This window comes from Macaca nemestrina, chromosome 3 (assembly GCF_043159975.1).
Source record: "Macaca nemestrina isolate mMacNem1 chromosome 3, mMacNem.hap1, whole genome shotgun sequence".
Classification (NCBI taxonomy): Eukaryota; Metazoa; Chordata; class Mammalia; order Primates; family Cercopithecidae; genus Macaca; species Macaca nemestrina.
In genome coordinates this window covers 133,055,092-133,175,854 of record NC_092127.1, presented here as the reverse complement: position 1 = coordinate 133,175,854, position 120,763 = coordinate 133,055,092, and the positions used below count along the sequence as shown (strand labels likewise).

The 120,763-nt window shown below is 38.1% G+C and overlaps 2 protein-coding genes across 3 annotated transcripts; both read right to left on the bottom strand.

The window, feature by feature from the left end:
* Positions 1-26,884: 26,884 nt before the first annotated feature.
* On the bottom strand, positions 26,885-88,217 carry LOC105477335 (mucin 7, secreted). 2 transcript variants are annotated; one of them, XM_071092672.1, is made up of 4 exons: positions 88,003-88,217; positions 37,785-37,861; positions 35,923-35,991; positions 26,885-28,709 (listed from the first exon to the last, which is right to left on the bottom strand). In XM_071092672.1, the coding sequence occupies exons 3-4, from the start codon at positions 35,974-35,976 to the stop codon at positions 27,426-27,428; spliced, it is 1,338 nt and encodes a 445-aa protein (XP_070948773.1). In that variant the 5' UTR covers positions 35,977-35,991; positions 37,785-37,861; positions 88,003-88,217; the 3' UTR covers positions 26,885-27,425. The 2 variants fall into 2 exon arrangements, 1 of the variants encoding a protein (XP_070948773.1); XR_011620591.1 differs by lacking the exons at positions 26,885-28,709; positions 35,923-35,991; positions 37,785-37,861 and adding exons at positions 73,969-74,051; positions 75,220-75,445.
* An 11,810-nt stretch (positions 88,218-100,027) lies between these two features.
* On the bottom strand, positions 100,028-112,309 carry LOC105477343 (opiorphin prepropeptide). The gene is made up of 3 exons (XM_011733815.2): positions 112,171-112,309; positions 110,875-110,940; positions 100,028-100,844 (listed from the first exon to the last, which is right to left on the bottom strand). The coding sequence occupies exons 2-3, from the start codon at positions 110,923-110,925 to the stop codon at positions 100,152-100,154; spliced, it is 744 nt and encodes a 247-aa protein (XP_011732117.2). The 5' UTR covers positions 110,926-110,940; positions 112,171-112,309; the 3' UTR covers positions 100,028-100,151.
* Between the last annotated feature and the right edge of the window lie 8,454 nt (positions 112,310-120,763).

Genomic DNA, 120,763 nt, shown 5'->3' with positions numbered 1-120,763 from the left:
ACGCTACCTCTCCATCCAACAACTGCCTTATTTCTTTGATTCCTTTTTATAGAAATTGTCTGCATTTTCTCTCTCTGACTCTTCATCTCTCATCTACTCATTTCACAATAGCTTTCAATCCCAGTCCATGGAGAGTTCTCTTGCTTAATGTCACCAATGACCTCCAAGTTGTCAGAGCTAATGGACATTACTGGTTCTTCATTGTACTCAACCTTTTAGTGGCATTTATATCATTAACCACTGCCTCTTTCTCAAAATACTTTCCTTTTCTCTATTGGCTTCCATGACACCACTCTCCTGACTGTTCTTTCTGGTTTTATTTTTGCATCGTCTTTAGAAAAATTAAGAGTGCCTTAGGGGTTAGTCTTGACTTTCTTCCTTTGCTTTCTCTTTCATTCTTGTCCCTTCAGTTTCCTTCCCTTCTCATTTCTTGTCATCTCTTCCCTAATCTGTCTCCCTACATGATTTCACTTGATTCCAAGTCTTTTTTTTTTTTTGAGACGGAGTCTCGCTCTGTCACCCAGGCTGGAGTGCAATGGCACGATCTCGGTTCACTGCAACCTCTGCCTCCAAGGTTCAAGCGATTCTCCTTGCCTCAGCTTCCCAAGTAGCTGGGATTACAGGCATCTGCCACCACACCTGGTTAATTTTTGCATTTTCAGTAGAGACAGGGTTTCACCATTTTGGCCAGGCTGATCTCGAACTCCTGACCTCAGGTGATCCGCCTGCCTCGGTCTCCCAAAGTGCTGGGATTACAGGCGTGAGCCACCACGCCGAGCTGATTCCAAGTTTTTAAATACAATTCAAATGTTGATAACTCACAATTTTATTTTTGCCCATATTTTTCCTATGAGTTCAAAGCTTCTATACCTAATTGCCTACCTGACGTCTCTACCTGGATATCCAACAGTCATCTTGAATGTAATACCCAAAATGAATATTTAACTGCACTCCATTTTCCCCTCAAACTTACTTTTCCCGAAATTTTTGCTATCTTGCTGAGTGGCACCCCATCCACCAAGTTGCCCAAGGCAAACATCTAGGAATTATACTTTATTTAACCCTCCCCACAGGTATTGGCATGTCCTGTCAGTATTACTTTTGAAATATACCCCAAATGTCCCAATTGTTCTCCAATTCTATTCTGGTTCTTTTTTTCTTCAAGTCTTGTTTAGTTCTTGGTTTTTCCACCTTAGTTCTATTGACATGATAGACCTAGTAATTCTTTTTTGTGGAGGACAATCTTGTGCATCGTAGGATGTTTAGCAGCATCCCTGGCTTCTATCCAACTCGATGGCCAGTAACATGCCCCTAGCTATGACAATCAAAAATGTCTCCAGACATTGCCAAATATCTTGTGTGGGAAGGCGCACAACATCATCACTGATTAAGAATCCCTGATCCAGTCTAACACACCATTAGCTCTAACACCATTGCTGAAGTAGCCTTCAAATTAGTCTCTTGGCTTTTAGCACTGCCTCCTAGTTCCAGGTAGCATTATCTGTGCACAGACTGCTGCAATAGCTTTTTAACTAGTCCCCTGCTTCCACTCACATTTTCCTGTAACTAGCCTCTATATAAAATGGCAATCAGATAAATGTCTTCCCTACATAAAATCTCCAGTGACTTTTTATTGAATTTTGAGTAAAATACAAACTTGTTACTATGGTCTACAAAATCTTAAATATTTAGTTTCTGTCAACCCTCTCTGGTACTAGTCTTCCTGTAGCTCACTATGTTCATGCCACATTGGACTCCTTTCTCTCTCCTCAAATGCATCAGGGCCTTTGCTCTTGCTTTTCCCTCTGTCTGAAATCTTTGGTCCTGAGATGTTTGTCTGGCTGGTTCCTTTTCAACCTGTAGGACTTGTCTTAAATGTCTTCTTTTCAGAGAGCCTTCCCCAGCATGCTTTAGTGCCCAAGGAAGTGTTCTCTGTCACTTTCCATCACATCACGCTGCTTATTTCCTTCAAAGTACTAATCACCACCTCTAATAACCTTGCTTATATATTATTTACCTGCATATTGTGTGCCCTTCTTGGCTAGAATGCAAGTTTCATGAAAATAAGGACATAGTCTTTTCCACTACTATCTTGGTGCCTGGCACATAATGGTTGAAAATGCTTGAAAAATATTTATTGAATGAATGAAAGAGGCATTTGGTGTGGTGGAAACAGCACTGTAATTAGAATCAGACCTATTTACGTTTCACTTCTGACTTTGTTACTTACTGACTGGATAGTCACAGGCAAATTAAAGCGTATTGCTAACCTTTAAGTTTTTCATCTATAAATTGGCATTTTCATCTTCACCTTACAGAGTTGAGAGTTTGTATGTCTATGAACGCTTAGTACCATGCTTGGCTCCTGGTAGATACTTAATATTAATTTTCTGTTTAAGAACTGAGACCTAAAGCTAAGCTGACAGTAGAGTAGTGTCTGTGGGAAGGATATATTCATTGGGTCACTTTGTTGGTGGCTTTAAGCAAAAAAAGGTTACTTCTTCACAAAAGATGAAGGACTTTTCTCCTTCCTTCCTTTATAGCTTCTTGGTTCTCCAGTTCTTGATTACAGTTGTGTTTTCTTAGCACGTGTGGGTTAAGAACAGTTAGCACCACCAGTCAATTGTTCTTGCGACTCCTGTATTTCTGGGGCTCAACAATTCACTAGAGAAAGTACACAGTTTAGATGGGGCTGGGAGCAGTTTATATAACCTGACTTGAGATACCCACTGTCTCTCTATCATTCATGCTACTAGCTGGAAATTATTATGTTTCTGACATAATATGTACAGCTATTTTGCCCTTTGTTTTCTCATATTGCAATATTCAGATAGCCCATCAATTCTATCTTTGTGTAATCAAAAGCAGTTAAATAAAGAAGCAGTTCTTTCCCTGAGTGGAATGTTACTCCTTCCAAGGCTCAAACTATAGCCAGCAAATATATATATGTATATATATACACACACACATATATATACATGTATATATGTATAATTCAGTATACATGTATAATTCTACGTGTATACTTCTACATGTATAATTCAGTGGAGAAATAAAATCGATCTAGCAATGATGAGTACTGTTGATAATATATGCTCATCACTGATATAAAGTGGAGAAGATAGGTAAAATATCCAAGTGTTCTTTAAGTACTATTTTGGAAGTTATCTGACAAAGCTGTGGTATTTGTCCACAGAAATTATGTAAGGATGCTCCTTACTGTTCCTTGTTTTCCATAGTCCCTGGCCAAGGTAAAGAACTATTTACTCCCAGGTAGTTACTGGGGTTGACACGTTTGCCTTGGAAAATTAAGGATATGTGACCTGCTGCTTATAGCCTAAAAGAGTGAGCTTCACTTCTAAGGTAGTTGATCATCAGAAATTATGTCTGCATAATGTATTATTGTTTTGTTTAAGTCTCTTGCTGATGGCAATGTTGTTCTGTTTTTAGCATGTCTGTATTATTCTGTTTTCTCTGTATGTGCTATTATAGATTAGTAATACACTTAGAAAGTAAAAAAATGAGATTGCAGTAATTCTGAGTCACAGCAATTTAAGATGTGATGTAGTGTGGTGTTTGCTATTGCTTTTAAACTCCACATGCTTAGATTTTTAAAGATTGTGCCTTTTAAAGAGACTCGGTGCTTCTCAAAAAAATAAACAAATAAAATAATAAAGCAGGCAAGCCAGGAAACAAACTCAAGCAAACCAAACACCAATCAAGAACAGTGTCTGCACTTCAGGGAGGCCGCCACCAGAGGGTGCCTCTGTCAAGGCCATGCCGTGGGACTGGCGAGGTGATTTTTCGGAAGTCATACCTATCTTTGCCAAAAATGGGAATTTTCTATAAAGAGTGAAAAAAATCCAACAGTGGTAGGCATATTTGTAAATTAAAAAGATGCTGAAGATGCAAGTTGATCATCTTTTTATCAATGTGCTGTAGCAGTTTCTGACTTCAAATCAAATTTTCTGGATCTCCTTGATTATAAATTTATGCTATTTATTTTTAACTGAATGGAAGTGTAAACAAGAACAAATCGATAGGAGACATATTTAGAAGGTAGACTTTATGGGAAATGTGATGTTTGGACCCATTAATTCAACTGTATATTTACTGAGTCTTGCTATGTCCAGGCACTGTTTAGCCGCTCACTCCACATGACCTAGTGACGGAGAGAGGGGAGTTTGGCATGGCTCATTTTCTTTCTGAGCACGGCACTGCCATCTCCTTTAACTTTTCTCCGGGACCTCCGTTCCTATGAATCTGGGTAGTGAACAGACTTGACTCCAGAAAGTTCAAACCAGAAAATTTACCAAACAAAAACAAAAACAAAACAACAACAACAACAACAAACCACCAGGGGAGATTACTCAAGCATATTTTAGGATTCCTGATTTGTTTAGGAAATTTCAATCATAAATTGCTCTTTGCTTTGAAAGGCCACAAGCCACAAGAACAGCCTGCTTAATTTGACTTTTCAAAGTCTCCATATAGAGCCAAGCCTCCTTGTGGGTGAGGAATGTAGCTCAGGTGCCCAGTCAGAGCACTAGTTTATGGCAAGTGTGCAATGAATTGATTGTAGTATCTTTTTTTAGCCATTAATGGTCCCTACAAAAAGGTGTTCATAGTCAAATAAGTTTGGGAGAGGCTGCATATGGCAAAGCTTCTCAGAGATTCACGTTCCTTCTTAGCATGTTCAAGGCTCTCACAGGTGAGAACCCATACAATCAATGAATGGGTTTTGTCTAAGATACTTCAAACTTATTTGAATGGAGAATTTATTTTCATGTGACTACTCTTCTGTGGAATACCTTTTAGGAAACACAAAGCCTGTTATCCCTTGAAATTTACTTTTTTTTTGGTGAGTGTAGATATGCTGCATTTGAGGCTTAAGTGAATTCTTTTAGAAGGTTTTATTTTATTTTTATTTTAAATTGATCAATATTTTATTTATTTTTCTATTTTGAGATGGAGTCTCGCTCTGTCACCCAGGCTGGAGTGCAGTGGTACAATCTTGGCTCACTGCAACCTTTGCTTCCCAGGTTCAAATGATTCTTCTGCCTCGGCCTCCCGAGTAGTTGAGATTACAGGTGTGCACCACCACACCCAGCTAATTTTTGTATTTTTAGTAGAGACGGGTTTCCACTATGTTGGCCAGGCTGGTCTCGAACTCCTGACCTCATGTGATCCGCCGGCTTCCACTTCCCGAAGTGTTAGGATTACAGGCGTGAGCCACCATGCCTGGCTAATATGAGATTACAGGAGTGAGCCACCATGCCAGGCCTGTTTGCAATTTTTCGAGGGATCTCCATATTTTTTTTATAATGGCTTTATTAATTTACATTCCCATCAATAGTGCACAAAGATTCCCTTTTCTCCACATCCTCACCAACACTTACCTGTTGTCTTTTTAAGAATAGCCATACTAGGCTGGGTGTGGTGGCTCATGCCTGTAATCACAGAATTTTGATTGTAGTATCTTTCCTTTTTTAGCCATTAATGGTCCCTACAAAAAGGTGTTGCAATCACAATATTTGTAAAATGCTCTAGGGCAAGAGAGATCAAGAGCCTATGGTCAGAAAGAAACCTATTTAAAGTTTAGTCAAGCTGAGGGGACACGTAAATTTTGGGAGGCTGAGGAGGGCTAGGTGCTTGAGCCCAGGAGTTCAAGACCAGCATGGGCAACATAACATGACAAAACCCTATTGCTATTAAAAAAAAATACAAAACTTAGCTGGGTGGGGTGGTGCATGTCTGTAGTCAAGCTACTTGGGAGGCTGAGGCAGGATGCTTGCTTGAGCCCAGGAGGTCACAGAAACTCAAGGCTGCAGTGGGGGCCATGATGGTGCTATTGCACTCCAGTCTGGGCAACAGAGTAAGACTCTGTCTAGAAAAAAAAAAAAAAAAAAAAAAAAGAATAGCTATACTAACAGGTGTGAGAATACTTAGCAGAGAAAGCAGCAACTTTCTCTAAAAGAGATATAAACTTCCTGACAACTGTGAAAGAAAAATTGCAGTTGACGTAATTAAACAGGCTAAGAAACCTGTTATCATAGGGGAGAAAGAATAAATTCAGTTTCACTATAACAAAAGGCAGGAGAGTTTTTAAACCTTCCTGTGAACTAGTAGCAAAGTACTACTAGTTTAGAGGGGGAGTTGGTCAATGTGATTAGACAATGTGAGTAGACTCAGTTAAGACTATCAGTTAAGCTAATTAGAGAGTTAAACTCCTATGCTCCCAGAGACTGGGAGATGGGGGAGCTATTTTTCTTGATGATGACATTTCAAAAGGATGGTTCTTTGGTCCTTGAGAAAGACATTTTGGGGACTGTAAGACAGGCAAGAGGCTGGGAGATTTATCTACATTTCAAAGGGGCAGAGAAAGGATATGCAATCACAATATTTGTAAAATGCTCTAGGACAAGAGCGATCAAGAGCCTATGGTCAGGAAGAAACCTATATAAAGTTTAGTCAAGCTGAGGGGACACGTTAAGAACATCTTGGTCACCACCCAGAGTTTCATGGCAGAAGCAAAATATGCAGATGATAATATATTGGTGAGTGAGGGTTATATCAATCTTCTGGAAGCTTAATCATTTCTCTCTAGGCCCAGACTTACACACAAATGTGTATGTTAGAATAGTACTATGTATAACTAGTATGAATAACTGTTGGGGACCACATTACTGGAACCAAGTGCAGACCATCATACTCTAAAATATACATTACTCAGTGTGATTGCTAAAACATAATACATAGATCTTTAGGATCCAAGTACATTTTTGAACTTAACTGCTATTAAATCTAAACAGGGATTTATATCTGCCCACCTCGGCCTCCCAACATGCTGGAATTATAGGTGTGAGCCAATGTACCCATAGTTAATATTTTAAAAATAATCTAGATATTAGAGAAGTATATAATATTATAGAAAGTTAAAGTCCCCTATGAATACTTCCACTTTTTCTCAGATAATCTTAAACAGTTTGGTATATATTCCTATATATTTAAAAATATATACTTGTATGCTTTATAATTCTCTGTACATTTTAAATCCTATATATTTTTAAATACCTATATATTATTTAAAATTATCATTTAGCATTAATATCAATATTTTAACAAAATATAAGATAGTAGTACACATATTATTTTTGAACTTTTTTTTTTTCTCTCCACTTAGCAATATCTTGGACAGCTCCTTATGTGAGTACGTAACTATATACTTGATGCTTGCTTTCTTTTTTTTTTTTTTTTGAGATGGAGTCTTGCTCTGTCACCAGGCTGGAGTGCAGTAGCACGATCTCAGCTTACTGCAGCCTCCGCCTCCCAGGTTCAAACGATTCTCCTGCCTCAGCCTCCCAAGTAGTTGGGACTTCAGGCATGTGCCACCATGTCCAGCTTAATTTTGTATTTTTAGTAGAGACAGGGTTTCACCATGTTGGCCAGGATGATCTTGATCTCTTGACGTCGTGATCCACCTGCCTGGGCCTCCCAAAGTGCTGAGATTACAGGCATGAGCCACCATGCCCTGCCTATACTTGATTCTTTTTGAGGGTTATTTTCAGTTTGTTTTAAGTGTATGTTTTGTTCTTGACTTTATATTCAAGTGTATTAATAATAATACCATTCTCACTTAACTTTTACACAGACAAAGGGAGCTGAAACAGAATGAACATCTACTACGTGCCATCATGGTTCTAGACTATTTAGGTATTGTTATCTCTTTATTCTGCTAGAAAAATTCTAGTTCAGAGAAAGGAAGTAATTTGTCAAAGTAAGTAAATAATTAGTGGGTAATTCAAACCAAGATCTATATGACCACAAAGACATTTATTTTTCTGTTACATGGTTCAGAGTGCTTTGAAATATGTTTGCTGGCCAATATGCAGGCACAAACATTATTATTTTTAAATTTTTATTTCAATAATTTTGGGGGAACAGATGGTGTTTGATTGCATGCTAAAGTTATTTAGTGGTGATTTCTGAGATTTTGGTGCACCCACCACCTAAGCAGTGTACACTGTACCCAGTGTGTAGTCTTTTATCCCTCACTCCCCAACCACCCTTCTCCTTAAGCCCCTGTGATGGTTAATATTGAGTGTTAACTTGATTGGATTGAAGGATGCAAAGTATTGTTCCTAGGTGTGTCTGTGAGGGTATTGCCAAAGGAGATTAATATTTAAGTCAGTGAACTGGGAGAGGCAGACCCACCCTCAATCTGGGTGGGCACCATCTAATCAGCTGCCAATGCGGCTAGAATAAAGCAGGTGGAAGAAAGTGAAATGAGCTGACTCACTGAGTCTTCCAGCCTTCATCTTTCTTCCATGCTGGATGTTTTCTGCCCTGGAACATCAGACTCCAAGTTCTTCAGCTTTTGGACTCTCAGACTAACACCAGTGATTTGCCAGGGGCTCTTGGCCTTTGGCCACAGACTGAAGGCTGCACTGTCAATGTCCCTACTTTGGAGGTTTTGGGACTCAGACTGGCTTCCTTGCACCTCAGCTTGCAGATGGCCTATTGTGGGACTTCACCTTGTGATTGTGTGAGTCAATGCTCCTTAACAAACTTCCCTTCATATATATGCCTGTCCTATTAGTTCTGTCCCTCTAGGGAACCCTGACTAATACAGTCCCCAAAGTCCATTATATTAGTCTTATGCCTTTGCATCCTCAGCTTAGCTCCTGCTTGTAAGTGAGAATATACGATGTTTTTTTTTTTTTTTTTTTTTTTTTTTCCCCTGAGTCACTTCTCTTAGAATAATGGTCCCCAACTCCATCCCGGTTGCCCCAAATGCCATTATCTCATTTTTCCTTTTTATGGCTGAGTAGTATTCCATGGTGTATATACCTATATCTATAGCCATCTATATCTATATCACATTTTCTTTATCCACTCATTTGTTGATGGACATTTAGGCTGGTTCCATATGTTTGCAATTTGTGCTGCTGTAAACACATGTGTGCAAGTGTCTGTTTCATATAATGACTTCTTTTCCTCTGGGTAGATACACAGTAGTGGAATTGCTGGATCAAACTGCAGTTCTACTTTTAGTTCTTTAAGGAATATGCATATTGTTTTCCATAGTGGTTGTATGGTTTACATTCCCATCAGCAGTGTAAAAGTGTTCCCGTTTCACCACATTCATGCCAACATCTGTTATTTTTTGATTTTACAATTATGGCCATTTTTGCAGGAGTAATGTTGTATCTCATTGTGATTTTGATTTGCATTTCCCTAATAATTAGTGATGTTGAGCCTGTTTGTTGGCCATTTGTATATTTTCTTTTGAGAATTGTCTATTCATATCCTTCGCCCACTTTTTGATGGGATTATTTGTTTTTTTCTTGCTAATTAGTTTGAGTTCCTTGTAGATTCTGGATATTAGTTTTTTATTGGATGCATAGTTTGGGAATATTTTCTCCTACTCTGTGGGTTGTCTGTTTACTCTGCTAATTATTTCTTTTGCTGTGCAGAAGTTTTTTAGTTTAATTACGTCTCATCTATCCATCTTTGTTTTTGTTGCATTTGCTTTTGGGTTCTTGGTCATGACCTCTTTGCCTAAGCCAATGTCTAGAAGGGTTTTTTGGATGTTATCTTCTATAAATTTTATGATTTCAGGTCCCAGATTTACATCTTTGATCCATCTTGAGTTGATTTTTTTTATAAGGTAAGAGATGAGGACCCAACCTCATTCTTCTATGTGTGGCTTGCCAATTATCCCTGCACCATTTGTTGAATAGAGTGTTCATTTCCTACTTTATGTTTTTGTTTGCTTTGTCAAAGATCAATTGGCTGTAAGTATTTGGCTTTATTTCTGGGTTCTCTATTCTGTCCCATTGGTCTATGTGCCAATTTTAATATTAGTATTATGCTGTTTTAGGAACTATTGTCTTGTAGTATGGTATAGTTTGAAGTTGGGTAATCTGATACCTCCAGATTTGTTCTTTTGCTTAGTCTTACTTTGGCTATGTGGGCTCTTTTTTGTTCGTATGAATTTTAGGATTGTTTTTTTCTAGTTCTGTGAAGAATGATGATGGTATTTTGATGGGAATTGCATTGAATTTGTAGATTGCTTTTGGCAGTATGGTCATTTTCACAATATTGATTCTACCCATTCATGAGCATGGGATGGAAACACAAATATTAGAAGGAAATAAACATACAAAGTACACACAACTCATTTTAAGTACAGTTTCCTTAAATAAGTACTTTAAATGGTAGCTCATGATCCACTCAAAACTTTTAAAGTTCTGTTTGTTGGAGACCTTATCATTTTGCAAAATGCCATCATGTTGCTCTCCATGATTCTCGTGGACTGTCACTGGGAAGAACACAGCTGATGATAGGGTCCACTATGCACACTATGCACACTTCCTAAGGGACTTTACTGCTAATATTTTCTTCCGTGATGTTAGAACCTTGGGAGATTAAAAGGGAATGCTTCATCACTAACAATAGAAAATCCTTAATTTAATAACTCCCTGAAAAATTTTAGACCATTTCTGTTTACGGATTTAATATGAGTAACTTATTCAAGGGAGAGATTCAAGATTCAAGATGCTAATCCCTGTGTAGGAAAAATTGATAGTTACTAATTTGATATAACACAGTAATTTGATGTTCTTTAGAGTATCTTGACTACAGTCTAGAAAAATCTCCCGAATTATAAATTGAAAGCCACAAAGATATATACAAATACAGATTTGCATGTTGAGTAAATCAAGATCAAATCTTATGTTCAACAAAACAAGGCTAATGGATTGTCAATAAACAATGCTGGACTTTTCAATCCTCTTCTGTGAATATGTCAATAAAAAGATTAGACAAACACTCATTCTTTATTGATTCATTTATGATTCTCATTCTTTTCAGTCTGTTAAACTTGCAATTGACAAGAGTCTGCTTTTGTGTTAGGAAAGGAAATCTGAGATTTATTTGCCCGTGGTAGGTTCTTGGGATAAGGTAGTGAAGACTAAAGACAGAGTGTTCTTGTTTAAACTTTTACATATGTCATTTTCTTTTTGCTTCAAGTCTTAATTGTAAAATAGATTCAAATATTACATACGCAACTGAACTAAACTACATATGAGTCGTTATTTTTTTAAGAGGAGTCTCGCTCTGTCACTTGGGCTGGAGTGCAGTGGTGCAATCTCTGCTCACTGCAACCTCCGCCTCCCGGGTTCAAGTGATTCTTCTGCCTCAGTCTCCCAAGAAGCTGGGACTACAGATGTGCACCACTAGGCTTGGCTAATTTTGTATTTTCAGTAGAGGTGGGGTTTTACCATGTTGGCCAGGCTGGTCTTGAACTCCTGACCTCAAGGGATCTTCCCACCTCAGCCTCCCAAAGTGCTAGGACTACAGGTGTGAGCCACTGCACCTGGCCTGAGTCATCTTAAGAATGTATTTTAATGTTTTTTCATCCTGGGATGCTGTGTTTCTATGAGATCTATTGATCCAAGATTACCCAAGGAGTCCATCATTAACAGGAGTCTTTGGCTTTTCCCCTTGCTTATTTGAGGCAGGCCTGTTGTGGTTGGCACTGTGTTCAAACCACAGAAGGTACCAGGTAGTTGGGTTGAAGACACAGAGATGGGAAGAATGGAACAGCTGTAGGAGAGAGAACCTTGGCTTCACGCAGCAAAATGTAATATTTGTGGGAATAATTAAAGATGAGACCATAAGAAAATAGTAGGAGTAACTGTGTATACCATCTTTTCCTACACTGGGGTCCAGGACATACTGTCTCAGTGTTTTCTCATGGAACATTTATAAATCATTCTACACTGGGAAGATTGAGAAGGCAGAATGTTTAGGTTAGGCATATATTTATTCAAAAACTGATTTTTTATTGCAAAGTTCAAACTCTAAGTCCTTTTCTTGGAGGGAAGACTAACCATAAAGTTTATTTTATTCATTAATTCATCCATCCATTTATGCATCCATTCATCCATCTATCTATTCATTCATCCATCCATCCACCTATCCTGTTATCTAACCACAAAAAATTGTTGGGATTCTGCTCTGCTCTGGGCTCTTTATGTAGCCATTGAGGATATAAGAGAGAACAAAACAATCATATTCCCTATCCTCTTGGAGATATAGGCAAATGGAGGAGACAGATATCAGCAAATAAACATTCAAAATATCTATAAATGCATTTGTATTATATTAAGAAGTTATATAATTGTGACAAGTGCTAGTGAGGAAATAACAGGTGCAATGAGAGGAACGATTCCTCTTTTGCTCTCTAAATAACATTCAAGTGGCTAATCTCTCTCATGGTTTCATGTATTTTACACAGTTGAGGGAGTCAAGTGTTAATTAAATAAACATACAAATGAATACCCAGTGAAAAACTGTGATAAGAGGGAGTAATTGTAATGGGACAATTCAGATTGAGAGAGGTGGGGCAAGGATAGGAAAGACCACTTTGATGAAGTAATATGCCTGTTGAGACCTGCAGGGCAAGTAAAGTTAGCAAGGCAATGAATGAGTTATGGGGAAAGGGTTCCAGGTAAACCCTGTTTAGAAAGATAGCCAAACTTAGCAGGGCGAGATGGCTCACGCCTGTTATCTCAGCACTTTGGGAGACCGAGGCGGACAGATCATGAGGTCAGGAGATCGAGACCATCCTGGCTAAGATGGTGAAACCCTGCCTCTACTAAAAATACAACAGATTAACCAGGTATAGTGGCACATGTCGGTAGTCCCAGCTACTCAGGAGGCTGAGGTAGGAGAATCCCTTGAACCCGGGAGGTGGAGGTTGCAGTGAGCCAAGATCACACCACTGCTTGGGTGACAGAGCGAGGCTCCATCTAAAAAAAAAAAAAAAAAAAGAAAGCCAATCTTAAAAGACTCCATTGTGGCCAGAGGACAGTGGTCAACAGGGAAGTGGTTGAGATAAAGCTGGAGAAGAGCCAGCGGCATGTTAATGCAGAGCTTTTAAAACTACGGCCTGAGTTTGGATTTTGTATTTTATCTTAGTTTCAAGGGTTGTTCCCAAAATAACCGTCACCAAATGCAAAATACGACAAAACTCTTTTCTTTGTCACATTCAGTCACTGAAAACTTCAAATCTTTTAAAAATTTTCATGTTTCTTTTTCCACTGTGCAAAACTTTAAATCTTAATTTAAAATATTATATTTCACCTTTTTCACTTAGGGCACATTTGAGTTTTTTGATTGACTGCAATTCATGTTTCCTAGCACTTTTCATAAGTATTCTTATTTAAAAGCTCTGTTGTAAGTTGAAGAATTTTAGGTAAAGTTCTTATTTTCACATATCCACATACTTATCCTGGTAGAAGCCTTTGTCAGATTGGGCTTTTATTAGTTATTGTGTATAAGCTTCCTCTTGATAGTAACTTGAAATTTAAAAAATTAACAAGGAGAAGTTGTAGAAAATTATTGGTGATTATATATGTCCCTCATACTGGATTTCTATGGATGATGTAAAAAGGTTTGATGAGTTCATTTCTATGCTGATGGTCTTCTCTTAAACAAAGGGTAGTTGTGAGTAGAAATTGGCAGGAATCCTTTATATATATGTGTGTGTGTATATATATATGTATATATATGTGTGTGTGTGTATATATATACACACACACTTTTTTTTTCTTAAGCAAATACAGACTCATATTCTTCTGGTGCACAACTTGTACTTTCAGAGTCAGTTTTGAAAACTAAACTCTTTTGCATTACTGGGAGTGCATCCACAGGAAGACCTTTAGCTGATAGAAACTTATTGGTTTTGGTGTCTTTTAATGTGATTTTATGCGGTGTCTAACATGCTTTTAGGAGGAACTAAAATATTAGGAGAATTTAACATATTGAACTTTTCCTGGAAATGACATCAGGTTGATGATGCTCACTTGAGTCTTGGAATCAAACCTTTTGCCATTTCAGCTTGTTTTGTAAAAAACAAAACAAAACAAAACTCACAAACCTCATTAACCTTGATTCGCAGCCTCATATGCTCAAGAGGAGGTGATCACAAAATCGGTGGCAAAATTAATTGATCAGAGTTGAGCTAAATCTTCTCAGAATTTATTTCAGAAAAGACCTCTAAAGATCTGTGAAAGGAAACCTTGAATCTTCTTAGCTGATGATGACTCTGACATTTACAAGGTTAAACCTGATCTCTTTCTAACTTCTGGCACTGCCTACTAAGCATTCAGGTTCAAAGTCCTGAGGCTGCCTCAAATTTAACATATCTAGAGTCAAATTTATTGCCTCTGAGCAGTTGGTTTCCCAACCTGACTCCATTATTTTTTCCAGCACTTGCATTTGGAGCACGGAATCCTTTTGTTACCACCTACATCTAATTAGTCAACATGTTTTGTTCTTTCCCTCAGGTCTCTTGCATATATAGATTTTTCTTACTAGTCTCCTGTAAAAGGAAGTCCAGGCTGCCCCCGTGACCTTACATTTGGGTTATTGTAATAGCTTTCACACTGTCTAAATTCTAAGTTTTCTCTCTCTCTCTCGTGCAAGATTTGTCACCCTTATCTCTACATTATAACATCCTCCCAAACACTTTCATCATGTCACATATCTCCTTATGATGTTTAAAAAATTTCCCTGTTGCTTAGCAGGTAAGATATTGCTATGCAAGATGATCCCACATCTTTACCATCTCTCATTTTATTATTGTTATGGGTTGAGTTGTAACCCTCTCAAAAAGATATGTCAAAACCCTAAACTTCAGTACCTCAAAATATGATCTTATTTGGAAATAGGGTCTTTGTAGAGGTAATTAATTTAAAATGAGATCATTAGAGTGAGCCTTAATCCAATATGACTGATGTTCTTATAAAAAGGGGACATTCAGACACATGGATAGATGCCCACACAGGAGAATACCATGTGCACATGAAGGCAAGGATTGGGGTAATGAATGAACAACCCAAGGAATGCCAAAGAAGGCCAGCAAACCACCAAAAGCTAAGTGAGGAGCATAGAAGATTCTCCCTTACAGCCCCCAGAAGGAATCAACCCTGCTGACACACTGATTTTCGACACGTTTCTAGCAACAGTTCAATAGTATACATCTGTGGTTTAAGCCACCCAGTTTGTGGTACTTTGTTTTGATAGTCCTGACAAACTAATGCAATCATCTACTATGAACTCTCATTTCAAATGAGGTTATTTTGCTCTGTTTACCCTGATACATCAAGCACATTTTTCTTATTGCTTCTCCTGGACCTCCTTTTTCTCTGTCTAAAATTGTATACAAATTTCTTTTAGGTTCTAATTTAAGTAAATGTTGACAAAATAATCAAATATTCCTTGTTTTTCCTGAGCATTTATTATCACCAGTCATTGACCCTATTAAGTTGCTTTGAATTGTCAGTAATTTTTACTTACTTGCATTCATTTGAAACTAATGACTTTGGAGGGCTAGGGATCACCCTCCCTTGTATTCTGCATATCACCCAGTTCAGGGTTTTGATTTTCATAGTCGCTCTTCAAATATCTTGGTGTACTTAGTTTCTTCGATTGAAATGTAAGTGTATATAAGTACTTCAACTGTGGATTTAATTGAGTAAGTGGGTTTGAAGAAGTTTTGAAAAATGAAAAGGAGAGATTGGTAAATACGGTTAGAGGAGGTTTGGAGCTGGCTTAAGAGAATTAACAAAGGCCTGGGAAGGTCCCCCAGGGGATTCTGTGCAAGTGGTCTAGGAATCAAATATCACATTTGACTAAGAGTTGTTTGGGAAGACATGGCTTATCTTATGTTTTGGATATCTGGAAAAATGAATGGCATTTAAGTAAGTACTGTTTTCTGAATGAATAGGTGGAAGACAGTTTGCATAGCAGATCTCTCCTGGATGTGGGACGACCATTACTCGTACTACACATTTATTGTACTAGGCAACACATTTACTGTAGTAGGCATAGAGAATAATAGAATATCCTTTTTGTTTTAGTGGGTTAGAAATCTATTCTTGGTTAGGAGTTAGAGAGAACTGATGTTTAATATCAGTAAGACAATTTTACTGAAAAGGGACAGCAGATACAAATTGGAGCTATTTACCTGTCTAAGATCTTCAGCCATTACTTCATGCTAAATTCCAGGGATGATATACTGTCTTATACATGTGATACAGGGTTTTAATTCTCTGGTCAAATGTTTGCATATTTTATTTTGTAATTTATTAATATTTTTTATTGAGGTGGGATCTCACTCTGTCACCCAGGCCAGAGTGCAGTGGTATGATCTTGGCTCACTGCAGCCTCTGCCTCCTGGGCTCAAGTGATCTTCCCACCTCAGTGTCCTGAGTAGCTGGGACTATAGGTATACAGGTGTATGCTACCATGTGCAGCTATTTTTTTTTGTATTTTTGGTGGAGATAGGATTTTGCTATGTTTCCCAGGCTAGTCTCGAATTTCTGAGCTCAAGTGATCTGCCCACCTTGGCCTTCCAAAGTGCTCGGATTGCAGGCATAAGCCATCACATCTGGCCATGTTTGTATATTTTAGTACTTCTAAAACTTAATATTAAATGAGCTTAAACAGGTGGACTGTTTTATGTTTATAATATTACATAACTAACTTTGTTAACTTTGTTGAGAGGGTTGTGTGGGAGAATTAAGTGCAAAGAGACTTTATCCTAACATAAAGTTTTTCTTCCCATTAAAAAATATTCCTAAGTATAACTTTTCTTATATTTTAAAGTTATTTTCTTTGTGTTTGTATACTTATCTCCAGCACCGTAATAAAATCTAAAGACACAATATGATCAGTTACCCATATATTTATTTGAGATAAATTATTTTGAGAAAAGAATAAAATTATTAAATGAAGCCAAACTGTTTTCTATCCTGGCACATTGACCTGTGTTCACAGAGAGATTTAACTAAAGATAAGTTGAAGGAACATCAAAATATTTTCTATTCTACTTTCCACAAAAGTGTGGATTTTAGAAAGGTTAGACAAACAATTTGCAATATTGATTGATGCTAGTATATTTTTGTGTTAGTGACAATTGAACTTTGAGAGGCTGTCAACAAAAACTCTACAGGCTTTACACTAAACCTACCCTTGGCACTGGCATTTCCTCCTTGTTTTTCCCACCACTTCAAACCTAGGAATCCTAAAGTTTGAACAGGGTGTCCTTTATCTTGGAAGTTGTTTCATTTCTTGATTGTATTGTCTGTACTCTTGTAGCAAAGACAGGCCTTTGACTGGGCACAGGGACTGCACAGAAGTCGTGGTGCTAACTGCATTTGCTTGAAAATCTACAGGGGTGGGTGCACGCACCCCAGGTGTGTAAAAGATGATCAATTAAGTACAGCAAGAAAATGCTAGGACTTATCCAGTATTTAGTTAAAAAAAAAAAGTCTTGTACTATTCAATCTATGTACTGATAGTCCCAAATGTCAGACATTCACATGTCATTTTCTGTCTAGCAACCTTGTCTTTTGTTAGTAGAGCTTTGAGCTAGGGATAAATAGGGGACAAATCATGACAATTTCCATTCAGTTTTGTGTGGTAGGATGGGTACTGAAGATATATGTCTGAGCGTCCCTATAAACTTTATAAAATTAATCAGGGAAGAAGGGAGAGGGAGAAAGGAAAATGAACCAAGCTTGCAGCACTTTCAGCATTCATCAGGAGTCAGTTCGCTCTCTGACCTGCTTCCTCTAATTCTTTCTTTCTTTTTTTTTTTTTTTTTTTTTTGAGATGGAGCCTCACTCTGTCCCCTAGGCTGGAGTGCAGTGGTGCGACCTTGGCTCACTGCAACCTCCACCTCCCAGGTTCAAGTGATTCTCCCGCCTCAGCCTCTCGAAGGGCTGGGATTACAGGCACACACCACCATGCCCAGCTAATTTTTTTGTATTTTTAGTGGAGATGGGGTTTCACTATGTTGGCCAGGCTGGTCTTGAACTCCTGACCTCGTGATTCGCCTGCCTCAGCCTCCCAAAGTGCTGGGATTACAGGTGTGAGCCACCACGCCCGGCCATGCTTCCTCATATTTCTTTGCTCCTATTGCTCCGGAATAGCCCTTTGCATCTCAGAGAGAAGCAGCACTAGGAGGATGTGCTCCTCAGATTGTATTTCACAGCTGGGGTTTGGAGGGAAGCAACTCTCCAAAGTTACTGGAGCAAGGAGAGCCATTCAATGTGTCTAACATTGCGGCAAGGGGGCCAGAACTTTATTCCACTATCCTGACTCCATTAATTAATAATTGAATATAGGCCATCCTAGGGAGGGCTCATATGTTGGTTCTCTTCTAGGGCAATTCCTGGAGAGGGAATTGGCTATCAGCTGCCAGCAACCAGCAATGCAGGGAGCTGTAGGCTTGAATGCCTTGGTCCTAAAGGAGAAATCTGGACTGTGCAAGACAGGGCTTCTGTGCTGCCCCAACTCACCCTTCAGGATTTCTGGGCCAGAGGTCCAAAGGCCAAAGAGGGGGAGAGCAGATTGCAGAACCCCTATGGTTCCCTTTCTATGTTGTCTTCTTCACATTGCCAGGCCTAGCTGCCTTCTGCCAAAGCCAAAACCTTCCATCTCAGACATCAGTTTAAACACTTCTCCCTGTCCCTTCACTCCATATTTTCCCAGTTTTCTTCTTTCGTTAGTGTTTCTTTTTTTTTTTTTGTCTGTAGTTAATTTGGGATTAATCTTGGGGAAGGGACTCAGAGTTGCTAACGCAGCATCTTCATCCAATACATTTTTCCCACATAGTAGCCAAAGTCATCTATGAAGGATGACAAGTGAATAGCTCAATAAATGGGTACAATTCAATCTTGTTAAGTGTGCTGCCAAAATTTCTAACATTTGAGAAGTTCAGATAACACAAAAAAGGTTGAGAATGATCACTGTGTATTTGCAAAGGTGATCTGAATAAAATAAGAAGGATGAAGACAGTGCTGGGTGAGGCTTTCCAGGTAGCTGGAAGTCATTACTCGAAGTCCAAGAATCAGGGAGAGTGTTTTCACCTTTTCCTGTTATGTCATGAAAATGGTCGGTTGGTTATTGCTCGGCCACATTGATGAATACATTGATTAAGTTCCAGTTAATTGAAAAAAATGCAGTTTATGTTTTTATATATAATCTTTAAGAGACATGTCCTTCTGAATAATAATGATGAGAAAATCTTCAGGAATTTTACATAAAGAAATAGTCCATTTAAAAATAACCAAGCCATCATATAAATAGATACCAGTATAGCTTCTTTAAGAAATTATGATAAGGGTTCTGGTAAATTTATAATTAGGACATTTTAAATTTTTCTAAACAGTGTATTAATACTTAAATTACGGCTCTTCTTTGGAACTTATGTATGAGTAAAAGAAAAAAATCGTTGCCCTGTTTTCAGGTGATATAAGAACTTCTCTTTCTAACGATTGTCTCTTGAAAAAGCTTTGCTTATTTCACAAGTCTTACTAATTAAGAATTTAAAAAGTTTATATTGGTGGTAAAGCATTTTCATGTTCTCCATCCCCCTCTTCTTTGATATGAGATCGTATTCTGCCCTCTGTGCAACAGGCTAAACTCTTCACACACTCATCTATTTCTTTCATTGTTTCTAGGTGTTTTCTGTAAAATAATTAGATTGCCTATCAAGATTGATATGAAGAAACAGAAAAGGTGAAAAGGGACATAGCCTGATAAAAATCATTTTTGAATTATGATTTTTTAATGTTGTAAAGTATATATTGTATTCACAGGGGGATTTCTGCTAAGTATGATCACAGGTAACTATGTTTAGATAAGTGAAAGAAAGTATATACCAATAAAATAATATACGAGGTGGACAATTCTAGGTCCCTTATGCAGAGTTTCAGAGAAGGAAGGTATGTTCTTAAGCTGGAGGGGACATTCTTGTAGGATCTGGGTACTTTAGTTGGTAGAGCATAGATTTACATGGCAGTAAAGGAGAGCAATCTCCTTCCACATTCTATTTTCTGGTGTGGGAGGCAGGTGAGAACAGAAACGTTTTTTGTTTTTAATATGTAAAAGAAAAAAATATCTTTCTCATGAGTCACTGTAAGAAGTAAATGATCTAATAATGTGACAGCGCTTTGAGAGATGTAAAGTGATTTCCAGCTGTATGGCCCTTATGTAAATATAAGCATTGTAGATATCTCAGTTCCCAAATCCCCAGCATCTTCAATTATTTAAGAGATATTTGTTACATAACTTACCTATGCCAGCCTCTGCACCGGGCACAGTAGGGAATACAGAAATCTCTAAAGCAAGTTTCCTGTGGGAAGAAGGTCTATGTTTAAAATAAAAGTTACGTGTAAGATTATTTGTAATAAGAGCAGAAGAAAAAGTGATAATCACAGAGGTGTAACAGAGGTATATTTGTCACTGCCTTGACTCAGAGCAGCCTGAAAAATGTTCCATTTGCTAAGAGTTAACTTTTTATACAACCGTGTCAGGTGACTAGGTCATCTCTGAATCTCTGGAGTTTGTAACTCTCTATTCTTTGTATCTCTGAAAAAAAAGTCCTTTTCTCTCTTTTCTTTACAAATGTTGAAATCTAGGTTCCTGTTTCAAGTGTATTTCCTCAGGATAAAGCATCCACATTTTAAAAATAAAAAAAACGAAAAGATACAATGATGCTCTGAGATTTTTATGCAAAAGAATCTGTGTAAAAGTTAGAAGGCTCAAATTAAGAATTTCCCAGTATCTACATTTATGAAGGGTTGCTTTTTAAAATTTATTTATTATTGTTATACTTTAAGTTCTGGGGTACATGTGCACAACATGCAGGCTTGTTACATAGGTATACCTGTGCCATGTTGGTTTGCTGCACCCATCAACTTGTCGTCTACATTAAGTATTTGTCCTAATGCTATCCCTCCTCTTGCCCTCCACTGCCCGACAGGCCCCAGTGTGTGATGTTCACCTCCCTGTGTCCATGTGTTCTCATTATTCTACTCCCACTTATGAGTGAGAACATGTGGTGTTTGGTTTTCTCTTCTTATGTAGAGGTCAAAATGTTGGCGAAGTTCGATGGTGGCCAGTTGCTGTATTATGTTAAGGGACATATTATTTGTTATAGTCTTCAGTGTTTGTTGGCAATAAGAGCAAGTTTTGTTGGAAGGGAAGGTCACTTATAGAGTTATAATCTTTATCCACACAAAGAAATAGCAGTTATGATGTTTCGCAGCAGATCTTCTTGTATCTTTTCATTGTTGAGGAACACTGATTTTTTTAAGTCGTGATTTCTCAGTGAATTTTATGTGCTGGGATTAAGCTATGTAAATTCTTTTGAGTCATTGGATTCCCACTGCCATTAGCACTAAGATGCCCAACTCTTTATTAAAACTTTGTACTCATAATATGTAATTTACCTGCCAGGCAGTTAGGGACTCATGCAAATATTTACTAAGTCTTTCAAAAGCATACCTAATTAGTTCCATGTGCTGTGAAAAGGAAAGATGTAAAAGATACTGGCTCAGTATTCAACCCCATTTTCAAATCCATTTTTAGTTCCTGGGAATACAGCTAATCTGAATTTCATAACATCCTTGTATCTAGGGGTCTCGTTTCTAGTTGTGGCCAATGGAACATGATCAGAAAAAATGTATGACACTCCTAAGCTTGGCCACTCTAAATTGTACCCCACTTTCTCTTTCCTATCTTTGAGGAAAACATAAAGGAGTAAAGAAGTCAACCATGAAGATATGTGACTGAAGGGAGATTCAGGCAAAGAGGACAATCATACATAGACCCAGAGGTCAGTGAGTGCATAGCTTGAAGAACAACAAGGAGATCAGAAAGGCTGAGAAGATTTTCTCTTCCTATCTTTGCTTGAACATCATCTTCTCAGCCAGACTTATCTTCACACTCTATTTAGAATCACAGCACGTTCTCCTTGCTCATATACACTCTCAGGTTTGTCAAAGATCAGATGGCTGTAGATGTGTGGTATTATTTCTGAGGACTCTGTTCTGTTCCATTGGTCTATATCTCTGTTTTGGTACCAGTACCATGCTGTTTTGGTTACTGTAGCCTTGCTCATATACACTCATTACCTCTGACATATGACCCAAAAGACGTCCACATTCTGATCTTCAGAACCCATGAGTATGTCAAATTACGTGACACAAAGGTAATTAAGGTTGCAGATGAAATTAAGGTTTTTTTTTTTTTGTTTAAATAGTCTGACTTTAAAATTGAGCTATTATTCTGGATCACTTGGTGGGCACAATATAATCACACGTATACACAATATAATCACAAATATAATCTTTAAAGTAGCTGTAAAAAATAAAAAGTAGAAGAGAGAGGCAGAAGAGAGTCAGGGAGATCTGACAATGGAAGAAAAACACAGTATTGCTGACTTTAAGATGGAGAAAACAGCCTCTAGAAGTTGGAAAAGGTGAGGAATTAATCTTCCCTGGAAGCACCAGAAAGGACCTCAGCCCTGCCAAAACCTTAATTTTAGCCTAGTGAGACCTGTGTGGAAAGTCTAACTTACAAAACTATAAGGAATAAATTTGTGTTGTTTTCAGCCACTATGTTTGTGGTAATTTGTTGCAGCAATAATAGAAAACTAATACAATATACTACCTATGACTTACATTGTTATTGTGTTTATTGTTGTCAGCTTTTTCAATTAAAATTTATTTTTAGTAAGTAGTCTATTTACGTGTTCAAAATACAAAACTATCCACAAGGGTAGAAACACAGAAGTCTAATTTCCGCAGTGCCCCTGTCTCATTTCTCTTTTAGGTAACTATGTAAATTAGGTATTTGTTTATCCATATTGTGACGCTTACTGTTAGGTATCAACTTGACTGGATTGAAGGATGCCTAGATGGTTGGTGAAGCATTGTGATACAGTCTTTCTACCTTAGCATAGCTAGGTCCGAGTTCTTGTCTTTCAACCAGGGTAATTAGGTGCACGGACACTGGAGAGTGAGTGGAGTAGAATTTATTAAGTAAAAGGAAAGCTTTCACTTCTGCCAAAACTACCATTGTGGACTTACTGAATACCTTAGCCTCAGTCATGGTATTCCACACCATATTGCTTCTGACCAAGGAACTCACTTTACAGCCAAAGAAGTGCAGCAATAGGCTCATGCTCATAGAAGAAGGTGTTTTCGGAGGAGGTTGATGTATGAGTCAGTGGACTGAAAGAGGAAGACCCATCCTCAGTGTGGGTGGTCAATATCCAAACAGTTGGAAGCCCAACTGGGACAAAGCAGGTGGAAGAAGGATATTCAGCTTGCCTTTGCTTCATCTCTTTCTTCTTCCCTGGGAAGCCTTCTTCTCCTCCTGCAGACTCTAGGGTCTTTTGCTTTTGGACTCTGGGACTTGCACCAGTGGCATCCTGAGTGCTGTAAGACCTTCAGTCTCAGACTGGGAGTTGCAATGATGGCTTTCCTCAGCTGAAGCATTTGGACTTGGACTGAGCTACATTACTGCCTTCTCTGGTTCTCCAGCTTGCAGACAGCCTGTTGTAGGACTTCATCTTTGTGATTGTATGAGCCAATTTTTCTCTAATAAATTCCCTTTCATATACATATTCTATTGATTCTGGTCCTCTGGAGAACCCTAATATATATACATATGTATATATGTTTATTTATACAGCAATTATACTATATATAGTATTATATATAGTGTTTTTTAAAAATAAGCAAATATACATACACTTGTTTATTTTGTCCACACTCATATACAAAATGTAGTGTACTTTATATATTATTCTGCATCTTGCTTTTTTTTTTTTAAAAAAAATTTATTATATATCTTGATCTCTCCATGTGAGAACACAGGCTTTCCTTATTCATTTTCATAGCTTGTATCACATTTTGCCATGTAGAATTACCATGTTTTATTCAACCAGATCCCTGTATCTGGACACATAGATTTTTCTCATTCTTTTGCCATTATTAAATGCCACAATGGATATATTTATATATATGTATCTTTTTGTACTTGTGCAGGTATATCTGTAGGATAGATTTCTAGAAATGGTATTGCTCAGTAATAAATATAACTGAGATCTTAAAAGATATTATCAGATTTTGCTCTCTAGGTTCCATTTTTTTTTTTTTTTTTTTGAGACAGAGTCTCGCTCTGTCGCCCAGGCTGGAGTGCAGTGGCCGGATCTTAGCTCACTGCAAGCTCCGCCTCCCGCGTTTTCGCCATTCTCCTGCCTCAGCCTCCCGAGTAGCTGGGACTACAGGCGCCCGCCACCTCGCCCAGCTAGTTTTTTTGTACTTTTTAGTAGAGACGGGTTTCACCGTGTTCGCCAGGATGGTCTCGATCTCCTGACCTCGTGCTCCGCCCGTCTCGGCCTCCCAAAGTGCTGGGATTACAGGCTTGAGCCACCGTGCCCGGCCTAGGTTCCATTTTTAATTTCCACAAGTGAAGTATAAGAGGGCCTGTTTCCCACAGCCTCACCCACAAAAGATGTCTTTTTTTGAATTTATGCCCATATATTACTTGAGAAATAGTATCTCAGTGTAGGTTTATTTATTCTATTATTGTAAATTAAGTTTAGCAGCTTTTCATGTAGTTGGGACTGTATTATTATTTGTTTCTGTGAGTAGTCTGCTCACATCATTGTCATTTTTTACACTGGCCTGTTTTTCTTCTCCATTCATAGGACCTTTTTGTGTTTTATTGAGAAATTAACATTTTGTCTGTAATATAAACAAAAAAGTGCTTTTTTCCTAGTTTGTTATTTGCTCTTTATTTCACTAACATTTTTATCCATATAAAAGATACAGAATTTGGTACATGGTAATCAATGTTTCCTTCTTTGACTTTAGGCTTTAGGGTTATATTTACAAAGGACTTCCTTATTCTAGGGATATAAAGGAATTTATTTGTGTTTCTTCCTAGTACTTAAGTTTGGAAAATTTATAATTTTAATCATTTTGGTGTTTATCTTTCCCCAAAAGGCTCTCAATTTTTGTCCAAGAAAATTTATTAAAATGCCCCATATTACCTCTCATCTTATTATTGTATTAGGGTTCTCTAGAGGGACAGAACTAATAGGATAGGTGTATATGTGAAGGGGAGTTTATTAAGGAGTATTGACTCATACGATCAAAAGGTGAAGTCCCACAATAGGCCGTATGCAAGCTGAGGAGCAAGGAAGCCACTTCAAGTCTCCAAACCTCAAAACTAGGGTAGCTCACAGTCTGTGGCTGAAGGCCTAAGAGCCCTGACAAACCACTGGTGTAAGTCCAAGAGCTCAAAAACTGAAGAACTTGGAGTCTGATGTTCTAGGGCAGGAAGAATTCAGCATGGCAGAAAGATGAAGGCTGGAAAACTCAGCAAGATACCACTCAGTAAATAACCACCACAAGTATGTACTGACATTCTGTATACATCTGGGTTTATTTATGCACTTTTATGGGGTCCATCCTGTTATTTTTTGGTAGTTGTTATAATACGTGGGAATATTTTACTTTAATAGTCACATATTATTAATATCTTTATGTGATACCCTGACTTTCCTCTTCCTTAAGGCAGTGTTATTGGTTTCCTACCATGAGAAATGAAATTAACCTGTAGCATCTTCTTCCTTTTACTATCTCTTTCTCCACCATCCAGTGTTAGTCCACAATGTCATATTTCTTAACGTTTATTTTGTTTGCTTACATATACTTAAGTTTTTACTACTTGATTTGCCAGCTTTAAGTGGTGTCTTGTCTCTCAGCTTTTATCAATAAGGCAGTCAGTGAATTTATTCTACTTTCTATTATTTTTCTCGTTCTCCTGGGAAACTAAGCAGTTTACTGAGGAGTAATGCATATGAAAATAGGGGGATGAAAGAGAAGTGGCAGGGAAAGTTTTCATATTATGATGCAGATCAGGTTACTCGTGAGAGGAAAGAGGAAGAAAGCAAGATTAGGAGGGAAAGCCTCAGTCCATGATGTACATATGATAAAGCCTTGATGCAAAGGGAAGATCTAAAGCAAAGACTGCCTGTTGCAAAAGTTCTATTTTGGACAGAAATGGCCAGATTCCAGTACTCCTGCAGTGATCAGTCATGGGCTGGTCTATACAGAGCTACCAAAATGAGCCTAGATGGACAGAGTAAAGTGAGAGAGATGGGGTCTTTAATTGTCAGACCAAGAATCTTAGGGCAAACACATAATTTGGATTGGAAACACATACTAAGAAGTAAGATTAAGTTAATTTAAGTAAATTAATCACTTTGTTTGAAAAAGAAAATTAATGTTTAGAGATAGAGTGTCCTCCCCAAGTCACTTGGCTGATTAGTGGCAGAGTTAACAAAAATGTAAATCTTCATTTACGTCTCTTTTCACCAGTCTCAGAGTCTAAGAAAGGCAAGAAACTTCCAGATACACACAATGAATATAAATTGCCATTTGAAATCTTTATTAGTTAGCAAAAAAATCTAACATAATCATCAGAGTTGTAAGTAGCAGTGACAGAAGATAAAAATGCCTCCACATCCCAAATGAACATCTCCGTATACCAAGTAGCTAATTTTTATTCTTTTACAACTGAAGTCAGGGTTTTTATTTTCAGAGACAATTCTGCAAACTTGACATTAAACTAATAGTTTGGCGTGGTTTAAAATACATTCAAATGTATACTAAATGTTTTAGAAAATATTCCATTGTTGAATACATTTCACATGGAATTTATGTCAATTAATTGAATTGATAGTGAAATATTATGAACACCAAGTGAACATACAAAAACGTATTCTTGTTGTTCACAGAGGCTAGAATCAAGTACATTGGATCGAAATTAACTTAGACACAATGCAATACATGTCAACTTTGCAGTTTAAACAATTACATACACTAAGAAAAACAGTGCCAGTCTTGGTTCATGCTTGGCTGCCAGACTTTATTGTCATTCACTTCTAGCCTTCACTTCAAATCAAATTTCCCCTTTCTTGGCTCACACTTTGTGAAATAAAATTTTATTTAAAATTAAAGATAATTATCTAAAAGGTTTTGTCATTAATCAACAATACAAGGACAGGTCTATCGATAGATTTAGATTAAAGTTTCCATCTACAGATATTTAGATGTTTTTGTTCATCTGGAGAGATCCAGTTTTACCCCCTTATGTTTATAGGATTAGATGGTTCAGGTGGGATTTTGATGGGGGTACAAGGTAGTGATTTTGTAGTTTCCAACATTTAGGGAAAAGTAAATGGTTGATGGCCCATATAATATTCTCTCTCTATCTAAAGACTTTCTCTGCCCTCAGCGGGCTATCTCTGTAGGTTCCAAAAAGTGATTTTTGAACCTCAGACCTGCACCTGGCTTGTGGGATAGAGGCATTTTGTCTTGTTAATAGGTCTTGTGGTGGTGAATAATTAGATTGAAAGATTAGTCACAGTGCTTTAAATCTGAATAATATAATTTCATGTTGGGATTGGTGCTAAAAGTAAAGATGGTAGTTCTGCACTCATAAATCACATCTTAAAATGACAGAACACTTTACAACATATACTATTGCTCCAACATATCTTCAATAACTCTGTTTAGTAGATTCTTTATATATAAAAGAAATCGAGAAATTTTATTTTGGGTGGGAGCTGAAGTTGGTTGTTTAGTAGTAGTAGTAGTTTGAGTAGTGACTGAAATAGTGGTTTGGTGTGTGGGTGCAGCTGGAGTTTCAGAAGTGTCAGGTGCAAGAGTAGCTGGGGAAGAATTAGGTGTGGTGATTGGGGCAGCTGTGGTCTCCACTGGAGCTGAGGAAGGTGGTGGAGCTGGTGTAGTTGCAGGTGTGGGTAGGGCAGCTGTGGTCTCCAGTAGAGCTGAGGAAGGTGGTGGAGCTGGTGTAGTTGCAGAAGGTGTGGGTGGGGCAGCTGTGGTCTCCAGTGGAGCTGAGGAAGGTGGTGGAGCTGGTGTAGTTGCAGGTGTGGGTAGGGCAGCTGTGGTCTCCAGTGGAGCTGAGGAAGGTGGTGGAGCTGGTATAGTTGCAGAAGGTGTGGGTGGGGCAGCTGTGGTCTCCGGTGGAGCTGAGGAAGGTGGTGGAGCTGGTGTAGTTGCAGAAGGTGTGGTGATTGGGGCAGCTGTGGTCTCCGGTGGAGCTGAGGAAGGTGGTAGAACTGCTGTAGTTGCAGAAGGTGTGGGTGGGGCAGCTGTGGTCTCCGGTGGAGCTGAGGAAGGTGGTGGAGCTGGTGTAGTTGCAGAAGGTGTAGGTGGGGCAGCTGTGGTCTCCGGTGGAGCTGAGGAAGGTGGTGGAGCTGGTGTAGTTGCAGAAGGTGTAGGTGGGGCAGTTGTGGTCTCCGGTGGAGCTGAGGAAGGTGGTAGAGCTGCTGTAGTTGCAGAAGGTGTGGGTGGGGGAGCTGTGGTGTCTTGTGGAGCTGGGGAATTCGATGGTGTTAATGTAGCTACAGAAGAGCTTGTGTTAACATTTTCTCTTGAAGATGTGGTGGTGGCTTTCTGAGGAAGAGAAGTCACATTTGGAAGGGTAGTAATTTTGGTGGACGCAGATGGGGAAGTCACAGATGGAATTTGGGTTGTAGTCACTAAGGTAGGGTTGACCACACTGCTAGTATCTGGATGTTTAGATGGCTGGGGAGGATTTGGGAATTTGTGGGGGTTATGAACTGAAGGTGGAGGCCTAGGCCTACAGCGTTTGTATGGACATTTATGGGGCTTTATAATGAACGGCTTCTGGTGAGTTGGTAGTCCAGGATGATGTGGTAATTCAAAGTGAGGTTTGGGTAAATGGTGATGATGCCTTCTGTGACGTAGTTCGTGAGCCCTTTCTCGACCTTCACTGAACTGCAGAAGAGAAAGAAAATGTAAGAAATGAAAAAAGTATCCATTTATTTATCAATCAGGTGATCACGGCTGACCATGAGATGAGCAGTATTTGTGGAGTGCTGGGATTAGAAACCAGAGTACATTATTGAGTCAAGTGATTATCTTCCTAATTTCACCTGATTTTCACTAAGTTTCAAGAAAGAATTGCTACTATTTTTGTCAAATGTCCACTCTCTAGATAGCTGGGATGAATATATTCCTGTGGGCTCTAGCCTGAATGCTTAGCTGGATATGAACTTTTGTGCTTCCAGTTTCTCTCTTCTTTCTCTGGTGGAAAATGGTCAAGTTACTGCCTGAGGTCCCAGCACAAAGGCTTCCTGCTTACTCAGCATGTTCACAAAACTTTAGTCAAAGACATTCAACTGAGATCCAAGAGCCCTTTCTGGATTACACCCCTTATATCTACCATCATCAAAACACGAAACAGTCAAACAACAACAAAGCCCCAACAAACAAAATATCCCACCCCAGCTTCATGTTCTCCATATTTCAGGAAACAGTTTTTAGCCTTTATAAATTGGAGAAACAACTTTGGTCATTACCTTTTAACTTTATTGTTTAAAATATTAGAATTACAGAATTCATGATTCAGGGGGTTCATGAATCATCTGATTTTTAGAGAAAATTTGCATGTTTATGCATTTTGTCTGGATACAGCACCAATGATTTTCATGATTTCTGAAAGGTGTTTACATCTGAAAAGAACACTGATCTAGTCCAACTGTACATCTGATACTTGATCTTTTATCAATATACCTGCTGAAAGGCTTTCCAGTCTATGCATCTAAACTTTTCTGATTAAGAACTCACTACAGTAATTCCTAAGGCAGCCTGATAGAGAGTTCTTGATAGTGAATGTAGGTTTGTTTTTTGGGATTTTTATTGTTAACTGAGTAGAATTTTCTTCATGAAGATTTCCATTCTTTGGTCCTAATTTTATGTTTTGGCAGGTTTACCGAAAATCCAGGAGTCCTTCAAAATTTGGAAAATAACTTCCGTGCCATGTGGGTCATCATTTTGCAAGATGAATATCTTTATTTCCTTTAGGCATTGCTGACATTATTTGAGTTAGAGTACCATCACTGTTTCAGTTTATTATCTGTAAACATACTTCATGCCTTTTATATCCCTCTTCCCTGTATTCAATCTCATACTACATTTTTTAGTGATCGGTTATATTAAATTGGAGAAAAGAAATATTAATAGGTTGAATGAGACCATCCCAAACCAGGATAGGTTATATTTTCTTCCTAATGATTTTCACAGAAGCCCGTTTTAGATCACCAAATGGGTACATCATTCCAGTCCCAAGTTATAAAGCTTTCTTTGGACACAAAGTTTAGTGCAGATGACGTGATAACTTCTGAGAGACTAGCCGAGTTGTGTAAGATAAGATAACTTCCTCAGACTAATATATCCAGCCTCAAAAGTAGCTTCCAGGTATTGGGTTTTCAGAGATGAATGAAACAGGGACCCTTGTGACCTCGTGAGGCTCATGTGATTAAGGGAAGGAACCACATAACTATTTTAAAGCAAAAAGGTCATAGAATTAGATTTTGGATCTGGAATTTAATCTAAATCATTTCATAAATGAATAAACTGAGATCCAGGCATATTAAGTAACTTGCCCAAAGTCACTCGGTTATTCAATAGCAGATACAGGACAGATTCAAACCTCCACTGCTGGTCTGTTGCAGTGTGTTTCAAACATGTTCCTCTAAGATCTGGACATTCTCCGCAACATCCATCAATACAAGAAAGGATTATTTGTTTAGAAAATTAAATTATCCAGGAAATTTTAATTCATAACTGGGAATAGCCATTAGTTACCATAATGGCTTCTGATACTCATAACTTTGATATTGTTCCATAGGTCTCTCTTAAAAGGGCTTAGGTTTTCAGAATCGGTAACACTGACTCCAGGAATCTCTGAGGAGATCCTTTCCATTACAGGGGTACTTTTTTTCTCATATAAAATAAACAGGTCGTATTGTTCAAACAGATCTTTCCCTGGAGATTGAATATGCAATCCACATAATTAGGGACCTGCTCTGATTGAAGCAGGATTGAGGGCCTCACATTCCACGATCTCAGTCTTTCCCTTTCCAGATGGTCTCTGAAGATGTTGCAAAGAATGTCCAGATCTTATAGGAACATGTATGAAACACGCTGCAACAGACTAGCAGTGGAGGTTTGGCTCTGTCCTGTGTCTGCCACTGAATAGCTGAGTGACTTTGGGCAGGTCACTCAGGTCACTGTCTGTTCACATTCGCTATTTATTTTTATTAAAAATGTCTTTATATAACACTTACTTTATGTTAGGCCCTATTCTGAGTGGTTTACAAATACAAATTTATTTAATTTCTTAGCAATATTAATAAGGTAGGTATGGTGATTATCTTCATTATATGGATGGGAAAACTGAGTGCTTATTCATTTATAAAATGATTTGGATTAAATTAAATTCCAGATCCAAAGTCTAATTCTATTTGCTTTGAAATAGTTATGTGGTTCATTCCCTTAATCACCTGAGCCTCACGAAGGCCCCTCTTTCATTCACCTCTGTAAGTCCAGTACCTAAAACTATGCCTGGTCTATGGCAGGTACTCATTAGCTATTAATTGAATGAGTAAATGCATAAAAATGAAAACAATAGCTAATTTCTTATTGAATAAAACATTAACATTTAAAAGTGTTTATTCATATGTAAAATAGTTTCAGCTATTTTACTTTAGGTGACCAAAATAGTACCTACCACATTTTTATATGAAGGCAAATAATTAAAATCCTATTAATTTTAATGTTAGCATGGCCTGGAACATGTATCAAATGACCAGTTTGTTTGATTTACTTAATATGTTGATTAGTTATTATGATTGGCAGTTACAGGTGGTTATAACAGAACTCGTCAACTAGAGTTGGATTTAGAGAAGTCTGAGAGAGGAAGGAGTTGAAAATATATGCCTCTAAAGTTTTGAGTTTAGATGATTGAAGTATGGAGGTCCTTATAATAAATATAGATATTCCAGGGAGAGTGTATTAAAGAGAGCAACCCTGCCTGCCTGTTCACATTCGCCATTTATTTTTATTAAAAAAGTCTTTATATAACACTTACTTTATGTGAGGCCCTATTCTGAATGGTTTACAAATACAAATTTATTTAATTTCTTAGCAATATCATAAGGTGGGTATGGTTATTATCTTCATTATATGGATGGGAAAACTGAGTCTTAGACTAAGTAACTTTTAGGAGAATGTTTCTCCATTTGCAAACTCCACTTTTGAGAGGAGAGAAGAGGAAGAAGGCATGAGGAACAAGGAGAGAGTAGGCTGGAATCAAAGGAAGGAGAAGGAAAGACACATGACACTTGAAGCAAGAAAGGAGGGTGTAAGAAAGCAGAAGACTCCTAAAATAACTAGAGGAATGCCAAATTTTCTGAGGAAGGAAGAGGAGGAGAAAATTAGTTAGAAAGGAAGAGAGCTAGACGACAGCAAGGTCAAGATTACATTTTTAATTTTTTTTATTTTGAGATGGAGTCTTGCTCCATCACCCAGTTGGAGTGCAGTGGCGTGATCTCAGCTCACTGCAACCTCAGTCTCCTGAGTTCAAGGAATTCTCCTGCCTCAGCCTCCCTAGAAGTTGTAATTACAGGTGTGCACTCCACGCCTGGCTAATTTTTGTATTTTCAGTAGAGATGGGGGTTTCGCCTTGTTGGCCAGGCTGGTCTTGAACTCCTGACCTCAGGTGATCTTCCTGCCTCGGCCTCTGAAACTGCTGGATTACACGTGTGAGCCACAGCACCTGGCCCAAGATTATGTTTAATTGAAATTAGAAAGCACATTACATTTCTTCATTTGCTACCAGCTTATTTTTATGACCATTTGAAAACCTGTGATCCTTTTTTAAAGAGAATGAAAGCATTATGTTAAATAATGCTATAGTTGACAGAGCTCTTCATCTGACTCCAGAATACATCCCTTCAAATCTTCCTTTGGGATATCTGGAAGAGAGAAACCAGACTATCCACTCCCTGAAATCACTCCATAAAAGCAGGTTGTTGCTAGAGCTCCAGGGCTGAACTTTTCTGACTCTGGGTTGATGCTACTCTCTGGTACATTCCTGTATTTTCTTTTCTTTTTTTTTTTTTTTTTTTTTTTTTTTTTTTTTTTGAGACGGGGTCTCGCTCTGTCGCCCAGGCTGGAGTGCAGTGGCCGGATCTCAGCTCACTGCAAGCTCCGCCTCCCGGGTTTGCGCCATTCTCCTGCCTCAGCCTCCTGAGTAGCTGGGACTACAGGTGCCCGCCACCTCGCCCGGCTATTTTTTTGTAGAGACGGAGTTTCACTGTGTTAGCCAGGATGGTCTCGATCTCCTGGCCTCGTGATCCGCCCGTCTCGGCCTCCCAAAGTGCTGGGATTACAGGCTTGAGCCACCGCGCCCGGCTCTGTATTTTCTTTTCTTTTTTTTTTTTTGAAATAGAGTCTTGCTCTGTTGCGCAGGCTGAAGTGCAGTGGCACAATCTTGGCTCACTGCAACCTCCGCCTCCCAAGTTCAAGGGATTCTCCTGTCTCAGCCTCCTGAGTAGCTGGGATTACAGGTGTGTGCCACCACGCCCAGCTAATTTTTGTAGTTTTAGTAGAGACAAGGTTTCATCATGTTGGCCAGGCTGGTCTTGAGCTCCTGACCTCACATTCCTGTATTTTCTAAGGATCAGGTCAAGGTATTTCTGTGCTACCTTCTCATATTCAAGTTCTTTGGAAACTGTTTCTCTCACCAGGCACTTTTTTGAGATTTGGGTAGTTTGAAGAGTTTTCTTTATTCTAAGCACTTGGAAGAAAGGATTCTTTAGGTGTCTGGATTTGTGGGAGTTATGATGAAAGACCACCTCAAAAGAACAACCCAAATTCATCATTTCACAATAATATAATTATTTGTGTTGAATGGAAAGTTATTTCTTTCAATATAGAGTTGTTGGTAGCCAGGGATTCCTTATTAAAATTTTACTTATTAAAAAGTTAACATCACCGTGTATATTCAGAACTTAAAGCCTTATCAACTAGTATGTAAATTGAGATTACAATAATCTTGTTATAATTTTTACATCTACACTATATTTTATAATTTATAAATTTTCATTTACCCTTCAGCAGCCCTGTGAAGCATATAGTGTTATTTTATACATATGGAAATTGGGGTCCTATAAATAGATTCTAAATTGCTCAAGATTCATCTGGATGGTAAACATCAGAGATGAGTTTAAGTCCACATCTTCTGAGCCCAACTTAAGCACCCTTCTACAGTCACACAAATCAGCATCAGGGTCCAGGGAAAAAGCCTGATTGCTTTCTGAGGGATTTTATATGGTAAGTGAGAAATATGAGCATATCCAAGAGTAAGTTCCATCCACTTCATCAGTTCTTCTGCACTCTCTCTCTACTCTACTGGCATAATATTCTGAGGCTATCCATCCTCATTCAATAAAAGTACATTCTACTTCTTGATTCTTATTTGAAATTTTGTCAAAATAAAATTGAATAAATACAGGTACATAGCATTAGAGAAAAATATGGTTATTATTACAGCATGTATCACCTAGTAATCACATTATATCATTATTAATTTTAATCTTCCTTTGCCAGTACACCCTAAATTTCTTAAAGATAGAAGGTCCACTTTGTAATCTTCTCTTGGTTTTGGAAGCCAGCCTTTCCTATCCCCTCTTGTGGGTCCTCCATTTTCTTTATCCATATCTAAACTACCTACATTTTCTCCCTAGGTGATCTTGTAAGGTCTCATGGCTTCAGGTATGTTTTAAATATAGACTTTACCCCTAGATTTCTTAACTCCAGACAACATATATCCACTGTTTTCTTGATATCTTGATGTAGAAGTCTAATAGCCATTTCAAATAGAACATGCCCCAAACTCGAACATTTTTTGTCCATTTCTTTCCTTCTTTTTTTTTTTCTTTTGAGACAGAGTCTTGCTCTGTCACCCAGGCTGGAGTGTAGTGATGCAATCTCGGCTCACTGCAAACTCCACCTCCCAGGTTCGAGCAATTCTCCTGCCTCAGCCTCCCAACTAGCTGGGATTACAGGTGCCCACCACCATGCCCAGCTAATTTTTGTATTTTTAATAGAGACAGGGTCTTGCCATGTTGGCCAGGGTGGTCTTGAACTCCTGACTTTAGGTGATCCACCTGCCTTGGCCTCCCAAAGTGCTGGGACTACAGGCGTGAGCCACCGCCCCTGGCCTGTTCATTTCTTTCTTTTACCACATATACAATCCAGTAGAAGGTATAGTAGACTCAATCACTAAAACATATCCTAAACCCACTCTCACCTTTTAATTGCTGACATTTGGTGCAAGTCACCATCATCTTTTATCTGGACCACTGCCATAGCTTCCTGACTAGTCTCCTTATCTCAGTTTTTATTACCTGCTACCTGTCTTCTCCTGAGAATCCTGTCATGTAACTCCCCTGGGAGTGCTTTGATCATGCTCAGACTTCCTGACAGATTCGAATCCATATTCCACACCAAGACCTAAAGGCCTTACCAATCTGGGTTTTCATCTCTGTCAGTTCTCATCACACTCACTATAAAGTTTGTGCTTTGTAAATATTGGATAAATGAAACAAATTATTTCCTTATGCTCTGTCTGTCTACCTACCTACCTGCCTACCTATCTAGTCTATCTACCTATCTATCTAGTCTATCTACCTATCTGTATATATTTTTAAGACAGGGTCTCATTTTGTCGCCCAGGCTGTGACATAGTGGTGTGATTACGGCTTGCTGCAGCCTTGACCTCCCAGGCTTAAGATCCCACCTCAGCCTCCGAGTAGCTGGGATTACAAGTACACACCACCACACCTGGCTAATTAATTTTTTTTTCTTTTTTTGTTATTGTGGAAACACTGTCTCATTATGTTACCCAGCCTAGTCTTCTGAGCTCAAGTGATCCTCTCTCCTAGGCTTCCCATAGTGCTGAGATTAGAGGTGTGAGCCACTGCACCGGCCAATGATCCATATTTCTATGTTTCCCAGAAATAAAAGATGTCAAGCTTCTTGGAAATAGGGATTGCCTGTTATGCTTTAAAAGTCTCAGGTAGGTACACTAAATGTTTGTTATTGATAGTTAAGGAAAAATCTTGTGTGGGTGAATACTTACTGAGAAGCAAGCACTCAGTGCACAGATGCACACGAACAGCGGCAGAGTTTTCATTCTTTCTGATGTCTCCTGGGAAAAGCAGAAACGTGGCTTACTATTAGTTGTGATATTATGGGAGAGGAATGCATTTTGGTAAACGACTTATTTTTATTGGAAAGCACAGGCTAAAAGAGACCAGTGGTTTCTGAAAATTATGTATACATTTTCATTCCATAGGGGTGACACAAAATTACTTCAGGCCTAACATACATTCTTTTAGAGAGGAAGCAATGGAGGAGACTCAAGAATTATTCTAACTAGTTTGCAACATGAGCATTTTCTATTGATATTAAAGATTGGCTAGGAAAGGCAGGATCTTAGGAAGTTTAGCAATAAGAGAAGGAAATAATTTTATTCTTATTTCTTTTCTAATTCAAGAAGCTTCCCTCTCTGGGGAACCATCATATAAATGACCTGATACTGCACAGTTTTATAAAGATTCCTGATGTTAGAATGAAGACGCTCTTTGTCTATGTGCTATGAGGCTGTCACTTGGAACAAAGAACCAGGTCAAATGGACTCTTCCTCCAATTTCATTCTACTGAAGATTTTGCCATTTGATAATCCTTTTTCTTGCCATTTGAAAACCTTTTTTGTTTTTTTTGAGACAGGGTCTCACTCTGTTGTCCAGGCTGGAGTGAAGTGACATGCTCATGGCTCACTGCAGCCTGCACCCCCCAGGCTCAAGTGATCCTCTCACTTTGGCCACCCTAGTAGCTGGAACTACAGTCATGCACCACCACTCCTGGCTATTGTCATTATTATTATTTTTATTTTTCATAGAGACAGGGTTTCACTGTGTTGCCCAGGCTGGTCTTGAACTCCTGGGCTCAAACAATCCATCCTCATTGGCCTCCCAAAATTCTGCGATTACAAGTGTGAGCCACCGTGTCTGGCCGATACCCTTTTTCTAAGTCCTGAAATGACAGGAATTATGCTTTATTCATTGTTATGTCATCATGCCTAGTACATAGTGCAGACTTAATACATATTTTTTTTGAATAACTACTTGCAAAAGAGAATTGTATTTTGGCTATAGGTTGTAGAAGGGAAGAATGAGAGAAGAGAAGAATGAGAGAGGAGAAGAATGTGGTCTTTTATTTTTCTCATTTTGGTTACATATGTAATGTGTACATGTCAGCTTATCAGCTTTAAAAAACAAAATAAAGGTTAAATCATATAGACAGATTACATATTAGGGCAGGTAATTAGTGTGCATGTCAATGTGGCGGGCTGCAAGATTAGACACATTTTACAATACAATCCTGTGGTTTATAAAATGGGTGTTAGAGTCAGTCAGAGACTTGATTTAGGCTCTGCCCACTTATTGTGTAACTCTGCCACTCACCGCATGACTTTGAGTGAGTTTCAATCTTACATCATAAGAATTTCCTGAGGATTGACTGAAATTTTATATATATATATATATATACACACACACACACACACACACACACACATATAAAAAATAAATCGTACTAAGAATAATGTCTTATCCTTAATAAAGTCTCAGCGGTATTATTATAGTACTAGCATAGTAAGAAGAAAACAATCTGATCCAGCTGAAAAAATGAATGGTTACTTATTACTCTTCAGGTTCCTAATATATTGTCTGATTTTTTTTTTTAATTTTCAAGACCAAAAAACATTCCTACCAGTCATTTTGTGTTCTAATAACTTACGAATTGAGTGTTATCACACAGTTTGGCAGTTCACGAGAGGAGAATAACTGTATTAGAACAACTATTGCTGTTACTTAATATATGTATATTACTTGAAAACTGTTTAGTTTATATTATAATCTATCTAAAGTATCCACATACCTGGTTCAGTGTGAATATTTCTTCTTAGGGTGTTCGATTCAGTTGCTTGCTTTTAGCCAATCCTTTGAGGATGGTAACTAGAAGCAAAAGAAGAGAAAGCACAAGAGAATTTTCAGGTTTTATAACTCTCCAGTTGAGCTTTTTGGAAATAGGAAATCTATTAGATTTAAGATAAGGTCACTTGTGTCAAGGAATTTGCTTTTAAAGAAAAGAATAGTTGTGGTTTGCTGAGGTTGACAGTAGTTCTTTGTGCATCCATTTCTTCCTGATGAGCACAGTGACGATCAGAGGTTCTCAATGAGTAACTCACGTGCTTGATGAGTAGTGGAACAGTGATTGATGCCACTTATGGAGAAACGAACAACCATGGCCCGGGTCCTCCCAACAGGAACAGATCATCTACTCTTTCCTGTTGGGCTCTCAAAGTAAGCAGAGTAATTGCCTTCTGACAGTTAATGTGATGGGACACCATATTTCCTTGTCAATAAGACAAGTTAATAAAGGACAGAGGATTTTAAAAAAAATAATGTGGTGCCAAGTACTGGTGCAAGAGAGTATTTAAAGCCAAAAAAAAAAAAACACTGAATTTTTTAATACAAGCAATTAAAAACAATTTTTGACATTTTGCCTTGAAAAATATTCAAACGTAGAAAAGCGAGGAAGGTAGTAAAACTATATACTCGTTCCCTGGTTTTCATAATTCTTAACATTTTGCTATATATCTTAGTTGTTTTGCTGAAGTATTTTAAGGTAAACTACAGAAATTGTAACAGCTACTATTTCAGCATTTCTCTCTAAAAAGCCTTTCTTTTATAACACAACACCATCAACCTATAACAATATTAATAATTCAAACACATAATCTAAAATTGAATTTATACTCAAATGTTCCCAGTTTTGGCAAAAATATTTTTAGTCATTTTGTTCCTACCAGGACTCAACTAAGGGCCGTGTGTTGCAGTCACTTCTTATGTCTCTAGTTTCTTTTATCCCAGAAAATGTTCTCCCTTTTCCCCCATGGTAGTGATATTTTGATATCCATACTAGTCATTTTATAAATATTTATTTTTAAAAAGAAACTTAAGAACTTAAGAAGGAACTTAAGAATCATTTTAATAGAGATTTTCAAAATTAGATATTTCTACTATGTAAAATCTTTAATCCGGAATACAGTTTTGAAGGTGTGATTCCTCTTCTAGCTAGTCAGTTTGTTCTTTTGCACATATAGTCTCTGAGGGCTTACATTCTTTAGGTTTGATTCCTTGCTTCTCCATTTAGTATCCATGTAATTTTTGACAAGTTAGCTAACTTCTTTGAGTCTCAGTTTTTCTATCTGCTAATTAGGTGTGACATCTACCTTACAAAGTTGTCAGACTGAAATTAGATAAGTTAAAGATTCTGACATGGAACTTTTGAATGGAAAGCCCTCAGCTATTATACTGCCATTAGTGGAAAGTTAGGGACAGTTTTTGAGATAGCAATGAGTTAGTAAATATGGGCTATAATATTAATTTCTTTTCGTCTTTCTTTGCTAGCAACTGGTGATATGCATTTACAATATACTTGTTACAGTTAAAATTGACTGTAGAGTAGAATTTTTATTGATCTGAAACAAGATTTTCTGAGTATATGGCTTCAGTAGAAAAATTTCATATCACCTTGTTATTGCCCAATTTGTGGTAAGTTGTATTGACCTCAAAAATTGATAGAATTTCAAAAAATGAATTTAATTTCTTTAAATATTAGAAAAATATAAGAATATCTGGACATATTATGAGTGAATTCAGTGCACTTCTGGTTCTATTTTTCAATAAATGAGTAACATTTATGCATTTATTATTTTAATTGTTTAAAAATTTATACTATAAGTTCTGGGATACCTGTGCAGAATGTGCAGGTTTGTTACATAGGTATACATGTGCCATGGTGGTTTGCTGCACCCATCAACCTGTCACCTACATTAGGTATTTCTCCTAATGCTATCCCTCTCCTAGCTTCTCAACCCCCAACAGGCTCGTGTGTGATGTTTCCCTCCCTGTGTCCATGTGTTCTGAGTGTTTAACTCCCACTTGTGAGTGACAACATGCAGTGTTTGGTTTTCCATTCCTGTGTTAGTTTGCTGAGAATGATGGTTTCCAGCTTCATCCATGACCTTGCAAAGGACATGAACTCATCCTTTTTTTTATGGTTTCATAGTATTCCATGGTGTATATGTGCCACATTTTCTTTATCCAGTCTATCATTGATGGGGATTTGGGTTGGTTCCAAGTCTTTGCTATTGTGAATAGTACTGCAAGAAATATACATGTGCATTTTTCTTTATAGTAGAATGATTTATAATCCTTTGTGTATATACCAAGTAATGGGATTGCTGGGTCATATGATATTTCTGGTTCCAGATCCTTGAGGAATCGCTACACTGTCTTCCACAATGGTTGAACTAATTTACGCTCTCAGCAACAGTGTAAAAGTGTTTATATTTCTCCACATCCTCTCCAGCATCTGTTGTTTCCTGACTGTTTAATGATTGCCATTCTAACTGGTGTGAGATGGTATCTCATTGTGGTTTTGATTTCCATTTCTCTAATGACCAATGATGATGAGCTTTTTTTCATATGCTTGTTGGCCGCATGCAAGTCTTCTTTTGAGAAGTGTCTGTTCATATCCGTTGCCCACTTTTTGATGGGGTTGTTTGCTTTTTTCTTGTAAATATGTTTAAGTTCCTTGTAGATTCTGGGTATTAGCCCTTTGTCAGATGGATAGATTGCAAAATTTTCTCCCATTCTGTAGGTTGCCTGTTCACTCTGATGGTAATTTCTTTTGCTGTGCAGAAGCTCTTTAGTTTAATTAGATCCCATTTGTCAATTTTGACTTTTGTTGCCATTGCCTTTGGTATTTTAGTCATGAAATCTTTGCCCATGCCCATTTCCTGAATGGTGTTGCCTAAGTTTTCTTCTAGGGTTTTTATGGTTTTAGGTCTTACATTTAAGTCTTTAATCCATCTTGAGTTAATTTTTGTATAAGGTAATAAGGAAGGGGTCCAGTTTCAGTTTTCTGCATATGGCTAGCCAGTTTTCCCAGGACCATTGATTAAATAGGGAATCCTTTCTTCATTTCTTGTTTTTTCACGTTTGTCAAAGATCAGATGGTTGTAGATGTGTGGTGTTATTTCTGAGGCCTCTGTTCTGTCCCATTGGTCTATATCTCTGTTTTGGTACCAGTACCATGCTGTTTTGGTTACTGTAGCCTTGTAGTATAGTTTGAAGTCAGGTAGCATGATGCTCCAGTTTTGTTCTTTTTGCTTAGGATTTTCTTGGCTATGCAGGTTTTTTTTGGGCTCCATATGACATGTGAGTAGTTTTTTCTAATTCTGTGAAGAAAGTCAGTGGTAGCTTGGTGGGGATAGCATTGAATCTATCAATTACTTTTGGCAGTATGGCCATTTTCATGATATTGATTCTTCCTATCCATTAGTATGGAGTGTTTTTCCATTTGTTTGTGTCCTCTCTTATTTCCTTGAGTAGTGGTTTGTAGTTCTCCTTGAAGAGGTCCTTCACATCCCTTTTACGTTGTATTCTTAGGTATTTTATTCTCTTTGTAGCTATTGTGAATGGGAGTTCACTCATGATTTGTCTATTATTAGTGGATAGGAATGCTTGTGATTTTTGCACATTGATTTTGTATCCTGAGAATTTGCTGAAGTTGCTTATCAGCTTAAGGAGATTTCAGGTTGAGATGATGGGGCTTTCTAAATATACAGTCATGTCATCTGCAAACAGAGACAGTTTGACTTCCTCTTTTCCTGTTTGAATACCTTTATTTCTTTCTCTTTCCTGATTGCCCTGGCCAGACCTTCCAATACTCTGTTGAATAGGAGTGGTGAGAGAGGGCATTCTTGTCTTGTGCCGGTTTTCACAGAGAATGCTTCCAGCTTTTGCCCATTCAGTATGATATTGGCCTTGGGTTTGTCATTAGTAGCTCTTATTATTTGGAGATACATTCCATCAATACCTAGTTTATTGAGAGTTTTTAGCATGAAGCAGTATTGAATTTTATGGAAGGCCTTTTCTGCATCTATCGAGATAATCATGTGGTTTTTGTCACTGGTTCTGTTTATGTGATGGATTACGTTATTGATTTGTGCATGTTGAACCAGCCTTGCATCCCAGGGGTGAAGCTGGCTTGATCTTGATGGATAAGCTTTTTGATGTGCTGTTGGATTCAGTACATCAAATCCAATACATAAAATTGAGGATTTTTGCATCAATGTTCATCAGGGATATTGGCCTGAAATGTTCTTTTCTTCTTGTGTCTCTACGAGGTTTTGGTATCAGGATGATGCTGGCCTCATAAAATGAGTTAGGGAGGATTCCCTCTTTTTCTATTGTTTGGAATAGTTTCAGAAGGAATGCTACCAGCTCCTCTTTGTACCTCTGGTAGAATTCAGCTGTGAATCTGTCTGGTCCTGGCTTTTTTTGGTTGGTAGGCTATTAATTACTGCCTCAATTTCAGAACTTGTATTGGTCTATTCAGGGATTCTATTTCTTTCTGGGTTAGTCTTGGGAGGGTGTATCTGTCTAATAATTTATTAATTTCTTCTAGATTTTCTAGTTCATTTGTGTAGAGGTGTTTATAGTATTCTCTGATGGTAGTTCGTATTTCTGTGGGATCAGTGGTGATATCCACTTTACCATTTTTTATTGTGTCTATTTGATTCTTCTCTCTTTTCTTCATTATTAGTCTGGCTAGTGGTCTATCGATTTTGTTAATCTTTTCACAAAACTGGCTCCTGGATTCATTGATTTTTTGAAGGGTTTTTCATGTCTCTATCTCCTTCAGTTCTGCTCTGATCTTAGTTATTTCTTGTCTTCTACTAGCTTTTGAATTTGTTTGCTCTTGTTTCTCTAGTTCTTTTAATTGTGATGTTAGGTGTCGAGTTTAGATCTTTCCTGCTTTCTCTTGTGGGCATTTAATGCTATAAATTTTCCTTTACACACTGCTTTAAATGTGTCCCAGAGATTCTGGTACATTGTGTCTTTGTTCTTACTGGTTTCAAAGACCATCTTTATTTCTGCCTTAATTTCATCATTTACCCAGTAGTCATTCAGGAGCAGGTTGTTCAGTTTCCATATAGTTGTGAAGTTTTGAGTGAGTTTCTTAATTCTTAGTTGTAATTTGATTGCACTGTGGTCTGAGAGACTGTTTGTTATGATTTCTGTTCTTTTGCATTTGCTGTGGAGTGTTTTACTTCCAATTATGTGGTCAGTTTTAGAATAAGTGTGATATGGTGCTGAGAAGAATGTAAATTCTGTTGATTTGTGGTGGAGAGTTCTATAGATGTCTATTAGGTCCAGTTGGTCTAGAGCTTAATTCAAGACCGGGATATCTTTGTTAATTTTGTGTGTTGTTGATCTAATATTGACAGTGTGGTGTTAAAGTCTCCCACTATTATTGTGTGGGAGTCTAAGTCTCTTTTTAGGTCTCTAAGAACTTGCTTTATGAATCTGGATGCTCCTGTATTGGGTGCATATATATTTAGGATAGTTAACTCATCTTGTTGCATTGGTCCCCTTACCATTATGCAATGCCTTTCTTTGTCTTTTTTGATGTTTGTTCACTTAAAGACTGTTTTATCAGAGACTAGGATTGCAACCCCTGTTTTTTTTTTTTTTTTTTTTTCCACTCTCCGTTTGCTTGGTAAATATTCCTCCATCTCTTTATTTTGAGCCTATGTGTGTCTTTGCACATGAGATGGGTCTCCTGAATACAGCACACTGATGGGTCTTGACTCTTTATCCAGTTTGCCGGTCTGTGTCTTTTAATCGCAGTGTTTAGCCCATTTACATTTAAGGTTAATATTGTTATGTGTGAATTTGATCTTGTCATTATGATGCTAGCTGGTTATTTTGCCCATTAGTTGATGCAGTTTCTTCATAGTGTCGATGGTCTTTACAATTGGGTATGTTTTTGTGGTGGCTGGTACCGATTTTTCCGTTCCATATTTAGTGCTTCCTTCAGGAGCTCTTGTAAGGCAGGCCTGATGGTGACAAAATCTCTCAGCATTTGCTTGTCTGTAAAGAATTTTATTTCTTCTTCACTTATGAAGCTTAGTTTGGCTGGATATGAAATTCTTTTCTTTATGAATGTTGAATATTGACCCCCCCCTATCTTCTGGCTTGCAGGGTTTCTGCAGAGAGGTCCTCTGTTAGTCTGATGTTAGTTTGGTAGGCTTCCCTTCGTGGGTAACCTGACCATTCTCTCTGGCTGCCCTTAACACTTTTTCCTTCACTTCAACCTTAGTGAAGCTGATGATTATTTGTCTAGGGGTTGCTCTTCTCAAGGAGTATCTTTGTGGTGTTTTCTGTGTTTCCTGAATTTGAATGTTGATCTGTCTTGCTAGATTGGGGACGTTCTCCTGGATAATATCTTGCAGAGTCTTTTTCAATTTGGTTCCATTCTCCCCATCACTTTCATGTACACCAGTTAAACATAGGTTTGGTCTTTTCACATAGTCCCATATTTCTTGAAGGCTTTGTTTGTTCCTTTTTATTCTTTTTTCTCTAATCATGTCTTCTTGCTTTATTTCATTGAGTTGATCTTCAATCTCTGATATCCTTTCTTTTGCTTGATCATTTCGGCTGCTGATACCTGTGTATGCTTCACAAAGTTCTTGTGCTGTGTTTTTCAGCTCCATCAGGTCATTTATGGTCTTCTCTAACTGGTTATTCTAGTTAGCAATTCTGCTAACCTTTTCTCAAGGCTCTTAGCTTCCATGCATTGGGTTAGAACATGCTCCTTTAGCTCAGAGTTTATTGCCCACCTTCTGAAGCCTACTTCTGTCAATTTGCCAAACTCATTCTCTGTCCAGTTTTGTTCCGTTGCTGGCAAGGAATTGTGATCCTTTGGAGTGGAAGAACTGTTCTGGGTTTTGGAATTTTCAGCCTTTTTTGCATTGGTTTTTCCTCATCTTTGCGGATTTATCTACCTTTAGTCTTTGATGTTGGTGCCCTTCAGATGGGGTTTTTGTGTGGACATCCTTTTTGTTGATGTCGATGTCTTTCCTTTCGATTTGTTAGTTTTCCTTCTAACAGGTCCCTCTGCTGCAGGTCTGCTGGTGTTGGCTGGAGGTCCACTCCAGACCCTGTTTGCCTCAGTATTATCAGTGGAGGCTGCAGAACAGCAAAGATTTCTGCCTGTTGCTTCGTCTGGAAGCTTCGTCCCAGTGGGCCAACTGCCAGATGCCAGCCAGAGCTCTCCTGTATGAGTTGTCTGCTGACCCCTGCTGGAAGCTTTCTCCTAGTCAGGAGGCATGGGGGTCAGGGACCCACTTGAAGAGGCAGTCTGCCCCTTAGCAGAGCTTGAGCACTGTGCTGGGAGATCCATTGCTCTCTTCAGAGCCATCAGACAGGAACGTTTAAGTCGGCTGAAACTGTGCCCACTGCCGCCCCTTTCCCCAGGTGCTTTGTCCCAGGGAGATGGGAGCTAAATCTATAAGCCCCTGATTGGGGCTTCTGCCTTTCTTTCAGAGACGCCATGCCTAGAGAGGAGGAATCTAGAGAGGCAGTCTGGCTACAGTGGCTTTGCTGAACTGTGGTGGGCTCAGTGCAGTTTGAACTTCTCAGCGGCTTTGTTTATACTGTAAAGGAAAAACCACCCACTCAAGCCTCAGTAATGGCATATGCCTTCTCCCCACCCCCACCCCCCGGTAGCTTGAGAGTACCAGGTTAACTTCAGACTGCTGTGCTGACAGCGAGAATTTCAAGCCAGTGTATCTTAGCTTGCTGGGCTCTGTAGGGGTGGGGTCCACTGAGCTAGACCATTTGGCTCCCTGGCTTCAGCCCCCTTTTCAGGGACGTGAATGGTTTTGTCTCAGTGACTTTCCAGGCACCACTGAGGTATGAAAAAAACTTCTGTAGCTAGCTTGGTGTCTGCCCAAATAGCCTCCAGTTTTGTGCTTGAAACCTGGGCTCCTGGTGGTGTAGGCACTTGAGGGAATCTTCTTTGCAGGTTGTGAAGATGGTGGGTAAATATCTGGGCCAGAATGCACCATTCCTCGCAGCACAGTCCCTCATGGCTTCCCTTGAATAGGTGAGGGAGTTCCTGAGCTCTTGCACTTCCCGGTGAGGTGACACCCCACCCTGCTTCGGCTTGCCCACCATGGGCTGCACCCACTGTCTAACCAGTCCCAATGAGATGAGCCAGGTATCTTAGTTGGAAATGCAGAAATCACCCACCTTCTGCATTGATGTCACTGGGAGGTATAGAGTGGAGCTGTTCCTATTGGGCTGTTTTCGGATGACTATCTCATTCCATTATTTTTAACTTTATGAATGTAAAATGCTGCCATTACTTGCATAGAACAGTCATCTCAGTTATTGAGTTTGAGAAGTCCAAGATCAAGATCTGGCCAACTTGGTGTCTGGTGAGGACACAGTCTAATTCACATAATGGTACCTTCTTGTGGTGTCCTTGCATAGTGGGAAGGCTATTTTAATGTTCTTATAGTGTTAAAGCCACTTGGAGTTTTAGAAACTGATGATGTTATATGTCAATTATACAAAAATTTAAAATTAACATGTTGAAATGACTGACATATGGGCTACAAATCACCATTATGACATATTTTAAATTAACACTGAATATTGTGATATGGGATACAGCACCATAAACTCATGATATACTGTCGATTGAGTTCTGCTCCTCTGGAGCTGAAAAGCTACAGCTGTTTTTCTGTTCTTCACTATACTTTCACTTCTACACCAAAATGCATTATATTTGCAAAAAAAAGTGAAAAAATAATAGAAGCTTTTTATTTGCTATAGCCATAACTAGAGCATGGTTAATTAATTGAAAAGTAGATTTAAAAAGAATTCATAGTAGAAGACTTTTGCCTAACTGCTTTTTATCCTGACCCCCAGCCCCACTGGATTTTCCAGATTGTCTTATGCTTTCTAATTTCTCTGTAAGACATAATTAGAATATGGAAAACATCAGTTATTTTAACCAGTTAATCAAGATAGCTTCTGTTGTGTCAGTATTATTTTAGGATTTTTTTTTTTCTGCTTTGAAGTGTATCTTCTGGTATTCCTCAAGTTGTGAGTTGGCTTTCATTAGAGTTTTTAGAAGGTCTTTGCAGAGAGAGGGTCTATGGAATCTACTTCCTAATCTGGAGTTAAGAGCAAAAGAATTTGACCATACAACCAACAGAATATTGACCTGCAAAAGTATTAGACAGCAGTGCTTCAGTTTTATTCATTCATTCATTCATTCATTCATTTTTAGAGACAAAGTCTTGCTCTGTTGCCCGGGCTGGAGTGCAGTGGTGCGATCATAGCTCAGTGCAGTCTCAAACTCTTGGTCTGAAGCCATCCTCCTGCCTCAGTTCCTGCTGGGACTACAGGCGTGTGTCACCATGCCTAGCTAATTTATTTATTTTTTTAGAGATAGGGTCTTGCTATATTGCCCAGGCTGGTCTTGAACTACTAGCCTCAAGCAATTCTCCTGCCTCAGCCTCCCAACTATCTGGGATTACAGGCATGAGCCATTGCACCAGCCAGAGTTCTTCAGCTTTAACTAGTCTTGGCAGGGACTATATAATCTGATTTATGTCTATATATGCAAAAAAGATAATTATATGCATCTTCTTTCCTTCTTCATTTGCTACTATGAACTGTTTTATCTACATGAGCAGTTCTAATATCTTAAATGTATCTAAGTCCTTTTCCCTTTTAAAGTACTTTCATACACTTCATAATTATAAATGATCTGGAACAATTACTAGAAGAAAATATAGTGTTTTGGCAATTTGTGGGAGCACTCATTTTGTTTAACATAACAGAATCATTGAACTAATAATGGATAAGGTGACACTGGAATTTTCTTAATAATGCTTTTAAAAAATATGTTGATTAGGGGAAATTAGATAAATGGTTTGTGCTTTACAGTAAAATAATTCATTTATTATTTTTGAGTTTTGCTACTTAAGTTAGCTTGTTAATCTTTCTCTCTCTCTTTTTTTCTTTTTGTGACAGGGTTTCATTGTGTCATCCAGGCTGGAGTGCACTGGCACAATCATGGTTCACTGCAGTGTTGATCTTTGGGCTCAAGTGGTCCTACCCACCTGAGTAGCTGGGACTACAGGTGTTTGCCACCATGACTGGCTAATTTTTAAAATTTTTTTGTACAGACGGGGTTCCCTTATGTTGCCCAGGCTGGTCTTGAGCTCCTGGGTCCAAGTGATCATCCTGCCGTGGCCTCTCAAAGTGCTGGTGTTACAGGCATGGGCCATCATGGTTGGCCCAGCTTGTCAACCTTTCTTTTTCATGCCTATATCTTTTGTATTAGCTGTGTCCCTCTTGTTTTGGTTTTCTAAAACTGGCCCTTTTTAGCTAGGAAATTTTTTCTTTCTCCTTTTGTTTTTTTTTTTTTTGATTTTAAGATTTCACCTTTATTATATCCTTTTGGCTTGTGTTGAACAAAACCTAATCTAATCTATAAATCTTAAAAGATAAGCAAAGAGCTCTGTGTCTTTCCCTTGAGTAAGGCTCTTCCTCATTGAGAGAAGTGATAGTTATTTTTGTAATTACCATGTCTGCCTCTGAAGTTTTAGGTCTACTTTAAAGATAGCATTTTGTATTGGAATAGGAGACAAAAACACAGAATAAGAAGGCGTTAGACTTAAAGGGCAGGGAAATAAATATGTTCTGCAAGAGATAGAAGGATCAGTGGATACTCATACCAAGAATAGGGAGGCAGAGTATATCCAAAAGATATTATTCCTTGATTCTACTGGAAAATCAATAAAACACACAGGCTTTTGTAACAGTGAATCCATGATATCATCTGTATACAGAAAGTGTGGCCTTTGTCATCAAACAGCTCAGTCCCATCTTCACTGGGACCATTGCTTATTTGTCCAGGATAAACTGATGAATTAAATTTGATTGTGATCTGACACAGGTTCAAGATGGCTGACGAGAGACACTGCACATTTGCACTCTCCGGAAAGAACAAAAATTACCTATAGAGTGTCACACCTCAAATAGAACATCTAGGAGAGGCCACCAGAGTACAACAGAGAAGCCAAGAATAACATGTAAGGTGCAAAAGGAGAAAGAAGCAAGTGGCCAGCTTGGCCAAGATAAGCTGGGAGCCCCAACGGGTTCAGTGTTGAGGGCAAAGGTTAAGTTAGAGACCATCAGTAGTCCACATCCTCACTACACAGAAACAATGTGACCATGGGAGAGATCCTCTATCCACATGATCACCGAAACTAGCATGCGCAGTGATATGGAGACCCCAGGAGGGCATTGCACCAGATAGGGAATTTGCACTGGGTCCCTCACAGGCTTAACACCTATGTGGCTGCGGCAGAGTGCCATTGTGAGAGAACACAATCACAGGACTACATCCAGCCTTGGGAACCACAGCCCCCATATCTCAACATTCGGGAAGCCTCCACTGACATCCCCCAGTGTCCACCCTGAGGGCCATAGCAGCACAGTGCTGGCTGGACTGAAAGGTGCCGCAGGGTGCTTAGTACTCTATCCTACAGGGAGTACTACTCCCTGGTAACAAGATGGTGCAGCACATCAAAAAGGTAGCCCCTGGGACAAAGGAAACCAAAGTGTGTGCTTTTCAGAGCCTGAAAGCTCCCTTTCTGGGGCTGTGAGAAGTGACCCGACCTGTAAAAGTGGCACAAACTGCACTCGAGCTTACAAATGGAGAGTGAGATTCCATCCACCACTCCATCTCAAAAAAAAAAAAAAAAAAAAAAAAAAAGATGTTTTCATAACTTTCACGTATATTATTCACCTCACTCCTGAGGCCCCATCACCTTTCTTTTTGCTTTTGCTTCTAACTTAATGTTTGGCTACTTATCTATCAAAACAAGGCTTCTCAAATTCTATTAGTTTATGGAACCATCCTTGATGATATTACCAGCATGGTAGATTTTTCTCTTTCACCATTCTGAGCTTTGATAATTGGTTGGTACCTCACAATTTAGTCTTCTATCCTACTTTGTTATGTATCTGTCTTCCCCTTCTCTTTTCCTTTTTTTTCCGCTTACATCTAGACATCTACAGTGTAATGTAAGTGTTGTAATATTGTCTTCTAAAGCGGTGAAGGATCTAGTGTGATATTTTCTGTTTTCATGACAGAGTCATAGTTACCAAAAATGGGCCCATAACTTTAATTTAGAAAGTCTTTGTGTTCTCTAGTCTATAAACTTTGGTGTCATGATTATGGAAACTTATTAGATTATATTACAGATTTGTCTTGTTTTAGTAATGTTGACATTTATTAATCTAAGATTATTAGTCAATTATCTAAAATACAAATAAAGAAAATACAAGTCCTTCAATCTATTTGCTTGTTATAGGAAGTGATAAATTCTTTTATGTCAAGGTAACTCTGGGGCATTCATCTTTGATAACATCCAGGCTCCCTGGAGATTAGAGATGAACAAAGATGGAATTTTTGAATTCATTATACCTGTTAGTATGTACATTATAAGAAGGTTAAACAATTCCTACTTTGTGGTGAATGTCTCATTTGGAGTTTTCAGTCTTTCCAATTGGTTCTGTTTCTGTTATACTGTCTGCATATAAAGCATCCATAAATATTTGTAAAAAATGTGAACTTTTTTATTTGAGGTAACTATTAGTATTAAATGTAAATATGATGCTACTCAGATTCTCTATATCCTTATTTTTTGTCATCCGATTTGCTGAGAAAATGCATGTTAAATTTTCTCACCTGGATTTGGAATTATCAATTTTTTTGTGTGTTTATAATACTTCTGTTTTATATTATAAGGTTTATAAAGTTAAGTATGTACAGTTTTATGACTTTCATATTTTCTAGATAGACTATGACTTTTATCAATCTAACTATCCGTGCTTATTCTATTTAAATATTTTCCTTTGAATTCTGTTCTTTAATATCATCACACTACTTTTCTTTATGTGATATTTTTCTGAACAATTTTTCTCTTTTCTGTTAATAACTTTGTTTTTGTTATAACCATGTTGCTAGCAAATAGTATGCAGTTGTATTTTTAAAATAATCTGAGAATTTTTGTTTTAAAATATGGAATCCAACCTATTTGCATTTTCTCTGTTTGCTCTTATGTTCCAATTTATTCTCTTTAACTTGTTTTCCATTTTGTTTTCCAAGCTGTTTTGTTTCTCTTTTTTCTCATTGTCTTAGTTTAGGATGCTTACATTTTTTGTTACTTTTTTTCCTTGTGGGCTTGGAAATTTTATAACTTATTGGTATTCTTTTGTTATGAGTAGAAATTATCATTGCTATTAATTCTAATGTTAGAGATCAGAAATTATTCAGTGCACACATAATTAAAATTATGTAACATTTGATATGTAGAAAAGAATATACAAAGCATAATAAGTGAACACCCATGAACCTATCATACAATTTAAGAACTCCTAGAACATTACCAGTATCCTACCAACACCCTTGTATCATCTGTGCACTACTCCTAGTCCATCATTTATCAGGCTAATGAGGTCTCCTGTTCCTAGTTGCTAAGAGGGTTTTTGTTTTTAATTATGAATGAGTAGAGATTTTATCAATTGGTTTTTTGTTTTTAGATCAATTGAGATGATCATGTATATTTTTTTCCAGTCAATTAGTGTGGCCATGCATTTAAGGTTTTTAAATGTAAAACCATCTTTGCATTCCCGGAATAAACTTTAGTGTGTGAATTTTAATATATTGTTGGATTTGTTTTATAAATATTTAGCTTAGAATTGTTTCATCTATATTCATCAGAGAGATTAATCACTACTTTTTTTTTCCCTCATGCTAACTTTGGTTTTAGTATCAAAGCATAACAGCATTATAGATTGAATTGGAGACTATTTCATTAAAAATTTTAATTTTTGAAAGAGTTTTCAGAAGATTAGAATGATTTAACTTGGAAAAGATGATACAATTTTCATATAAACCATGTAGGGAAGATTTTTCCTTTGTGAGAGGATTTTAATGATTCATTTAATATTCACCATTCTTAATGGTTATGGAGTTATTAAAGCTTTCTATTTTTTTGAGTCGGACTTGGTATCTCTCTCTTACACACATGTTTTCCTTCTTTCTCTTTAAATTTGTCTATTTCATTTGTCTTAAAAATTATTTTCAGAAACATAGTCATCACATTATTTTATTTTTACCTTCTGCTATATATAATTATGTAATAGTTTCTATTGCTAATGTTTTTTTATTTGTGTTCTTCTTCTCTTTTCACAGGTTTGTAAGGAAACAATTTTTGAGTTCTTTTTTTCTCTACTTTATTTTGGTTTATATTTTATTAATTTTCTACTTTTGGTTCCTCTCTCCCTTTTCTTAGTTTTAATCTTTGTCATAATCATAAGTGTGCATGATTGATTGAGACAAGGTCTTGCTCTGTCACCCAGGCTGGAGTGCAGTGGCATAATCAACTCACTGCAACCTTAACTTCCTGGCCTCAAGTGATTCTCCCACCTGTCTTTTGAGTAGCTGGAACTACAGTCATGCACCACCACACCTAGCTAATTTAAAAAAATTGTATGTAGCGATGGGTGTCTCACTATGTTGTACAGGCTTGTCTCAAACTTCTGGCCTCAAGCAGTCCTCCCTCCTTGGCTTCCCAAAGCATTGGGATGACAGGTATGAGTCACCACACCTGGCCAAGTGTCCATAATTTAAAGTCAAATGGCTACATTGTTCTGTTATGAAGAACATGTGTCCCCTTCCCCACCCCCATTCCCTTATATACCACTTCCCAGGGCAACCACGTTTACAGTCCCCTGTCTTCCATCTTTTTATTTGGTGTTTACATTTATTTCTCCAAGTAGCATAATTGTGTATTATTTCTTGATTCTTTTTCAACTTTGGGTATGGTCTATTGATTTTTTAATATGGAGGAGAAGGCTTTGAAGATCTTTTTCTCCTTCATCTTCCATTGTTCACTTTTACCTTTTGTAACCCCAACTGCATAATATGGTAAAATTTAAGTGTTAGTTAATGCCAATAATCAATTCATGTTTACACTGCTTTGAATGTGCAAACATTATTGACATATTTCACAACTTTTTGTCTTCCCTTGCTATGGTTTGGCTCTGTGTCCCCACCCAAATCTCATCTTGAATTGTAATCTCCATGTGTCAAAGGAGGTAGCTGGTAGAAGGTGTTTGGATCATGGGAGTGGTTTCTCCCATGCTCTTCTCATGACAGAGAGTGAGTTGTCACGACAGTGAGTGAGTTCTCACAAGATCTGATGGTTTAAAAGTGTGTGACAGTCCCCGCTTTGCTCTGTCTTCTGCCATCATATAAGATGTGCCTTGCTTCCCCTTTGCCTTCTGCCATGATTGGGTCCTGCTTCCCAGTCATGCAGAACTGTGAGTCAATTAAGTCTATTTATAAATTACCCAGTCTCAGGTAGTTCTTTATAGCAGTGTAAAAATGGACTAATAAATCCCTGGAATTAATTCTTGTGTCCATTTTCTATTTCCTTCATTTTTGACATACTTATTATCAGTTCAATTACTCATTGACTATTTAAATATCCGAAGACACTTAGACACTTATATTATATTTAATATAAATATTAAATTAATCTTTCTGAATAAATGTTTTCAGAGTCTTCTGACTGGCTCCAGAAAATTGATACCAAGGAGCGGGGCATTGCTATAAAGATATTTGAAAATGTGGAAGTGACTTTGGAACTGGGTAACAGGCAGAGATTGGAAGAGCCTGGAGGACTGAGAAAAAAGACAGGAAGATGAGGAAACACTTTGGAACTTCCTAAAGACTTGTTAGAATAGTTGTGACCAAAATGTTGATAGTGATATGGACTGCGAAGTCCAGCCTGAGGAGATCTTATATGGAAATTAGAAACTTATTGAGAGCTCTGCCTACTTGAATACTAATCATAAATTACTTGGGGTAAGAGTACTATAGGGATGTACAAGAAGAGGGTGGTGAAGCATGACCAGGGGACTTCCGATTTCCCATGAGTATGTAAAAAACATGGGCTTAGACTGGAAATATAAGGCACTGCTCCTTTGTTGTTAAAAGTATAAGGAGTTGGGAGGGGCATGGTGTGTGACATCTTTTTGTAAAGGTCGAGTTCCACATACACCTTTTGATTCCATATTCAAGATATTCATCCTGATTTTTCTCAGTAATATTTCAGAGAGTCTGAGAATAAATAGTAGACACAAATTTTATTGTAAGTACTATCTTTCTCCCAGTTTAATCTTGTTATACCTTTCAATACCAGGCACTGTAAAATGATGAGATTAATGTCCATAAGGCACTCAAACGCATATAAACTCACAAACCAGAAAGAATTGCAAACAGGGTGATAATATTGAAACATTTAAAGGATAGAGTGATTAGGAAATTAAACATAAATATTAAGTCAAAGAAATCAAGTATTGAATTTGAATACATTGTAGCTTGATATTTGGCATGTAAGAACAGTGTTATATGAGATCAGAAAAATTTATGACTTAAAATATGATATAAACACATAGAAAGTTTGAGTCTAATGAAGCTTTTTAAGAAATGGGTCACCAGCTCTGACAGACCCAGGGGCCGGCATGCTGCCTTTGTACTTTCTGCTGTTCTTTAAAAGCAGACACAGAGGGAGGGGGCTCACTCTTAATTGTTGTGGAAGACACTATATGCTTCACCAAGAATTAGTGTTTTCATAGAATAATTTAGAAAAGAAATTAGCATAAAGTGTGACCACTGGAATTCTGGTAGAAGAAAAATATCTCCAAAAGCATAAAAAACCTTGGAATGCTAAAAATATATACATATAAAAATGGATATAAATACCACTGAAATTATCTGTCTCATTTTCCTTTTCTATACAAAGGTTTAATATTAGTACGTAACCAAGAGTGGACCTAGTTGTGTGGCTAAGCATTACACATTTTAGGGGCCTCATAAGAAAAGAATAGAAATTATTTTTGCAAAATTTCAAATATATACAACCACATGAATGCATTGTTAGAGTCTCTAATGAAACGTCATTAGTTGTCCTGAAACCTGCTTCTGTATTCACCCCATTGGGTTTCTGGGAAGAATAAATCAGAAATTGAAGGATGGACCAAGATGGTCGAATGAAAGCCTCCACTGATTTTCCCGCACAACATGAACACCAAATTCGACCACTATCTACACAGAAAAGCACCTTCCTAAGAACCAAAAATTAGGTAAGCAATCACAGTACCTGGTTTTAACTTCATATCACTGAAAGAGGCACTGAAGAGGGTAGGAAAGACAGTCTTGAACCTCTGATACAACCCCTCCCTCATCCATTGCGGTGGTCATATGGCAGGAAGAGACAGTCTCAGTGCTGCAGGAGGGAGGAGGGAGTGTGCAGTGCCTGTGGGACTGTTCACTGGACTCAGTGCTGCCCTGGGTCACAGCAGAAAACAAAACTGAGCTTAAGTCAGCTGATACCTGCCCACAGAGGGAGCATGAGACCAGCTCTAGTTAGTGGGGAATTGCCCATTCCAGCAGTTGAAAATTGAGTTTTGGCAAGCCTTGCCATGGCAGGCTAAAGTACTCTGTGGTTCTAAATAAACTTGAAAGGCAACCCAGGCCACAGGGGCTGCTATCCCGGCCCGCGGGATAGTCAGTGTAGGCCCTGGAGGAGGGGGTGGGAATTTGGGGAACAAGAGACACGAGAAATGGAGACAAGACAGTGCTCTGATCAAGTCTCGTTTAATGGTGGTAATGCAATGCCGTATATACATTTGGAGGGGAAGGGGTTGGGCTAAGGCGGAAATGACCTCATTGCGGAAGGCGTGGCCAGATAGGCTTCGGTTTCTCCGGTCGGACGTCATGTTGCGCCTGCGCTGTCAGGTAGTCTTTTCGTGGGCGCGGGAAAAATGAATGAAGAAGAAGCGGGAAGAGCGCCATCTTTTAATGGCGGTATTAATACAGGGAAGAAGGTAAATCTAGGGAGAAGGTGTGGGGTGGAAATGAATATAGCTCAGGCGTTTAATCTTTAATTATTATTCGCTATGGCCGGGGCGTGCAGCTCCGGACAGGTCCCCCTTTTTATATTTTTATAATAAGAAAACCCCTCGGGAACTGCGCCTGTCTTAGGTTGGGTCAACTCACCCCCACCTTCTAGGCCCGTCATGGGATAAGGCAGCAGCAAGGGCGGCCCTCCTGTCTTAGGCTCTGATGGAGATAGTGTCCTCTTACCCGTCATTGACTGTCCAGTTCAGCACACAGGGGAGGTGGTCTTATTAAGGTAAATAAGACTCACCATTTTCAGTCATCTCAAGGCGATGATAATGAACCTGTATAGGGTTGGCCTGGAAGGCCTCGATTTGTTGTCTGACAAATGCCATAAGCTTATTAAGGATTATAGGCCCGAGAGTGAGGAAGAGTAGAAGAGTGAGTAAAGGACCAAGAAATGGCAGGAGATAGGGGAGAAGTCCATCGAGTCCAGTCCATAGTGGATTGGCGGCCAGGCCTTTTCTGCGCTTTTCTAGTTCTTCTTGCAAAGTTTTTATATTATCTCTGATGATTCTGGATTTGTTGGCGTAAAAACAGCACTTTTCCTGTAAAGCCAAACATATCCCTCCCTGTTCTGCCGTTAACAAATCTAGACCTCTTCTATTTTGGAGAACTACTTCAGCTAACGAGTCTACTTGGTCTTGTAAATCTTGTATAGTACTGGATAAGGTCCGTACATCTGAGATTATTTGATTGGATAATTTAGTATATTGGGTTAGTGAGACTCCTAGGCCTGTGGCTCCTGTAGTAAAAGCAGTGGTGATTCCTAGTCCAGCCAACAAGGGAATAAATTGTATGGCTTGTTTCGGTCTATAAATAAAATGTTCAATAGCGGGGATGGGGATAGGTTCATCTCCAGGGATGATATCAATGTCGGGGAGAAGAGTGGCCAGAACACAAAGCCCTGTCCAATTTGTAGGTAGATACGTATATGCCATGTTGTTTCCACAAACGAAAACCGAGCCATTTATAGCACACAAAGGGTTGGTGGCATTGATTATGGAAGTACAGTTGCCAAACACAACATAGCCTAAATCAATTTCTTTAGTGTTATTATATGATGGTGAAAAGAGGCAAGAGGAATTAGAAAACGTCATCAGTTGAACTAAGGGAGGGGGGGTAATAGGACAGGAATTATTTACTAAGGATTCATTTGAGTAATTGACATAGGGCAATGAAAGGTTAGGTATGGCTAGAGGAATAGGGGGTCCCATTTTAAGACAAAGCCAACAATCGTGGGCCAGGCTTGTATTGGACATTTGAAGTAAATTGTAAGTAGCATTGAGGATATCAAAGGTTTGGGCATCAAGCCTAAAATTATCTCTAAGCTCAGGCAGGGCTAAAGGGTGATATTGAAGTTCAGGATATGGAGCTTTATGAATTTCTTCTAATTTTTTCTGGACGGTTTTAATTCTTGCAATATCTAATGGGCCTCCTCCATCAGAAATGTGAATGGGGGCGGTAGTGCTCCAACAAACAGGCTTTCCTTTTTGGCCGTTACAAGGAGATTGTACAAGTTTATTAGTGGATCCTAATACTTGTACGTCATTGATGCCTCCAGTTTGTGTTTTTAGTAACGTGGCCGTATAATATGTTCTATTGCCTGATTTGCATTGTTGATAGGAGGTATAACAGGAACTATGTACAGAAGATTGGAAAGAGCTACAAGGGCATTCTAGGAGCGGTCCGCTAGGTGAGGTATCTCTTGGGGTAGACTTACATTTCCATAACTGGTTTGGCATTAGGTAAGCTGTCTTGCCCGTGCAGGTCACCTGGGTGATTCTATCTGACGGAGGTTCAGATATTTGTCCCCCTCTGCAGTCACAAGGCTGGCCGTATTGTTTTCGTAATAATTCTTTTGCCTTACGAGGGTCACCAAAACCTGCATAGACTGTCACTATGTTATATAGAGCAATTATTCTCCAAAGGAATTTCATGTTAGGCTTCATTTTCTGAAAAACAAGAAGGAAAGAACTTCTCAGGGAGATTTATCTTCCCTGGACTGACAATGGTTATGATTTATTTGTCTTACCAATCTTTCAGGCAGCCATCTGGCTGCATCATTTTTTTGTGAGAAGATGCATACTGAGCCTCTTCCCCAAATTAAAACTGGATCGGGGCCATGCCATGAACTATCAAGTGGATCTTTCCATTTTACCATTGCAAACTGTTTTTGAGATTCAGGATGCCAGAAACGGTCAGCAGCCGATTTTCCATGACTGTCCAAATTTAAAAAATTAAGGATAAACAGGGCATGATTGAGTATGTTTCTGGGGGTACCCTTCACGGGGTACCAGCTCCCCCCTTTTAATTTTGTGATAATAGTTTTTAATGACAGATGAGCTCTTTCTACTATACCTTGTCCTTGGGGATTATAGGGAATGCCTGTGGTATGTTTAATTTGTAGGGTATTACAAAATTGTAAGAAGGTTTTGGCTATATAACCGGGGCCATTATCTGTTTTGATTTGTTTGGGTATTCCTAAAATAGAAAAGCAGTGTAATAAATGAGCTATGACATGTTTGGTGGCCTCTCCTGTTTGGAGAGTTGCACTGATGAATCCACTATAGGTGTCTATGCATACATGGATATATTTTAGTTGACCGAGTTCTAAGTGGTGAGTAACGTCCATTTGCCAAATTTCGTTGGGGATGAGTCCTCGGGGGTTAACTCCTAGATGGGGAACAGGTAAATATGTTATGCAGTTGGCGCATTGTTTAACTATTTGTCGAGCTTGTTCTCTGGTAAGTTTAAACATAAGTCTTAAGGTTTGGGCGTTTAAATGATGTAAGGCATGTGCTTTTTGCGCTTGTTGCAAATTGTCTGTAGTGACTGTGGCTATGGTTTTTGTTGCCGTGTCAGCTGTTGCGTTACCTTGTGTTAGAGGTCCCGGTAATCCTGAATGTGCTCTAATATGCCCAAGAAAAAAGGGAGTAGTCCTTTTTCAGATAAGTTGTTGACATTGTAAAAATAGGTTAGCTGTGTCTGAAATATGTTTAATTTGAGACACGGTCTCTAAGAGGGGTATTGAATGAGCCAGGTAGGCGCTGTCTGTATAAATGTTAAGTGGCTGACAAGGAAAAGCTGATAGTGCTGCAATTATAGCTTGCAATTCGACCAGCTGAGCTGATGTATAAGTGGTCTGGAATTTAACGACTACATTATTGTAAGTGTAAGCGGCAAGTCCTGTGGAAGATCCATCAGTGAAAATTAGTAATGCGTCATTGAGAGGTTCTTTACTGGTAACATGGGGAAATACAAACGCATGTAGTTTACAAAATTGAATAAGTTTGTTAGGTGGGTAATGGTTGTCAATCGCGCCAGTATAAGAAGCGCAAGCAATTGGCCAGGCTTCCGTATTTTGTAACAGCCAATGGATGCGTGATTGAGTGTAGGGCTGTATAATGGTAGAGGGTTCTATTCCAAAGTATTTTCTACTGTTTTCTCTTCCCAAGATAATTAGATCAGCTATGGCATCATAATAAGGCAACAAAACCTTTTTAGGGGAGGAGGGCAGGTATACCCACATAATGGGATTGTTCTGCCAAAATAGGCCAGTAGGGGTTATTGTTGTGTTAAAAATAAGGAATATTAATGGCTGAGAATAATCAATACTGGTAACAAATTGTGTTGCAATGGCATGTTCTACCTGTTGGAGTGTTATTAATGCTTCTTTAGTAATGGACCTGGGGGATTTTGGATTAGAGTCTCCTTTTAATATATCAAAAAGAGGTTTTAACTCTCCTGTGGTGAGCTTTAAGTATGGTCGAAGCCAATTTATGTCTCCCAGTAATTTTTGGAAATCATTTAAAGTTTTTAAATGATCACGACGTATAACGGCCTTTTGATTAATGATTTTGGGTCCATTAATCTGGAAACCAAGATAAGTGTATGGATCTTGTAATTGTACTTTTCCTGGGGCTATTTGTAGTCCGGCTGCTGTTAACTCTTGTTTGAGTTGGGCGAAGCACTGTAAGACTTGTTCGCCAATTTCTCCTGCTATTAAAATATCATCCATATAATGTATAATATACATTTGTGCCCATGTTTTTCTGACTGGCTCTATAGCGGCAGCTACATATTTTTGACACAAGGTAGGACTATTGGCCATACCCTGAGGTAAGACTTTCCATTGATAGCGTTTCATTGGTTGTTTAAAATTTGTAGATGGAAGACTAAAGGCAAATCTTTTCTGGTCAGCAGGGTGAAGGGGAATTGTAAAAAAGCAATCTTTAAGGTCAATAATGATTTTAAAATATTTTTGAGGAATCGCAACCGGTGAAGGCAATCCTGGTTGTAAGGCACCCATAAGGATCATAGTGATATTTACTGCTCTTAAATCTTGTAAGAGTCTCCATTTACCAGACTTCTTTTTAATAACAAAAATAGGTGTATTCCAAGGGGAATTACTTTCCTCAATATGTCCTGCTGCTAGTTGTTCCTGCACTAACTGTTGGGCAGCACTTAGTTTATCATTGAGTAAAGGCCACTGATCAACCCAAACGGGCTCATCTGACTTCTAAGTAATGGGGTCAGCGCACCTTTGGGGTGCAGGTATGTCAGTGGCCTGAGCTAAAAATTTCCAAACCCCTTTTTATCAAGTTGTCCTGAAACCAGTATAGGCTGTGGGATACCGTTCTCTCCTTTTCCAAGACCTTTACCAGGGGTGTATCCTTGAGTTAACATTTGTGCAGTAACTATATCATTTGGACTACACATTATAATTTTCATTTGAGAGAGTAGATCTCGCCCCCAAAGGTTAACAGGTAGGTAAGGGATGACAAATGGCTTAATGAGGCCTGAATTGTTTTCTTTATCTGTCCATGTTAGGTATTTAGAACTTTGTTTAGGATTACTGCTTTGTCCAATTCCTCTCAAGTGAGTTAAAGTTTCTGTGGTAGACCAATGAGAGGGCCAATCTTCCTGTTTAATGATAGTTACATCAGCCCCTGTGTCTATTAGTCCAGTGAATGCCTTCCCGTCTAACCATAAGGTTAGAGAGGGTTTTTGATTTGTAATTGGTTGCACCCAATATATATCTGATGATCCGAAACCTTTTATATTTCTATTAGAGTGTTGGATATTATTATCTGTTTTAACCAAAGGTAGCAGGAGTAACTGAGCTATTCTAACTCCTTGAGGGACAGTAATAATACTATCAATAGCTCTGGCCATAATTTTAATTTCTCCTTCATAATCATTATCGATAACTCCAGGGAGGACTTGTAAGCCTCTCATGGTGACACTACTTCTTCCTAAAAGTAGCCCAAAAGTGTTAGGTGGTAAGGGTCCATATATTCCGGTATTTAAGGTTTGCAGTCCCATTTCAGGTGTTAGTATTGTGTGGGAGGTGGAACTGAGGTCCAATCCTGCACTTCCTGGGGTTGCTCTACTAAGTTTTGAAATGGATTGCTGTTGCTGGCTGGAACAAAGCTGACTGCCCCATATGCTTGTTTCGGGGCCTGAGGCTGGCCCCTCATCCCGTTTCCCTGCCTGGGGGGTAAAGGATTTCCTTGACTGTCAGTTTTAGATTTACATTCGTTTGCCCAGTGCCTTCCTCTTTTACACCTTGGGCAAAGGCCTGGGATTTTTGCTTCTGGACTCTTATTTTGGTTTTCACAGCAATCTTTTGCAAAGTGTCCCCTTTTACCACATCTAAAACATCCCCCTTTATCTTTACCTTTGTTAATGAGGAAATCTCTTACTGTTTGGCCACTAAAAGCGGCGGCCATTGCTAGGCCTTGTTGATATGAGGGCCCAATATCTGAACAAAGGCGAATGTATCCTGTTAAATCTGTTTTCTTTCGATAAGGTCTGATTGCCGCTTGGCAGGCGGGGTTAGCATTTTCATAAGCTAACTGTTTAACATAATCTACACCCGTTTCTGCATTTCCAAAGATTCTACCTGCCATGGTCATAAGTCTATGCACAAAGTCTGCAAATGGCTCATCGGGTCCTTGTTTAACCGCTGTGAGCGAGGCCCCTGGATCTCCTTTAACGGGAAGTTTTCTCCAGGCCTTTGTAGCAGCAGCCTGGATTTGTGAGAACAGTCCAGGGTCATATTGCATTTGGGCCTGAGTGTCTGCATAATTATCTGAACCAGTTAACATATCAAAATCCCAACCGTTTCCTGCCTGTTGATTTCTTTTAGCTGTATCTCTACAATGTTCAAAGAACTCTGACTTCCAAATTAAGTGGTCTCCCCCAGAAAGAACTGCCCTGACTAAGGTATTCCAGTCTGTAGGAGTGAGCCAATTCTCAGCTACAGATTCCACTATAGCAAGAGTATATGGAGCAGTAGCCCCATACTGAGAGGCAGCAGTCTTTAACTCTTTTATAATAGTAAAATCAAATCTAGTATGATGCCTCCAAGCCTGTCCCTGTTCATCTATGGTTTCAGTGACCGGAAAAACGTCTTTGGGGGAGGAGTCTTCTCTATGTTGGCTAGCAACTAACCCCCCTCTTGGAACATGTTGTCCAGGCCGCTGAAGTGGGCGCAAGGAACCCTCCATAGCGTCTGAGTTAGGTATTTTTTCATTTCCTGTTTTTAGCTTTTGGAGCCAAATTATCAATGATTGATGTAACTCTTCAAGTTTAATCTGTTCTTCTAGTTAAGCAATTTTTTGCTTTAATTCTTCTTTGGGATCTATTGCTGCCATAACAATGGGCGCAGAAGCCTCATTATGTGTCTTATTATATGGGGGTGGGTATGAAGAACAGGGAGGCAAATCAGGGTTGTGATATTTAGCCGCCTCTTCCTCTAAATCATCCCAATTTATATCCGGTTGATTAGGCTTATTAATTTCCTCCTCCTTTTGAAGCATCTGTAAAATTGGGTATTTTTTTGGTTTGTTTTCGTGTGGTATTTCTTTATCTGTTACAGAAGGAGACTTGATTTCCTCATGATCACTTTCAAGGGAAATGAGATCTTCCTCCGTATCTTGCGGAGGCTTTGTGAGGTTAGAGCGGGAGCTAACCTTTAAAATATGCTCTGTCTGAGCGACCGCAGCCATGACTTGCGGATTGGCCTCCTTCTTATCTATTAAATCTCTAATGAGGTTCCAATAAGAGAAGGCGGTTACAGGAATTTTTTCTGGCCCAAAAGTATTATAATAGTCCTGAAAACAATCCCCTACTCTACGCCATCTTTTAATATCAATAGTTCCTTCCTGTGGGAACCAAGGGCAAGTGTCTTTTACAAAATCAAAAAATTTAAACAAATCATTACCTTTAACCTTTATTCCTCGTATCTTTAAAGCCTCTTTTAATTGTCCTACATATATTTGATGTTGGCTTAATTCTTGTCCCATTTCGGACGCGTCACTTACCTTCGATTCTGACGCGGCATGTTCCCGTGGTGATCGGAAGAGTTTGACTTCTTTTGTCTTCGTTAGCGGTCGACTGTCCTTTGGCATCCTCTTCCTCACGGAGTCCCTCATTTCCAGGTCCCTGTTCGGGCGCCACGTATCCCGGCCCGCGGGATAGTCAGTGTAGGCCCTGGAGGAGGGGGTGGGAATTTGGGGAACAAGAGACACGAGAAATGGAGACAAGACAGTGCTCTGATCAAGTCTCGTTTAATGGTGGTAATGCAATGCCGTATATACATTTGGAGGGGAAGGGGTTGGGCTAAGGCGGAAATGACCTCATTGCGGAAGGCGTGGCCAGATAGGCTTCGGTTTCTCCGGTCGGACGTCATGTTGCGCCTGCGCTGTCAGGTAGTCTTTTCGTGGGCGCGGGAAAAATGAATGAAGAAGAAGCGGGAAGAGCGCCATCTTTTAATGGCGGTATTAATACAGGGAAGAAGGTAAATCTAGGGAGAAGGTGTGGGGTGGAAATGAATATAGCTCAGGCGTTTAATCTTTAATTATTATTCGCTATGGCCGGGGCGTGCAGCTCCGGACAGGCTGCAATTTCTAGGCAAGTCCTAATGCTGTGTTGGGCTGAGACTCAGTGGACATGGGGGGCATATAACCTATTGAGACACCAGCCAGGGTGGCGAAGGGAGAGCTTGTGCCACCCTTCCCCTAGCCACAGGCAGCACAGCTTGAAGTAATGAGAGAGTCCTTTATTCTGCTTGAGAAGAGGACAGGGAAGAGTAAAGAGGATTTTGTCTTGTATTTTGAATACCAGCTCAGCCACAGTAGGAAAGGGCATCACGCAGAGTAGTGAGGCCCCCATTCTAGGATCTACCTCCTGGACAACATTTCAAGACACAACCTGAGTCAGAAGAGAACCTGCTCTCTTGAATGAAAGGAAGAAGTCCTGGCAGGATTCATCATCTGCTAACTAAAGAGCCCTTGGGCCCTGAATAACCAGCAGCAATACCAAGATAGTATGCCATATTGCTGCTGGTTATTTCTGCTGTGGGCTTTGGGTAAGACTCTGAGATGTACTGGCTTCAGGTGAGACCCAGCTCATTCCCAGCTGTGGTGGCTATGGTGAGAGACTCCTTCTACTTGAGAAAAGCAGAGGGAAAACTAAAGGGAACTTTGTCTTGCACCTTACATATCAGCTTGGTCATAGTGAGGTAGAGCACCAAGTGGGCTCTTGGGGTCCCCAGTTCCAGGCCTTAGAGTTTGGACAGGATTTCAAGATATCCCCTGGGCCAGAAGGGAGCCCACTGCCCTGAAGGGTGAGTCCCAGGCTTGGCAGCATTCAGCACAAGCTGACTGAAGAGCCCTTAAGGGAACATCAGCAGCAGTCGGGGAGTACTCTTCATGGGCCTGTGGTGGCAGTGGCCATAGGGTAAAACTCCTCTACCTTTGGAAAAAGGAGAAAAGACTGTAAAGGACTGCATTTTGTGGTTTGAGTGTCATCTTAGCTGTACTACAATAGAGCATCAGGTATACTTCTAAGGATTTTGACTCTAGTCCCTGGCTTCTGGACTACAGCTCTGGACCCACCTGGGACCTGAGGGAACTGGCTGCCCTGAAAGGAAGAATACAGACCTGACTGGCTTTGCTACCTGCTGATATAAAGGCCCCAGGTTATTGAGCGAACATAGGTCGTAGCAACAGAGAAGTAGAGCAGGCATAGAGTGAGACCCACTACTGTGCATACAATGGAGCTCTAATACATATGGCAGCAGCATTTTCAGTGGAAACTTTACGGGCCAGGAGAGAGTGGTGTGACATATATAAAGTGCCGAAGGAAAAAACTTTTACCCTAGGATAGTGTATCTGGTGAAAATATCCTTCAGACAGGAAAGGGAAATAGAGACTTTCCCAGACAAACAAAAGCTGAGGGATTTCAACACCAGACCTATCTTACAAGAAATGCTAAAGAGAATTCTTTGATTTGAAAGAAAAGGACATTAATGAGGATTAAGAAATCATCTGAAAGCACAAACCTCACTGATAATAGAAAATACACAGGAGAACATAGAGTATTGTAATACTGTAATTGTGATGTGTATACTGCTCATGTCTTAAATGGAAAGATGAAAAGATGAACCAATCAAATATAATAACTACAACAACTTTTTAAGACACAGGAAGCACCATAAGACATTAATAGAGAGACAAAAAGTTAAAAGTGGGAATATGAAATTAAAGCATAGAGGGCTTTTTTTTGTTTTTGTTTTTTGTTCTTTTTTAGTTTTCTTTTTGCTTGTTAGTTTGTTTATGGAATCAGGGTTGTCATCAATTTAAACTAATGGGTTATATGATATTATTTGTAAGCCTCATGGTAACCTGAAATCTAAAAGCATATAATGGATACACAAAAAATAAAGAGTGAGAAATTAAAACATACCACCAGTGAAAATCACCTTCACTCAAAGGAAGACAGGAAGGAAGTAAAGAAGAGAAAAACACAAAACAACCAGAAAACAACAAAATGGCAAGAGTAACTCTTTACTTATCAGTAATAACATTGAGTGTAAATGGACTCAACTCTCCAATCAAAAGACATAGAATTGCTGAATGGATGAGAAAACAAGACCCAGTGATCTGATGCCTACAAGAAACACACTTCATCCATAAAGGTGCACATAGACTGAAAAGAAAAGACAGAAAAAAGATATTCCATGTCAATGGAAAGAGCAGGCATAGCAATAGTTGTATCAGAAAAAATAGATTTCCAGACAAAAACTTTGAGAAGAGACAAATAAGATCAGTATATAAGGATAAATGTCAATTCAGCAAGAGGATATGGCAATTGTAAATGTACATGTACCCAACAGTAGAGTGCCCAGATAAATAAAGCAAATATTACTAGAACCAAAGAGAGAGATGGACTCCAATACAATAATAGCTGGAGATTTCAATACCTCATTTTCAGCATTGGCTAGATCTTCCAGATAGAAAATCAACAAAGAAACATCAGACATAATCTGCACTATAGAACAAATAGATCTAATAGATATTTACAGAACACTTAATTCAGCAACTGAAGAAAACAGATTCTTCTCAGCATATGGATCGTTCTCAAAAATATATCACATGTTAGGTCACAAAACAAGTCTTAAAACATTCAAAAAATTGAAATAGTATTAGACATATTCTCTGACCAAAATGGAATAGAACTAGAAATCACTAATAAGAGTAATTTTGGAAACTACACAAACACATGGAAATGAAACCAAGAAGCAGAGCAAGATGGTGGAATAGAAAGCTCCATTGATCATAACTCCCCAACAAGGACACCGAGTTAACAACTGTCTACACAGAAAAAAACACCTTCATAAGAACTGAAAATCAGGCAAGCACTCATAGTACCTTGTTTATCTTTATATCACCGAAAGAGGCACTGAAGAGTTAGAGAAAATAGTAATGAATTGTCTATGTCACCCCTGCCCCAGCCCCAGCAGCCACTATATGGTGTGGAGTGCATCTCTGGGTACCAATGGAGGGAGAACACAGCAACTGTGAGACATGGAACTCAGTACTATCCTGTTAGAGCAGAAAGAAAAACCAGACCAAACTCAGTTGATGCTCACCCATGAAGGGAGCATTTAAACCAGCCCTAGCCGGAGGAGAATTGCCAGTCCTAGTGGTCTGAACTTGAGTTCCTACAAATCTCACCACTGAGGGCTATAGCACTCTATGTCTCCAAGTAAACTAGAAAGGCAATCTAGGCCATAAGGCTGCAACTCTTAGGCAGTCCTACTGGTGAACCAGGCCCAGAGACAGTGTACTGGGGGGCATGCAACATACTGAAACACCAGCTGGGTCAGCCAAGGGAGTGTTGGCATCACCCCTCCCCAACTCCAGGCTGCATATCTCATGGTTCAAAAAGAGACCCCTTCTTTCCATTTAAGGAGAGAAAGGGATGGGTGGGGAGGACTTTTTCTTGCATCTAGGCACCCAGCTCAGCCACAGCACGATAGGGCATTGGTCAGAGTCATGAGGCCCTTGTTCCAGGCCCTAGTTCCCAGACAACATTTCTTGACACACTATGGGTCAGAAGGGAACCTGCTGCCTTGAAGGAAAGAACCCAGTCCTACCAGCATTTATCACCTGCTAACTGTAGAGTCCTTGGGCTCTGAATAACTGGTAGTGATACCCAGGTACTACATTGAGAGCCCTGGGTGAGCCTCTGAGACTTGCTGGCTTCAGGTGATACTCAGCACATTATCAGCTGTGGTGGCTATGAGGCAAAAACTCCTTCTGCTTGAGAAAAGCAGAGGGAAAAGCAAAGGAGACTTCATCTTGCACCTTAGGTGCCAGCACAGCCACAAAAGGTGGCTCTAGGCAAAGTGGGCCCTAGGCATCCCCAATTTCAGGACTTGACTGTTGGATGGCATTTCTTCTAGACCTGCCCTGGGCCAAAGGGGTGTTCACTGTCCTGAGGGGTGAGTCCCAGGCCAGACAGCATGCATGACAACCTGAAGTAAGAGACCTTGGAAACATTGGTGGTGGTCTGGCAGTACCCCTTGTGGCCTTGGGTGGCAGTGGCTATGGGGTGAGGCTCCTCTGCCTTGGGAAAAGAGAGGGAAGAGGTGGAAGGACTGCATCTTGTGGTATGAGTGCCAGCTCTGCTGCAGTACAATAGAACAGTAGGTAGACTTATAAGGTTATCTACTCTAGACCCTGACTCCCAAACAGCACTTCTGGACCCATCTGGGAAATAGCAGACCTCACCATCCTGAAAGGAAGGACATAGGTCTGGCTGGCTTTGCCACCCGCTGATTATAGAGCCCCAGGGCCTTGAGTGAACACACACAGTAGCCAGGGAGTGGTTAGAGCAGGCCTTGGGCAAGACCCAGAGCTGTGCTTGCTTCAGGTCTGACGCAGTACAGTCATAGTGGTCGTGGCCACAGGGGTGCTTGTGTCACTCCATCCCCAGCTTTATGTGGCTCAGAACAGAGAGAAAGAGAGACTCTATGTTTGGGAGAATGTAAGGGAAGAGAACAAGAGTCTCTGCCTGGTAATCCAGAGATACTATCAGATCTTGTCCAAGACCATCAAGGCAGCACCTCTATGAGTCCACAGGAACCAGAGCATTACTGACTTGGGGTGCCCCCTAAAGCATATGCAGCTTAGACCACAATACCCAAATCCTTTCCAATATCTGGAAAGTGTTCCCAAGAAGGACAGGTACAAATAAGCCCTGACAGTGAAGATGATATGATTTGGCTGTGTCCCCACCCAAATAGCATCTTGAATTGGAGCTCCCAAATTTCCCACATGTTGTGGGAGGGACTCAGTGGGAGACAATTGAATCACGGGGGTGGTTTTCCCCATACTGTTCTTGTGAAAAAGTCTCATGAGATCTAATGTTTTTTTAAGGGGAAACCCCTTTCAGTTGGTTCTCATTCTCCCTTGTCTGCTGCCACGTAAGACATGCCTTTTGCTTTCTGTCACAATTGTGAGGCCTCCTCAGCCACATGGAACTGTGAGTTAATCAAACCTCTTTTTCTGTATCAATTAGCCAGTCTCAAGTATGTCTTTTTCAGTATCATGAAAACGGACTAATACAGAAGACTACAATAAATATCCAACTCCTACACAAACTATTCTAAACAGTGGAGGAGGCGAGTCAGTCGGGCGCGGTGGTTCATGCCTGTAACCCCAGCACTTTGGGAGGCCGAGGTGGGCGGATCATGAGGTCAGGAGATGAAGACCATCCTGGCTAACATGGTGAAACCCTGCCTCTACTAAAAAATACAAAAAAAATTAGCCAGGCATGGTGGAGGGCACCTGTAGTCTCCGCTACTTGGGAGGTTGAGACAGGATAATGGCGTGAACCCAGGAGGCAGAGCTTGCAGTGAGCCGAGATCGCGCCACTGCATTCCAGCCTGGGCGACAGAGCAAGACTCCATCTAAAAAAAAAAAAAAAAAAAAAGTAGAGGAGGAGAGAACACTCCTAAGCTCATTCTATGAGGTCAGTATTACCCTGATACCAAAACCAGACAAAGACACGCAAGAAAATAAAACTACAGGCCAAGAACATCCATTGAGGAAATAACAGCCTCTTCAATAAATAGTGCTGGGAAAACTGTATATCCATATGCAGAAGAATGAAATTAGACCCCTGTTCCTGGACATATACAAAAATCAAATCAAAATGGATTAAAGACTTAAATCTAAGACCTCAAACCATGAAACTACTAAAAGAAAACACTGGGGAAACTCTCCAGGACATTGGAGTGGGCAAAATTTCTTGAGTAATACCTCACAAGCAAGGCATCCAGAGCAAAAATGAACAAATGGGATCACATAAAATTAAAAAGCTTCTGTACAGCAAGGAAAACAATCAACAAAGTGATGAGACAGCCCACGGAATGGGAGAAAATATTTGCAAGCTGCCCATCTGACAAGGCATTAATAACCTGAATATATAATGTGTTCAAACAACTCTGTAGGACAAAATTTAATCTGATTAAGAAATGGGCCAAAAATTTGAATACATATTTCTTAAAAGAAGACACACAAATGGCAGACAGATATATAAAAGGGTGCTCAACGTCACTGATCTTCAGAGAAATGCAAATCAAAACTACAATGAGATATTACCTTACTCTAGTTAAAATGACTGTTATCCAAAAGCTAGGCAATAACAAATGATGGCAAAGACATTTATACACTGTTGGTGGGAATGAAATTAGTACAAACATTGTGGAGAACAGTTTGGAGGTCCCTCAAACGACTAAAAATTGAGCTAGCATACGATCTAGCAATTCCACTGCTAGGTGTGTACCCAAAAGAAAGGTAATCAGTATATCAAAGAGGTATCTGCATTCCCATATATATTGCAGCAGTATTCACAATAGCCAAAATTTGGAATCAACCTAAATGTCCACCAACAGATGAATGGATAAACAAACTGTGGTACATATACAAAATGGAGTACTACTCAGCTATAAAAAAGAATGAGAACCTGTCATTTGCAACAACATGGATGGAACTGGAGATCATGACATTAAGTGAAATAAGCCAGTTACAGAAAGAAAAAACTTGGCAAGAAGTTCCCACTTATTTGTGGGAGCTAAAAATGAAAACCATTGAACTCATGGACACAGAGAGTAGAAGCATTGTTATCAGAGGCTGGGAAGGTAATGGGGAATTGGGGGCATGTGTGGATGGTTAGTAGGTATAAAACAAATAGAAAGAATGAGTAAGGCCTAGTGTTTGCTAGTGCTAGAGGGTGACTACAGTCAAAAATAATTTAATTGTACATTTAAAAATAACTGAAAGCGTATAATTGGATTGTTTGAAACACAAAGGATAAATGCTTGAGGGGATGGATGCCCCATTCTCCATGATGTGCTTATTATACACTGCATGCCTGTATCAAAGTATCTGATGTAGCCTGCAAATATGTACACATTATGTAACCACAAAAATTTAAACAAAGAATAAATCAGTTAATGTAAAGAATTTTAAAATAGTGTCTGACATGTCTATGGTCTATAAACTTGTGCTGCTCTATTACTATGAGGTATTATCAAGAGATAGTGTAATTAAAAGATTTTGCTCTGAATTAAGATACTTGATTGTATAAAATCATAACTGATTTGGATTGGAAGGAATAAAGCCATTGTGACTTTTTTTTTCTGAGTATGTAATATGATGTAAAGATACCTCCATCCTGAAAATAATAGTTCTAAACACTTCGTAAAGATGAGCCAACATTTAATGAGCTCTCACCATAGGTCAAGTGCTGGGCCAGGCGCTTCTCAAAATATCTCACACAGTCTTCTCCATAGTCCTTTAAGACAGCATTGTTATCCCCATTTTATGTATGAAAAAGCTGAGATGGAAAGTTTAAGTAACTTTTTGAAAGCAATAAAGGTTGTTAATAGAACAACCAGGATATGAACTCAGGACATCAAAGCCCTGCTTTTTGTACATAATCTCAAATGCTTTGTTCGGACTTGCTGATACTTTTGGAAAGGTTTCCCCTCTTCCCTGCCCACCCACCCAATTCCTTCCACAATATCGTACAGAAAACCTCATGTTGGGATGTCTTTCTCATTTGCATTTGTCTGCATTTTTTGTAAAATGTTATTTTTGGCAAAATATTTGCCTGAAGATGAAGATCTATGCAACAATATTAATATAAGAGATAATCAGTTCTTTTTTTCTCATTTGGCTTACTCTTAATTATAATACAGAAAAACTTGACACAATAGTTTTGATTTCTGAAAGAAGTGTTATCTAAACCAACATTCTGTTCTATCTGTACATTAGTGAGGTAGTCAGTACATGTGATCAGCAGTAACTGTTACTTGGCATCAGGAGTTCAGGAAGGGATAAGAAGAGAGGCATGCTAAATGGTGTTATAGATTGAATTGTGTCCCCCAAAAGATGTGTTGAAGTCTTAACCTCCAGGACCTCAGAATGTGGTCTTGTTTGGAAATAGAGTCATTGCAGATGTAATCAAGTTAAGATGAGGTCACATTTGACCAACACAACTTAGTGTCCTTATAAGAAGATGGTCACGTGAAGGAAGACACAGGAAAATGTCATTTGAAGACAGAGGCAGAGATTGGAAGTATACTGCCACAAGCCAAGAATGTCTGGGGCTACCAGAAACTGGAAAAGGCAAGGAAAGAACCTTCCCCTACAGGTTTCACAGGGAAGATGGCCCTGTAGACACCTTGATTTCAGACCCCTAGCCTATAAAACTGTGAGATAAATTTTTCTTGTTTTAAGCCACCCAAAATGTGCGTACATTATTACAAATGGAGACAAGGATTTCTTAGTAATATCCCCATGAGGTCTTGAATGCTTTTCTGCTTCATATTCATATGTATCTATAATATTTTTAAAAAGCCCATGGCATTACAGGCATAGTAACCCATGCACAAAATATATTTAAGGACTTGAGAGCCTGGATCTGTATTCAAAAGCTTTTGTATGTGGATCCTAAGCACCTACCGGAGTGGGACCTTCCTCTCAGATCTCTTAGAGTCCCATCAGCTCCTGTGCTTGGGCATGTTCAAGCCCAGGAGAAACAGAAAAACAAATGAGTGAGTGGCCATGCGACGATGCCTGTCTAACTGATTCATTTGAACATAGAGAGAGAAGGTCATGTCTGGGGTGAAGCATTTTGCTCAAAAAGATAGCTTCTCCTGATGAAACTTGGCAGTTGTTCCTTTGTACATTCATTCTCCTTGAAAAACTGTGTTGTGACTCAGTGAGTCAGATTGCTGGAATATGCAAGTTAGGTTTGCATCCAGCTTTCATTCTCTCAACCAATACCTTTCGGCAATTGGTGGTGTCTATTATACCAACCTCTTTTTTGTTTCGATGGAAGCATTGTTGTCTTAATGAGACAAAGCTCAGACTGGGTTGGGATTTATGTGGAAGGGTTTCTCAGAATGACCCTATCTTCAAGTGTTTTCCAGTTAGAGGTGGTTTTGGCCTAGTCTGGAGGACTAAGTGCTGTGCTGAGCACCTAGAGTGGTGCTGGAGAGGAGACATTATTAGATAGGGGAGAGATTTTGAAACATGATTTCTATTGAATAAGTGGTGGATAAAATAGTATCAAAGGAATTTATATTAATTATTTGTGCTGCTTACATAATCTTCTATGGCAGACTCATAATCAAATGTAGTGTCATAAAATGTCCTAGGGGCAATTGTTATAGCGTCATTAGTTTTGTTTAATGTACTGGCTGGAGTGCCATTTGGTGGAGCTGTGGTTTCAAGGAAGGTAATATGAAGTATGGAGAAGGCAGATGTGGCTGGGGGCAACAGATGAAGTTGTGCCATTGTGCCAGACACAGTGGTGATCATTGATACAATGGTAGCTGGTGTAATGGGAGGAGTATGGTGGAGGCTGCAGGTGTGGTATTGATGGCAGCAGGTATGGTAAAAGTAAAGAGAGCAGTTGAGGGAATAAAAGTTTGTTTGGTTTCAAGGGGAACAAAAGTGTGTGGTTTTTTTTTGTTTTTGTTTTTGTTTTTTTTTTTTAAGAGCCTTTCTCTGTCACCCAGGCTGGAATGGAGTGGTGCAAGTTCCGCCTCCCGGGTTCAAGTGATGCTCCTGCCTCAGCCTCCCAAGTAGCTGGAACTACATGTGCCTGCCACCAGACCCGGTTAATCTTTGTAGTTTTAGTAGGGACAGGGTTTCACCATGTTGGCCAGGCTGGTCTCGAACTCCTGACCTCAGGTGATCTGCCCGCGTTAGCCTCCCAAAGTGCTGGGATTACAGGTGTGAGCCACTGCACCCAGCCCAAAAGTGTTATTGATAGCATTTTTGATACTGATAGTAGTAGAATAAGTACCAGTGTATGATATGGTACTGACAACTGATGTAACTGCAACAGGGATTATATAAAGATACTTGAAATAGGTGTTGAAAATATGGTTGTTTTAGGTTGAAGATAATCAGTGGCTATAAAAAAAAGATGCATCATCAATTGCAGTGGTGGCAGAAGTGACCATTGCAGTATTAGATGCGGATGTTGAGTCAAATTGGGTGACTGCAAGTGCAGTGGTGGTAGTGGCAGATAGAGCTGAAGCAGAGGACTGGGTAGTAGGGGAAGGTGTTGTGATAGTTGTAAGGAGTGGGCTAGTGGTGGTCACTCTCAGTGTGGTAGAAGCTGAAGTAGTGACTTGTGTTGTCTTGACAGCAGCAGTGACCACAGGTGTTGTGGCCTTTTCCACAGATTTGGTTCCTAAGGAAGAGGGGATGGGAATGGATATAGAAGCAAAATACCCAGTGGAAGCAGGTGTGGAAGCTGATGGGTTTATAGCATCAAATGTCATATTTCCAAGTGTTTTCTTGGAGGCCATGGTGGTGTCAACAGGTGAGCTGGCAGGAATCTCATCTGTGGAAGGAACATCAGATAAGGTAGCTATAGCCTCAGATATGGACTTTGTGGAAGATTTAGTATTTGCAAATGTCACAATATTTGTGGCAGTGATTTCAGGCTTATGGATGGGAAATTTGGTGATAAATGAGGGTCAGTTTGGCTGCTGTGAAACTGGAAGATGTTGATGTCCAGTGGATTTGGGTTTACAAGAAAGAATTGGATTATGTTGTGGAAAGTGAGTTTTGTTTTTCTTAAATGGTTTTAAGTGAGGTTTGTATGATCCAGCTTTCTGTGGAAAACCTTTTGGTTTAACAGGATTCCTGTGTGAAAGACAGTTTAGGTGTGATTTTGGTTTGCCAAGTTTTTTTTTTGGACCAGTCTCTGCTTCTGATATTGTTGTTTTGTGTGCTAATTATTTTCATCTATAAGTTTTTGCTTGAGTTTTTGAGTGGGTAGGTTGTTTTATTTTAGTCATAGTTGTACTATATCTTCTTGATTAGTTTGCTGTGGAAGATAGATTTTTGTTTGTCTGGATCTTTTTCCCAGATTTGCACTAATATTAAGTTTTGATGGTTTGATGTATTCTGTGGTTTTGACTTGCTTCAAAGCTGACCATTTTGTTTGCCAGTTGAAAATGAGAGAGGTTTAGGTTGATGTGGGTTTTGTTGCTTGTTGATACTGGATTGAGACAGAGATTTGCTTGGTAGTATTCTAACAGCTTTGTGTGGATAATATTTGATAGTGTGAGATCTTTTGTTGGGAGGTTGAGTTACTGTGATTTGGTTGTTGATGGTCACTTTGTTGTGTTGGAGATTTTAGCCCAGGATTTGATTGGCCGTTTTTTATTTATTTATTTATTTTTATTTTTATTTTTTTTAAGGTAAATTCTTTTTGTGTTAGGTTGTTCTTTTACATATTTATTTCCCTGTTGCCTAGATCTTTTTATCTGAGATCCTGATTCTTTTGGTCAAATTAACGAGTTTGGCTTAATTTTGATTTGAGAATTCCTTCAATTAATGGAAAGAGATTTGAATTGATCTAATTTAAGGTGAATATAAACACCTAAGAGTGTTTTAGATTTTTTGGTGAACTTTAGTGAAGATTTTCCTGGGTGAGGTTTAGCAGATCTGGAATTTGTTTTAAGAAGTAAGTTCACATGCATTTGGGGATGAAAGAAGACTACCTTGTTGGACGGGAAAATTTGACTAGGAGTCATCTCAGATCTCCTGGAAGCAATAGAATAATGAGTTTGAGAGACCATGGATCTTTGTTGACTAGATGGATTTGATTGAAGTCTAATCTGACCAGTTTTAACTGAAGAAGGTACTTGCTGATGTGAAACTGGTCCTTGAGAAGAAAGATTTTGTAATAGTCTAGTTTTTGGCTTATTTCTCTTGTGTCCCACTTAACTGCAAAAACAAAAATGAAAACATTAAGTACATATAAGATGGCAAGTACTGCCTTCTTTCATTAGCATTATCATCCCTATGTGATAAGATATTTATATAATAATAAAGTTCTTAAACAAGAATGTTGACCACATTTAAAGACAACATATGTAATATTAAAAAGATGACTGGACTGAAAGCTATTTGGAGGTAGGGGTATAATCTGTCTGCTTCCATACTCAATTTTCAGAACCTATAGATACATATAATACCATACAATAAAAATTTATTGAATGAAGTTTAATAGCCGATATACTTATACTTGGCTTTATTCCAATCTTTGTAGTTTACTCTTTGGAAGTCCTTAAAATGCTTTAAATTAGTTATATATATTAATAAAATTTTCCTACTTCCCAACCTCCATCAGCTCTCCTCATTCCACCTGCCCTGGGCACACTGTTTATGTTTCCAAATGTTTAGCATTCCTCATGTTTTTCAAAATATATTTTGAGGGAATATGTCTTTTTTCTACAACGGTTGTGCTGTTAATTTTCCTTCTTCTAATTCCTTCTCTTTCCCTTCCTTTTTTCTCTAATTTGTTTTTGTTCTTCCTATTTTTCTGTCTCCCTCCATTTAAAAATTATATTTCATTTACATCCATTACATTCATATACATCCATTTCAATTGATGTATAATAGATGTGCATATTTTCAGGGCACATGTGATAATCTAATACATTAATATAATTTGTAAAGATCAATTTAGTGTAATTGGGATATCCATTACCTTAAATGTGTCTTGTCTTTATGCTAAAAACATTCAAATTATTTTCTTCTGTCTATTTTGAAACATACAATAGATTATTATAAACTACAGTCACCTTACTGATCTGTCAAACATTAGGTCTTATTTCTTCTTCTCCTTTCATTTTTGTTTTCTTACTTTATCATTTATACTGGTGCTTTGTCCTGGGAAGGGTGTTAGATGCTGGGGAATTCAAAGATGTACAAAACAGATATGATGCATGTGCTCATGGGGTTTAAGTCTAGCATTAATAATGAAAAATATTACTCTATATTCCTCCATTGGAGCATGAAATTCATATGACATTTTAAAGATGCTGAGAAATTCTGCAGCTAAATCAAAACAAAAAAATTAATATTTCTAGTTCTATTTCTAAACCTATTTGACTCCAGGAACTTTTAAAAATTAAGTTTTGATATAATATAATATATAAATATAATAGTATATGGAACATGCATCAGAAAAATGAGAGGAAACAACATAACCCTATGTTGAATATTATTTTAAATTATATTTACTTCTTTCCATATATGTGTGCATCTCTAGGTCTTTCATGTTCGAGAAGACGTATATGATAACTTCTTTTTATATATGCTAAGACTAAGAAATTAATAATAATAACCAATGCTGATAGTATCTTGGAGTTAAAAAATGATTTTCTGATTTATCAAAACAGAATTTCTGGTCATAGTTTTGTTGTGAAAATAAACTCTATTAACTTAAATATCACGTTAAAACTTTTCAAATAAGTGAAATTTAACTGTTAAATATTTAAATATATTAAATATAATTTTTAAATTCTGAATTATCAATTAGTATGTTGAATTAACAAAAATGCATTTCATTCATATAGTGCTTTTAAATTTTCACTTCTAAACAGTGTTATTTGATTGAAATAATACATATAAAATTACTGAAATTAAGATAATAAACCATTGTGCAATAGAGCCATGGTGATTATTGATGAAAAGTGTGAACATAATATACTTTAAGATAAATATTATGTTATTATAAATGTACAAACCTATTAATGTGCACTTTTATTTAGAAATATGATGTTCAGTCTTACTAGATATGATGAACTAAATGATGTGGCCTCCATTACTACATAACCTCTCTACTTTCATTTTAGTCCCCTATAGTCTATTTCCAAACAGGAGACAGAGTGCTTTTAAAAACAAAAGTCAGGCACCAAATCCCCTCCTTAAACTTCCCAGTGGGTTCCCATTGACTTCTGAATGAGATCCAAACTTCTTGCCACCACTTAGAAGGTGCTACAGGAACCGGCTCCTACCTTATTCTCCCTCGCAATTATTCACTTCCAGATTCTGACCTGCTAAGCTTCTTCCCTACTTGGTGGACCTTTGTCTAGAATTCTCTGATCCAATATCATCACTTGGCTGTTATTTTTTCTCTTTTTATTCAGCTTAAATGATGTCTCTTTGAAAAGGCTTTTCGAAACACCCAATCTAAACTAACATTTTTAATCTCTATCATTTCATCCTATGTTATTTCATAGTTTATTTTTATCACTAAAACAATTTTTTTATTTTGTTTCCTGTGATTTGCCTCCCTTCTTCATGAAAGTAGGCTCAGTGAGAGCAGTAACTCTCTTTCTTTTCTGTGCTGTATTTCCAGTTCTTTGAACAGTGCCTGGCACATAATATGACTTTGATAAATGTATGTTGAATGCATGAATCAATTGTTTACCTTGTATTAATGTCCCTTGAATATAACCTGGAATTGGTTTATTAATTCTTATTGGAAAAATATCATTTAGATTCTTATGTAGAGAGTGCAGACTTTTAGAGTACCATTTTGATCTTAGAAGCTTCATTTCTGATCAGGTGTGGTGGCTCATGCCTGTAATCATAGTGCTTTGGGAGGCAGAGGCAGGTGGATCACCTGATGTCAGGAGTTCAAGAACAGCCTGGCCAACATGGTGAAACCTTGTCTCTACTAAAAAATACAAAAATTAGTCAGGTGTGGTGGCACATGCCTGTAGTCCCAGCTACTCAGGGGGCTGAGGCTGGAGAATCGCCTGAACCTGGGAGGCAGAGACTGCAGTGAGCCCAGATCCGGCCACTGCACTCCAGTCTGGGAGACAGAGTGAGACTCTAAACCAACCAAACCAAACTAAACCAAACCAAACCATACAAACAAACTTTGTTTCCTGAAGTGTTAACTTTTCTGTTTCAGGGCTGATATTTTCCGGGAGTTATCAAGCAAACATCAACAGTCTTTAAGAATTTGAGCTTTCTTTATGATAGTTATTATTTTTGTGTTGTAAAAAGGTGAAAGAGAAAAACAAATGCAATTTATTATATTGCAATATCTAGACTTTTGGTTGGGGATGATGCTGGTCAGTACCCTCTAGTTACGTATTCAGAAATGGTAACAAATGGCACCTGACCAGAAATGAGGTTTCTAAGATCAAGATAATACTCTTTCCAGTACATGAGCCATTACTTACAGCTTGAGTAGCTCACAGATAGAAGGGATAGTGCTCTTCTACATTCCACATGATTTTCAAAAATAACCAAGCCTGGATAGGCATTATTAGTTATGTTCTTTTAAAAATTATTTTTAGTATCCAAAGCTAGCTCTTTATATATGGACATCTATTCAAGATCTGCTCAAACTCTATTTTCTTCATGAATCTTTTCAGGACTTAGTGAGGGGAAAAAATAGATCTTAAAAAGCAGCTCCTGGAGTCGCTTTCAAGATGACCAAATAGGAACAGCTCTGGTCTACAGGTCCCAGTGAGATCAACGCAGAAGATGGGTAATTTCTGCGTTTCCAACTGACGTACATGACTCATCTCATTGGGACTGGTTGGACAGTGAGTGCAGCCCACAGAGGGTGAGCCAAAGCAGGGCAGGGCATCGCCTCACCCGGGAAGCACAAGCGGTTGGGGTATTTCCCTTTCCCAGCCAAGGGAAGCCATTAGTGACTGTACCTGGAAAACGGTACACTTCTGCCTAAATACTGCACTTTTCCCATGGTCTTCACAACTGGCAGACCAGATTCCCTCCTGTGACTGGCTTGGTGGGTCCCACTCCCATGGAGACTTGCTTGCTGATAGCGCAGTGGTCTGAGATTGACCTGGGATGCTGAGCTTGGTGGGTGGAGAGGAGTTTCCCATTGCTGAGGCTTGAGTAGGTGGTTCTATGTACAGTGTAAACAAAGTGGCAGGGAAGCTCGAACAGGGTGGAGCCCACCGCAGCTCAGCAAGGCCTACTTCCTCTCTAGATTCCACCTCTGGAGGCAGGGCATATCTGAACAAAAGGCAGCAGACAGCTTCTGCAGACTTAAATGTCCCTGCCTGACAGCTCTGAGGAAAGCAGTGGTTCTCCCAGCACTGTGTTCAAGCTCAGATAACAGACTGCCTCCTCAAGTGGGTCCCTGACCCCTATGTAACCTGACTGGGAGACACCTCCCAGTAGGGGCTGACAGACACCTCATACAGGCAGGTGCCCTTCTGGGATGAAGCTTCCAGAGAAAGGATCAGACAACAATATTTGCTGTTCTTCAGCCTCTGCTGTTGATACCCAGGCAAACTGAGTCTGGAGTGGACCTCCAGCAAACTCCAACAGATCTGCAACTGAGGGGCCTGTCTGTTAGAAGGAAAACTAACAACAGAAAGGAACACCATCAACATCAACAAAAAGGACATCCACACCAAAACTGCATCAAACATCTTTGATGTCACCAACATCAAAGACCCAAGGTAGATGAAACCACAAAGATGGGGAGAAACCAGAGCAGAAAGGCTGAAAATTCCAAAAACCAGAATGCCTCTTCTCCTCCAAAGGAACACAACTCCTCACAAGCAAGGGAACAAAACTGGATGGGGAGTGAGTTTGATGAGTTGACAGAAGTGGGCTTCAGAAAGTCGGTAATAACAAACTTCTCCGAGCTAAGAAGCATGTTCTAACCAATCGCAAGGAAGCTAAAAACCTTGAAAAAAGGTTAGACAAATGGCTAACTAGAATAATCAGTGTAGGGAAGAGCTTAAATGACCTGATGGAGTTGAAAACCACAGCACGAAAACTTTGTGAAGCATACACAAGCTTCAATAGCCGATTTGATCAAGTGGAAGAAAGGATATCAGTGATTGAAGGTCAAATTAATGAAATAAAGCAAGAAAACAAGATTAGAGAAAAAAGAGTGCAAAATGAACAAAGCCTCCAAGAAATAAGGGACTATATGAAAAGACCAAATCTATGTTTGATTGTTGTACCTGAAAGTGACGGGGAGAATGCAACCACATTGGAAAACACTCTGCAGGATATTATCCAGGAGAACTTCCCCAAACTAGCAAGGCAGGCCAACATTCAAATTCAGGAAATGCAGAGAACACCACAAAGATACTCCTTGAAAAGAGCAACCCCAAGACACGTAATTGTCAGATTCACCAAGGTTGAAATAAAGGAAAAAATGTTAAGAGCATCCAGACAGAAAGGTCATGTTACCCACAAAGGGAAGCCCATCAGACTAACAGTGATCTCTTGGCAGAAACCCTACAAACCAGAAGAGAGTGGGGGCCAATATTCAACATTCTTAAAGAATTTTCAATCCAGAATTTCATATCCAGCCAAACTAAGCTTCATAAGTGAAGGAGAAATAAAATCCTTTACAGACAAGCAAATGCCGAGAGATTTTGTCATCACCAGGCCTGTCTTACAAGAACTCCTGAAGGAAGCACTAAACATGGAAAGGAACAACCAGGACCAGCCACTGCAAAAACATGCCAAAGAGCATTGCTATGAAGAAACTGCATCAATTAATGGGTGAAATAACCAGCTAGCATCATAATGACAGGATCAAATTAACACATAACAATATTAACCTTAAATGTAAATGAAATAAATGCCCCAATTAAAAGCACAGACTGACAAATTGGATAAAGAGTCAAGAACCATTGAATCATTAGTGTGCTGTATTCAGGAGACCCATCTCACATGCAAAGACACACATAGGCTCAAAATAAAGGGATGGACGAAGATCTACCAAGCAAATGGAAAACAAAAAACAAAAAACAAACAAACAAACAAAAAGCAGGGGCTGCAGTCCTAGTCTCTGATAAAACAGATGTTAAACCAACAAAAATCAAAAGAGACAAAGAAGGCCATTACATAATGGTAAAGGAATCAATTCAACAAGAAGAGCTAACTATCTTAAATATATATGCACCCAATACAGGAGCACCCAGATTCATAAAGCAAGTTCTTAGAGACCTACAAAGAGACTTAGTCTCCTGCACAATAATAATGGGAGACTTTAACACCACACTGTCAATATTAGACAGATCAATGAGACATAAAATTAACAAGAATATCTAGGGCTTGAACTCAGCTCTGGACCAAGCAGACCTAATAGACATCTACAGAACTCTTCACCCCAAATCAATAGAATATATATTCTTCTCAGCTCCACATCACGTTTATTCTAAAATTGACCACATAATTGAAATTAAAACACTCCACAGCAAATGCAAAATGACAGAAATCATAATAAACAGTCTCTCAGACCACAGTGCAATCAAATTAGAACTCAGGATTAAGAAACTCACTCAAAACCACACAAGTACATGGAAACTGAACAAACTGCTCCTGAATGACTACTGGTTAAATAATGAAATTAAGGCAGAAATAAAGGTGTTCTTTAAAACCAGTGAGAACAAAGACACAATGTACCAGAATCTCTGGGACACATTTACAGTAGTGTGTAGAGGGAAATTTATAACACTAAATACCCACAAGAGAAAGCAGGAAAGATCTAAAATCAACACCCTAACATCACAATGAAAAGAACTAGAGAAACAAGAGCAAACAAATTCAAAAGCTAGCAGAAGACAAGAAATAACTAAAATCAGAGCAGAACTGAAGGAGATAGACACACAAAAAAACCCTTCAAAAAATCTATGAATCCAAGAGCTGGTTTTTTGAAAAGATCAACAAAATAGATAGACTGCTAGCAAGACTAATAAAGAAGAAAAGATTGAAGAATCAAATAGACACAATAAAAAATGATAAAGGGGATATCACCACCGATCCCACAGAAATACAAACTACTGTCAGAGAATACTATAAACACCTCTATGCAAATAAACTAGGAGAAATGGATAAATTCCTGGATGCATACACCCTCCCAAGATTAAACCAGGAAGAAGTTGAGTCTCTGAATACACCAATATCAAGTTCTGAAATTAAGGCAGTAATTAATAGCCTACCAACAAAAGAAAGTCCAGGACAAGACGGATTCACAGCCAACTTCTACCAGAAGTGCAAAGAGGAGCTGGTACCATTCCTTCTGAAACTTACAGTCAACAGAAAAAGAGGGAATCCTCCCTAACTCATTTTATAAGGCCAGCATCATCCTGATACCAAAGCCTGGCAGAGACACAACAAAAAAAGAGAATTTTAGACCAATATCCCTAATGAGCATCCATGCAAAAATCCTCAATAAAATACTGGCAAACCGAATCCAGCAGCACATCAAAAAGCTTATCCACCATGATCAAGTGGGCTTCATCCCTGGGATGCAAGGCTGGTTCAACATATGCGAATCAATAAACGTAATCCATCACATAAACAGAGGCAATGGCAGAAACCACATGATTATCTCAATAGAAGCAGAAAAGGCCTTTGACAAAATTCAACACCACTTAATGCTAAAAACTCTCAATAAACTAGGTCGTGATGGAACATGTCTCAAAATAATAAGAGCTATTTATGACAAAGCCACAGCCAATATCATACTGAATGGGCAAAAACTGGAAGCATTCACTTGGAAAACTGGCACAAGAAAAGGATGCCCTCTGTCAGCACTCCTGTTCAACATAGTATTGGAAGTTCTGGCCAGGGCAATCAGGCAAGTGAAAGAAATAAAGAGTATTCAGTTAGGAAAAGAGTAAGTCAAATTGTCTCTTTGCAGATGACATGATTGTATTTTTAGAAAACCCCATCGTCTCGGTCTGAAATCTCCTTAAGCTGATGAGCATTTTCAGCAAAGTCTCAGGATACAAAATCAATCTGCAAAAATCACAAGCGTTCCTATACACCAAGAACAGACAACCAGAGAGCCAAATCATGAGTGAACAACCAATCACAATTGCTACAAAGAGAATAAAATACCTAGGAATCCAACTTACAAGGGATGTGAAGGACCTCTTCAAGGAGAACTACAAACCACTGCTGAACAAAATAAAGGACGATACGCACAAATGGAAGAACATTTCATGCTCATGGATAGGAAGAGTCAATATCGTGAAAATGGCCATACTGCCCAAGGTAATTTATAGATTCAATGCTATCACCATCTAGCTACCAATGACTTTCTTCACAGAACTGGAAAAAACTACTTTAAAGTTCATATGGAACCAAAAAAGAGCCTGCATTGCCAAGACAATCCTAAGCAAAAAGAACAAAGCTGGAGGCATCATGATATCTGACTTCAAACTATACTGCAAGGCTACAGTAACCAAAACATCATGGTACTGGTACCAAAACAGATATCCAAACCAATGGAACAGTACAGAGGCCTCAGAAATAATACCACAAATCTACAACCATCTGATCTTTGACAAATCTGACAGAAATAAGCAATGGGGAAAGGATTCCCTATTCAATAAATGGTGTTGGGATAACTGGCTAGCCATAGGTAGAAAGCTGAAACTGGATCCCTTCCTTATACTTTATACAAAAATTAACTCAAGATGGATTAAAGACTTAAATGTAAGACCTAACACTATAAAAACCCAAGAAGAAAACCTAGGCAATACTATTCAGGACATAGGCATGGGCAAAGACTTCAAGACTAAAACACCAAAAGCAATGGCAACAAAAGCCGAAATAGACAAATGGGATCTAATTAAACTAAAGAGTTTCTGTACAACAAAAGAAACTCATCAGAGTGATCAGGCAACCTACAGAATGGGAGAAAATTTTTGCAATCTATCCATCTGGCAAAGGGCTAATATCCAGAATCTACAAGGAGCTTAAACAAATTTCCAAGAAAAAACCAAACAACCCCATCAAAAAGTGGGCAAAGGATATGAACAGATACTTCTCTAAAGAAGATGTTTATGCAGCCAACAGACATATGAAAAAATGCTCATCATCACTGGTCATCAGAGAAATGCAAATCAAAACCACAATGAGATGCCATCTCATGACAGTTGGAACGGCAATCATTAAAAAGTCAGGAAACAACAGATGCTGGAGTGGATGTGGAGAAATAGGAATGCTTTTACACTTTTGGTGGGCGTGTAAATTAGTTCAACCATTGGGAAGACAGTGTGGTAATTCTTCAAGGATCTATAGCCAGAAATACCATTTGGCCCAGCAATACCATTACTGGGTATATACTCAAAGGATTATAAATCATGCTACTATAAAGACACATGCACACGTATATTTATTGTGGCACTATTCACAATAGCAAAGACTTGGAACCAACCCAAATGTCCATCAATAATAGATTGGATAAAGAAAATATGGCACATATGCACCATGGAATACTATACTATGCAGCCATATAAAAGGATGTCCTTTGCAGGGACATGGATAAAGCTGGAAACCATCATTTTCAGCAAAATATCACAAGGACAGAAAACCAAACACTGGATGTTCTCACTCATAAGTGGGAGTTGGACAATGAGAACACATGGACACAGGAAGGGGAACATCACACACTGGGGCCTGTTGGGGAGTGGGGGACAGGGGGAGGGATAGCGTTAGGAGAAATACCTAATGTAAATGATGAGTTGATGGGTGCAGCAAACCACCATGGTGCATATATACCTATGTAACAAACCTGCATGTTGTGCACAAGTACCCTAAACCTTAAAGTATAATATTAAAAAAAGCAGCTCCCATAAATTCTATCTTTATTTTCTATTCTGAGACACTCATACTAACAGACATTAGATTATATGTAAGAGAGAGACATTCAAAATAAGTTATATTTTTATGGCCTTTTATACTATTTTTAAATGCCATACGCATAAACAGAGGGTGTCAACAGTAGAAAAAGGTAAAATGCAATGTTAAGAAAATTCAACACCCAAGTATTAAGACTGAGAATATGAAAGGTGAAATCAGAAGTGCCATGGTATGTTCTCTTCTTCAGTTGTAAAAGGGTCTATCTATCCATCTCCAAACTAATTATTTGTTTACTTACAATTAAATATAAAGGTGGATCAACTGACTCATGAGTACTTATTGAGAAAGAAGTCACAAAAGCTAATAGACTCAGGTTCAGGTAGGACATTCTCATTGCCTCTAGCTATTGTTTGAAAGTAAGCACAAGAAATGTCCATTTCAGTTGTCGTAAAAGATCCTCTTTATTTGTTCCAGAATAATGACAGTTTTGAAGAACAGTTTAACAAAGTAATCACTGAGAGACATGGTTGTTAGAATTGTAGACAAATGTGCAAATTGTAGACAATATATTGAACTATATAAAGTATAATAGAACATTTTAATTCTTTTTTAATGTTAGGAAATATAATTATGCTACTATATACATATTTTATAGTAGAATGAATACTACAGCATTTTTGGTAAACAGACTGTTAGTAATTAAAAATTTCCTTTGGGTATATACCCAGTAATGGGATTGCTGGGTCGAATGGTAGTTCTGCCTCTGGGTCTTTGAGGAATTGCCACGCTGTCTTTCACAATGGGTGAATGAATTTACACTCCCACCAATAGTGTATAAGCTTTCTTTTTTCTCCACAACCTTACCAGCATCTATTATTTTTTGACTTTTTAATAATACCCATTGTGACTGGTGTCTCATTGTGGTTTTTATTTGCATTTCTCTAATGATCAGTGAGGTTGAGCTTTTTTTTTTCATTTGTTGTTTGGCTGCATGTATGTCTTCTTTTGAAACATGTCTGTTCATTTCCTTTGCAGTCACATAGATGGAGCTGGAGGCCATTATCCTTAGAAAACTAACGCAGGAATGGAAAACCACATATTGCATGTTCTCACTTATAAGAGGGAGCTAAGTGATAACACATGGACACATAGAGGAGAACAACATTCATTGGGGCCTTTTGGAGGGTGGTGGATGGGAGAAGGGAGCAGATCAGAAAAAATAACTAAAGGGTACTAGGCTTAATACCTGGGTGATGAAATAATATGTACAAAAAACCCCTTATGACACAACTTCACCTATGTAATAAACCTGCACTTGTACCCCTGAACTTAAAATAAAAGTTAAAAAAGGCTGGGCATGGTGGCTCATGCCTGTAATCCCAGCATTTTGGGAGGCCAAGCCAGGGAGATTGCCTGGGTTATGATTTTGATACTAGCCTGCCCAACATGGTGAAACCCCATCTCTACTAAAAATATAAAAATTTAGCTGGTTGTGGTGGTGCTCACTTGTAATCCATGCTACTTGGGAGGCTGAGGTAGGAGAATTGCTTCACCCGGGAGTCGGAGGTTGCAGTGAGCTGAGATGGCACCACTGCACTCCAGCCTAGGAGACAGAATGAGACTCCATGTCAAAAAAAAAAAAAAGAAAAAAAAAAAAAGAAAAAAAAAAAAGTAAAAACACCCTGCTTAAAAAATAAATAAATAAAAGTCTTGGTTTTGAATTTCAAAAAATATTTCCAAAATATGATATGAATAGTAAGGGAAAACATGTAGCTAAATCTCATTAGATTTAATAAATATCTATTATCATGTTCAAGTGTAACCATATAGGGTAGTTAAGAATCAAATATAAATGTTTTGTGTGGATTTTCTGAGGGCTGGCTGGTCTACATTTCTAATAGATAGTTGGTATAATTAAAAGATTGCCTATTGAATTCAGAATCTTAGAAACATAGATTGGTATCATTGGAAAGAATTTAGGAGATGATCTTATTTCTCTACCCAGGATAAGGGCAACTCTAGCTGCCCTGGCAGTTTTACGAAAAGAGTATCAGACTTTTATTCCCATATGCATGTACTTTCTATAAATCCTTTATTTAATCATTATGAATTACAGATGAGCTGGTATTATCTTCACAATTAATCAGGAAAAGGTTTAATTGCCTTGTCCAAAGCCACAAATCTACAAAGTGAATAAATTAGTCTTTGAATCAGGACTTTTCAACTCTTAAGTTCTGTGGCTTAATACAGACATAGTGGTAAGTCAGGAAACGAAGCATTACAGTCTTATTTTTTTCGTATTTATAGATAAATACAATACAAAGAAGAAAGTCTATTTTAAAAACATTTTTCTCATATGTTCTTGGTTTCACTGCATCTAAGACTTTATCTAGGGCAAGGCTGTTTTTCCTCTGGGAGATCAAAGATTTTCCCGATCTTTTCTTCCTTCTTATATTTGGAGTTTTTCTTAGCCAAAAATGTAAGTAAACTAGATATAACCATTACATACTGAAAAGTAGCAACACAGCTCCCCATCCAGTGAATTATATTAGGACTAATGTCAGGTAGACAGGAGATATCACTAATGTTAAAAAATTATTTGCCAGTAGGAGAGAAAATCAAGACACGGTAAATTAGGTAGAATGTGGATTTCACTAGTATTAGTCCTATGAAATCTCATGATTTTTTTTTGGTCTTATAGTTAAATTACACTGAAGATTAGAAAAATAAAACGGCATCACTAATCATATTTTAATCTAAAAGAACATTTAGAAATGCTGTTCTACCAGTGAATTTTTACAGTAATCACTAGAAATGCAATGTTTAAGAAAATAACCTTGATTCTCTATTCAAAAGTCTTAGTTTGTGAATTCTCAGGTACCTACCTTTGAAGGAATCCTTCCTCCAGGTCTGGTCAAACTACCTGTCAGTTGAATTCTTGTCAGTTACTCTGTCTAGGCATTTTGGTAGCCAAGAAGCAACTTAAAATCTAAGGTGGCAAATAAGAAAGATTAGTGAGAGAAAGTTTCTTATAGCCTTCCTACTAGATTCTTTTAGGAATGGGAATTGAGTAAAGGTCATGTGTGGATGGAGGCTTTTATACTAAGAATGGTTGGTTGTTTGTTCAGTTGACAGTTGTCCGTTCAGTTGACAGTTGTCCTTTGTACCTTGATTACTTCCTGAGAAACAATGAGTTGTGTCTTAATATGCATATTGTCCTCTTGTTAAGTATGTGCTCTGAATAGAAGTATCTGTGTCAATTATCTTTGGGGCCATAGTAGACTCTCTTGCTAATCAATAGAAGTCAGACTAGCTAAAAACATCTCTATGCATACAAATAAAATCACATATTACTGAAAACATTTGAGACTATAAAATAATTAATAAAGAAAATTACAAAATATTTACAGTGAAATACAAAAAACCAGTATATATGGGATACAAAGGGAAATGCAACCCCTAGCTCTCAAATATTTACAAAAGAATGAGAAAGACTGAAAACAAATGAGCTAAATTTTTAGCATCTCTAAGAACTTGGCAAAAGCAACAAAATACATCAAGAGAAAAAAGAAAGCAATATAAGGGCAGAAATAAATGAAATAGAGAAAAAACAACAACAACAACAAAAACAGATGCCTTGTGAACAGAGCCATAACCCCTTCAGACTTTTGTAGGCTCACTAAAATTTTTTGTTCCGTCTGATGGGAGTTGTTCTTGATGATATTACCATCAGTTTTTAAAATATCTTACTTTTCTCATATCTAATATTAGTCGATCTGGGTAGTTTGCATTTCATCTCCAGATTTTTTTTCCTTCTTTTTTTTAACTTTTACTTTAGTTCAGGGGTACATGTGAAGGTTTGTTTTATAGGTAAGCTCAAATCATGAGAGTTTGTTATACAGATTATTTCATCACCCAGGGACTAAGCATTGTACCTAGAAGTTATTTTTTTGGCTTCTCTCCTTCCTCCCACCCTTCACCCTTAAGTAGGCCCCAGTGTCTGTTATTACTTTCTTTGTGTCCGTGAATTCTCATCATTTAGCTCACGCTTATAAGTGAGAACATGTGGTATTTGGTTTTCTGTTTCTGCATTAGTTTGCCAAGGATAATAATGGCTTCCAGCTCCATTCATGATCTCATTCCTCTTTATGGCTGCATAGTATTCCATGGTGTATATGTACAGATTTTCTTTATCCAATCTGTTATTGATGGGCATTTATGTTGTTTCCGTGTTTTCACTATTGTGAACAGTGCTTCAGTGAACATTCATGTGCATTTTTATGGTAGAATGATTTGTATTTCTCTGAGTATATACCAAGTAATGAGATTGCTGGGTCAACTGGTAGTCTGTTTTTAGGTCTTTGATGAATCACTACATTGCTTTACACAATGGTTCAACTAATTTACACTCCCACCAACAGTGTATAAGTGTTCTCTTTTCTCTGCAACCTTGCCAGCATCTGTTATTTTTTGACTTTTTAGTAATAGCCATTCTGACTGGCATGAGATGGTATCTCATTGTGGTTTTGATTTGCATTTCTCTAATGATTAGTGATATTGAACTTTTTTTCATATGCTTGTTGGCTGCACATATGCCATCTTTTGAAAAGTGTCTGTTCATGTCCTTTGCCCACATTTTAATGGGCTTTTTTTTTTCCTTGTGAATTTGTTTAAGTTTCTTATAGATGCTGGTTATTTGACCTTCATCTGATGCATAGTTTGCAAATTTTTTCTCAGAGTCTGTAGGTTGTCTGTTTACTCTGTTGATGGTTTTTTTGCTGTGCAGAAGCTTTCAAGTTTAGTTAGATTCCATTCATCAATTTTTGCTCTTGTTGCAATTGCTTTTGGTGTCTTCACCATGAAACCTTTATCTGTTTCTATGTCCAGAATTGTATTGCCTAGGTGTCTTCCAGGATTTTTATATTTTGGGGTTTTACATTTAAGTGTTTAATCCATCTTGTGTTGATTTTTGTCTATGGAAAGGGTCCCATTTCAGTCTTTTGCATGTGGCTAGCCAGTTATCCAAGCATCATTTATCAAATAGGGAGTCCTTTCCCTATTTCTTGTTTTTGTCAGCTTTGTCAAAGAACAGATGGTCATAGGTGTGTGTTCTTATTTCTGGGCTCTCTATTTTGTTCCATTGATCCATGTGTCTGTTTTTATAACAGTACCATGCTATTTTGGTTACTGTAGCCCCAGGCAAGCTCTGAAGTGGAGCTTAGGCTGGGAGGGTTCTTGGCTTTGCCCAAGAAAGAATTCAAGGGCAAGCCAGAGGTAGAAGAAAACAGCTTTATTTAACAGGGAGTGTTATAGCTCTGGTGGTGTTACAGCTCCTTGACTGCTCCTGCAGAGCAGGGCTACTCCAGTAGGCAGAGAGTAGGAGTTTAGGGCAATTTTACAGTCATTTTTATACCCATTTTTAGTTGCCTGCAGTTTAAGGGGTGGTTTATGCAGGGAAGGGGTAGTAACTTTTGGAACACTGAGTGCCATGGAAATGGACAGTAACTCCCAGGTATTTCCATGGCAACAGTAAATTGACTTGGCTCACTAGTGGATGGGTCTGACTGACAGCTTCTTTTGACCCTGTCCTGTTTTAGATAGTCTTCAAACTGGTCTGTGTCTGATCCCTGCCTCTAGGGTCAAGTCCCACCTCCTACTTCAGTTTGAAATCAGATAATGTGATGCCCCAGCTTTGTTGTTTTTGCTCAGGATTGCCTTGGCTATTCGAGCTCTTTTTTGGTTCCATATAAATTTTAAAATAGTTCTTTCTAGTTCTGTGAAGAATGTCGTTGGTAGTTTGATAGGAATTGCATTAAATCTGTAAGTTGCTTTGGGCAGTATGGCCATTTTAATGATACTGATTCTTCCTATACTTTACTTAAGTTTTTTCCCCCGAGTCCATAGCATCAGTATAGTGATGGCATTTCCTTGTAACACCAAATAAATATATATTTAATTTATATACAACATAACACATTTCTTAGAAGAAATAATCATTACAAAGCTTTTAGTGTCAGGTTAGGTCTTTTGGTGATTATCTGTATGTCTGCCTGTAAACACCATGATTGACATAAAGTGGTAAATGTTAGAATTACTGGCTCCATGGTACAATCACCTCCCACTAGGTTCCTCCTCCAACACTGAGGATTACAATTCGAAATGAGATTTGGGTGGGGACATAAATCCAAACCGTATCAGAGATGATCCAGATGTGGTAGAAGAAGCTCTTGTTCCAGAAACAGTAGTGGCAGCTGATGTTGCAGAGAGTAGCTGTGGCAGCATCTGGGAAAATGGAAGTAGAAGTGGTAGTAGGATTGGAGCTGGTAGGGGCAACTGTGCCTGTGCGTGAAAGGGCAGTTTAGGCCTCAGTGATGGTAAAAGGTAGCAGTGGGAGTGGCTGGTGGTATCACCAGCTGGGGCAGAGGGAGCAACTGTGGTGGGGGATGGTATTAGTAAGTGCAGGTGTGCAAGTATAGTTGTTGGGGGGAGTGGTAGCAGGAGAAATGTTGACAATTGACATGTCACTTGATGTTGGGGGAAAGTCCCTAGATGTGTTCAGATAGACAGATTACTAACAGCATCAGATACAGAAATAGGAGTAGAAAGAGAATATGTAAGAGTAGGTGTGGTAGATACTGAAGCTTCAGATATGGTAGTGGCAGCAGTGACTACAGGTGTTGTAAAGACAGTGATGAAGTAATATCCATATATAGTTAGTAGGTTCGTATGTAGATAAAGTGTTAAATGTTGAAACTTCAGCTGTCTCATCTTTCAAGGTAAATGTAGTAGACGTGCTAATTGCAATCATATCTGTGGCAAAAGTCTTAAGTAAGGTTGTGGCATTAGAAGTGGTGCTTCTAGATTTCAGATCAATAGTTATGGTGACATCTGTGGAAGCAAGTGTGCTGATAGTTTCAGCAGTTTTGAAGGTACTTCTAACTTGACTGGTAGTAGATGTGGAAATTCATGATACTGGCAGTGGGGGTAGAGGCAGTTGTCATGGATTGGAAAGTGCTTGTGGGAAGTGAATTTATGTTGGTGGCATCTGATGATAAGTTGGTAGCAGATGTAACCTTAGCAGTAATTGATTAGGTGGAGGTGATATATATATAGAGAGAGAAGGTTGAAGTATTATGAAGAGCATCCTGGTAGATACAGAAACTTTTGTGTTGGTGGCCAGAGTTTTGGTGGTAAGGATACATTTTATGCTTATAAGTAAAGTGATGAATTTCATGATATCAGCTACTAGTTTGACAATGACAGTGAAACTGGTGGTGGCACTCTCATATTCTTGTTAATGGGAGCTAATAGAAGTTGAGTAGTGACCATTTCAGTGGTATTCTCCATAGGAATAGAGGTGGAGGAAATTTAGTAGTAAGTGCCACTGTCTTGGTAGTAGTAGCTTTGTTGCCAGCGGCCACAGGTTTGGTAATGGTGGAGGCTACAGGTTTAGAAGTTGTTGGGTTTGGTAGTAACTTTTCAGGTTGAAGTGTATGGGGCACTACTGGAGGATAATGATGATGTGAGTGAGGTCTAGTTTTAATTGATGGCTTATGGTGATATTTACATGAGTGAGGATGGAGTTTTTTTACTGACTTGACTTTGATGATATTTTTGTGTGCCCTGTCACTGAAACAGTTTACATGTACAAAAATAAGGTGAAACAGAATAGCATTTTTGTACATCAAGATGCCAAAGTGAAGGCACCGTAGGTTGAGGTTTTGGTTGACCAGGATAGGGAGGTCGACGGTATAGTGGGACATGTCTCTGATGATGTTTTGCCTGTTTGCTTTTCTGTTCAGTGATGCTTTTGGCTTCAGTTTTGAGCATCTAGGTGATTTGTGTTTAATCAAACTGACCTCATATTACCCTTCACTAGTTTGATATTTTTTGACAATGTTTGTTTGACTGTATTTTTTCTTTATGATTGAATTTTTAAGAAGTTTTATTTGGCCAGAAGTTTTGTACGGACCTAGTACTCATGGCTTGACTTGGGTTGGTCCATTTCTTTTACCAATGGAAGTTGAATGTGGTTTAGATTATTTGCAGTTTTGTTGAATACTTTTTCTAGAAGTAGTTTTAGATTTCCTTGGCAAATTTTTACCAGTTTTGCTTGGATGGTATTTGCTTACACCAGATCTCTTGTATGTTACTAAGTTCTTAGAATTTTGGTATTGTCTACTCCTTGGCTGTGCTGGAGATTTTTTTTAACCAAGAATTTTTTGATGAGGTTGATGATGCCCCCTCTTACATAGGGTAGGTCTCTGCTCACTCAGTGGCTGTTTAGGCTGTTTAGATTTCTTCTGTACATTTGTCTTTGTCTCTGAATTTGAGAACCTAGCTTGTTTTGATTGAATTGTGTTATAGTAGTATTTTCTCTGGTTAGTTTTCTTTCCTAAGGGAATTTTTATTTCACTGATTCACTGCTTCTTGATCATATTTTTGTGAAATTTTGATTATACAGGTATTTTCTGAAGGTCTTGTGTCATAGTTTGGCATAGACCATTTCTCTTACTAAAGCTGAAGGCAGTAGGTGTTGTTTGGAGTTGTTAAACATTGGTTCTAGAGTGGGGCTTAGATTTTTTTTTGGTGTCATTTTGGCTATTTGGGCTGGATAAGGGGTAGATTTTTTCTTAGCCGTTGTGTTTCTATAAGTTTTGATTTGGTAGCTGCTTTATTGTGTAGGGGAATTTTTGTTAGAAAATTCGTTGTCCAGATCCGGGGTTGATAGATTGTCTATTTAATTCTCATTTGTCTATACATTTTAGACAGAGATTTTGGATGGATACATTTTCTTGACTCAGTATTATTAAAAAATTTTTTTCTTTGATTAGCTTGCTGTGAAATTTGTAATTTTATTTGGTTGGATTATTTACTTTCTGGTTGTAATTATATGAACTTTTGATTGGCCTGATGTTTTCTGTGGACCCAATGCTTATAATTTAATTTTGTTGACAATTTCTTTTACCAGAAGAAGGAATTTGGGATCAAATTGGGTTTTAAAGAATATTGTTTCTGGGGTAAGAGTTATATCTCATTCCTAAATTTTTAGCAAGTTTAGTTGGCCAAGATTTGGAAGTATGATAACTTGATTTACAAAGTCATGTGGTGTTGAGGTTTGTGAACACTTTCTTGCACAGGGTAAATTTGATCAGATTTTGTCTTTTTTGGTTCTTTTTAAAGCAAGAGGTTTTAAACAGGTAGAGAATACTCTAGAATTTTTTTTTTTTTTTTTTTTGTGTGTGTGTGTGTGTGTGTGGGTGGACTTGGATTACATGTAATTCTATAATTGATGAAGGGGAGCTGCTACTCGGACAGAGAAAAGTACCTTTCCTCTGTGCTTGCTTTGTGACTTGCTAGCTTTTAGAAACAGGAAATTCATTAGACATGTATAACCATTCTTTTTATCTTTTCTAATTTTTCTTTTTAGTTCTGGTGTAAATGTGCAGGATGTGCAGGTTTGTTACATAGGTAAACGTGTGCCATGGTGGTTTGCTGCACATATCAACTCATCACCTAGGTATTAAGCCCAGTATGCATTAGCTATTCTTCCTAATGTTCTCCCTCCCCATCCCACTCCCCTGACAGGCTCCAGTGTATGTTGTTCCCCTTTCTGGGTCCATGTGTTCTCACTAATGTATAACCATTCTTATCTAATATTTCATTATGTGAGAAATGTTAATGAGCACGTTGTAATTCCTGAACTCATGTATAGAGAAATCATATAGCTAGAGGACCCTAGTGTCCTATTCTCTTAGAGATTAGTCCTCAGAAACAAACTAGCTGTGTCTGAACTTCAACTCTGCCATTTACTGTCTTTGTGGCTTCTGATAAGTTACTTAATTTATCTGTTCCCCTTCGATGTCTCATTACCTCCAATTACAGAATTTTTTTAAGTGAGACTATCATTTTTTGGATGTCTGTAAATTTGCTGTTTAAGGCAGATTTTTGGGTAAGAGAGATTTCAGCTGATTTAGACCATTTTCTTATACAAATTATTTGAAACAAAGGCCAACGTAGGTGGATCACGAGGTCAGGAGTTTGAGACCAGCCTGGCCAACATGGTGAAACCCTGTCTCTACTAAAAATACAAAAATTTGCTGGGTGTGGTAGTGTGCACCTGTAATCCAAGCTACTTGGGAGGCTGAGGATGGAGAATTGCTTGAACCCAGGAGGCGGAGGTTGCAGTGAGCCAAGATCACACCACTGCACTCCAGCCTGGGCAACAGAGCAAGACTCCATCTTGGAAAAACATAAAAAAAGGATGCCTACATGCTTGTGACAGTGAAATGAAGAGTACAGGAGCACCTCATTTTATTGTGCCACATTTTTGTGTGCTTTGCAGATACTGCGTTTTTTACAGGTTAAAGGTTTGTGGCAACCCCGTGTTGAGCAAGCCCATAGGTAACATTTTTCCAACAGCACGTACTCATCTCATGTTTCTATGCCACGTTTTGGTAATTCTCACAATATTTCAAACTTTTTCACTATTATTATATCTGTTATGGTGATCTGTAATCAATGCTCACTGATGTTACTATTGTAATTGCTTTTGAATTAATTGCCACAAACTGCACTCATATTAGACAGCAACGTAATTGATAAGTGTTCTGTGTGTTCTGACTGTTCTACCAAGCAGCCTTTCACCCATCTTTCTCCCTACTCTTTGGCCACTCTATTCCTTAAGAAGCAATAATTTAAAATTATGCCAATTAACCCTACGATGGTCTCTAAGTGTTCACATAAAATAAAGAGTTACACATCTCTTCTTTAAATCAAGAGCTAGAGGCCGGGTGTGGTGGCTCACGCCTGTAATCCCAGCACTTTGGGAGGCCGAGATGGGTGGATCACAAGGTCAGGAGTTAGAGAACAGCCTGGCCAACAAGGAGAAACCCCATCTCTACTAAAAATACAAAAATTAGCTGGGTGTGGTGGTGGGCGCCTATAGTCCCAGCTACTCAGGAGGCTGAGGCAGGAGAATCGCTTGAACCTGGAAGGTGGAGGTTGCAGTGAGCCGAGATCACATCACTGCACTCCAGCCTGGGAGACAGAGCAAGATAAGTCTAAAAAAAAAAAAAAAAAAATCAAGAACTAGCAATGATTAAACTTAGTAAAGGGATGTCAAAAGCTGAGATAGGGTGTAGGGTGAATGGTAGGCCTCTTGAGCCAAACATTCAAGTTGTAAATGAAAAGGAAGAGATTTTGAAGAAAATTAAAATTGCTACTCCAGTGAATACACAAATGATAAGAAAGTGAAACTACCTTATTACTGATATAGTGAAAGTTTGAGTGGTCTGGATAGAAGATAAAATCAGACACATTTTCTTAAGCCAAAGCCTAATCCAGAGCAAGGTCCTAACTGTCTTCAATTCTATGGAGATAGAGAGAGGTGAAGAAGCTATAGAAGAAAAGGTGAAAGCTAGCAGAGATTGGTTCATGAGGTTTAAGGAACAAAGCCATCTCTGTAACACAGAAGTGCAAGGTGAAACAGCAAGTGCTGATGTAGCAGCTGCAGCAAGTTATCCAGAATATTTAGGGAAGATAATTTCTTATCTAGCTAAGAAAATCTAGCTAAGGTAAAATCAACAGATTTTCCATGTAGACAAAACAGCAGTGTATTGAAAGAAGATGCTATCTAAAGAAGATGCTTTCGTAGCTGAGAAGTCAATGACTGGCTTCAAAGGACAGGTTGACTCCCTTGTTAGAGTCCAGTGTAGCTAGTGACTTTAAGTTAAAGCCAATGCTCATCTGCCATTCCTAAAATCCTAGGACCCTTAAGAATGACAGTAAATCTACCCTTCCTGTGCTCTATAAATGGAGCAAGAAAGCCTGGATTATAGCACATCTGTTTACAGCATGGTTTACTATTTTAAGTCCACTGTTGATACATACTGCTCAGAAAAAAGGTTCCTTTCAGAATATTACTGCTTATTGACAATGTATGAAGTCACCCAGGAACTCTCATAGAGATGTACAGGGAGATGGATGTTGTTTGCATGCCCGCTAACACTACATCCGTTCTGCAACCCATGGATCAAGGAGTAATTTTGACTTTCAAGTCTTATTATTATGGAAATGCATTTCAAAAGACTGTAACTGCCATAGATCATGATTTCCATGATGGAACAGAGGAATGGAAAAATATTTGTGATTCATAAGAGGAGTCCAAATATTAACATTTAATAGAAGTTTGAAAGAAATTGACTTCAGCCTTCATGGATGATATTGAGGGATTTGAGACTTCAGTGGAGGTATATATAGATATATATCTGCAGTCATATATATATATTTGTTTTCAAATTCAGTCTTTTAAAAGTGTTCCTCTATTAAATCCAATATTGAAAAAAATTTGTAGTTTTACGCAAGGTTCAGAATGTTTAATCAAACATTTAATGTCACATCAAATCGATGCTCATCATGGCTTTTAGAGCTATAGTTTCTTGTCACAATTAAGATAATTTCATATTAGATTAGTGTGTGACCATGTTTTGAAATATAGTAAACTTTAGCAAATATATCTTCATAAATAAAAATACCCAGGGAATGAAAATATGCTTGGACTCTGAGAGAAGATTGAATGTCAATCTTCTGCCTTTTGATCCACTTAGGAGAGCAATTAGTATCTTTTATTATTTTATTGAAACTTGCTGTCAAGTTTTAGAATGATATAAAGATAATAATTTCCTTCAGAACGAAACTATTGACAGCACTTTAAGCAAATTGCTAGGGTCAAGATGCTAATATCAATATTCCTTTAAATCTTAGTTCTGAATATTCATGAATGGAGATAGCATATGTTTTACTTCCTATATGTAAAATATTTATTTTACTTCCTATATTGTTCTATCAAACAAGTTGGAAACAGGGATGATGCATTCTTACCTAAGTAACTCTATTTTATATGCATTATCATCCAGAACATATAGTCTTGAGCTTATTTACATATTTTTAAGCATAGTAACATTTTGCTTTCTCTAAAGAGTCTAGGAATCTTAAGCCTAGGTAAAGTAAATAAGGGAGAAGGCAGGTAGAAGAACAGAGAGTAGTATATAATGTTTGGAAAATGAATAATATAGGACCAAATATCTTCAGATTCAGTTCTATAACATGTTATACAAGCCAAGAAAAACAGGTATGAGTCTGAGTGACCTCTTGAGCTTGTAGATTGCTATTGCTAGCAGTCTTTTTGTTGTTGTTATTGAGGGTTAGGATGGGGACAGAGTCTTGCTGTGTTACCTAGGCTGGAGTGCAGTGGTGCAATCATAGCTCGTACAGCCTGCAAATCCTGGCCTCAAGGGATCCTCCCACCTCAGCCACCTAACCAGGAGTTAGGACTACAGGTGTGTGTCACCAAACCAGCTATTTTTTTTTTTTTTTTGGTATAGATGGGGTCTAGTCAATAAAATCTAAGAGTCGTTTGTTATAGGGTAGTTTAGTGATTGTGTGCAGGATTCCAGTGAAAGGCAAGGGTCCAGTTTCATTCTTCTTCATGTGGCTAGCCATTTATCCCAGCATAATTTATTGATTAGGGGCTCCTTTCCTCATTGCTTGCTTTTGTTGACTTTGTCGAAGATCTGATGGTTGCAGGTATGTGGCTTTATTTCTGGGTTCTCTATTCTGTTCCATTGGTCTATGTGTCTGTTTCCACTAGATCAATTTAAGTTGATATTTTAATTATTTTATTTCTTTTCTCTTACTTTACATTATTACTTGCTTATATTTTTGTTACCTGGTTGAATTTATATATATATATGTACATTTCCTGGGTAAAGGCAATAAAAAACTGATGTCATTTATTTTTCTGCTGACTCTGCCCTTTCTATGCAGGAAGTCAGGAACCCTCATATTTTTCCTTGACTACTTATTTGGCCTCAAGATGCTGAGTGAGGCTACTTGTGGTGTCAGCCTATGTGCTGATAAATCCTCATTAGCAGTCCACTCTTCTCTGCCTCATTCTCAATCCTGGGAGGATGATCATACAAACTCTTACATGTGGGTTTCCTTACCTGTGAGATTTTTGTTGGCTTCTGCTGATGAAATAGGTGGAGGAGAGAGGTAGGGGTACTATTTGGTATACAAGATATAAAATGGTACAACCGTATAGGTTCCTTGCCATGAATGGAGCTTAGCTTCTAAGAAATCAGAGAACTAAGAACTAGGCAGAGAAGCGTTGACTGCTAATGAGGAGTAGTAGTCACACCTGGCAGTAGTCACATCTTTGAAAGTAGTTTCAAGTGGAGGTAAACACTCCAGTTGGACTATCTGGGAAAATTCTTTCTGAGTCAATTCTAAGAATTCAGTGAGATTCCAGACTCTGAATCCTTAATCATGTAACTCTTAGGAAACTATTAATTGTGTAACTATTAGGAGCTTAACTTAGCTCCATTCATGGCAAGGGATCTACACAGTTGGACCATATTTTATCTTTTATACCAAATATAAAAGATTTATACCTCTCCCTTCCACCTGTTTCATCAGCAGAACCCAACCAAAACCCCCAGGTAAGAAAACCCACATGTAAGAGTTTGTATGGTTATCCTCCCAGGATTGAGAACTAGGCAGAGAAGAGTGGACTACAAATGAGGAGCAGTAGTCGCATCTTTGCACAGTGGGTCTTATTGGGTGGAATTTCCTTCATTGTCCCAACTCTTCTTCAGGCTCTGGGCTCCTTATTTGTTCCCTTTGCTTCATCAAACATAGGCCCATGACCAGCTGTACTGGGAGACCCTGAATGTCTCAATATCCCTGTATTTTTTTTTTAAATCCTGTCCACTCTCTTTAAATACACCCTTTATTAATTTTTTCCCATAAAGGGTCTCCGTTTCCTTCTGGGAACCTGTGTAATCAACTCTTGGTAGGTGATAAAATATAGGATAGAGTGATAGTCATAATGATAGCAATAGGTGCATATTACTGCTCGAATACTTTATTTATTTGGTGTGCCGGTTAGATCAGGGTTGGTTCCATCAAAGTCATTGCAGTTTATTTCTTCTAAGATATCAGAGCAGTTTGGAAAATATCATTTATTGCATCTTCAACCAAAAATGGCAAAGAGTTTTTGCCAAAAACTTTTAGAGGCTGTGCTGCTTAATGTAGTTTGGTTGGAAGTCGTAACTTGGACAGTGGCATTGAGCGATATGGTGTGAGGAGGGTTGGTGAGAATTTCAGTAGTATTTTCAGTAGGTGCTGTGGGGATTGCTGCTGATGTGGAGGTGGCAGGCTCTGGTGTTGAAGAGATAGGTACTGTTGAGGAGGTGACCGTCATTGTGAGTTTTGTGGAAGTGCTGGTGGTTGCTGTTTTGGTAGGGGGATTTGTGATGATTGTTGTATCTGTAGTGGTGATATTTATTTGGGGCTCAGGGTTAGAGATAGGAAGGTAAACAGCAAGGAAAAAAGGAATAGGAGGAAATGGGGATTTTAATACCCTAATAGGTCCTACATAGTAAGGTCTTAGTGGGAAATGTAGGTTTGGATAACCCTGAAAGAGTCGAGGTTGCCTAATAGGTTCCAATGGAAAGAGTTGAGATAGAATGACTGCTTGGCTAAATCGAGAAAAAGAAGATGGTGGAACTCGCCCTGGAACAAAGGGAAGAAAAAGTGGTGAATTAAGTCTTGAGCCATAGGGAGGTGGGGGACTTGGTAGAACCCATCTTGGCCTGTAGGGTAGAGGTGGTGGCAGCTGGCCAGGCAGATATGGTCTTCTGGGGAATCTTTGACTCTCACTGGGCTGTGGAGATAAAAACAAAGGCAAAAACAGTTTCTAAATTTGATCATTTAAAGTTCAAACATTAGGATACACTATGTATTAGTATGTATACTATGTATACATTAGGATATTCTAAGCCATAAGTCATATATTTCACTGAGAAAATAGTTAGAAAAAATAAGGAATAGAAAATTTCTTGTTTATTCTGGATGCCTGTGCAATCAAAGAGAAGTAGAATAGTATTAAATCAGAAAAAACAAAAAAAGGTGGTAAGCTTGCTATCTGACCTGTAGGTTTTAGGGAGGAACCAAATCACCTTGATTGTGTATAAGAAAAGACCACCTTTGAACGGAGTTTCAAGTGGAGGTAAATACCCAGGTTGACTATCTGGGAAAATTCTTTCTTACTTCATTCTAAGAATTCAGTGAGATTCCAGACTCTGAACTGTTAATTGTATAACTTTTATATGCAACACTTCTTTCTAGGGACAAAGAGAAACAGATTTAAGACACTGCTTATGTGAGTCTGAAATCCAGTGGAAGATATGACCCTCAAATAACAATACAAGGCAATATAACAAAAAGCCTATGGAGCCAGTATAGTATGTTGGTTAAAATGAAGACACTGGAGTCTGATTGCTGGAGCCTCCTAGAACCAGTCTTTCCATTGTTGCATGCTAGCTGGGGGACTTGCTTATGGTTATCTCTGCCTGTTTCCTCATTCCTCAACTGGTTCTAGAAATAGTTCTTAACCATTTATAGTGGTAGATAGGATTATATATAATCTATGAAAAGTGCTTAGACAGAGTAAGGTAGAGTAAGGGCTCAATATAATTTTGAGTGATTTTGTACTCTATTAATAACAAACACAGCTTGTAGATGGTAGCAATTCAAGAAATAATTGATTAATACTATAAACAATTATAGTGATTTAGAGGAAAATTTTAATTTTTATCAAAGAGAGAGGACCAATTGCCATGTAGAGAAGATAGCATTTGAAATGAGGATAAAATAACAGAGTGGAAAGGAGGAGGAAGAAGCCAAATTAGAATAATATCATAAACAAATGAACAAGGTCAAGAAAATATAGGTTCTATTCTAGCAACCATCAGAAGACCAGTTTGCCTGAAACAAAAGCTTTAGGAAGGTGCAAGACTCTAGTCATTCTCCTACAACATTCAACTCCTTCCTGTGTCTCTGCCATACTGCCTTTAGAAACATCAAACTTTTGGATCAACTCCATGCAAACTACCTTCCATAGTCGTACTTCCATGGTGATGAACATTGTTGGATGAATGTCACAATCTCTAATGGTAGCAACACTGGAGATCTATAGTGTCTGTGTTTGTCTGGTGCATCAGCACTGCTAAATCATTTCCTCCCATTTTTCCCAAAGGCTATCTTCTCAGCATCTATACCTCACTTCTACTTTTCTTGCTCCCCACCTACACCCATCAGAAGATGATCTTGCCTTCTATTTTACATAATTTAGGCCATCACACATGAGAACTTCTTCCCTTTCCTGCCCTACACCTATAAAACTCACAAATATCTTGCTGTTCTCTCTTCCTAAGACCAGTCTCTTCACCTGTGTTTTATATCTACATCTTCTCCATCCCTAGGGTCTTTCTTCTCTTTTATTCTTGTAAAATAAACCTTTTTCTAGTCCCTGTCTGTATTCTTTCAGCCTATAATATTGATTGATATCTCATGTATTAAAAAATCTCATTCTTAACCTAGGGTACCCCTGAAGATTTCTTTACTAGCTTATCTCTCTCCATTCCTAGCCAGATAGTGAGGAAAGCTGGTTTAGATTTTCTATTTCCACTTCTCAATTTCCCTTTCATCCTGGTTACTGTCCCCATCACACAACTGAATGTCTTACAAACATCACTGACGACTCAAAAATCCCAAGTCATTTCAGAGGGAGCCATACTGATGTCTTGGTCACACGATCAATTCCTCTTGTATCTACATTTGCCTCTTATATGTACATCTACAAGTCTTAGTTATCACCCTTTATTCTTGTGACATAAAGATAAACACATTTATTTGGGTTCTTTCTGGGCTATTGATCCATGGACTTCCAAACCACAGGCTATCCAGTATCTTAGGCCTTATGGCCAGAAGAAGAAAAATAAGCCAGGTTTGTAAAATTCTCTTTCTCTTTGTAACTTGAACTAGGAAATATTGAGATATCCTAATTAGAAGTAGGAACTAAAATGTGAATATCGTGACATGAGAGGAGCCAGACAGAGGTTGGAGCATTAATAAGGGCCACGTGCAAACTAAGCTATAAGGACACATGACTGTGAGTAGAGAGAGCACATCTGAGGGAGGGAACAGTACAGAAAGAAGCAGGGATGCCATGAGAAGCAGAGATCAGTTTTTAGGACTGCTTGCTTTTGCTGTGCCAGTTCTACTTTATATTTATTCTTGCATTGACTTCCTTATTTAAGGAAGGAAGAAAACATTTACTGAGAACCTGGCCGGGCATGTTTCCTTCCTTTAAGGAAAAAGGAAGTCAGTGCAAGAATAAATATAAATTAGAACTGGCGCAGCAAACTAAGGCAGCCCTAAAAATGCAAAAATAAATATTGTGAGTGGAACCCTGTTCTTTGCAAGCAAACACGAAAGCCTGTTCCACCATCCAATCTCATCTTTTGCCACTTCTTTCTCCTCACTCTGGCCATGTAGAACTAGTACTAGTTCTTTTAACATAACGAGCTCTTTCTGGTAGTCCCTGTGCCTTCGTAAAAGCAATTCCTGTAGCTGAGAATGTTTCACTCCTGCCCTAATTTCCATTCACTTGGCAATCTCTTCCTTCAAAACGTTTAAGTGGCTTCACTCCCCTCCCCCAATACTTTGATATGAAAACTAAAAGAATTGTACAGAAAATATCTTTACACAATATAAAATCAGCCAAAATTTTACTTTTGTAAAGCTTCTATTGGAGACAAAAGCAAACTTCATCACTTTCTTTTCACAGTGATAGTAATTATTTGTTTTCATATTTTTCCCCACTTTTAGGCCATGTGCTGTTTTACTGCTGTTGAAGGAATAAGTTGTATCTTCTTTAGCTTTGTGTCTTTAGTATCTTAGTCAGTGCTTGGCATCTTTGTGAATAATAAAGGGTATGAGGAATTGGAGGGGAGCTAGGTGTCTTTATTCTTTTTGTTGCTTCAGCACTTCTATTATAATACTTACAGTCACTTATAATATTGTATAGTGTAGTAATTATTAACTTCTTCAAACAATGTCTCTGTATTATTTATCATTCTGTCTCCAGCTTCTGGCACCTTGGAGGTTCTCAGTACATTTTATTTTTTTTTAAACCGGGTCTTGCTCTGCTACCCAGGCTGGAGTGCAGTGGTGTGATCTCAGCTCACTTCAACTTCTTACCCCAGGCTCAGGCAATCCTCCCACCTCAGCCTCCAAATTGCTGTGACCATGGGAGTGTGCCACCATATCCAGCTATTTTGTTTTGTATTTTCTGTGGATATGGGGCCTCACTATGTTGTCCAGGCTGGTCTCAAGCTCCCGAGCTTAAACAATCCACCTGCCTTGGCCTCTCAAAAGTGCTGGGGTTGAAAGTGTGAGCCACCATGCCCGGCCAGGTTCTTAGTAGATGTTTTTGAATAGATGAATGTGGACTCAAATAAAATTGAGATATTAAGTCATGACTGCTAACATTAATGAAGACATAAGTGCCAAGAGGAAATAAATTAATTAAGTTTTAATCCTTTTGAGTTTGAAAAGTCATGGAAGTTTGTAGATGCAGATTGAAATATCAGAACTGGAGAAATCGATTTGGAAAGCACTATTGGGTCAAAGCAATAAGTAAGAAAGTAATGAAGAAATGGCTGAAGACAGAAACTTGGACATCAATAAGAGAAAGCTGAGCAGGTAGTGAAGGAAAATCAGAGACAGGAGGAAACCCAGATGGTACAGTACCCTGGAAATTAAGTTCAAAGTGAGCTTTGATGAGCTGCTCTCTGGACCCTAAGCAGAGGTGGGGAGAAATCATGTGAAAAATTACACCTTACAGCAAATAGCTGACCCCTAACCTCCATTCTTATTATTTTTATCTTTTCCTATTCTCTTAACACAATTTTTTCACTAGCTAGTTTCCCTCGTCCACTGGCCAATGGTGGTGAACTTTATAACCCTAGGCAAATGATGAAAATACCTTCTTAAGGAGTCTACATTTGGGGCCGATTACCTCCACAAATGATAAGCTTATTTGAAACAGAATACAGAACTGGCTATTTTGAGTTTCATTTTTCTTATTGTTAAGGGGGGATAATAATAATAATTGTCACACTGGATTTCTGGAGAGATTAAACAGGGTACTTTTATAATATACTTCTTGGCATATGTTAAACACTCCATAAATGGAAGTGGTAACTTTAATATTATTATTATGCAGCCCACCTATATTTAAATTTGATTGTATTCTCTCTGTAGTTTTAACATTTGATGGTTTTAAGTAATCAAAAATGATTTAATGATGTGTGAGTTCCATGAGGGCAGATATTTTTAAATTTATTATTTATTTGTCAAACATTTAAGGAGCTTAGATGCAATTTTGTTATATAGATACATTGGAGTTAAGGCACGGGGAGGTCGAAGCAGGGTCTTGTAGGTAGGGATAAGGACTTTGTGCCCCTGACTTCTAAGTGTTATGGAAAATCATTAGAAGGTTTTGAACAAAGGAATGATATGGCAATATTTACCTTGCAAAAGCATCTTTCTGGTTGTTGTGTGGAGAATAAACTACAGGGACAATAGTGAAAGCAGGGAGTTCAGTTATTATTGCAACAGGTAGGAAGTGATCGTTGCTTGGCCTAGAATGGTAGCAGGAGGGTGGTGAGAAAGGGTAAGATTTAGATGATGGTTTGAAGGCAGAGTGGGCAATATTTGCTGAAGGAGTGGATCTGGGAAGTGATAGAGTCAAGGATGATTTCAAGTTTTTTTGACTTGAGCAACTGGATTTGTGCCAATAGATGGAGAAAGGGTAAGAGGATGGTGTCCTGGGACACTGACATTTAGAGATCAGGAAGAGGAGATGTGTCTGGAGGAGACCAACAAGGAGTCGTCATTGAAGTAGGAGAAAAATCAGGAGAGTGGAGTTGAGGAAAAAGAAAAATTCCCTTTAAGTAGTAAACTGATCATGTCAAATACAATTTAGACATAATTATCGTGGAGACTGAAAACTGACCCTTACACATGGTCATTTGGAGTACAATTTGACAAATGTGGTTTCATCGAAATGATGTCGGCAAAGTCTATTTGGAGTTGGCTTAAGACAGAACAGGAGAGAAAGTGAAGATGCGCAGAGGCAACTTTTTCAAATGGACCATGATGGGAGCCATAAGATCAGTGGAGAATGAAAACAAACATATAGATGATATTACCTCATATTTATGTGCTAGTAGGAACAATCAATAGAAGGAAAAACTGCTGATGTAGGATGTTTAGATTTAGAGTAGATAATTGCAGGATAATTGGAGGAATCTCCTTGCATAGGGGAGAGGATGGGACCTACTGTACAAGTTGAGGGGTTGGTCTTAGAATACACTGGGGTGATTTTAGTTCATCCCAGATAATAGAAGAAAAGGCAGAAGATAGGCAAATAGATCAAGGCAAGTTAAAATTTTGTTTCTCCATTCACAAGTTATGTGAATTTGGGTAAGTTACGTAACCTCTCGTTACTTTCCTCATCTTTAAAAGAGAGAAAGTAACAGTATCTTCCACATGATGTTCTTTAGAAAAAATAATTAAAATGACAAATAATTTAGCACAGTATTTTTGCATGCACACAGTTTCAATGAAACATAAATATTTTTTGAAAACTCATGAATAATGTTGGGTTAGTTTTATGATTATTTTGTAAATGAAGTATCAGGTTTTTACATGCCATTTTGACTTGTTCACTGTCTCTGTAGACTGGGAGTTAGCAAACTAAGGCTGTGGGCCAAATGTAGTTTGCCTGTTTTGGTAAATAAAGTTTTACTGGAACATAGCCATGCCCATTCGTTTATTGTAGCTGCTTTCAAGCTACCTCAGCCAAGTTGACCACTTATCACAGGCCCTCAAAAGCCTAGAATATTTGTTATCTGGCCCTTTTCAGAAAAAGTTTGTCAGTTCCTGCTCTGGCTATTGTTATCAATCTGTCCTGTATCCTCTGACAGTCATATACCCCTTGAAGTTACAGGTCATGTTTATCGGTGTTTGTACCCTTCTTACACTATAGGTGACATTAAGTAAATATTTATGGATGCCATTCAGATATTTTAGAAGTTTCATTTTTTTCCTCCAAATCATTATGGATGATGGAAAGTAAGAGTGTGTGGGAAGAGACGGCATCTTTCTGAGGTCTTGTACTGACTTCATGTACTAAAGTTTTCCATGTCACTCAGAGTAAAACTAAGGCTCTGCAAAAGCCCATGAGACCTGATGCAGCCTCACCCTCCTCTAACTCTCTAGTCTCACTTCCTGCTCCTAATACTTCCCACCTCACTCTCTACCAGCCATGCTAGCCTCCTTATTCTTCACACTAGGCAAGTGTACCCTACTCCAGACTTTGGAACTTCCTGTTTCCTCTGCTTGCATGATTGGCTTTTTCACCTCTTTCAGGTCTTTAATCAAATGCCATTTTCCACTGGGCAACCCTATCTAAAATCACATCCTTGTTCTACCCCCTACTAAAATTCCTTCTTCCCAAATTTTCTGCATCACATAGTCAGTTATTTTGTTTATGGCTTGTCTTCCCCAAGTAGAATATAAGCTCCATGAGATTAGAAACTTTTTGTCTGTTTTGTTCACTGCTGTTTATCCAGCATCTGGAATAGTGCCTGGTAAATAATAAGTGCTCAATAAGTATTTTGGGTTGAACAAATTACCCATATTTGGTGATAAGCAGAAATTTCTCTCACTTGGTTTCAGAATGCCATTTCCTTCCTTGCACATGGCAAAGAGCATAAGGCTTTCCCATGACAACATTTGAGCATTTATACAAACCCATAAGAAGTCCTCAGCCTTTCTCTGTTTGATTTCTCAGTTGACCAGGGCCTCGCTACTCAAAATGTTATTTGCTGACCAGCAGGTCAGCATCAGTATCACCTGGGGGCTTGTTAGAAATGTAGACTTATGGGGCTCAGGCAGACCTACTGGATCAGAGTCTGCAGTTCTACAAAATCCCTAGATGATTTGTGTTCCTGATAGAGTTTCTAGAGTTTGTAGAGTTTTGAGAACTACTGGCTGTCTTCGGTTATTTGATATCTGCTTATCATTGGTTTAGTTCAGGCTAAAGGTTTTGCTTCGCTTTTGGTAATTATTTTATCATAGTCCTTTCTGTAAAGTATTTTATTTATGTTCCCTTTTTAAGCTTATTTTACTTTTTTAAAACTTCCATCTCCTATCCTTACAGATTAGAAACTGCCAGACTGACAGCTTAACCAGAGCAGTTTAGTGGACAGATTGTGCAGCAAACAAAACTTCTCTATGTTAGGGATGGCAAGTATTGGCAAAAATGCTGTCCTTATTCATCTTGTGAACATGGCAGATGTCCTTGTAAATCAAGAGATACGTTACCTTTGAACTTACACTTGATCTATTATCTATCCCTGTGTCATGCTTCCTATAGCCTATCCAATGGCGTGAATGAACAGGTACGACTCTGAAACCTAGTTGTTATTACTTGGCATCAACTACACAAAGGTCCATTCACTCGTTGTGTCATTCCCCTAATACTTACTGAGGGTTTATCTCATGTTCAGCTCTGTGCTATGTAAAGGAGCATCCCAAATAGAACGTGGGTTTTTGTGAGGTTTGGGGGTAAAACTGTGCTCCAGAGTACATTGTAAATATATAAATATGAACTGTTATTTTTAATTTAAATTCTGGATAGTCCCTATCTCAAAAGAGATAATCTCTGATATATTGAAAGTTTTAGATGCTAAGTACAATAAAGTTTCTTTATTTAGACTAACGCCTAAGACTGTTGTTAAGATTTACCAACTTTTCATGAGACAATGAATATAGCAAGACATTTTTGCTAGAGTGACATTAAAATTATGTCTTGTGGTCTTGTTTTCTTATATCCAATAGTATTTTATTCTAACATGAGAACATTTATGTATTAAACTCATTTTTTTTAGGACATGGAATCCTCTGCTTCTTATATAAATGGGATTCTATACTCTTTCAAGGTAGAAAAGAATTTAAGCTGCATTTGTCTTGCAATTCAGGCTTCTGGAATAAAAATATGCCATTAATTCATATGAATCCTCAAAATGGATGCTTTATGTAGGGTTCCTCAGAAGTTGTCTATCCTCAGTATGAAACAGAAGGCTCTAGATAGAGAAACAGAGACAGCATTTCCTCTATTATTGTCTCTGAAAAGTATTCTAGTCAACAACCTCTCTTTCATTTCCCCCAACTTTCTCAAGTTTACTTAATCATGGCTCTTTCTTTACCTTCTAATTTATTGTATAAAGTCTGAATTAGTATTTATTAATGTTAGCAGAGAAGTCATATTTGTCATATTTGGGGAATTCTACCAAAAAAGTGGTATTCCAGAGTAATAAATTTGATAATTAATTGTAATTATTGACTTACATTTTTTCATATGATGGATTAAGTTGAATTTACCTTGAAAGCTCTCTTTATATATTTCATGCAATTATAACATAAGAGCTTGAGAAGCAAATTTCAAGAAAATTCACTCAAGGGGTCTCAGACTTCAGCAGGAGTAAGAGTATCCTAGAATGCAGGTTTCCAGGCCCCAAGATCAGCTATTCCTTTTTTCTCAGGTCTGGGATAAGTTCTGGAAATGTTCATTCTTAATAAATGGATCAGGTGTTTCTGATATAGGTATCTCATGGAGTATAAAACTCTTCTATTTCAACCTCAGAAATATAATTTTTATATAAATGTTATTACATATCACTATATGCTTCAGAACAATACAAATGTCATTAAATGTCACTAAAGAGACTTATACAAATATCATTAAATATCAAAAAATGTTTCAGAACAATAATGCTACTTTATTTGTGTCATTGCTAGGGTCTATTGACATGTATTTATTCACTAGTTTCTCTTAGGTAGGTACTATACTATGAAAAGAAGACCTAATCTGTGAAGATCCCAATTTGGAATTCGACTTTGGTATTTCTGTGTTAACCACCACTAGGCCCAACACACAGTGGATTATCAGTAATTACTAAGAAATGAGACAAATAGGGCTCTTTCTCTCCCCTCAAGCCCACCCAACCCCAGCATATGCTAGGAAAATTTGTCTTACTCTGAAATTCATATTATGCTATGATGTTTTTCGCTATGGCACTTATCACTTGTTACTTTGCATTATGTATTTTTGGATCTCCTATAGAGCTTTAACAAATGCTTTTCAAATGTTTGAATTAGTGTAAGTGCTTCTTGAGTGAATGATTTCTTTTTCTATTTTTATTTTTTTCCCAAGTGAGTAACACTTTAATTTCCAGTCAGTTAAAGGAATATTTTAGTCATAACGAATATATTTTCAGGCATCAGAAAGGCTTTCTGATTTTAGTTTTTACAAATATTTTCAATAAAAAACTATTGTACAATCAGCAATCCTTGCATTGATATACCATGTTGTCTTTTAAGAAAATTTATCATGAAGCTCCAACTGTATACTTTCTTATTTCCTACAGCTTTAAAACATTTAGTAAGCTTATATTACATTTTTCTGACAATTTGATGGTAGTCCTTTTGAAAAAGAAATAAAAAGGAACAGATGTTTTTAGATAAGAGCTAGCTCTCCTAGATATGACCTGCCCTGTGTCCTCTTTCTGCAGTCCACTGTCCCTTCACGCTTAGCAACCAATGACTAGATGGTTACTCATAAATGAGAAAGGAAAAGGAAAGTAAGAACAAGTCCATAATGATCCACAGCTTGACACTGCATTTTTATACACAGGACAAAATTGTTGGTGTCAAAACTTTCTTTGAAGTCATGATTAACAAGAAATATGAAAAGTAAATTTAGAATTGAGGGAACTTACTGTGAAACATGAAATAAGAGCCAACAGGCCCAAGAGGAAATTTAATTTCATTCTTTAAAGTTGCTCCTAAAAACAGACCAAAGATTATCCACAGTTAGCCAAATCAATCAACAGTGTTTTTCAGAATAAAAAATTTTAAAGCATTTTAATGCTTGTTATGTAAAATGATGAAGAAAGACCAACATAACCGTTAAAGATGTGCTTGATATTTTGGGGAAAGGAAGCAGCATAGATGCACAGCAATACTGTCATGTTTGTGATTTTTAAAAATAAAAACGGCACTACTTTATTTTATGAAAGGTAATTTTCAGATAATTATTGAAAGTACATTTTAAAATTAAAGCATTTTTGGAAATTCCTTGTTGCCTTTAGTGGTGACTAACTTGGAACATAACTAATTAGGGTATACTTTTAGTGCGTTTACTTAAAATTAATCAAAACTTACAGATTTCTATAGATTTGTGACCTAAATATTGTCAATGTGACAGGACTGTTGTGAAAAACAACTTCTTAATGGAATTATTGTGTTATTACTATTATATCTGTCTGAAGCAAAAGAAATTGTGTAATGTGTATTTTTCCTTTAACATCACTCTACTGAAGTATAATTACTTTCATATGATTTTTTCCAAGTTATTCCAAAAGTTAATTATTGTCTATCAGTGTGTGAATTAGAAAAAAGAGGTTTTTGTCCTAATTTATTTATAATTTTCAACAATATTTAATAAGTACATGGCACCCTGGGTTCTGGGAAGGCAAAATTCAAGCACATTGGCTGACAGATTGTTCTGGGGTCCATGTGGTACCTGTCATTTGTATTAGTCTTGAAAGTGACATAAGACAGATTGATAGATCCTATAGTTGTATGTGCATGTGTCTACCCCCTTAAAATAGCTTTTTTTCTAATATATTTTCATATTAGAAAGCAGTTTAGCAGTACATAAGAAACATAACTCAAACAAGAACAGAAATGCAAATCTATCTTATACACCTTTTTAAGACTCTTCTACTCAGGATTGACTTTAGAGACCATAAAATATAGCAGTGGAAAAAGTCAATAGATTGTGAAATTGGATGTAAATTGTGCAACTAATCAATGTGAATGTTCTTGACACTTTTTCAGGAATTTTAAGGAATTTTACCACTGACAATGATTTTTTTTGTTAAACACATCTGAGATTTTTAGGTAACATGGCTATTTCCATCAAAAGTCATGAGGATGATATTCTTGAGAATATGAACAAAAGCTAGAATTTCAAAGTGAAAATTCTTACATTCATATTTCCATATACCTACCTTGGTAGAAGATTCTTCTTTGGAACAAATTACTGCTTAATCTTACTCTTGCCAGATACTCAATTTAGGTAGCCACAATTTAAAAGTCCAAGAAGAGAAAGAACTTTGATGGAAAAGCCTTTCTTCTTAAATACCTCTGTCTTGATTTTTATTGGAGTTAAGAGAAAGGTTGAGAGAGGGCAAAGTTCTGTATTGATATTCTTTACTGAAACAAAGAAATGATAGTTGCAGTTGCCAGTTTGGCAGCTTCATCTACAGAACCGTGATCCAATCACTGCTCTAGCAGGCCCTGGGGCAGCACACAGAATGCTGGAGTACAGTGGTTTTCAAACTTGACTGCACATCACAACTATCTGGGGAGTTTTTTAAAAAAATTCCAGTTCTCAGACCTTACCCCGGAACAATTTATCAAAAGTTATGGGGCAGGAAGACAGGCAAAATAATTTAATTTTGTTTTAAAAATTTTATTAATTTTATTAATTTTTTTTCTTCCAACTTTTATTTTAGGTTCGGGGTATCTGTGTAGGCTTGTTACATGAGCAATTTGTGTGTTGCTGGGGTTAGTTGTACAAATTATTTCATCACCCAGGTAGTGAGCACAGTACTCAATAGGTAGTTTTTTGATCCTCATCCTCCTCCCGCTCTACACCATCAAGTAGGCCCTGGTGTCTATTGTTCCCTTCTGTGTGTTCCTGTGTACTCAATGTTTAGCTCTCATTTATAAATTAGAACTTGCAGTATTTGGTTTTTTGTCCTTGAATTCATTTGCTTAGGATAATGGCTTCCACTTGCATGCATGTTGCTGCAAAGGAACACAAGAATTAAAAAACTCCCCAAGTTATTGCAAAGTGAAGCTTTGTTTGGGAACCACTGCTGTTAAATGCTATAGATACTGAAGTTTTAATGTGTCTATACATATGTATCAGAACTGACATATATATGTGTGTGTGTGTGTATATATATATAAATAAAGAGTTGGTTTATTTGAGAAGAAGCTTATCTGGGAAGAAGGAATTTAAAGAATGGAAAAAGTAGGCAGTTGAAATAAATTCTTTGTTTTAATTTTGAAAATAACAGGAGATATCTAGTGGTGGGAGATAATTAGGAAATAGAATCCTTCTAGTTTCTTATTTTCAATTTCATATTTCTTTCCCAGATGTATAGTTTTGTTTAAAGATACTGTACACATGCATTTGAGCTACTAAAAATGTTAAGTATATAGAAATTACTTAATGCATTTTTCTGAAGTTAATAATGAATATCTGGACTGCTTAACAGATAATAAATTCTCCAATATATGTTACATTCTGTAAGTATGTGGTGTTCTCCCATTATCTAAACCAGATGGATAAATACAATGTACACTAGTCTACCAAAGATGGGAGGTATGGGAACATTACACAATCTATTTTACATTTATGGCAAAAGGATGTAGTAAATTACACAATTTTATGTATAAGATGAAGGCAGGTACTGAGAAATTTACTCTCATGAAATGAAATCTATTCAGTTGAGAGGAAATTACCATATGCTAGAAGAGGTTATGCTTTATTTTCTAATAGCCATAATTTGTTGAATCCTTACCATGTCCTAGACTGTGTGCTAATCACTTTATGTAGATTAGCTGTCATGCTCACAACCCCTTGCAATGTATGTTATTATTATATTACTGATTAGATAATAAATTAGAGAGGAGTCACATAACTTGCTCAAATTCACTAAAATAGCTGAGAGGGGAATTGACCTTAAATTTGCCATATTTGAGAGCTTGAGTTTTTCCCCTAATTATGCTACTTTGTCTTTCAAATCCAATTATTTGAACCACTGAAGTAATTAATATATTTTTAATAGTAGCACTCATTGACGCTTGAATGCAACTCATCAGTAGTACATGAAATCTATTTAGGGAGAAGTAAACCGAATTTAGATGATGGATAGAGCAGAACAGAAGTAAATATCAGATTCCATTATATGTAAGTACTTTTCAGGATATATTATATGGTTATACATGTGGATGTACTAGGTTATTATGTAAAATATATGTTTTCTGTCAGCTGCAGTCAATAAAATGTAAGAGTCTTTCGTTTTAGGGTAGTTTAGCGATTATGTGTAGCATTCAAGTCAGGTAGCCTAAGATGAAATGTCAACTTTCCTCCTATTAACTGCGTTTTATATGACCAGCTATTTAATCCAATTATGTCTCAACACTGTCATTTACAAAATAAGATAGTAATCCTTCTACTTCTTGATATTGTTCTGGGGATTAAATAAATAGGACATAGAAAATTGTGACCCATGTTATTAGTAAGTGTTAGCTTTTCAGTGGGAATGTCTCTCTTCCATCATGCAATTTTTAAAATATTCTGGGTGTGATGAATCTCTAGTAAAGGGTAAAGCATATTCAAATTTAAAAGGTGACTTAAAAGCTTTTGGTAGTGAATGGGGAATTAAGTTGGAATTGGTCTTAAACTACCTAGTTTTCTTTGCCTCTGTCTTTGTCGATGACAAGTTGACAATTAGAACTCTTGTCTCGTTTGTTAGTAAGCTGATTATAGACAGTTTTGTTTCTGTACCCTTCTATGACTCAGGAAATCCTTTAAGTTAATATCTAATGCTTCCTGAATTGTTACCTTCTCTAGTAACATGCTTATTTTGTGAAAAAGATGAACAACTTCTTTATCTGCTTGGTGTTGTAAATTGTTTTGATGCCCAGTATATTTTCAGCCAAGTGTTTTAAGAACAAGGTGTGATTTGTTGTTGTAATGAATCACTGGATATGAAGGACTTAAGAATGAACATTATCAAAATTAAAATAATTTCTGCATGACTCATAGTCCACAAAGGATTAGTTTCCAAAGCAGGTGGAATCACATTTCTTTTCAAAATAAAAACTGTTATTCAAGAGAAATTTTAATTAACACCTGGCTTTAAAAGATCTTGACTAGATATTTTCTAGAACAATATTTAAAGCAACAATTGCCTTTTGTTAAGAAAATTCAAGTTCCTGGTGTAGTCTCACTGCTGTTGGTGAATAAAATTACTTATCATGACATCTTTCTGATCAAGAAACTGTTTTCACAGCAAAAGAATGTGATTATGAGCTCATGCATATGAAGTTCACTCTTCTTACCACATAGCCCATCATAGAGAATCATCTGGTCTAATAAAACAGTACAATGGCCTACTGAAGACTTTATGATACCAGTTGAGAGTATATACCTTCCAAGAATAGGTTCTATTTTATAGGATGCAGTACATGCTTTCAATCAGTGACCTACAAATGCGTCCAGCTCTCCTAGGGCCAGAATTCACGGGAACAGAAATTAAGGCTCTTATTATTACAACTAATAGCCCACTCACAGAATCTTTGCTTTCTGTCTTTGTAACTTTGAGTTATGCTAGTTTGGAGGTATTGGCTCATAAGAAAGGAATTAGGACATTTTGATCTCCTCATGTCACTGAACAAAAATAAGCTAGAGTTACTCTACTGGTTAGCAGGATTGTTCCTGATTACCAAGGGGGAAATTGGGTTACTACTAAAAAAGAGGAACACAGAGGACTGTCTGGATTTCACAAGATTCTCTGCAGCACTATTTAGTATATTCATGTCCAAAAGTGAAAATTAAGGGGAAACTAATACAACCAAGAAAATGTATGACCACTGAGGATTCAGATACTTCAGGAATGAAGGTTTGAGTCAAGCCTTTAGGAAAGAAACCTTGGTCAGTGTTGAACTCTGTTGTTTTTTCCTACACGTACAAAAGCAGCCTCATTAAATCCTCTCAGAGATTCCAGGACCAACATTCCAGCATTCCTCCCTACTGGACTAGGTCTTAGACAAAAAGGACCGTTCCTGTACGCATAGAGAGACCAGCAGAAGCCAAGAAGTTCTACTTTTTCATAGGTTTGCTTTTCATACTGTGAGACCTCTCCTGCAAGCTTCTAAATTTCAATAATTTCAAACATTACCCTTCTTTCCTCAACCCTAGGAGTCTTAGCTTCTTTCTGTAGTTGCTACCTCCATGAGGTACCTCCAGTGTTCTCATTTTGCCTTCTCAGTTACCCAGTTAAAAATTCTTGCTGCCTAGTTAATGATACTTGATATTAAATTCTTTTAAAAATAACTGGCATTATTGCTCCTTCTGACAGCACCATAACTGATGCAGTGACTGATGGCTGTAACACCCACTAGGCTCCACTAGTAGCAATAGCCTTGGGCTCAGGATGATGTCCAAACTCACTAGACTAAAGATTCATCATATACCAAGTTTATTAGCATTTACTTAGAAAGTATACAGAACAGGTAATAATACAGCACACTTGACAAATACCTTGCTGGAAAATTGGTAAACTTTAGGCACAGTTTCCTATGTCCCAGCCATTCTGAACCTGGGATGTATATGGTCATGAGTAACAAGTTTGAGTGTGGTTGGAAAACCTTGGTTCAGAGAAACTTTAATGATACATTGATTGCATGGAAATCTGATGTATTTGATGAGTCATTACTGGCTGTGCTAGAGGCTCAGAGTAGAGGGATATTTCTATGGGAATACTATGGCCAGTCTAAACTACAGCAATATGCCCCTTGTAAATGTGATCTCTTCTGTTACTCCCTCAAAGTCAGAGTACTGAAAACAAAAGCTAAAATTTCATAGTTGGCAATATTTCTCCTTCACCTCCTTAGGTAACACATGTTCCTTTGAGGCCAATTCCATTCAGTTCTACACTCTGACGTATGCTTATGTGATCACCTATTCTCATTTAATTTGCTAGTTATATTGCTATTTGCTTGAAGTCAGGCTGGGTGACTTAAATTTTCTTTTCTTTCAACTTTCACTTTGGGTTCATGGGGGTACATATGCAAGTTTGTTACCTAGTTATATTGGATAATGCTGAGGGTGGAGTGTGAATGATCCCAGCATCCAGGTACTAAGCATGGTACCCAATAGGTAGACTTTCAGCCCTCATCTCCTCTCACTCCCTCTCCCCTCTAATAGTTCCCAGTGTCTGTTGTTCCCATTTTTATGTGCGCTGTACTCAAATTAACTCCCACTTAAAAGTGAGAACATGCAATATTTGGTTTTCTGTTCCTGTGTTAATTTGCTTAGGATGATGGCCTGCAGTTGCATCTATGTTACGCAAAGGACATATTTTTATTTTTTTATGGCTGTGTAGTATTCCATGGTTTATATGTAGCACATTTTCCTTATCCGATCCACTGTTGATGCACAGTTAAGTTGATTCTATGTCTTTGCTATTGTGAATTGTGCTACAATGAACATACCAGGTGCATGTGTTTCTGGTAGAATGATTTATTTTCCTGTGGGTATATACATAGTCATGATAGTTCTGTTGTTAGCTCTTTGAGGAATCACCACACTGCTTTCCACAATGGTTGAAATAATTTACTCTCCCACCAACAGTGTATAAGTGTTTCTGTTTCTCTGAAACCTCATCAGCATCTGTTATTTTTTGACTTTTTAATAAAAGTCATTCTTACTGGTGTGAAATAGTGTCTCATTGTGGTTTTGACTTGCATTTCTCTGATGATGAGTGATGTGGAACATTTTTTCATATGATTTTTGGTCACTTGCATGTCTTCTTTTGAGAAGTATCTGTTCATGTCTTTTGCCTATTTTTTTTTTGATGGGGTTATTTGTTTTTCTTGCTCAATTGTTTGAGTTCCTCATAGATTTTGGATATTAAATATTTGTCAGATGTGTAGTTTGAGAATATTTTCTCCTATTCTATAGGTTGTTCATTTACTTTGTTAGTTTCTGTTGCTGTGCAGAGGCTCTTTAGATTAATTAGGTCCCACTTGTCAACTTTTGTTTTTGTTGCAATTGGTTTTAAGGACTTAGTCATAAATTCTTTGCCAAGGCAAATGTCCAGAATGATATTTCCTAGACTTTTAAAAATAGAATTCTTATAGTTTTAGTATTTATTCTTAAAATTTAAGTCTTTAATCTATCTCAAGTTAATATTTGTATATGGTGAAAGGTAGGGGTCCAGTTTCATTCTTCTTCACGTGGCTAGCCAGTTATAGCAGCATCATTTATTGATTAGGGACTCCCTTCCTTGTTGCTGGCTTTTGATGACTTTGTCAAAGATCAGATGGTTATAGGTGTGTGGCTTTATTTCTGGGTTCTCCATTCTGTTCTATTGGTCTATGTGTCTGTTTCCACTGGATGTCCCATCCAACCCCTAGCTTCTCTCATCTTGCATCTTGTAACCTCAGTGACTTTTCTCTATTTCAGCTACTCACTGCCGCAGTCACACATTGGATTGCTATTACACTAATATATCCTGTTTCTAAATCGCTCATTTACACATCTCACTCCAGAATGACAACTGCCTCTCCTTCCAGTTTACAAGTTTAACTGTTCCCACTGGAAACAGCAGTTGATTGACCTAATGACTCTCTCTCCATCCATCAGCTCTCTTTAACCTTTCTCTCTTTATTCAGCATAGGGTCAATAGTAGATTACTAAAATGACATTCTTTCTCATCCCTAAATAGGTATTAAAATTTTTATTATTATGAATAACAGTTAAGAAATACATTGAACAACATGTCCCAGTGTGCATAAAGGTGAATGTATTTGTCAGAACAAGGGGTATGAAGTACAATGCACTCTGTTGTTCCATTGCAATCTATTAATCTCATTCCATCCAATTCCATCTAATCCTATATTATTTAATTTCATTCAATTATATTTCATCGAAACTATTTCTTATCTGGGGTGGAGAATAAATTCCCTGCTATGGCTTCATTTGGCCATATTGATTCCAAGCCATTTCAGCTACCTCTTTGATCTCATAAGCAGAGGGAGTGTTTCAGCAACTTGTTTCTTTTCTTATCTGCCATCCTGCAAACTTAAGAATTTCTGTTAGTTATGGTTTCTTTAACTCTTCAGGACACTGTGTTAGTCAGGGTTCTCTAGAGGGACAGAACTAATGGAATATATATATATAAATAAAATATGTATATATATTAAGTATTAACTCACAGGATCACAAGGTCCCATAATAGGCCATCTGCAGGCTTGTGAACTACTTGTGAATCCTTGTGAATTACTCATCAGGGCCCAGTGTACTTAGCTGACATGTGGTGATGAGATGAGAGGAATGGGTATACATGATGTCTTCTTTATATTGTTATTTCATCCTGATTCAAAGTATTACTTAATTTTATTTTTTGAGATGGAGTTTCATTCTTGTTGCCCAGGCTAGAGTGCAATGGTGGGGTCTCGGCTCACTGCAACCTCCACTTCCCAGATTCAAGTGATTCTCCTGCCTCAGCCTCCCAAGTAGCTGGGATTACAGGTGCTCGCCACCATGCCTGGCTAGTTTTTGTATTTTTAGTAGAGACGGGGTTTCACCATGTTGGTCAGGCTGGTCTTGAACTCCTGACCTCATGTGATCTGCCTGCCTCAGCCTCCCAAAGTGCCAGGATTACAGGCGTGAGCCACCACGGCCATCCCATAGTTTTATTTTTATTTGCAGAATATCTGAGTCTCTAATTTGCATATTTATAAAGATAAGGGATCTATGTTTTTGCTCTTGGACTGTTCACAATGTAGAGGAGATGGAGTGGATAAAATGTGATATTGCAGTAAGTGGCAGAAATGTGTAGACTCTCTGGACAGCATGCCAGACTAGGAAGAATTAATGATCAATTTGAGGGTAGGGATTCTATCTGATTAACTTTATACACAAAATTGACTATAAAGTTCTGATGTGTAGCAAATACTAATTGAATGAAGGATTAGAATGGACTTAAAAAAATTGTTTAGCAGTTTTTATAAAGGGACTTGGAAAAGAAGCAGAGAGATTTTGGTGCAGGAGCTGTGTTAGCCAAACACTGTAAGATGAATTGAGTTTTGATTAAGGAGCTTTCTTGTGGGGGAAAAATTTGGGGCAATGTATGTGCTTACAAGGAGATGGGGGAAGTGCTACATCTGGTGGTTAAAATGGCTGCAAGTAATGAGATGGTGCTTGTAGATGTTTGTGTATGTGCATATTAAATTAAGAAAAAAATAAAGATCCAAACATAAGTATAGTACCTAGAGACAACATTTGGGAGAGAAACAAAGGTTCTGCATGACCTTCAAACTCACAGTTTCAAACATTCAACCCTCTGCCACCCTATTTGTATTTTTTTGGCTCACTTTAATAATTCACCCCTTCCAATAAACCTGCTATCTATTGACCTTTCCAGCTAATCTTTGTTTCCTGTCCTTCTCTCATGCTAGTCAGAGGCAGAGAGTGCTTCAGGCATATACTTGCCTTATTTTAAAAAGAGTCAGCTCTCATTGTGGTATTTACACACAACCTATGTGAAACTTGTGATGCATTCCAAGGGAAATGCAGACACTTAGAATTATACATTATTTTTTAAATATTTTTTTTCCCAGATGGATAAAGATTGGTATTCCTTGTATCTGCTCTTGTTGGTGATATTATAGTTTTAATTAAATACATTTTTCATGAATTTCAAGAAACCTTTGAGAAATAGGTTTGTTTAAAGATGTAATGATAATCACATATTTCTTTCTCTGCATTCACGAAAACTGTTAAAGCAAAAATGTGGG

Excerpts from the sequence above, each read along its gene's own strand:
- LOC105477335 (XM_071092672.1), bottom strand. The coding sequence starts at position 35,976 with ATGAAAACTCTGCCGCTGTTCGTGTGCATCTGTGCACTGAGTGCTTGC. Across the intron at positions 28,710-35,922 it reads CACTGAGTGCTTGCTTCTCA|TTCAGTGAAGGTCGAGAAAG; the intron begins GTAAGTATTCAC and ends TCTCTTCTGCAG.
- LOC105477343 (XM_011733815.2), bottom strand. The coding sequence starts at position 110,925 with ATGAAATTAAATTTCCTCTTGGGCCTGTTGGCTCTTATTTCATGTTTC. Across the intron at positions 100,845-110,874 it reads CTCTTATTTCATGTTTCACA|CCCAGTGAGAGTCAAAGATT; the intron begins GTAAGTTCCCTC and ends TTATCTCCACAG.